The 103,173-nt window shown below is 44.5% G+C and overlaps 1 protein-coding gene across 3 annotated transcripts; it reads right to left on the bottom strand.

Moving 5' to 3' along the window:
• Positions 1–9,793: 9,793 nt before the first annotated feature.
• Positions 9,794–86,710, bottom strand: LOC121561540 (endothelin-converting enzyme 2). 3 transcript variants are annotated; one of them, XM_045214909.1, is made up of 20 exons: positions 86,541–86,707; positions 86,287–86,433; positions 69,028–69,114; positions 60,137–60,281; positions 59,611–59,826; positions 54,618–54,742; positions 47,329–47,475; positions 46,965–47,030; positions 45,749–45,937; positions 26,483–26,625; positions 19,550–19,664; positions 17,483–17,593; positions 14,735–14,833; positions 14,421–14,498; positions 14,132–14,238; positions 13,718–13,825; positions 13,548–13,615; positions 13,197–13,387; positions 12,718–12,813; positions 9,794–12,301 (listed from the first exon to the last, which is right to left on the bottom strand). In XM_045214909.1, the coding sequence occupies exons 2-20, from the start codon at positions 86,317–86,319 to the stop codon at positions 12,125–12,127; spliced, it is 2,301 nt and encodes a 766-aa protein (XP_045070844.1). In that variant the 5' UTR covers positions 86,320–86,433; positions 86,541–86,707; the 3' UTR covers positions 9,794–12,124. The 3 variants fall into 3 exon arrangements, 1 of the variants encoding a protein (XP_045070844.1); XR_006658553.1 differs by lacking the exons at positions 9,794–12,301; positions 12,718–12,813 and having other exon boundaries at positions 13,356–13,387; positions 13,718–13,827; positions 14,135–14,238; positions 86,541–86,710; XR_006658554.1 differs by lacking the exons at positions 9,794–12,301; positions 12,718–12,813; positions 86,287–86,433; positions 86,541–86,707 and adding an exon at positions 70,767–70,806 and having other exon boundaries at positions 13,356–13,387; positions 13,718–13,827; positions 14,135–14,238.
• Positions 86,711–103,173: the final 16,463 nt, after the last annotated feature.

Below are 103,173 nucleotides of genomic sequence, written 5' to 3'. Positions count from 1 at the left end.
GAAGTTTACCAATGACCATCTGGATGATCCAGAGGAGGAATGGGAGAAGGTCATGTGGTCTGATGAGACAAAAATAGAGCTTTTTGGTCTAAACTCCCCTCGCCGTGTTTGGAGGAAGAAGAAGGATGAGTACAACCCCAAGAACACCATCCCAACCGTGAAGCATGGAGGTGGAAACATCATTCTTTGGGGATGCTTTTCTGCAAAGAGGACAGGCGACTGCACCGTATTGAGGGGGAGGATGGATGGGGCCATGTATCGCGAGATCTTGGCCAACAACCTCCTTCCCTCAGTAAGAGCATTGAAGATGGGTCGTGGCTGGGTCTTCCAGCATGACAACGGCCCGAAACACACAGCCAGGGCAACTAAGGAGTGGCTCCGTAAGAAGCATCTCAAGGTCCTGGAGTGGCCTAGCCAGTCTCACAACCTGAACCCAATAGAACATCTTTGGAGGGAGCTGAAAGTCCGTATTGCCCAGCGACAGCCCCGAAACCTGAAGGATCTGGAGAAGGTCTGTATGGAGGAGTGGGCCAAAATCCCTGCTGCAGTGTGTGCAAACCTGGTCAAGACCTACAGGAAACGTATGATCTCTGTAATTGCAAACAAAGGTTTCTGTACCAAATTTTAAGTTCTGCTTTTCTGATGTATCAAATACTTATGTAATGCAATAAAATGCAAATTAATTACTTAAAAATCATACAATGTGATTTTCTGGATTTTTGTTTTAGATTCCGTCTCTCACATATTATATATTGAAGCAACATCTCAAGACATCAGTCAGGAAATTAAAGCTTGGTCACAATGACCCAAAGCATACTTCCAAAGTTGTGGCAAAATGGCTTAAGGACAACAAAGTCAAGGTATTGGAGTGGCCATCACAAAGTCCTGACCTCAATCCTATAGAAAATGTGTGGGCAGAACTGAAAAAGCGTTTGCGAACAAGGAGGCCTACAAACCTGACTCAGTTACACCAGCTCTGTCAGGAGGAATGGGCCAAAATTCACCCAACTTATTGTGGGAAGCTTGTGGAAGGCTACCCGAAATGTTTGACCCAAGTTAAACAATTTAAAGGCAACGCTACCAAATACTAATTGAGTGTATGTAAACTTCTGACCCACTGGGAATGTGATGAAAGAAATAAAAGCTGAAATAAATAATTCTCTCTACTATTATTCTGACATTTCACATTCTTAAAATAAAGTGGCGATCCTAACTGACCTATAACAGGGAATTTTTATTAGGATTAAATGTCAGAAATTCCCAAATAGTAAGGCATTCCAAAATAGAAGTAGTCATTCCAAAATAATCTTAAACACTATTATTGCAGACAGAGTGAGTCCATACAACGTATGTGACAAACGTTTACTCCTGAACTTATTTATGCTTGCCATAACAAAGGGGTTGAATACTTATTGACTCAAGACATTTCAGCTTTTCATGTTTTATTAATTTGTACAAATTTAGACATTATGAGGTATTGTGTGTAGACCAGTGACAAAAACATCTAAATTGAATCCATTTTAAATTCAGGCTGTAACTCAACAAAATATGGAAAAAGTCAAGGGGCGTGAATACTTCCCGAAGGCACCGTATTTCTATGTCCCAAATAGATGGTTTCCATACGAGCCCTTTTTGAGTCAGCACTAACTGAATAGCCATTTGGGAAACAACCTTCATTTCCATAGCAGAGGTCTGATGCCATAAATAATTTAGGAATATGAATTATGAATAAAATGTCTGACTAATAAATTGTAAATTATGAAGATGATGATTGTATTCAGAGTTACTAATATAAATTAGGGGAGCTTTGATCGATTTTTTAATTGGTGTGATTTACTTGAATTTGACTTTCATAATAATCAACATTGCTGTAAATGTGCCAGATTGAGCCTGCTGGGTAATTGCCATCTGACGTCCCTGGGTATTTAGGCTTTCCTTTTGACCGTATTCTATCCAAGTCTCCATAGCTCTGTGGGCCAAATTCACTCAGTGCTTGGCTGCCTGTTTGAAATTACAGTTACACCTGATATTTGCATTAAGGAATGAAAGACAACTTTAAAAACATCATATTTAACAACGGCCTTTTATCCATTCCTAACAGTTAGTGTTTTAAAAAATGCAAGTAGTGTTTTATTCACTGGTGAAAAGAGCATGTGTAACCTGGTGCCGCTGTAAACGTTAGGTAAGTGTTTTAGTCAAGCATGTAGCTCAGCTGGTAGGCACGGCGCTTGTAACGCTAAGGTAGTGGGTTCGATCCCCGGGACCACCCATACACAAAAAAAAATGTATGCATGCATGTCTGTAAGTCGCTTTGGATAAAAGCGTCTGCTAAATGGCATATTATATTATTATTTTTATAAGCCCTGGGAGGTTGGGTGAGTCAGTGAAATACTGTGGAGCTCTAGCAGGCCAGGCCTACCTGGCATATCTCTCCTTATGATCACCAGGTATCTGATCATCATCATACCTTGAAAATTTACTAGACATGAGGAATGCTACTGATGAAGGAGACGTTGTGGAATATATTGGCTCTGCTGACCGACCAGCTTTGGGGAAAGTCCATATCCATTCAGTTAATCCAGGACATAACTAAAATTACAATAAAAAATAATATTTAAAAAAGGTATAATGCCTTACTATTTGGTATGTATGAGCTTTTATGAAGTGTTACTGACATATTTTAACATAACCTCCTTCCCATGCCCTAACAGTATAATGAATATGATGTTTTCAGTCTATATGCTGTAGTGAATGAGTTAGGGTAAGATACTTTTATACTTATGTTAAACAATCACGGAGACATAAGAAAATTACCACTTTTCTAATATATATACAGTGCATTCGGAAAGTATTCAGAACCCTTCCCTTTTTCCACATTTTGTTATGTTAGCCTTATTCTAAAATGGATTAAATAAATACAAATCCTCATCAATCTACACACAATACCCCATAATGACAAAGCGAAAACAGGTTTTTAGATTTTAAAAAAACAAAAAACAGAAATACCTTATTTACATAAGTATTCAGACCCTTTGCTATGAGACTCGAAATTGAGCTCAGGTGCATCCTGTTACCATTGATCATCCTTGAGATGTTTCTACAACTTAATTGGAGTCCACCTGTGGTAAATTCAATTGATTGGACATGATTTGGAAAGGCACACACCTGTCTATATCAGGTCCCACAGTTGACAGTGCATGTCAGAGCTAAAACCAAGCCATGAGGTCGAAGGAAGTTTCCGTAGAGCTCAGAGATCAGATTGTGTCGAGGCACAGATCTGGGGAAGGGTACCAAAAAAGTTCTGCAGCATTGAAGGTCCCCAAGAACACAGTGGCCTCCATCATTCTTAAATGGAAGAAGTTTGGAACCACCAAGACTCTTCCTAGAGCTGGCCGCCCGGCAAAACTGAGCAATCAGAGGAGAAGGGCCTTGGTCAGGGAGGTAACCAAGAACCAGATGGTCACTCTGACAAAGCTCCAGAATTCCTCTGTGGAGATGGAAGAACCTTCCAGAAGGAAAACCATCTCTGCAGCACTCCACCAATCAGGCCTTTATGGTAGAGTGGCCAGACGGAAGCCACTCCTCAGTAAAAGGCACATGACAGCCCACTTGGAGTTTGCCAAAAGGCACCTAAAGACTCTCAGATCACGAGAAACAAGATTCTCTGGTCTGATGAAACCAAGATTGAACTCTTTGTCCTGAATGCCAAGCGTCACGTCTGCAGGAAAACATGTACTGCTCCGACAACTTTTTGTAAATAATCCTCAATTTCGCCTAAATTCATACTTCTCATGACCTCAAAAGTTATTTGAATTACCCAGTAATAGAGTGTACCTACGTTGGCATGAGCAAACCAGTCACACGCTTTGGAAAATCGATTGAAAAAACTTCACACTCCACCAAATCAACTTCAGCTAAAATGGCTACCATCCCACCTTTATTGAAGGCTTCAATAGCCACTCTGGGCAATACGGCTAACCCGATAACACTGGAGATCCTTGTCAGAGAGCTGGCGAAATCACGTGAAAGTATGTCAGCAAAACTCACCGAATTGCTGAATAATTCACTGGTGGCTGCTCTGGCTCCAATTCAGGCAACCGTGGAAACCATCCGTGGTTCTGTGGCATCTCATACTACCTAACTGGCCGAAGTTGAGACCGGGCTGTCGTGCCACAGCGACCAACTCACTACGCTGGAAACCAGGCTTGACGATGTGGCCGCCGCCAACAAGTCGCTGCAGCAACAAGTGGAAGATTTGATTTCACGTTCAAAACACCAAAATATCGGCGTGATTGGACTGCCAGAGGATTCTGAGACAGGATCTCCAACCCAGTTCATGGCGGAGCTGTTCAAGGAGGTTTTGTGCAATGAGGCTTTTCCCAATCTTCCTGAACTCGATAGAGCCCACCGCAGCCTTGCACCGAAACCTCGCCCAGGCGGCCGACCGTGTCCCATCATCAGTGCGGTTCCATCGATACAAAGAAAAGGAGCTCGTCCTTCTGTGGGCAAGGGGACACGGCGACATCACTTTCCAAGGCCACAAGATCAAGATCTACCAGGATTTCAGTTCTAGCCTGGCGAAGAAACGGCCCGCATTCAACGACATCAAGTCCACTCTGTACAAGAAGGGAATCCGCTTTGGGCTGATTTATCCTGCCTGTCTCCGTGTCACCTTTAATGGCGAGGTCAATTTTTTCGAAACTCCTGAAGAAGCCGAGTTCTTCTACCGACAGCGCATACATTGAATGCCTGGATTGGGATGATTTATCACCTGCCTGTATTATGTGAGTAACGTTAGTCCTAGTGACCGTGTGGACATTAGGCTACATACATCTATTGCCATCTATCAATCCGTTTCTCGTGAAATAATCCTATGCTAAAGCTTTCTGGCTACAGTAGATATGTTTGAGGCAGCACATAACTTGTGCAGCACATAACTTGTTTTTGTTGACAATGACACACTGTGCTGTCTCACTGCTCTTTAAACTTTCATTTGATCTTGTTTAGTTTCTTAATCAAAGACAATCACTGTTAAAAGCTCAGCATTTTCATTTATTTATTTTTACCAAGGCTTTGAACTTGCTGCTCCACTTATGGCAATCTATAGCCCACACGGTAGTTTGGACGCATTTAGGTCATTTCGGATATTAATGTTACTTGCTAGTTAGACACCGATCCTGTCTACCGATATTTGTGTATATACAGTAACAGTCAAAAGTTTGGACACACCTACTCATTCAAGGGTTTTTCTTTACTTTTACTATTTTCTACATTGTAAAAAGCATTCCAGGTGACTACCTCATGAAGCTGGTTGAGAGAATGCCAAGAGTGTGCAAAGCTGTCATCAAGGGAAATGGTGGCTATTTGAAGAATCTCACACATAAAATATATATTGATTTGTTCAACACTTTTTTGGTTACTACATGATTCCATATGTGTTATTTCATAGTTTTGATGTCTTCACTATTATTCTACAATGTAGAAAATAGTAAAAAGAAAGAAAAACCCTTGAATGAGTAGGTGTGTCCAAACTTTTGACTGGTACTATATATATATCTTGTTTATTTTATTTTTATTTTTTCATTGATGTTTACCGTTTTTTTTATTGTATATTTGTAAAAAAAAAAAAATGGACATTCTAAACTACCGTGGTTTACGTTGGCCTTAATTTTGGTGATGTTGGTCACTGATGGTTTGTAACAATTTACCAAGACAGGGCTGACCCTTTTCATAGCCTACTGGTTAATTTCGAATGTTTCTCATAACTCAGTCCTGTGGCGACACCTAGTGGACTGCATTCATATTATGTCGGTTAAAATGCCACCGATTGCTGTTAACATGTTTCAATAACTGAAGATGAAGGTTATACTCTTTGTTTAAAGTGTGACCGAAACCCAAATTGTGCACTTGCCTACTGCCATTTATATTTTTTTATTTCAAGGGCGTATGTAAATTATTCCCTAGGTCGGTTTGACCTTACTGCACATGTTTAGGGTAATCAACGGATGCTGAGTAAGAGAGAATTCCTGCTGCTCGTCTCGTTCATAATGACGAGTTTAGGATTTGTATTTTTTCCTTTTTTGAATGGTATTGTACTATCACTTTTATTTTATTCTTGTGTATGTTGGGAATGTTGGGGGTGGGGTTATGTTGGCATTATCCAAAGATTATTGTGCTCTGTTTCTGTTTCTCTGAAGGATTAGAGTTGGGGTTTTAAAAAAACAATGTTTTTTGATGCTGCTCCTCTCTCAATCTCTCTTTTCCTCTTTCTTGTTCATTTGACTTCTCCTCTTATAATGATTAATGTCTAGTTCAACAACAAGTCAGGATGGTATTTTGGGGCTTCCAGTCAGACTGGTGACATGGAACATTCGCGGTTGTGGGGGGCAAATTATGCGCTCCAGAGTATTTTCACATCTGAAGAGCCTGAATACTAATATCGCATTTCTTCAAGAAACGCACCTACGCGTTAACGATCATACTAGATTGCGTAAAGCATGGGTTGGACAGGTTTTTCAAAGCCAGGGGAACAACAATAGTGATTCACAAATGAGTACAGTTTTCACCCTCACAGATAATTTCAGATCCTGGAGGACGTTATATAGTAGTTAGTGGCACCCTTTTCCAGACCCCTGTAGTACTTGCGAATGTTTACGCCCCTAACTGGGATGACACTAGATTTATGACATCTCTTTTAGCCTCTCTCCCTAATCTTGACACCCAACGCCTCATCGTCCGCGGGGACCTTAACTGTGTTATTGAACCAAGACTCGACCGGTCTAATCCCAGAACACTTCCTCCTTCCAGGATGGCAAAATCTCTTTCTACATTCATGACCCAAATGGGTTCCTCCACCCGGTTACAAAATACTTCTCCTACTTTTCTCATGTTCATCAATGGCTTCCCCGTCTATTTTTATAAAACATTCTCAGATCAACTGGCCCCATTACTATTAGATATGTTCACCGACTCGTTATCACAGGGCTCTCCGCCCCCGACGCTAACTCAAGCCTCCATCTCACTTATACTCAGAAAAGATAAAGATCCGGCGGAATGTGGTGGATATCAGCCCATTTCACTTTTGAAGGCTGATGTTAAACTATTAGCTAAGGTTCTAGCAAAGGGCAACAACTGTTTTCCAATGTACGCCGTATTTAGAACATTATACTCTCTCCTTCTGTCTCTCCAGGCCCCACAATTGTTGTTTCTCTTGATGCGGAGAAGGCTTTCGACCGGGTGGAGTGGGATTATTTATTTAACATTTTGGGAAGATTTGGTTTTGGGTCCAATTTCATCTCATGGATACATCTGCTCTATTCTGCTCCTACGGCTAGCGTACACACCAACTCTCAACGTTCAAAATACTTCCCCCTCTCCAGAGGGACCCGTCAAGGTGCCCTATGTCCCCGCTCCTTTTTGCACTTGCGATAGAACCGCTTTCCTTGGCCTTCAAATTATCATCATCATTCACTGGAATCCATCGAAAAGTGAATGTGAATGTCAGAAAAGTGAATGTTTTCCGATCAACCCCGCTGCCAAGTAAATTCAGCCTGGAGCCCTGCCTTTCCGTCTGTCGCTCTCTGGTTTCTCCTATGTAGGTGTGAATATAACACATTCTCTGGCTACCCTCCATAAAACTAACTGCAAGTCTAGTCAGTATGAAAATGTATGCACTCACTAACTGTAAGTTGCTCTGGATAAGAGCGTCTGCTAAATTACTAAAAATGTTAAATGTAGTCACACGGGTTAAAGCAGATTTACTCTGCTGGGATAGTCTGCCTCTCTCCTTAGCTGGCAGAATCCAATCTGTTAAAATGAACATTTTACCTAGGTTTCCATAACTTTTCAATGTCTTCAGATCTTTCTGCCAAAATCTTTTTTTACCAAGTTGGATAGGCTCATCAGTCATTTCATCTGGGCAGGAAAATCACCTAGAATATGTAGATCAATACTTCAAAGAAGGAGACAAGATGGCACTTCTAAATGTACTGCTTTACTATTGGGCAGTCAATATTCAAAAGATTTTGGTCCGGTGCAATGCACCAAGTACCAACTGGTGCTCATTAGAAGCACACTCCTCCCTTTCTGCTCTTACTTGTGCCCCACTGTCTTTGTGTCCTTCAAAGTATACTGGAATCCCCATTGTGCTCTCTACTTTCAAGATCTGGAGACAATTTCGTCAACATTTTAGACTTTCTGCCCCTTCTCTTGTAAGCCCTATTTGTAACAACCACCTATTTTTACCCTCCAAACTCGACCAGGCTTTTGTTTTGTGGCGAGAGAGAGGTTTGGTATGTTTCAAAGATGTATTTTTAGATGGGAATTTTGCCAGTTTTAACGATCTCGTAGATACATGTAATCTGGCTCATTCTAATATTTTCCGCTATTTTCAGGCCCGTAACTTTGTTCGCTCTCATTTTCCCAACTTTCCTCTGAACCCTTTTCAATAAACAAAATCAAGACAGACTGGGGTAGTGAACTTGAACTTACAGGTGACTGGTGGGAGGAGGCCCTTCTTAGGGTTAACTCCAGATCCTCATGTGCTCGGTTAAGTTTAATTCAGTTCAAGGTCTTGCACAGAATTCACTACACCAAAGAAAAACGTAGTAAATTCCTCCCAGACACAAATTACACGTGATAGATGTTCAATCACTCCGGCAGACCACACACACAAACATCTTATTAATGTTCTAAGCTGTCTGAGTATTGGTCATCCTTTTTTAATACTCTCTCTCAAATTCTAGATATTGACCTGCAGCCTTGTCCTTTGATAGCTGTATTTGGAGTTCCATCTTTGTTGCCTAGTCTCACTAAAAGTAAAGCAGACGTTGTAGCGTTTGCTTCCCTCATAGCCTGCTGGCAGATCTTGCTTAATTGGGAATCCTCCAAACCTCCCACTGTATCAGCCTGGTTGAAAGGTCTAATGTCTTTTCTACACTTACAAAAAAATGAAATACACTTTGAGAGGTTGTACTGATAACTTTTTCTTGAGATGGCAGCCTTTAATTTCCTTTTTTGAACAGTTGCCTTCTATTGATCAGGAATAAGAATGTTGGCCAACAGGGAATATGAGAGGGTGTGGGAGGGAAGGGTTAGTATGTTGTGATATTTTATTTATTTTTGTGTATGTATTTGTATGTAATAATAATAATAATAATAATAATAATAATAATAATAATATGCCATTTAGCAGACGCTTTTATCCAAAGCGACTTACAGTCATACGTGCATACATTTTTTTTGTGTATGGGTGGTCCCGGGGACCGAACCCACTACCTTGGCGTGACAAGCGCCGTGCTCTACCAGCTGAGCCCAATGTATGTGTACATATATGTATATTTATATATTATTATTTCCAGTTGTGCGTTTTAATTTATTTTAGTTTTGTATGTATGCTGCTTTTGTTGTTGAAACACCTCCTTCCCCTTAACAAGTTTAGGGGATAAAAGGATGCATCTGTTCAATTTGTAATTTGTATTTCTTTATATGTCCAATAAAACAATATATTTTAAAAAAGGAATGAAAAGGACTAAGTAAGTAAAACAGCTTTCTCTTCACCAGGCTTTAATATCCTTTTAACACTTCTGAGCTGAGTGGAACCAAGCTGTACTAATCACGTATCAATCCTAGTTGCTGCAACAGTGCTGGAAAGGACAATACAGTTCAGATTGGCAAATAGCGTGAAAAGTGTATGACTAGATGGCTGAAGAAAGAAGAGAATTGTGGAGTGACAGTGACAGACAGGTACACAGCACATCAGACCAAAGAGAGAACACTTAATGGCATTACCTGGATAATTAAAGGCTTTTACACACTTTCAAGTAAACATTTTTGCTTGCACTTTAAATATAGATCTGTATTTCATGATGTAAATATTCAAGGCTAACCCTGACCAACCGTCTACGTGTAAGCACTACTTCCCCCTAACCTCTAACTCCTGCCCGTGTGAACCTCGAGCTTGGAGGGCACAACGCTCAGCTAGAAATGTGTTGTGTAGAATAGACATAACTAACTCTCTGTGTTAGATATTTGATTTCACAAAATGTACAAGAATGACCGTTATAATGAACTGGAAGGATGCATCATAGCGTCCTTTATTGTTGTGAAATTGAATGGGCAGATTTCTCTGAAACTCTCTCTTACTAGGGCAGTTCACCTAACAGGAGGGCTTCTGATTGCAGCCAATATCAACTGACTGCAATTGCTTCACCTCATTGTCTTACATTAGATAACACAACTCCATCTGCATTGAAGGACTAGTGTTGCGTTGTAGTGTCTTGTAGTGAAACAACCTTGCAAAGTGCTGACAGGAGCAACTAGAGATAAAACAGCAACATAGCTTGATTAAACAAGAGTCCAACAGTAACCTGATTAACAAAGGTATCCTGTACCCACCCTGACTCACGAACAGACAGTCTGAAGCACTTTGGAGTGGAGGATGTACAAACAATTAGTTATTCCTTTAACATATCCATTCATTTCAAATGAGTGTTTTTTTGGAATGTGAGGTGAAATCACTGCAGCTGACTTGACATTGTTGATAGTTCAACGTAAGTGGGGATGAAGTATCAAAGCAATCTGCACACATATGCACACGTGCACACCCATGCACGGATGCACACACACATACAAGCTCACGCACCCACACAACCACGTGCATACACACACGCACAAATTGTCCTTTCGCAATGAAGCTGACAGCTTAAACATAGTAAACATCAAAGAAGCTTTGAAGGCTGTTCATACACACACACTGAACTTCACTCCCTTAGCGTACAGAAAAACAAAGAATCAACTGGACACTAGGAACAAAACTTTTAAAAAAGATATTTGGCAAAAAGCAGTTTTAAAAATGAGAATCTCATTTCAACTTTGTCAACTTCAAGAATATGCCAATAACAACAACAGCAGCAACAACAACTAAAACACACAGGTAAGCAAATGGTGAGTGTCCCTACAACAGGTGTCACAGCCAGTCCAGCACTGTCTGTAGGTCCCAGAGGGACCTTTGCCCATCTAGTGGTTGGATGCTCTAGGGTGATGTTTCCCCTAAGTACAGATCTACGATCAGCTTTCCCTCCCTCAATCCTAACCTTAACCATTAGTGGGGAAACTGAACCAAGATCAGCGTCTAGGGGCAACGTCACCCTACTCCTGGTTGGATCAACATTGTTAAGTGGCTTTCCTATGCATTCAAACTGCTCGCCACCGATCTTTAAGAAATGGGATAGCTATAAGTGATATGGTGGCAATGCCTATCAGTAGGCTTCAATATTGCTTTCACCTGTCCAGTGATTTTGTATAAATGAGCAGTAGAACAAATTACACCCTATACAAATGACACCCCCATAGGGCACTACTATTTACCAGAGCCACATAGTACTATGTGTATACTATATCGGGAATGCAGACCAGAAGCAGTGGTGCTCCCTTGTGGATGCCTTATGTGCCTCAAGGCAAGTAAGTAATATAGGGATGACATTTGAGATGAAGCCATATACAATGTTCAATCACAGTGAAGTTTCTGCACTTCCTGCGAGGTCACAGAGGCAGATGAACCCATCCTGTGATGTCACAGCCAAGTTTCTGCGCTTCCTGCGAGGTCACAAAGGCAGCTGAACCCATCCTGTGATGTCACAGTGCCTTCAGTGAGAGCCCTAAGTCAATAGAGGGCTCCGGTTTAAATTGTAAACAGGGCATACAGCGAAGACAGTGACAACACAGAAGCATAGAGAAAGGGGAGGGGATAGACAGCCCCTAGTGGCTCCTCCTCCCCGGCCCCCTACCAAGTCCAGCAAACAATAAATAAAACGTGCCTTTGTGCCCCACCGGTTAGTGGGGTGGGGGGGTGTGACTGGGGCGTGGAGACAGAGGAAAAATACCATAACACTGGAATTACGCAGACATCAGCAGATGACAACATTTCTCTCCACGCACCTCCCTCTCGCTCACCTGGAGTCTGTCCTGCTCTACCAACAAACCACTAGTGATCCAGCATCATGTACATACAAAATAAAATAACAAATAAAAAACGTCAGATGATTAGTTAGAGGTTCTCTTCATCCTCCTCTTGGTTCCCCATGCAGCTTCCACAGACAGCACCCCCCACTGGTTCTCCCAGGCCCTACCACACCACGCAGCGGTGACCCGAGTTCATAGGGGAGCCAGTGGGGCACTGGAAGTGCTCAGCAAAGTCTGGCGAGTTGGAGAGGGTGCCGATGACGCGGTATTTTGGGGGGCTGTGGGGGTCCGTCATGAGTCCTTCGTGGGCGCTCTCCGGGGTTCGCACGGAACACCACACCTGAGAGAAGAAGAAAGGGTCCCTTAATAAGTAAAACAGGAAGTAGCTAGATTATTCTCCTATCTGTCTTCCCAACTGTTGCATATTATACTCACTCTGTTTCCAAAATTGTGTTTTATTCGTTTGTACTTTATTTGTTTGTTAGTCCACTTCTCCTCTCCAACAGTAGTTGTAATATTCCACTCTTAATATCACCCCCAAATGCATGTGAATTCACTCTCATTTCACTCCCTTATTTCATGACATAGGGCCAGGAGTTCATCCTGAGAGCATGACCTGACAAGGAAAAACTCTGGCCACTAGTTTTATAGCTTATGACATGGTCAGGCAAACCCTGAGCCCTAATCATGAGTATTTGATACATGAACTATATTAGGATGTGTGTAAAGAATCTTGTTGACACTCCCATCACCCACCTGGGCAAATCCCACAAAGAATAATTGGTCATTGGTCAGGTTGACTGCTGGCAGCCTCTTCTCCTCACCGTTCTCCTGCACCCATGCCTGGTACGCCTGAACACAACAGAAAAACCCATTACTATAGAAACATTAACCGCCCCTCTGCTGGCCCTGAGGTGAAGTATAGTTAGAGTATAGTATAATAAGAGTCATGCTGCGCTGGATCCCACCACTGCCACCATGGGAAGTAACACTACAATAACTGTAGTAAAAACATCATAGTAACATTTTACATAGTAGTAACTATGTAATTGCTTTATAATTACATAGCAATGGATTTGGCAGTAATGGGGTTGAGCAATAACCGCTGAACCCCATTACTGTTACAAAATAACTTAACTTTACTACAGCTAACAATTACTACAGTGATTACTAAGTTACTCCCCAGACAGTATGTGAGCAACTAAATGTGTTATCAAGTAGGGAGATACACTCACCTTATAGGCTGCCTTTAGGCCTCCGTTGTCAGCAATGTTCTCTCCCAGCGTCTGCTTGCCATTTATATGCTCCCCATTGATGGTAAACCCGTTGTACTGCTCCACCATGCATTCCGTGCGGTTCTTAAATGCTTCCACAGAGGAATTTTGCCACCATGGCCGAAGGTTCCCGTCTTTGTCGTATTCCCTGCCTGATTAAGGAAAAATAATCTTAAAATACAAAAACGATCTTTACAAGCATGCACACCTAGTAATCATGTCTGTTCATGCATGCCGGTATGTGTTTGTCAGTGGGTGTTTGTGAGGATGCATCCATGAGTTCTGTGGAATCTGTTAAATGCGGACACCAACCCTGGTCATCAAAGGCATGAGTGAGCTCGTGTCCCATCACCACTCCGATCCCCCCGAAGTTCAGTGCTCTGCAGAGAATTTTCATGGGTTCAGAAAAGCAAGCAAGCACACACACACACACACACACACCCCCCCCAACACACACACACACACCCCCATCACTCACTCACTTGGGGTGATCCTGTGCATAAAAGGGTGCCTGAAGGATTCCAGCTGGGAAGACAATGCCATTCTTGGTGGGCATGTAGTAGGCATTGACTGTGGGAGGGTCATACTCCATCTAGAAGGAAGGTGGCAGAGACGTGCGTAAAAAAGCAAACCTGTGAAAGCTGGTGAAAGTAGGACGGCTAATTGTCATTTCTGGAATGGGATGAATGGAATGGTATGTGTTTGATACCGTTCCATTCATTCCGTTCAAGCCAATACAATGAGCCCGTCCTCCGTGACACCAGACACCACTGGAGCAAACAGCATCTCAATTAATGTAGTGTTTGACCAGAGTCCAATTTTTGCACTTTATAAGGAATAGAGTGCAATTTCCGATCGAATGACGATGGTGATGTTGAGTGTAGCTGATGAAGACTCACTGATCCCTGTTGGGCGGCTTGCGGAGCTGATCGGCCATCACCCTGGCAGAGAAGTTGTAGAAGTTGAGTGCGTTCTGGAAGAAGTTGTCTTCCGAGACGTCATACTGTGGAGAGAGAGAGACAGAGACAGACAGACAGGCAGACAGGGGCAATAGAGAATTACTCACTGATCAGAAACATCAAAAAGTGTCCTTGTCATTCCACCTTCAACTTCTTTGAAGAAATCACAGGGGTCAATGTATGGGGTTCAATCATGACACAACTCAACAAAAAGGCACTAACTCACCCCGTCATAAACATCATCCAGTTCTTTGGGGTCCAGGATGAAGTCAGGGAATCCAATCATGTCATAGATGGCGTCCGCCTGAAGACCAAGGGAGCAAAAGGGATAAGAGAGGTCAAAATGGAGGAAGGGGACAAGAAACTTCCTGGTTCCATTATTTGGAGGTCTGGACAAAGAGGGCCATCTCAATCTATTCCAATGACTGTATTGTAACCTGTAAAACCACATCACTCCCTCCCTGTCCTCTCTCTCTTACACACACACACACACACACACACACACACACACACACACCTATCCAGTAGGTGACAACTGACCTTGTCCTTGGCTGCCTGACGCGTTTGTTTGTCCATCCACTTGAGGTGATCAAGAGTATCTTTGAAGGCAGTACGGATCTCATTGATCATACCCTCTGCCTGATAGTGGGTGAGAGACAGACATTAAATGTAACATGGAAGAAAGAGGGAAAGATGTAGATCCTTCTTTTACAATTACACTCAGATATGGACTAAATACCTGAGGCAATCTGAACCGGCTCATCTCTCCCGAAATATGATAATAACCAAGAATGCTTGCAGTCTATTTCAAACCTGTATAAACTGCCCTCTGTGACTCCTCTCTCTCCCCTTCCTTGCCCCTCTTTCCTCTACCCAATAACAATCTTCCACTTAATATTCAATTTTCTCTCCTTTATCCAGTCTCTACTTTCTCTATATTTTTCTCTCCCCTCTGCAGAACAGGGAACTATTACTAAATTAGTATTTCATTCATTGTAATAATTTATAATAATTGAAAATAAATATGAACATTATAAGCTTTACACTTCATAAGCATTTCTAACATTTTACAAAGCATTTATACAGTGCATTCAGAAAGTATACAGACCCATTGACTTTTTCAAGATTTTGTTACTTTACAGCCTTATTCTAAAATGTATATAAAAATTCTTCATCAATCTAAACACATTACCCTATAATGACAAAGCAAAAACAGGTTTGTAGAAATTTTTGCAAATTTATCAACAAATAAAAAACTGAAATATCATATCTACATAAGTATTCAGACCCTTTACTCAGTACTTTGTTGAAGCACCTTTGGCAGCATTACAGCCTCGAGTCTCCTTGGGTATGACGCTACAAGCTTGGCACACCTGTATTTGGGAGTGTCTCCCATTCTTCTCTGCAGATCCTCTCAAGCTCTGTCAAGTTGGATGGGGAGCGTTAATGCACAACTATTTTCAGGTCTCTCCAGAGATGTTCGATCGGGTTCAAGTCCAGGCTCTGGCTGGGCCACTCAAGGACATTCAGAGACTTGTCCCGAAGCCACTCCTGCGTTGTCTTTGTCTTGGCTGTGTGCTTAGGGAACCTTGGTCCCAGTCTGAGGTCCTGAGTGCTCTGGAGCAGGTCTTCATCAAGGATCTATCTGTACTTTGCTCTGTTCAGCTTTCCCTTGATCCTGACTAGTCTCCCAGTCCATGCCACAGAAAAACATCCCCACAGCATGATGCTGCCACCACCATGCTTTACCGTAGGGTTGGTGCCAGGTTTCCTCCAGACGTTATGCTTGGCAGTCAGGCCAAAGAGTTCAATCTTGGTTTCATCAGACCAGAGAATCTTGTTTCTCATGGTCTGAGAGTCTTTAGGTGCAAATTCCAAGTGGGTGGCTTCCATCTGGCCACTCTACCATAAAGGCCTGATTGGTGGAGTGCTGCAGAGATGGTTGTCCTTCTGGAAGGTTCTCCCATCTCCACAGAGGAACTCTGGAGCTCTGTCAGAGCGACCATCGGGTTCTTGGTCACTTCCCTGACCAAGACCCTTCTCCCACGATTGCTCAGTTTGGCCCGGCGGCCAGCTCTAGGAACAGTCTTGGTGGTTCCAAACTTCTTCAATTTAAGAATGATGGAGGCCACTGTGTTCTTGGGGACCTTCAATGCTACAGAATTTTTTTTGTACCCTTCCACAGATCTGTGCCTCGACACAATCCTGTCTCGGAGCTCTACGGACAATTCCTTCGACCTCATGGCTTGGTTTTTGCTCTGTCATGCACTGTCAACTGTGGGACCTTATATAGAAAAGGTGTGTGCCTTTCCAAATAATGTCCAATCAATTTAATTTACCACAAGTGGACTCCAATCAAGTTGTAGACACATCTCAAGGATGATCAATGGAAACAGGATGCACCTGAGCTCAATTTCGAGTCTCATAGCAAAGGGTCAGAATACATATGTAAATAAGGTAACTGTTTAAAAAAAATTATCAATTAGCTAAATTTTCAAAAAATCTGTTTTTGCTTTGTCATTGTAGGGTATTGTGTGTAGATTGATGAGGATTGTTTTTAAATCCAATTTAGAATAAGGCTGTAACGTAACAAAATGTGGAAAAAGGGAAGGGGTCTGAATACTTTCCGAATGCATTGTATAGTGTTTAATGTGTATTTTACATTGTATTATACATTGCACATTTGGAAAAGAGACCTTTGTCTCAATATGTCAAAATAAAGGTTAAATAAAAATAATTAAAACATTTATGTTTATGAAATTGCAACAAAAAACTTTATTTTATCAACATTAGTAGAAGGACATACTATAATGGTTATGGGAACATTTTGGAAAAAATGACAAATGCTTGTTTTTGACGTTTCTAGAATGTGTTAACCAAACCTTAATGGAGAAAACATTATAGACATGTCATGGGAACATCCCTGGGAATCTCTGGCAAACGTTCAGGTAACGTTGTGACTAACATTCTGGGAATGCAAAGCTAACTAGAAATTGTTTGCTGGGATGTCGGGGTATTGTGTGTAGATTGATGAGGAAGGCTGTAACGTAACAAAAAGTTAAAGGGTCTGAATACTTTCCGAATGCACTGTAGGTATTCATAAGCATTTAAAATAGCTTTTTCATGAAAATTATAATAATGTCTTAGCAAATAGGATCCTCTTATGATGACCTTTCACTAGGCCTACACATGGTAACCACTAGGGGACAGTCATGTATCGTTCACCATGGTAAAACACCACCGAGACTTGAATATACGTAAATCCAGTTGTGCACCAATCATACTCACAATCTCTTTGCTGTGTTTATCAAACGTTGCTTTGACAAAGAGTGCTCCGAGGGCAAAGCCGAGCGTGTCATCTGTGTTCCCAATGCAGGTCTGCCATCGAGGTGTGCAGGACTGAGCGAACACACACAAACACACACACAACCGGGATAAGTATCTCACCAGCTGTTTATACTTTTGGTTGTGAAAAGTGTGTGTACTGTAAGTGTGCTGAGGTAGCACATATTGCTTGTTATGAGCCCAAAAACAGTCTCACATAAAAATCACCTGACACAGATTAAGCCTAGTCCTGGACTAAAAAGCACGCTCAACAGAGAATCTCCATTGAAATTCCTTTTTAGTCCAGGACTAGGCTTAATCTGTGTCTGGGAAACCGGCCCTAACAAGGTATTTCCTGAAGCAGGGTTAATTAATGACATACAGTGGCTTGCGAAAGTATTCACCCCCCTTGGCATTTTTCCTATTTTGTTGCCATACAACCTGGAATTAAAATTGATTTTTGGGGGGTTTGTATCATTTGATTTACACAACATGCCTACCACTTTGATGATGCAAAATATTTTTTAGTGTGAAACAAACAAGAAATAAGACAAAAAAACTGAAAACTTGAGCGTGCATAACTATTCAAGTTGGATGGGTTCCGCTGGTGTACAACAATCTTTAAGTCATACCACAGATTCTCAATTGGATTGAGGTCTGGGCTTTGACTAGGTCATTCCAAGACATTTAAATGTTTCCCCTTAAACCACTCAAGTGTTGCTTTAGCAGTATGCTTAGGGTCATTGTCCTGCTGGAAGGTGAACCTCCGTCCCAGTCTGAAATCTCTGGAAGACTGAAACAGGTTTCCCTCAAGAATTTCCCTGTATTTAGCGCCATCCATCATTCCTTCAATTCTGACCAATTTTCCAGTCCCTGCCGATGAAAAACATCCCCACAGCATGATGCTGCCACCACCATGCTTCACTGTGGGGATGGTGTTCTCGGGGTGATGAGAGGTGTTGGGTTTGCACCAGACATAGCGTTTTCCTTGATGGCCAAAAAGCTCAATGTTAGTCTCATCTGACCAGAGTACCTTCTTCCATATGTTTGGGGAGTCTCCCACATGCCTTTTGGTGAACACCAAACTTGTTTGCTTATTTTTTTATTTAAGTAATGGCTTTTTTCTGGCCACTCTTCCGTAAAGCCCAGCTCTGTGGAGTGTATGACTTAAAGTGGTCCTATGGACAGATACTCCAATCTCCGCTGTGGAGCTTTGCAGCTCCTTCAGGGTTATCTTTGGTCTCTTTGTTGCCTCTCTGATTAATGCCCTCCTTGCCTGGTCCGTGAGTTTTAGTGGGCGGCCCTCTCTTGGCAGGTTTGTTGTGGTGCCATATTCTTTCCATTTTTTAATAATGGATTTAATGGTGCTCCGTGGGATGTTCAAAGTTTCCGATATTTGTTTATAACCCAACCCTGATCTGTACTTCTCCACAACTTTGTCCCTGACCTGTTTGGAGAGCTCCTTGGTCTTCATGGTGCCGCTTGCTTGGTGGTGCCCCTTGCTTAGTGGTGTTGCAGACTCTGGGGCCTTTCAGAACAGGTGTGTATATATACTGAGATCATGTGACAGATCATGTGACACTTAGATTGCACACAGGTGGACTTTATTTAACTAATTATGTGACTTCTGAAGGTAATTGGTTGCACCAGATCTTATTTAGGGGCTTCATAGCAAAGGGGGTGAATACATATACACGCACCACTTTTCCGTTATTTATCTTTTAGAATTTTTTGAAAAAATTTATAATTTTTATTTCACTTCACCAATTTGCACTATTTTGTGTATGTCCATTACGTGAAATCCAAATAAAACTCAATTTAAATTACAGGTTGTAATGCAACAAAATAGGAAAAAAGCCAAGGGAGATGAATACTTTTGCAAGGCACTGTAAGTAAGAATCCATTTGTGTCCCAAATGACACCCTATTCCCTAGTGCACTACTTTTAACCAGAGCCCTATGGGCCCTAGTCAAAAGTAGTGCACTACATAGGGAATAGGGTACCATTTAGGACTCAGCCCTAAAAACACACCTTCTTGGTTCCATACAGGCTCTCTAGCAGCTTGTCCTGGGCGTTCTCAAAGCGCTGGTCTAGACTGGATGCTCCCTTCTGCACCAGGTTCCAGATCATGTAGTTGTTGAGCAGGCTGAGAGATGGGGAGAGACGAGGAGTGACGGGGAAAGACAGGGAGAAATGAGGACAGACGGGGAGAAAGAGGAAATATGAGGACAAGTGGGTGGCAAGGATAAGCAAAGAAACAACAACGACAGTCAATGGTCGGGGCAATCCAATGACTGGCAGAACTGGTTGCAGGGATGTCATTATGGCGTATTTCATGACGTTATGGTCAGGTCAGGTTGTATAAAGAATTTTGGTAACACTTTCTATGAAGACCATATGCAAAATGAATTATACAGCAATATACATGTACTATGATAGAGTAATAATGCAGTATTTAGTTATACAGTAGACACAAAACTCAGACTCATATTTCTATATACCAATAGTATAATCATAATCACTTATAATGTACAGCAGCATAGTGCTTCATAATTACTGGTCACTTTTTCCTCAAGGATCATACAGCATTATAATGACCATCAGTGTGAGGCATTTCTAACATTTATGTCAACGAGCAGCACATCATTATTACTGCATCATAATATTTTTATAATTTTTTCCCCCCAATTTTATGATATCCAATTGGAAGTTACAGTCTTGTCCCATTGCTGCAACTCCCCTAGGGACTCGGGAGAGGCGAAGGTCGAGAGCCATGCATCCTCCGAAACACAACCCTGCCAAGCCGCACTGCTTCTTGACACACTGCTCGCTTAACCCGGAAGCCAGCCGCACCAATGTGTCAGAGGAAGCACTGTTCAGCTGGCGACTGAAGTGAGCTTGCATGCGCCCAGCCCACTACAAGGAGTCGCTAGAGTGCGATGGGACAAGGAAATCCCGGCCGGCCAAACCCTCCCCTAACCCGGACAACGCTGGGCCAATTGTGCACCGCCTCATGGGTCTCCCAATCACGGCCGGCTTTGACACAGCCTGGGATCGAACCCGGGGCTGTAGTGACGCCTCAAGCACTGCGATGCAGTGCCTTAGACCGCTGCACCACTCTGGAGCACTCTAATCTGGTGGTCCCTGCGCGCACGACCCACGTGGAGTTCCAGGTCTCCGGCAGCCTCTGGAACTGCCGTTCTGCGGCCAACAAGGCAGAGTTCATCTCAGCCTATGCTACCCTCCGGTCCCTCGACTTCTTGGCGCTGACGGAAACATGGATTACCACAGAAAACACTGCTACTCCTACTGCTCTTTCCTCGTCTGATCATGTGTTCTCGCATACCCCGAGAGCATCTGGTCAGCGCGGCGGTGGCACAGGAATCCTCATCTCTCCCAAGTGGACATTCTCTCTTTTCCCCCTGACCCATCTGTCTATCTCCTCATTTGAATTCCATGCTGTCACAGTCACTAGCCCATTCAAGCTTAACATCCTTGTCATTTATCGCCCTCCAGGTTCCCTTGGAGAGTTCATCAATGAGCTTGACGCCTTGATAAGTTCCTTCCCTGAGGATGGCCTCACCCTCTCACCGTCCCCCCCTACTCACAAGGCAGGCAATACGCTTGACCTCATCTTTACTAGATGCTGTTCTTCTACTAATCTCACTGCAACTCCCCTCCAAGTCTCCGACCACTACTTTGTATCCTTTTCTCTCTCGCTCTCCTCCAACACTACTCACTCTTCCCCTACTCAGATGGTAATGTGCCGTCGCAACCTTCGCTCTCTCTCTCCCGCTACTCTCTCCTCTTCCATCCTATCATCTCTTCCCTCTGCTAAATCATTTCCCCTCCGATCTCCTGATTCTGCCTCCTCAACCCTCTCCTCCCTTTCTGCATCTTTTGACTCTCTATGTCCCCTATCCTCCTGGCTGGCTCGGTCCTCCCCTCCTGCTCCATGGCTTGACGACTCATTGCGAGCTCACAGAACAGGGCTCCGGGCAGCCGAGCGGAAATGGAGGAAAACTAGACTCCCTGCGGACCTGTCATCTTTTCACTCCCTCCTCTCTACATTTTCTTCCTCTGTTTCTGCTGCTAAAGCCACTTTCTACCACTCTAAATTTCAAGCCTCTGCCTCTAACCCTAGGAAGTGCTTTGCCACCTTCTCCTCCCTGCTGAATCCTCCTCCTCCTCCCCCTCCCTCCTCCCTCTCTGTGGATGACTTCGTCAACCATTTTGAAAAGAAGGTTGACGACATCTGATCCTCATTTATTAAGTCAAATGACACCGCTGGTCCTGCTCACACTGCCCTACCCTATGCTTTGACTTCTTTCTCCTCTCTCTCTCCAGATGAAATCTTGCGACTTGTGATGGCCGGCCGACCAACAACCTGCCCGCTTGACCCTATCCCCTCCTCTCTTCTCCAGACCATTTCCGGAGACCTTCTCCCTTACCTCACCTCGCTCATCAACTCATCCTTGACCGATGGCTATGTCCCTTTCATCTTCAAGAGAGTGAGAGTTGCACCCCTCCTCAAAAAACCTACACTCGATCCCTCCGATGTCAACAACAACAGACCAGTATCCCTTCTTTCTTTTCTCTCCAAAACTCTTGAGCCGGCACGTCTCTAGCCAACTCTCCTGCTATCTCTCTCAGAATTACCTTCTTGATCCAAACCAGTCAGGTTTCAAGACTGGTCATTCAACTGAGACTGCACTTCTCTGTGTCACGGAGGCTCTCTGCACTGCTAAAGCTAACCCTCTCTCCTCTGCTCTTATCCTTCTAGACCTATCTGCTGCCTTTGATACTGTGAACCATCAGATCCTCCTCTCCACCCTCTCCGAGTTGGGCATCTCCGGCGCTGCTCACTCTTGGATTGCGTCCTACCCGACAGGTCGCTCCTACCAGGTGGCGTGGCGAGAATCTGTCTCAGCACCACGTGCTCTCACCATTGGTGTCCCCCAGGGCTCAGTTCTAGGCCCTCTCCTATTCTCTCTATACACCAAGTCACTTGGCTCTGTCATATCCTCACCTGGTCTCTCCTATCATTGCTACACAGACGACACACAATTACTTTTCTCCTTTCCCCCTTCTGATAACCAGGTGGCGAATCGCATCTCTGCATGTCTGGCAGACATATGAGTGTGGATGTTGGATCACCACCTCAAGCTGAACCTCGGCAAGATGGAGCTGCTCTTCCTCCCGGGGAAGGACTGCCCGCTCCATGATCTCGCCATCACGGTTGACAACTCCATTGTGTCTTCCTCCCAGAGTGCAAAGAACCTTGGCGTGACCCAGGACAACACCCTGTCGTTCTCCTCTAACATCAAAGCGGTGACCCGATCCTGCAGGTTCATGCTCTACAACATTCGTAGAGTACAACCCTACCTTACACAGAAAGCGGCACAGGTCCTAATCCAGGCACTTGTCATCTCCCGTCTGGATTACTGCAACTGGCTGTTGGCTGGGCTCCCTGCCTGTGCCATTAAACCCCTACAACTTATCCAGAACGCTGCAACCCGTCTGGTGTTCAACCTTCCCAAGTTCTCTCATGTCACCCCGCTCCTCCGCACACTCCACTGGCTTCCAGAAGCTCGCATATACTACAAAACCATGGTGCTTGCCTACGGAGCTGTGAGGGGAACGGCACCTCCTTACCTTCAGGCTCTGATCCTACACCCAAACAAGGGCACTACGTTCATCCACCTCTGGCCTGCTAGCCCCCCTACCTCTACGGAAGCACAGTTCCCGCTCAGCCCAGTCAAAGCTATTCACTGCTCTGGCACCCCAATGGTGGAACAAGCTCCCCACGACGCCAGGACAGCGGAGTCAATGACCACCTTCCGGAGACACTTGAAACCCTACCTCTTTAAGGAATACCTGGAATAGTATAACAGTAATCCTTCTACCCCCCGCCTCCCCCAACCCCCCCATTAAAAAAATAAATAAAAGGGTGGTTGTCCCACTGGCTATCCTAAGTTGAATGCACCAATTTGTAAGTCGCTCTGGATAAGAGTGTCTGCTAAATGACTTAAATGTAAATGTAAATGCTAGCAAAGCTAAGGTCAGGGCCGGTCATTGCTGTTCTGCAAAGGGTGGCTATTTGAAGAATCTCAAATATAAAATATATTTTGATTAGTTTAACACTTTTTCTGTTTCCTACATGATTCCATACGTGTTATTTCATAGTTTTGATGTCTTCACTATTATTATATGATGTAGAAAATAGTAAAAATAAAGAAAAACCCTTTGTAGTGTACATCTATGTCTGGGCCAAATCAAGGCTGGTCCAGACCGGACAAAATCTGAACCAAACATAGACGTCTATGATTGGTCTATGTTTGGTTCAGGACCAAAAACCAATGTCCTTGGATGTGGAAATCAAGGCCAGTCCGGACTGCACAAAAAAAGACATCAAAAAGGCGTCGGCATCGGTCCTGAGGTGTAGCCTGAAATTGAATGTTATGAACGACCATCTACAGTTGAAGTCGGAAGTTTACATACACTTAGGTTGGAGTCATTAAAACTCGTTTTTCAACCACTCCACACATTTCTTGTTAACAAACTATAGTTTTGGCAAGTCGGTTAGGACATCTACTTTGTGCATGACACAAGTAATTTTTCCAACAATTGTTTACAGACAGATTATTTCACTTATAATTCACTGTATCACAATTCCAGTGGGTCAGAAGTTTACATACACAAAGTTGACTGTGCCTTTAAACAGCTTGGAAAATTCCAGAAAATGATGTAATGGCTTTAGATGCTTCTGATAGGCTAATTGACATCATTTGAGTCAATTGGAGGTGTACCTGTGGATGTATTTCAAGGCCTACCTTCAAACTCAGTGCCTCTTTGCTGTTGCTAGCTAATTTGTCCTGGGATATAAACATTGGGTTGTTATTTTACCTGAAATGCACAAGGTCTTCTACTCTGACAATTAAGCCACAGATAATAGAGTAAACCTTGTTAGTTTCTAGTAATCTCTCCTCCTTCAGTCTTCTTCTTTGGACTTTATATGGCGGTTGGCAACCAACTTTAATGTTCATTACCACCACCAACTGGACTGGAGTGTGGACCTCAGTTCAGCTTTCCATCACCCATGTGGGTATATGCTCCTAAAAACCAATGAGGAGATGGGAGAGGCGGGACTTGCAGAGCGTCACGTGTAAAACATAGAACCAAGTTCTATTTTAGCGCCTTGCTACGCAGACGCTCATTGACGCGAGTGAGCAGTTTGGATGAAATGATTGAATAACATGTATGTGTAGATTTATTGCAGGTAATGCGAGCGGTGTGGTCAGCATGTCAGTCTAATACAGTGACAACTAAAAGATACCAAAACAATTTTGTCCAATCAACATAAGCTAAATATGAAAATATGATGTGATGTGGCTGTCCATGGTTCTGATTTATGTGTGTGTGCGCGTGCGCGTTTGTGCGAGTAGAAAAACATGTTGACTTACCTTACTTGTAGAGAAATGTCAACGCCATCCTCCTCTCTTTCATGTTGACGAAACAGTCTATCACTGTCATACAGTACATGTTTTTATTTTTTGTTGTCCTTGGCTACCTGGCTAAAATGCTTGCACGCTAGCCTAACTTCCATTCATGGGCAACGTTAGCTACTTAACATTAGCCTTCTACATCTAGCTACATATTGAACTTCCATCTTCTCAGGCCATGGGGCACAACATATGTATGTGCTGTTTGTTTTTTACCATTATATTATACTTGTCGTAGACATGTTTGTTAACATGACTGCACATTTTTGTATTTGATTGAGCGCCATTTAGATTAGGCTATTTGATCGGAGAAACATGCACGATGTAAAAAGTGTCCGTCTCATTACATTGTCATTCATTTTTTCTCCAGCCTGTAGGCTACAGAAAAGGCCACATACTCTTTCTATCATATCCTACAGTATATCTGCTACATGATTTATGTTATGTGAATATTGGGGAGGAAAGTTGATGGAGCGCCGCAGAGATGCGTCTCTCCAACAGCACCCTGGAGAGGCGCGCTGGGAATGGACAATCAAAATATTTTGCGCCCTTGCCTTTGACAAAGTGGGCACTGCTTATCACAGGGCGGCATCAGCGCTCACCTAAAAAAAAACAAATGCCACTTGTTGAGAGAAACTGCTCATTGACAAAAACGTTAGAAATGCATCACACTGATGGTCATTATAATGCTGTATGATCCTTGAGGAAAAGTGACCTGCAGTTATGAAGCACTGTTACATTATAAGTGTGTCTAACTAAGCTAATACTGCATTAATATTTTATCATGGTGCATTATAATGCTGTATAATGCATTATGCACACGGGCTTCATAGAAAGTGTTACCGTAACGTTAGTTAATGCCTTTCTAGCAAATGGAAAAATATGGCTATCTGGTTGTTATGTTAATATTTCACCAGATAGCAATAAAAAGAAGTACATATTACCCATCTTGATCTTGTCATGAAAAATACCTATTTTCCTGGTTGTAAGAGACCACTTAGTTGTAATCTGGTTATATGATGTCTTGTCGATCAGAAAACCAGTTTACAATCAGAAAATCAAGTCATAAAGACGTGCCAAATGTTCCCCTATGGGGTGTATTATAGCAGGTTAGCGTTTTTTTGTCATGAATCTTGTTCTGGAGGCAGCTCTGCAGAGTGGTCAATAGCTGGCACAGCCACAAAGTCATAAAATCAGATTTTAAACCTAACCTTGTGCAGCAGAAATCACTCAGTTCTGCCTCCAGGACAAGACTCATGACATAAAACTGATAGGGCAGGAGTTTTTCCTTGTCAGATTATGCAGTCAGGAAAAACCTCAGGCCCTTAACATGGTGCATGGCAGCCCATTCAGCTATGACACAGTGTGTTACGGGTGGGGCTGGAGTATTTCCTGACCATGTGACCTGATCTTTGGCTGTCGGGGATAAGGCGACCAGCTTGAGTTCCTTCCAGGTCCTTACCTGCGTTCGGTCTTGTTGATCAGGTCAGACACCTGCTGCAAGTACTCCTTGGCATATAGCACCACAGGCTCTGTGTCGTTCAGGTCCAGGGGGGACAGGGCCGAGGACAGGTAGTCCAGCCAGTCCACCGCTGGAGCCAGCAGCTGAGGGCAAGAGAGGTTAGAGCCCTTGTGAAAAAGACAGTTCAAAACAAAAACAAAGTGTATAGACATTTTCAGAACAAAAGTTGCCTCATGTCGAAAGGAGTCTGTGTCCCACATAATTTTGTATGTGAAAATATGAAGTTATGTCTATGTATCCAATTCATGAGGCATATTGTTGGATCCACACAATAGATCTCAACACTGTTTGTTTTTTTAAGCTGTGGGAATTCCCTCCATATAGATGGTGGACTAACCACTATACCACCCACGCAAGAACATTAGACTGTATTTCAGGTTTGAAACAGTCTGACAAACTTTTTGTGTGATTTAGGCTACATTCCGATTCTCTACCCTTCTCCCGAAGTTTGCACTCATACACTCCCTGTCATGGATTTAAAAGGAATGGACTGGTGTAAGGAATATTGTGGAAATTCCCTCCAGCCATGCTTGCTCCAATCCAATGGGTTTAAATGCATTACTGGGAGTGAACAAGTGCACACTTCTGGAGAAGAGTTTGATTAGTAAACTATCCCTTCAAAGTGGACCAAATTATCCATAATATTTAGAAACAGACAGAGAGAGAGAAAGAGACCGACAGATACAGAGAGAGACAGAGACACAAAACAGTGAGAGGAGCCCTCATATTTGCGTTCCAGGTCCCAGACTCAATTAAAGCCGCCCCTATCCTGGAGGGTCTGTAGGGGTATTACAGTAAAACCCTCAGCCTCAGACCCTCATCCCACTGCCTTAATCCAGAGCATGGGAGCTGAGCACAGAGCAGGGAGGGAGAGAGATGATGGGATAAAAAACAAAGTATTTTCTGGGGGGTGGAGGCTGTTGTTTAATTGTTTGGTCTTTAATGCACACCAAAGAGACTGTGTACAGTACATACAGTACCTGTTGTTTTGGACAATCCTTATGATGCGTTGTAACATGTTAAAAAATTAGTGTTGTCACGATACTACAAAAGGAAAACCAGCCACGTCGCCGACACCGACGTCTCGCTTCCAGACAAGCTAAACACCTTCTTCGCCCGCTTTGAGGATAACACAGTGCCACTGACGAGGCCCACTACCAAGGACTGTGGGCTCTCCTTCTCCGTGGCCGACGTGATTAAGACATTTAAGCATGTTAACCCCCGCAAGGCTGCCGGCCCAGACGGCATCCCTAGCCACGTCCTCAGAGCATGCGCAGACCAGCTGGCTGGTGTGTTTATGGATATATTCAATCTCTCCCTTTCCCAGTCTGCTGTTCCCACATGCTTCAAGATGGCCATCATTGTTCCTGTACCCAAGAAAGCAAAGGTAACTGAACAAAATGACTATCGCCCTGTAGCACTCACCTCTGTCATCATGAAGTGCTTTGAGAGATTAGTCAAGGATCATATCACCTCTGCCTTACCTGTCACCCTAGACCCACTTCAATTTGCTTACCGCCCCAATAGATCCACAGACGATGCAATCACCATCACACTGCACACTGCCCTATCCCATCTGGACAAGAGGAATCCCTATGTAAGAATGCTGTTCATTGACTATAGCTCAGCATTCAACACCATAGTACCTTCCAAGCTCATCATCAAGCTTGAGGCCCTGGGTCTGAACCCCGCCCTGTGCAACTGTGTCCTGGACTTCCTCACGGGCCGCCCCCAGGTGGTGAAGGTAGGAAACAACATCTCCACTTCGCTGATCCTCAACACTGGGGTCCCCACAAGGGTGCGTGCTCAGCCCCCTCCTGTACTCCCTGTTCACCCATGACTGCGTGGCCAAGCACGCCTCCAACTCAATCATCAAGTTTGCAGACGACAAAACAGTAGTAGGCTTTGATTACCAACAATGACGAGACCGCCTTCAGGGAGGAGGTGAGGGCTCTGGGAGTGTGGTGCCAGGAAAATAACCGCTCACTCAACGTCAACAAAACAAAGGAGACGATCGTGGACTTCAGGAAACAGCAGAGGGTGCACCCCCCTATCCACATCGACGGGACCGCAGTGGAGAAGGTGGAAAGCTTCAAGTTCCTTGGCGTACACATCACGACAAACTGAAATGGTCCACCCACGAGACAGTTTGGTGAAGAAGGCGCAACAGAGACTCTTCAACCTCAGGAGGCTAAAGAAATTCGGCTTGGCACCTACAGTGCCTTGCGAAAGTATTCACCCCCCTTGGCATTTTTCCTATTTTGTTGCCTTACAACGTGGAATTAAAATTGATTTTTGGGGGGTTTGTGTCATTTGATTTACACAACATGCCTACCACTTTGAAGATGCAAAATATTTTTTATTGTGAAACAAACAAGAAATAAGACAAAAAAAACAGAAAACTTGAGCGTGCATAACTATTCACCCCTATTCATCAATACTTTGTAGAGCCACCTTTTGCAGCAATTACAGCTGCAAGTCTCTTGGGGTATGTCTCTATAAGCTTGGAACATCTAGCCACTGGGATTTTTGCCAATTTTTCAAGTTGGATGGATTCCGCTGGTGTACAGCAATCTTTAAATCATACCACAGATTCTCAATTGGATTGAGGTCTGGGTTTTGACTAGGCCATTCCAAGACATTTAAATGTTTCCTCTTAAACCACTCGAGTGTTGCTTTAGCAGTATGCTTAGGGTCATTGTCCTGCTGGAAGGTGAACCTCCGTCCCAGTCTGAAATCTCTGGAAGACTGAAACTGCCTTTTTAATTCATAATTAAGACAAAACAGGTTTCCCTCAAGAATTTCCCTGTATTTAGCGCCATCCATTCTGACCAGTTTCTGACCAGTTTCCCAGTCCCTGCCGATGAAAAACATCCTCACAGCATGCTACTGCCACCACCATGCTTCACTGTGGGGATGGTGTTCTCGGGGTGATGAGAGGTGTTGGGTTTGCGCCAGACATTGAGTTTTCCTTGATGGCCAAAAAGCTCAATTTTAGTCTCATCTGACCAGAGTACCTTCTTCCATATGTTTGGGTAGTCTCCCACATGCCTTTTGGCAAACACCAAACGTGCTTGCTTATTTTTTCTTTAAGTAATGGCTTTTTTATAGCCACTCTTCCGTAAAGCCCAGCTCTGTGGAGCGTACGGCTTAAAGTGGTCCTATTGACAGATACTCCAATCTCTGCTGTGGAGCTTTGCAGCTCCTTCTGAGTTATCTTTGGTCTCTTTGTTGCCTCTCTGATTAATGCTCTCCTTGCCTGGTTTGTGAGTTTTGGTGGGCGGCCTTCTCTTGGCAGGTTTGTTGTGGTGCCATATTCGTTCCATTTTATAATAATGGATTTAAAATGGTGCTCCGTGGGATGTTCAAAGTTTCTGATATTTTTTTATAACCCAACCCTGATCTATACTTCTTTTTTTTTTTTTTTCTTTTTTTTTTACTTCTCCATAACTTTGTCCCTGACCTGTTTGGAGAGCTCCTTGGTCTTCATGGTGCTGCTTGCTTGGTGGTGCCCCTTGCTTAGTGGTGTTGCAGACTCTGGGGCCTTTCAGAACAGGTGTGTATATATACTGAGATCATGTGACAGATCATGTGACACTTAGATTGCACACAGGTGGACTTTATATAACTAATTATGTGACTTCTGAAGGTAATTGGTTGCACCATATCTTATTTAGGGGCTTCATAGCAAAGGGGGTGAATACATATGCACGCACCACTTTTCCATTATAGATTTTTTTGAATTTTTTGAGACAAGTTATTTTTTTTATTTCACTTCACCAATTTGGACTATTTTGTGTATGTCCATTACATGAAATCCAAATAAAAATCAATTTAAATTACAGGTTGTAATGCAACAAAATAGGAAAAAAGCCAAGGGGATGAATACTTTTGCAAGGCACTGTAAAACCCTCACAAACGTTTACAGATGCACAATTGAGAGCATCCTGTCGGGCTTTATCACCACCTGGTACGGCAACTGCACCGCCCGCAACCGCAGGGCTCTCCAGAGGGTGGTGCGATCTGCCGAACGCATTATCGGGGGCAAACTACCCGCCCTCCAAGACACATACAGCACCCGATGTCACATGAAGGCCAAAAAGATCATTAAGGACATCAACCACCCGAGCCACTGCCTGTTCACCCCGCTATCATCCAGAAGGCAAGGTCAGTACAGGTGCATCAAAGCTGGGACCGAGAGAATGAAAAACAGCTTCTATCTCAAGGCCATCAGACTGTTAAATAGCCATCACTAGCACATTAGAGGCTGCTGCTGCCTATTGAAATCACTGGCCACTTTAAGAAATGGAACACTAGTCACTTTAATAATGTTTGCAGTCACTTTAATAATGTTTACATATCTTGCACTACTCATCTCATATGTATAGTTGAAGTCGGAAGTTTACATACACTTAGGTTGGAGTCATTAAAACTCGTTTTTCAACCACTCCACAAATTTCTTGTTAACAAACTATAGTTTTGGCAAGTCGGTTAGGACATCTACTTTGTGCATGACACAAGTAATTTTTCCAACAATTGTTTACAGACAGATTATTTCACTTATAATTCACTGTATCACAATTCCAGTGCGTCAGAAGTTTACATACACTAAGTTGACTGTGCCTTTAAACAGCTTGGAAAATTCCAGAAAATGATGTCATGGCTTTAGAAGCTTCTGATAGGCTAATTGACATCATTTGAGTCAATTGGAGGTGTACCTGTGGATGTATTTCAAGGCCTACCTTCAAACTCAGTGCCTCTTTGCTTTACATCATGGAAAAAAATCAAAAGAAATCAGCTAAGACCTCAGAAAAAAAAAGTCTGGTTCATCCTTGGGAGCAATTTCCAAACGCCTGAAGGTACCACGTTCATCTGTACAAACAATAGAACACAAGTATAAACACCATGGGACCACGCTGCCGTCATACCGCTCTGGAAGGAGACGCGTTCTGTCTCCTAGAGATGAACGTACTTTGGTGCGAAAAGTGCAAATCAATCCCAGAACAACAGCAAAGGACCTTGTGAAGATGCTGGAGGAAACAGGTACAAAAGTATCTATATCCACAGTAAAATGAGTCCTATATCGACATAACCTGAAAGGCCGCTCAGCAAGGAAGAAGCCACTGCTCCAAAACCGCCATAAAAAAGCTAGACTACGGTTTGCAACTGCACATGGGGACAAAGATCGTACTTTTTGGGGAAATGTCCTCTGGTCTGATGAAACAAAAATAGAACTGTTTGTCCATAATGATCATCGTTGTGTTTGGAGGAAAAAGGGGGTGCTTGCAAGCCGAAGAACACCATCCCAACCGTGAAGCACGAGGGTGGCAGCATCATGCTGTTGGGGTGCTTTGCTGCAGGAGGGACTGGTGCACTTCACAAAATAGATGGCATCATGAGGAAGGAAAATTATGTGGATATATTGAAGCAACATCTCAAGACATCAGTCAGGAAGTTAAAGCTTGGTCGCAAATGCGTCTTCCAAGTGGACAATGACGCCAAGCATACTTCCAAAGTTGTGGCAAAATGGCTTAAGGACAACAAAGTCAAGGTATTGGAGTGGCCATCACAAAGCCCTGACCTCAATCCTATAGAAAATTTGTGGGCAGAACTGAAAAAGCGTGTGCGAGCAAGGAGGCCTACAAACCTGACTCAGTTACACCAGCTCTGTCAGGAGGAATGGGCCAAAATTCACCCAACTTATTGTGGGAAGCTTGTGGAAGGCTAACCCGAAACGTTTGACCCAAGTTAAACAATTTAAAGGCAATGCTACCAATACTAATTGAGTGTATGTAAACTTCTGACCCACTGGGAATGTGATGAAAGAAATAAAAGCTGAAATAAATCACTCTCTACTATTATTCTGACATTTCACATTCTTAAAATAAAGTGGTGATCCTAACTGACCTAAAACAGGGAATTTTTACTAGGATTAAATGTCAGGAATTGTGAAAAACTGAGTTTAAATGTATTTGGCTAAGGTGTATGTAAACTTCCGACTTCAACTGTATGTGACAAATAAAAATGTGATTTGATACCGATATATTACAGCCACACCGGTAGTCACGAGTCATGACCGCAGTCAAATTCCACGTGACCGTAACTAAGCATCTCCAAAACTGCCCTCTGATGCTGCTGATGTTCATTAGTGGCCTACCAAACTTGCTAAAGGCCAGTCGCTAATGGCCTGGTTCTCAGCGCTCTATTGTCCCTTTAAATCACTCTGACATCAATGCAAATGCAATCGAAAATTAAATTAAACACTTCATGAGAGCCCTGGCATTCAGAGTTTGAGTGGAATAGGACCACCTGTTGCCCAGTGAGAGCCAGCTTCTCACAGCTGGTTGATGCATGGAATGAAATAAGTGTTCCTATAAACCCATGTTGACAACATTTCTATAGGCTATGCTATGCAATTACGTGAGAAAACAGAGTTTTGATGGCCTATATTAAAAAGAGGAGGATCCCATTAGCTTTCTATAGGCTAGGCCTACTATATTTATTTCTCAACTTTTCTAATATAAAGCACATTGCCTACCTGGCTGGCATGAAAATGAACAGTGGGAAAAGCATCCTCCATTCGCTATTCAAGTGCATACGGATGACATGTCTTTTTTTTCCCCCTGTTCCGATAGGTGCATGATATAATGGCCCATTCTGAATAAAGAATAATTCCACACATACATTATATATACACCCCTTCAAATTAGTGGATTCAGCTATTTCAGTCACACCCGTTGCTGACAGGTGTATAAAATCGAGCACACAGCCATGCAATCTCCATAGACAAACATTGGCAGTAGAATGGCCTTACTGAAGAGCTCAACAAGTCAGTTCATCACATTTCTGTTCTGCTAGAGCTGCCCCGGTCAACTGTAAGTGCTGTTATTGTGAAGTGGAAACGTCTAAGAGCAACAACGGCTCAGCCGCGAAGTGGTAGGCCAAACACGCTCACAGAACAGGACCGCCGAGTGCTGAAGCAAGTAACTACCGAGTTACAAACTGCCTCTGGAAGCAACGTCAGCACAATAACTGTTCGTCGGGAGCTTCATGAAATGGGTTTCCATGGCCGAGCAGCCACACACAAGCCTAAGATCACCATGTGCAATGCCAAGCGTCGGGTGGAGTGGTGTAATGCTCACCGCCATTGGACTCTGTAGCAGCGGAAACGCGTTCTCTGGAGTGATGAATCACGCTTCACCATCTGGCAGTCCGACGGACAAATCTGGGTTTGGCGGATGCCAGGAGAACTCTACCTGCCCAATGCATAGTGCCAACTGCAAAGTTTGGTGGAGGAGGAATAATGGTCTGGGGCTGTTTTTCATGATTCGGGCTAGGCCCCTTAGTTCCAGTGAAGGGAAATCTTAACGCTACAGCATACAATGACATTCTAGATGATTCTGACAGTTTGGGGAAGTTCCTTTCCTGTTTCAGCATGACAATGCCCCCACGCACAAAACGAGGTCCATACAGAAATGGTTTGTCGAGATCGGTGTGGAAGAACTTGACTGGCCTGCACAGGGCCCTGTCCTCAACCTCATCGAACACCTTTGGGATGAATTGGAACGCCGACAGCGAGCCAGGCCTAATCGACTAACATCAGTGCCCAACTCACTAATGCTTGTGGCTGAATGGAAGCAAGTCCCTGCAGCAATGTTACAACATCTAGTGGAAAGCCTTCCCAGAATAGTGGAGGCTTTTATAGCAGCAACTATATTAATGCCCATGATTTTGGAATAAGATGTTCGACGAGCAGGTGTCCACATACTTATGGTCATGTAGTGTATATCAGTAGGCTATATGTAAAGACCAGATTAAATTGAGAATAGTCTGATGGGTGAGAATATTATCAAGGGCTTGTCAAATTGTGAATGAGAGATTGATGACGTGTGTGCAAGAAACAGAGCAGAGCACATGCTTTTCATGCAACTTTTTTTCAAATCATTAGATTGCATCATACAGGCTTAGAATGTATTAGAAATCAAAACATAGCGTAACGTTTACCACAACTAAAGTTGCATAAATAACTAAGTTAACCATATAGGATGACCTGTTTCAAAATATCACTTTGTTAACCGCTCAAAACAGAATAGCCGCATGTGCGCACTGCCTCGGAAATTGTTTGGGGAAAATATAATTTCCATTTTATTCAGCTATGTTCAGTTCTGTTCTTCGTACTATAAAATAATGCCATGGGAATTATAAGCAAATCTTGTCTGCCAAAATGAACTAGTGTAGCCCACAGCCATATAACATAGCCAGATCAGGGCCTATAACATAAGGACGACTCAGAATATGCTATTCTGTTCTTCTTCATATCATAATATTTCTTTAGACCTGCCTAAAATAAATAATGGATTTATTGTGATGGTGTTGGCTATATTAAATTGATTTCTTTTACTTTTTTAAATGTAGATGTTCCAAAGGTCTGCATCAGTGGCTTGTAGGCTATGTGTGGAAGCCAGGAGATGCTAAACGTGTTTATGTTAATTAACGGTCAATTACATTTTAGTCATTTACCAGACGCTCTTATCCAGAGCGACTTACAGTTAGTGAGTGCATACATTATTATAATTTTTTTCATACTGGCCCCCCGTGGGAATCGAACCCACAACCCTGGCGTTGCAAACGCCATGCTCTACCAACTGAGCTACATCCCTGCCGGCCATTCCCTCCCCTACCCTGGACGACGCTGGGCCAATTGTGCGCCGCCCCATGGGTCTCCCGGTCGCGGCCGGCTACGACAGAGCCTGGATTCCCGTGAGTCCGGCAGTTATTTGCATGACAGTTACCAGCTGACACATTTTCATGACCGCCACTGCCCTAATACTCGATGCCACGGCAAAAAAAAAAAAGCGGGGAGAAAGACTGATATTTTCTTTTTTATCCTTTCGCTCTCTAAATCTCACTTTTTCTTAAAGGCCTAGTGCAGTCAAAGATGTGATTTTCCTGTGTTTTATATATATTTCCACACTTTGAGGTTGGAATAAATACTCCTAAAATGATACTGCCCTTTTAGTGTAAGAGCTGTTTGAAAAGACCGCCTGAAATATCAGCCTGTTTTGGTGGGATGGAGTTTTGGCCAGCCTGGTGACATCACCAGTAAATTAGTTAATAGACCAATACTAAAGAGTTCCAAACCTCTCTGCCAATAACAGCTAGTTTTCAGTTTCCCTCTCCCCACTCCCAGACAGTCCTAGATAAATTCTTGCTTGAGAAATTGCTCTTGCTAGGAAGTTTTGTTTCTTTTTGAACATTTTAATTGAAAACAATGACATTAAAGGTACTTAAAGTGGAACTGACAGCGTTTTAGCAACATGAAATATTATTCGACGGGTATAGAGAGATGACCAGTTTACAGAGGAGTATAGAGTGCAGTGATGTGTCCTATAAGGAGCATTGGTGGCAAATCTGATGGCCGAATGGTAAAGAACATCTAGCCAGTTGAGAGCGCTCTTACCTGCCGATCTATAAATTACATCTCTGTAATCTAGCATGGGTAGGATGGTCAGCTGAATCAGGGTTAGTTTGGCAGCTGGGGTGAAAGAGGAGCGATTACGATAGTGGAAACCAAGTCTAGATTTAACCTTAGCCTCCAGCTTTGATATGTGCTGAGAGAAGGACAGTGTACCGTCTAGCCAGGTGGTGATACAGCCCAACAGGATGCTCTCAATTGTAAATCTGTAAAAGTTTGTGAGGGGTTTTACAGTGCCTTGCAAAAGTATTAATCCTCCTTGCCGTTTTTCCTATTTTGTTGCGTTACAACCTGTAATTTAAATTGATTTTTATTTGGATTTCATGTAATGGACATACACAAAATAGTCCAAATTGGTGAAGTGAAATGAAAAAAATTACTTGTTTCAAGAAATTCAAAAAAAAAAAATAACGGAAAAGTGGTGCATGCATATGTATTCACCCCCTTTGCTATGAAGCCCCTAAATAAGATCTGGTGCAACCAATTACCTTCAGAAGTCACAATATTAGTTAAATAAAGTCCACCTGTGTGCAATCTAAGTGTCACATGATCTGTCACATGATCTCAGTATATATACACACCTGTTCTGAAAGGCCCCAGAGTCTGCAACACCACTAAGCAAGGGGCACCACCAAGCAAACGGCACCTTGAAGACCAAGGAGCTCTCCAAACAGGTCAGGGACAATGTTGTGGAGAAGTACAGATCAGGGTTGGGTTATAAAAAAATATCAGAAACTTTGAACATCCCACGGAGCACAATTAAATCCATTATAAAAAAATGGAAAGAATATGGCACCACAAAAACTCAAGGAGGGCATTAATCAGAGAGGCAACAAAGAGACCAAAGATAACCCTGAAGGAGCTGCAAAGCTCCACAGCGGAGATTGGAGTATCTGTCCATAGGACCACTTTAAGCTGTACACTCCACAGAGCTGGGCTTTACGGAAGAGTCGCCAGAAAAAAGCCATTGCTTAAAGAAAAAAATAAGCAAACACGTTCGCCAAAAGGCATGTGGGAGACTCCCCAAACATATGGAAGAAGGTACTCTGGTCAGATGAGACTAAAATTGAGCATTTTGGCCATGAAGGAAAACGCTATGTCTAGCGCAAACCCAACACCTCTCATCACCCTGAGAACACCATCCCCACATTGAAGCATGGTGGTGGCAGCATCATGCTGTGGGGATGTTTTTCATTGGCAGGGACTGGGAAACTGGTCAGAATTGAAGGAATGATTGATGGCACTAAATACAGGGAAATTCTTGATGGAAACCTGTTTGTCTTAATTATGAATTAAAAAGGCACGAGCGATATCCTATGCACTTGCTTATAATGGTGTGTCTGTGTGTGGGTTTGTGGTAGAAATGTGCTTTAGCAAGTAGCTACAGATGACAATATTGGTAGCTAGAGTTTATACACTTCATTTTACTGTTCCATCTATTAATCCAGTCTGCTCACTGTGATTAAAATGTATATAATTGATGCTTATTAAATACAAACTTTCCCCTTTATTTTCACAGCAGACATGGAGCCCAGCTTCAGAAAACTGCCAAATGGAAACCTCTTCTTAATGGACTGTAAGGATTCCAGGATTTACAGGACAAAAACTACTAAAAGAGCGTGGAGCAGGGCTGTGTCTCCAGACAATGTGGTGGATTCAGCCAGGAGGGCTGTACCAGAAAGCAGGGAACATTTGCTGGGTCAGCATGCGATGCAGTTTGGCCTTTATAAGGAGCAGATCTTCAAGTGGGTGGTTGAAAATGTGCTGGAATCTGCCTCTCAGCCAGCGAGGAGTGATTTCAAAAACCATGCTGCTAATGAGATGGCTTTCAAGGAAAACATGGAGCGCTTCCCTGAGGGCTGGGAGGCTATCAGGATTAAGTCCAACATCCAGCCATCCTCCACCACCACCCAGCCATGCAAAGACCACTGGTTCCCGGAGGTCCTCAACATCCTCGCTCAGGTCATTGCTGGTTGGAAAACTACGCCCCTCCCAGAATCTCGACAGGACAATAAGGAAGCTCATGTCTCCTCAGAAGGTTCAGCCTAGTAAGCTCTATATTATGTTAATATGAATTATATCATAATGATGATGTTTTAGTTTAGTTTATGGAGATAGATAAGTAAAACAAAGGATTGTCTTTTGATGGTGTTTAATCTATTGATCTAATTTATTTAATAGTTATACTTTTCAGCCCTTCCAGCCTCTGAGCCTGATGATGGTGAGCTCCTTATGGCAGCAGAGCAGCTTGAGTCACAGGAGTCAGACGTGCCGCGACCAATGGTGTTACGAGTATCAAGTGAGTTTATTACATATAGTACTCACTGCTCAGTCTCTTTGAGTCTCATTCTGTGTTTGTGTGGTGTATTTGAAGTAAACTCAGCAAAAAAAGAAACGTCCTCTCACTGTCAACTGCATTTAAAAGTAACAGTCAGTATCTGGTGTGGCCACCAGCTGCATTAAGTACTGCAGTGCATCTCCTCCTCATGGACTGCACCAGATTTGCCTGTTCTTGCTGTGAGACGTTACCCCACTCTTCCACCAAGGCACCTGCAAGTTCCCAGACATTTCTGGGGGGAATGGCCCTAGCCCACCTTCCGATCCAACAGGTCCCGGACGTGCTCAATGGGATTGAGATCCGGGCTCTTCGCTGGCCATGGCAGAACACTGACATTCCTGTCTTGCAGGAAATCAGCCATTCTGCTCGTTCTGTGCGTGGTGGCATTTTCATGCTGGAGGGTCATGTCAGGATGAGCCTGCAGGAAGGGTACCACATGAGGGAGGAGGATGTCTTCCCTGTAACACACAGCGTTGAGATTGCCTGCAATGACAACAAGCTCAGTCCAATGATGCTGTGACACACCGCCCCAGACCATGACGGACCCTCCACTTCCAAATCCATCCTGCTCCAGAGTACAGGCTCGGTGTAACGCTCATTCCTTCGACGATAAACACGAATCCGACCATCACCCCTGGTGAGACAAAACCGCAACTCGTCAGCGAAGAGCACTTTTTGCCAGTCCTGTCTGGTCCACCAACGGTGGGTTTGTGCCCATAGGCGACGTTGTTGCCGGTGATGTCTGGTGAGGACCTGCCTTACAACAGGCCTACAATCCCTCAGTCCAGCCTCTCTCAGCCTATTGTGGACAGTCTGAGCACTGATGGAGGGATTGTGCATTCCTGGTGTAACTCGGGCAGTTGTTGTTACCATCCTGTACCTGTCCCGCAGGTGTGATGTTCGGATGTACCGATCCTGTGCAGGTGTTGTTACACGTGGTCTGTCACTGCGAGGACGATCAGCTGTCCGTCCTGTCTCCCTGTAGCGCTGTCTTAGGCGTCTCACAGTGCGGACATTGCAATTTATTGCCCTGGCCACATCTGCAGTCCTCATGCCTCCTTGCAGCATGCCTAAGGCACGTTCACGCAGATGAGCATCTTTCTTTTGTTGTTTTTCAGAGTCAGTAGAAAGGCCTCTTTAGTGTCCGAAGTTTTCATAACTGTGACCTTAATTGCCTATCGTCTGTAAGCTGTTAGTGTCTTAACGACCGTTCCACAGGTGCATGTTCATTAATTGTTTATGGTTCATTGAACAAGCATGGGAAAGTGTTTAAACCCTTTACAATGAAGATCTGTGAAGTTATTTGGATTTTTACTAATTATCTTTGAAAAATAGGGTTGTTTCTTTTTTTGCTGAGTTATTTATAATGATGACTTACATTTTAAACGATGTACTAGGCCTACATAGTATGTCTCTTGTGATATGATGACCTGTTCTTTGGGGAATTTATCATCAATACATTATTTCTCGTGTGGCGATGTTGTTGTCTTTTGATTTCAGGGAGAGACGTATGCCTTCCCAAGGGATGGCAATGCACTTTGCCTGATGTGGACCATAAGTGGGTGTCCAAGGCATTGTTCAGGTGGTCGGGGAATGGGATTCCAGAGATGGACTTTGCCAGGGTTGACAAAATGTGGTGGGACCCCCTCCACCACCCCTCATCTGCAGCTCAGTACCGGTGATGGAGAGGTACTTTGCCCATCCTCTGCTGCTCTGGATGCCCAGGAAGCTCTGGCAGGTGAAGCTGTATTGCCCACATTCTGACTGTGAGAGGTTGGAGTTGACCTCATCAGGACTCCACCAGAAGATCAGGCAGGTTGTGGATGTGGACGGATCCTACTATGTTGCAGCAGAATACCTTCGATGTCCCAAGGGCAGTAGGAAGGTCATCAGTTGGAACATATGGTTCCTTACACTGTTCCACGCAAATACACTGGTAATGGCAATATAATTGTAATGTAATTAATAATCTAATGCAGCTTTTATATTTAATAAAAACAGCAACACATTTCTCTTTGTGAAATGTTATTATAGAATTATTCCATATTCCGGTGTATTCTCATGTATTTGTTGTTTTTTTCATTTAGGGGAACTGATTTAATATTTAATATGCCATTTAGCAGACGCTTTTATCCAAAGCGACTTACAGTCATGCGTGTATACATTTTTACATATGGGTGGTCCCGGGGAACGAACCCACTACCCTGGTGTTACAAGCTCCATGCTCTACCAATTGAGCTACAGAGGACCACATTTTGGAGTACCTCTTCGATCAGACTGGTTTGGCGCTGCAGGATTACAAGGCTGCCATTGAGGAACTGGAGACAGGTGATCCTGATGTCCAAGGCTTTGTCAAGCTGCTGGAATTTCAGGACGTGACAGTTCCAGTGCTGGAGACAGCCCTGCTTCTTGTTGGCACCTTTCGTCCTACTCCCACCCCCTCTACCAGCATCCAGTCCACAGCTGCAGTCAGTCAGTCCCGTGTCCTACATTCCTGTATGGGCTAACGTTACTCCTTAGTCCATGGACCATAAATGTTATTTTTAAAGTGTGAATTGGCTCTGGCAGTCAAAACAGCCAAATACTCCATCTAAACGCGAATCGATTCTCAATTCCTGTACGGGTCTAGAAACATAAATCACATCAAAATAATTGAAAATGCAAAATACACACTTACTGTACGCTGTTTTAACATAGTTGCAGCCAACCATATTTTTTTGTGACATGTTTGTGGCGCCCATCTTCTGTTTACACATAGGTGTTAGGAGACGCAGATAGCTTTTTAGCATAGGTAGTCGACTGTCTTCCGTCTGTTTTCCGAAAACACGTGGTGTAACATGGAGATATGGCCGTGGGGTAACATTAACCCTACAAAAAGGTGTGGATAATTTTAACCTTTTGTTTAGAGCATCGGGGCTCTAAACAAAACTCCTCTGTACAGAAGACGCCTTCGTCTAATGATTCGTGTAATGTAATGGAACTGAGAGTCATGATCAACGGCTATCTCAGGAGAAGCAAAGAGTTCAATAAATATACAGTGAGCTCCAAAAGTATTGGGATAGTGAAATGTTTTGTTGTTGTTTTGACTCTGTACTCCAGCACTTCGGATTTGAAGTGATACAAAGTGCAGACTGTCAGCTTTAATTTGAGGGTATTTTTATCCATATCGGGTGAACCGTTTAGAAATTACAGCACTTTTTGTACATAGTCCCCCCATTTTAGGGGACCAAAAGTATTTGGACAAATTCACTTATGTGTATTTAAGTAGTCAAAGGTTTAGTATTTGGTCCCATATTCCTAGCACGCAATGATTACATCAAGCTTGTGACGTAAGGGCTATGTTGAGAGGTAGCTTGCAAGTAAGCATTTCATTGCACTGTTTACACCCCACTGTATTCTGTATACAGTACCAGTCCAAAGTTTGGACACACCTACTCATTCCAGGGTTTTTCTTCATTTTTACTATTTTCTACATTGTAGAATAATTGTGAAGACATCAAAACGTGTACTCCGAGCATGTGCTGACCAACTGGCAAGTGTCTTCACTGACATTTTCAACATGTCCCTGACTGAGTCTGTAATACCAACATGTTTCAAGCAGACCACCATAGTCCCCGTGCCCAAGGACTCTAAGATAACCTGCCTAAATGACTACCGACCCGTAGCACTGACGTCTGTAGCCATGAAGTGCTTTGAAAGGCTGGTCATGGCTCATATCAAAAGCATTATCCCAGAAACCCTAGACCCACTCCAATTTGCATACCGCCCCAACAGATCCACAGATGATGCAATCTCTATTGCACTCCACACTGCCCTTTCCCACCTGGACAAGAGGAACACCTACGTGAGAATGCTATTCATTGACTACAGCTCAGCATTCAACACCATAGTGCCCTCTAAGCTCATCACTAAGCTAAGGATCCTGGGACTAAACACCTCCCTCTGCAACTGGATCCTGGACTTCCTGACGGGCCGCCCCCAGGTGGTAAGGGTAGGTAACAACACATCTGCCACACTGATCCTCAACACGGGGGCCCCTCAGGGGTGCATGCTCAGTCCCCTCCTGTACTCTCTGTTCACCCATGACTGCATGGCCAGGCACGACTCCAACACCATCATTAAGTTTGCTGACGACACAACAGTGGTAGGCCTGATCACCGACAACGATGAGACAGCCTATAGGGAGGAGGTCAGAGACCTGGCCGTGTGGTGCCAGGACAACAACCTCTCCCTCAACGTGACCAAGACAAAGGAGATGATTGTGGACTACAGGAAAAAAAAGAGGACTGAGCACGCCCCCATTCTCATCGACGGGGCTGTAGTGGAACAGGTTGAGAGCTTCAAGTTCCTTGGTGTCCACATCACCAACGAACTATCATGGTCCAAACACACCAAGACAGTCGTGAAGAGGGCACGACAAAGCCTATTCCCCCTCAGGAGACTGAAAAGATTTGGCATGGGTCCTCAGATCCTCAAAAAATTCTACAGCTGCACCATCGAGAGCATCTCAGTTGGTGGACGAGGAGAGAAGGCCACCGGGTTACGGGAGCCATTGGTGTATAGAGGGAAGGAAAATGTAGAGGCACGGCGAGAGGTACTGAAGTGTGTTGCCAGTCCGGTCCGGCCCGTTCCTGATCCCCGTGTAAGGCCAGTGGTGTGTGTTCCCAGTACGGTCCGGCCTGTTCCTGTCCATCGCGCCAAGCCTATGGTGCGCGTCACCAGCCCGGCCCGGCCTGTTCCTGCCCCTCGCACCAAGCCTATGGTGCGCGTCGCCAGCCCGGCCCGGCCTGTTCCTGCTCCCCGCACCAAGCCAATGGTGCGCGTCGCCAGCCCGGCCCAGCCCGGTCCTGCTCCCCGCACCAAACCTGTGGTGCGCATCGCCAGCCCGGTCCGGCCTGTTCCTGCTCCCCGCACCAAGCTAGTGGTGCGCGTCAACAGCCCGGCCCGGCCTGTTCCTGCTCCCCGCACCAAGTCAATGGTGCGCGTCGCCAGCCTTGTCCGGCCTGTTCCTGCTCCCCGCACCAAACCTGTGGTGCGCATCGCCAGCCCATGCCCGTTTCACCGGTGCTTGGTCAGGTACCGGTCAGCTGCTCCACACCGGAGCCTGAGCAATCCGCTCCACCGAAGTCCAGTCCAGCTCCAGCCAGTGGGGCTAGACCAGACCAGGGGCACTACGGGGGGGGTTAGTAGAGGGTGGTGGTCAAGCCCGGAGCCGGAACCGCCTCCGAGGAGGAATGCCCACCCAGCCCTCCCCTGTTCGGTGATGTTTAGGCGCGGTCGCAGTCCGCGCCTTTAGGGGGTACTGTCACACCCCTGGCTCTAGGGACTCTTTTAAGTTGAGCCAGGGTGTGTAGAGTTTATGTTTTGTGCTCGTTGTGTCTAGTCTAGTTTTGGTATATCTATGTTGGCCAGAGTGGTTCTCAATCAGAGGCAACGAGTATCAGCTGTTGCTGGTTGTCTCTGATTGGGAACCATATTTAGTCAGGTGGTTTTCCCACAGTGTTTGTGGGATCTTGTTCCGTGTTGGTTTGTGTTTTGCACCTGTGGACGTCACGTATCGATTTGTTGTTTTGTTCGTGTATCATTTAATAAATAAGTATGTTCACCTACCACGCTGCGCCTTGGTCCTCTATATCCGACGATCGTGACAGGTTTGACAAAAAGAGACGGGTTTTCATAATAGAAAGTTATGGATGATGACGGCAGATTTACGAGGAACGAGGATTGTCGGAAGGATTCAAGGCTAAATACAGCAGCCGTGTCGAGAGTCGATACAGGGTCGGCGAGTATGTTCATTCTTGGTAGAAAATGCCCCCCGAATTCGCTACATTTGTAAATTCCTGCTGGCACAACCTCGAATGATGAGCGATATCCTGTCCTTGGCCCAGTTGGTAGAGCATGGCACTTGCAATACCAGGGTTTTGGGTTCGATTCCCACGGGGGACCAGTACGAAAAAAGTATGAAAATGTATGCACTCACTACTGTAAGTCGCTCTGGATAAGGCAGTCTACTCAAATGTAAAATGTTTAACACACATGTGATGGAGTTCACAAATCATATGGCTACTGGATTTATACAAATAATCATGATTCTGCCAGGTAGGCATAGGCTACTTTTAATTGAGAAGGTTTTTGGGAAAGCCTTTCCATCTACCTGAAGATGGTTATCATTATCGTCGCTAACGGCAACATAAAGTGCTAGACATATATGCACCGCACACACACAAATAGGGGTATTCCAGTACGGTTGCCTCTTCAGAAAGTTGCAGGGAATACAATTTGCTGAATCATTCTGTTAATGTCTTATGATAAACTTGGGCAAATAAATGTTGCTAATAAGTTCAATACATTTAGTTCATTTTCAAACGTGAGACACGTTTGAAAATTCTAGTACCAAACCGTTTTTCATGTACTGATGTTTCGGTGTAACGTGCAATGCTAGTAAAGATAGGATCATAGTAGCTCCCTCCCATTCCTTTACGGTATGTCTATGTATTCCAGTGTTGTAGTAGAAAACATTAGGGGTCCATTTAAGAGGTCATTGGGAACAGGGTCATTTTGCAACAGACAACATTTTGCAACAGACAACGACAGCTAGTCCTTCCCTGTTTCAATCCATTCCACATGACCCTGGAGTTTTAATGTAATAATCCAGTGTTTAGAACCATCAGAAACAGAACAAATTATCTATGGCATTGCCATTCAAAGTCATGCCTCATCAACTCGACTGTGTTTGCAAACTTAAGGTTAACAGACTGTGATTTTCTAGAGCAATTACATTCAAATGTCAGTGGTAAACACAATCTACCCATTACCACCCATTTCACTGATTCAACCCATCCTACAAATGCTGAAGTTAAATTCCTATGTAACAGAGAACCATCTCTCCATTCATTCTATCTCTGTTTGTTGACGAAAGGCTCCTCGATGTCCTCCAACCACTTGCATTCCCTTCACCATTGTTCTGTTGCTGCCGTGGAGATAAAAGGGCTTAGCAACAGTCACCTTGGTAACCAGGGTAGCATTCACAAACAAAAAAGAGGACTGCAGGAGTGGCAGAGTAGAGTAGTCCTCAGAGGAGGGATAAAACACAGACAAAGTGTGAAGAGGCTCAGGGTTTCAGATGGTAGTGGTGAGTCAGTGTGGGAGAGGCTGTGAGAAAAAAATGTTTTGACACTAATGGACGCAGGAGAAAAAGTGGGAACAAACTGTAATTGAGTAAGAGTAAACTCCGAGAGGCTTTAAAGCCTTATCGGATGGCATGGGATTCTGATCCACACAAACTGTATGTACCTCTCTCTCTCATACATACTCACGTCCATGCAACTGCTTGCACATGGAAGCCCACATGTTCTCTCTCTTTGTAACCCCCACCCCACAGACGCACACACACCTGCAGCTGGGCGATGGTGATCTTGTGGTAGATCTTCTCCTCGTCGCGACGTTCGTCCTGGGGTACTGTGATGTTGGCGAGCGCCGTTTCAAAGTCCAGGATCTGCTGCATCTGGCTCTGTGTGGAGGTTTTATCCCCCCCCAACAGCAGGCTCAGCTCCACCATGTAGTCCAGATACGCCTTCAACACCTGGGAGGGGATACAGGATAAGCTCAGGGTCGTGTTCAGTCACCACCAAATGGAAGACAGCGGTCCGAAAACAGGTACTACCAGAACTTCTTCAATGAGAAATGCCCGTTTTCATTTTCCATTGCAAACCCTCCACCTGGATTTTGTTCTAGCCCTGCTCTAATTAGTGTTAACACACCTGATTCTAATCAGCTGCTCCTTAGGACCTTGATTAGCTGAATCTGGTGTGTCCTAGTAGGGCTGGAACAAAAGACTGCACATCTAGTTGGTCTCCAGGAGGAGGATTGGCCACCCCTGGGATATGCTGCAGACTAGAGTAGGGTCAGGAGTTTTTCTTGACCACCTGACCTGATCAGAAAAAACTCTGGCTACAGTGACTCTAACTAGGGCCCAGAGTTTTTCCTGGTGAAACACCATTGGTTAGTCAAAACTCCTGGCTCTACTCTGGTGTGGTACAGTCACAAGAGAATGAGAGCAATCAAAATGAAACACCTGCTGCTGGCTTCATCTTCTGTGGAAGGTTTCAGTATTTCTAGTCCGTTGTGAAGTGACCACTACTATTCTCTTAGTCAGTTAAGGTAAAATATGCCCGGTATGTGTCAGAGAGATTTGTGACAGGCTATGTGGAAGGGAAAGTAGAATGGAACAACAAGATACACGTCAACGTTTAGATAAACAGATAATGGATGATGTGAGCCACCCCCTCCATGGAAGCCTATGCAGATACAACAGGAGGGGAAGCCATCTTCTGCAGACAGTACATGTATGACGACATTATGATATTTTGTGTTTTAATGATGTTGTGAAGCTTCAAATGCCAAATGAAATTCCCAAGCTTGGGATAATAAAGGTGTTGTATTCTACAGTAATCCCAGGCGGCCGGTGGTATCCAATACATTCCATTTATGCCATTCCAGCCATTATTATGACAGTAATATATGTTAATTTGTTACGGTAGCTCATGTTGACAGCCATAGGTAGGAAAAGACCCCACCTCACCCCCTCCAGCCACCTGAACTTTACTCACCTTTTCATTGGCTGTCTTGTTGAGGTAATAGTCCCGCGAGGGGAGGAACAGCCCCGATTGGTCGACCTGGCAGAAATGCATCAACAGGTGAGCAAACACACTAATCATAAGGGAGAATGAATTGCAATGTGCAGAGTCCATTCACTGTCATATTCGGCACCTGTTAAAAAAAAGATTAGATGTGCATATCTATCACTTTTCAAACAAATGAATCCCCACAGTTTAGTTTATGACTCAGGAAAGAGCAACAGGGGAACCATACCACTTTCCCACTGTGTGTCTATGCATGCATGCCTATGTGTTTATGTGTGTGTGCTAGTACATGTATTTTCATTTCAAAAGAGCCAGAGCCAGAGCAGCTGACCTGGATGACGTTGCTGTTGGAGTTCTTGGGGTCCACGCTGACTCCGATGGTAAAGAAGGGCTGTGCACGGTAGGGGCCCGACACTGTCTTCAGCACCTCCATAAAGTTGTCCTTCTCCCAGGGCCCCGTGATGTTCCAGCCCCCTGTCTGCAAACACACACACACACACACACACAAAAACACACAGACACACACAAAAAAAACAGAGGGACGACAAGCTCAGAGACACAGAGATACATCTATTATTATTTTTATTGGTATAAGATGAAGTTGCCCCTAGACGCTGTTTTTGGGTCAGTTTTGCATTTTCCCCCACTAATGCTAGGGGGAAAACCTCACCCCAGAGCATTTTGATTTATCACTACAGTATAGTATAGCATTTTCTTTCCGATTAATAATTTGTCATTTTATTCCTTTGCACATTAAAGACAAAACAACATGACACCTCCAGGAACACACACACATATTAAAATCGTATAGTCAGATGAATGGCGTCTTGTCACAGGATTGGAGTAAGAAGGCACACACACATCAATCACACCCAGTCCTATTTCTACAGCTTGTGTTCTTCAATTTCCAATCTCCCTCAAACCTGCCACCTGGTAGAAATAAGACAGGAGACAGACGAGCCGGTACTTCAAGCTGCTTCTCAGCAGCCATCACTTCAGTTCTCAGATTAGATTAGAAAGAGGACTGTAACGATCCCGGCAGTCTGAGTCGGGTCCTGTCTGGTGACTAGTTTTTCTGTTCGTGATCTCCAGTTTCCCGAGGGTTCGGGAACGCTCCGGGGAGCTCTCTTGATTTCCGCACCTGCATCCCATCAGCAATCTGCACACCTGGTCCTGATCAGCACCCTTCTTAGGCTCTGGCCTAACATCCAGTCCCTGCCGGATCGTTAGCCATGAACAGTAGGTTTACCAGAGTATCAGTCTTAGAGCCTAGCGTTAGTTTTGTTGTTTTTGCACCTTGTTGGTTTGTTGCTTACTTACCCCCGTTTTGTTCCATCTGCAGTCACCCGTCCGGAACCTTCATCCAACCTCTGCCTGGTGGTGGCGGCTGCCGACCCAGGATGGGATCAACCACTGCACCCCCAACAACTAATCAACGCTGCCCGCTCTGTTCCCTGGATTATTCAGCATCACTCTTGAATTTGTAATAAACACTCACCTTCGTTTCAACTTACCTTGTCCTGGTCTGCTTCTGGGTTCTGGCTTAGCAACTCGTGACAGAACGATCCGGCCAGTAATGAACCCAGCGGACCTGGACTCTGTTCGCCATGCCATTACCCATCAGGAGAAGATGTTGGGCCATCATAGCACGGTACTACAGGAGATCGCGTTGTCAGTTCGGAACCTTTCTACCGGTCTGACGGAGGTCCAGAACCAACGCAAGTTTCCGGTGGAGGATCCACTACCGGTTTCACCCATCTCGCCTGCCGCTTCTGGAGCTGTGTCCTTCCGTGAGCCCAAGGTTCCGACGCCGGATAAATATGAGGGGAGCTGGGAAGATGCCGTTCCTTCCTTATGCAGTGTGGATTAGTGTTCGATCTACAGCCCTACTCTTATGCCACAGACAAGGCTAGGATAGCCTTTGTGATTGCGTTGCTGCGTGGTCGAGCGCTGGAGTGGGCTTCAGCCGTTTGGGAACGACAAGACCCCTGCATGGCTTCATACCAGGGGTTCACGGCCGAGATGAGGAAGCTCTTCGACCATTCCCGTCCGAGGGAGGGACGCAGCTAGGCGCCTGTTTTCGCTTCACCAAGGAACTGCAGCGTGGCCGACTTCGTGATCGAGTTCAAGACGTTGGCTGTGGAGAGTGGGTGGAACGAGGAGTCTCTGCAAGCGGCCTTTTACCAGGGTCTGTCGGAGCAGCTCAAGGATGAGTTGATCTCCTATCCGGAGCCTAGTGACCTGGACAGCTTGGTAGCCTTGTCTATTCGGGTGGATAATCGAGTCCGAGAGCGAAGGAGGGAGAAGCAATGGGGTCCGTCCAATCGATCAGCTTCTCAGTTCCCAGTCGGGTCGGGTGGTGGACCAGAACACGTCGATCATTCTCCACCACAAAGGATTAGTGGAGAGGTCCTCTCTCCCGATTCTGAACCCATGCAAGTGGGGCGGCACGGGTTAACCAAGGAGGAGCGTCAACATAGACGTAAGACCAACTGCTGCCTCTACTGTGGTAGCTCGGGACATTACATCTCCACTTGTTCCCGGCGGTCGTCAAACTGCCCGGCTCGCTAAAGTTGGGAGGACTTTTAGCGAGCCAGTTTCAACCTCTCAGTACCTCTGTCAGACCCCGTTTCCCGGCTACCCTTGTGAACAGGAATCAGAGCTTAGCGATTAACGCTTTTATCGATTCAGGTGCCGATGGAAGCTTTCTTGATGCCGAAGTTGGTGGAACAGCTGGGGCTTTCCAAGGAGCAATTGCCGGAAGCCATTGAAGCGACCACTCTGAACGGCAGTAGTCTGGCACGTATCACGATGAGGACTGAACCGGTTAAGATGCGGTTGTCGGGGAATCATTCTGAGATGATTTCATTCTTCATTCTGCCGTCTTCCCATGTTCCTCTGGTCCTTGGATACCCCTGGCTGAAGGAACACAATCCCACGTTCGATTGGGTGACGGGCAAGGTAACGAGTTGGAGCCTTGATTGTCATGCTAACTGTCTCAAGACTGCCTGCCCCCATTCGGTTCCCAGTCAGGTGATTGAGGCTAAACCCCCAGATTTGTCCCTGGTTCCCGAGACATATCACGATTTGGGGGAAGTTTTCAGTAAGCAGAAGGCTCTGTCACTCCCCTCCCCACCGACCATATGATTGTGCCATCAACCTGTTCCCTGGAGCTGTCTACCCCAAGGGAAGGTTATACAGTATCTCCCGACCTGAACGTGAGGCTTTGGAGACCTACATCAAGGAGTCCCTAGCTGCTGGTCTCGTTCGTCCCTCGTCATCACCCCTGGGGGCAGGATTCTTCTTTGTGGGTAAGAAGGATGGCTCTCTTCGACCGTGTATTGATTATCGGGGGTTGAATGACATCACGGTCAAGAACAAGTATCCCCTGCCCTTGATGAGTTCTGCCTTCGACTCCTTACAGGGTGCTACGGTGTTCACCAAGCTAGACCTACGCAATGCGTATCACATGGTCCGGATCAGAGAGGGGGACGAGTGGTTGACGGGTTTCAATACACCGATGGGTCACTTCGAGTATCAGGTGATGCCGTTTGGACTGACCAATGCTCCAGCGGTATTCCAGAGTATGGTGAACGACGTCCTGAGAGATATGATCGGTCTCTTTGTGTTTGTTTACCTGGATGACATTCTGATCTTCTCGAAGGAACCTTCCGACCACGTCCAGCATGTCCGGCAGGTTCTGCAGCGATTGTTGGAGAATCGCCTGTTCGTGAAGGCCGAGAAGTGCGAGTTTCACGCCCACATGACATCCTTTCTCGGGTACATCATCTCCAGGGGAGAGATTAGGATGGACCAGGAGAGGGTTAGAGCGGTTCTGGAATGGGCCCAGCCCGGTACGAGATTGCAGCTCCAGAGATTTTTGGGGTTTGCGAATTTCTACCGCAGATTCATCCGGGATTACAGCCGTGTGGCCGCTCCGTTAACTGCCTTGACTTCCAGTATCAGGACCTTCAAGTGGAATCCGGAGGCGGATCGAGCGTTTCTGGATTTGAAGAGGCGATTCACCAACGCACCGATTCTCTCTCAACCGGACACGGCCCGTCAGTTCGTCGTTGAAGTGGACGCGTCTGATGTGGGAGTTGGCGCCATCCTGTCGCAGCGATGCTCCACGGACAGTAAACTCCATCCCTGCGCCTACTACTCTCGTCGCTTTCGCCTGCGGAGAGGAATTACGATGTGGGTAACCGGGAGCTTCTCGCGGTGAAACTTGCCTTGGAGGAGTGGCGCCACTGGTTGGAGGGGGCGGAGCAACCGTTTATTGTCTGGACTGACCACAAGAATCTTGCTTACGTGCAATCGGCTAAACGTCTCAACTCCCGTCAGGCCAGGTGGGCGTTGTTTTTCGGACGATTCAAGTTTTCCCTGACGTTCCGACCTGGATCTAAGAACGGCAAGGCGGACGCCTTGTCCCGGATGTTCTCCAAGACGGAGGAGAGTGGGTCCAAGACCGAGACAATTCTCCCCCGGAACTGCGTCGTGGGGAGCAGTTATGTGGAAGATTGAGGAGGAGGTGCTGGCGGCCCTTCGACTCAGCCCGGTCCCGGTAACGGTCCACCCGGGTCGGTTGTTTGTGCCTGAGTCGGTTCGTCCCTGCTGTCCTCAAATGGTCCCACGCCAGCAAGATGGCTTGTCACCCTGGCGTGGCTCGGACAATGGCGTTTCTTCGCAGACGCTTTTTGGTGGCCTGCCATGGCCGAGGATACTCGGGGTTTTGTTGCTGCCTGTCCAGTGTGTGCGCAGAATAAGAGTACCAATCGGCCCAGCTCTGGACTACTTCACCCCCTTCCTATTCCCCGGCGACCATGGTCGCATCTGGCCCTGGACTTCGTCACTGGGTTGCCCGCTTCTGAGGGGAACACGGTCGTTCTGACTATCGTGGACAGATTCAGCAAGTTCGCCCACTTTGTGCCAATTGCCAAGCTTCCCTCTGCCTCGGAGACGTCCGAGATCCTGGTTAGGGGAGGTTTTCAGGGTCCACGGTTTGCCCAGTGATATCGTTTCCGACCGTGGCCCTCAGTTTACCTCTGCTGTCTGGAAGTCCTTCTGTTTGGCCATTGGAGCTACAGTCAGTCTCACATCTGGTTTTCACCCCCAATCCAATGGTCAGGCGGAGAGAGCCAACCAGAAGATGGGATCCACGCTACGCTGTCTGGTCTCTTCCAACCCCACCTCCTGGGTCTCTCAGTTGCCTTGGGTTGAGTATGCCCACAATACTCTCCCTACATCTGCCACTGGGATGTCTCCCTTCCAGTGCCTGTATGGCTACCAACCTCCCCTGTTCCCTTCTCAGGAGAAGGAGCTCTCAGTGCCTTCTGTTCAGGCCCATATTCGTCGTTGCCACCGGACCTGGCATCGGGCCAGAAAGGCACTCCTTAGAGTTTCGGACCGGTATCAGCTCCAGGCGAATCGTCGCCGGATCCCCGCTCCCACCTATACCATCGGAGATAGGGTTTGGTTGGCCACACGGGATCTTCCGTTACGGACTGAGTCTAGGAAGTTGTTACCGAAGTTCATTGGTCCGTTTGTGGTGGAGAAGGTGATCAATCCAGTGGCAGTTCGACTCAAACTACCGAGGACGCTCAGAGTCCATCCCACCTTTCATGTCTCCTGCCTCAAGCCTGTTTTCCTCAGTCCTCTGTTGCCTCCTCCGCCTCCTCCTCCTCCTCCTCGGATGATCGGAGGTGGTCCTGCCTACACGGTGCGTCGCATCATGGATTCCAGACGGCGGGGCCGGGGGTTTCCAGTATCTCGTGGACTGGGAGGGGTATGGTCCTGAAGAGAGGAGTTGGATTCCGCGGCGACAGGTCCTAGATGCTGACCTCATCAGTGACTTCTACCGCCTCCATCCTGGCGCTCCGGGAGTCCGCCCGGTGGCGTTCGGCCGGAGGGGGTACTGTAACGATCCCGGCAGTCTGAGTCGGGTCCTGTCTGGTGACTAGTTTTTCTGTTCGTGATCTCCAGTTTCCCGAGGGTTCGGGAACGCTCCGGGGAGCTCTCTTGATTTCCGCACCTGCATCCCATCAGCAATCTGCACACCTGGTCCTGATCAGCACCCTTCTTAGGCTCTGGCCTAACATCCAGTCCCTGCCGGATCGTTAGCCATGAACAGTAGGTTTACCAGAGTATCAGTCTTAGAGCCTAGCGTTAGTTTTGTTGTTTTTGCACCTTGTTGGTTTGTTGCTTACTTACCCCCGTTTTGTTCCATCTGCAGTCACCCGTCCGGAACCTTCATCCAACCTCTGCCTGGTGGTCGGCGGCTGCCGACCCAGGATGGGATCAACCACTGCACCCCCAACAACTAATCAACGCCGCCCGCTCTGTTCCCTGGATTATTCAGCATCACTCTTGAATTTGTAATAAACACTCACCTTCGTTTCAACTTACCTTGTCCTGGTCTGCTTCTGGGTTCTGGCTTAGCAACTCGTGACAAGGACAGTGAATTTATAGCTATTTCTTTCTTTATTCCTTTCTTCTTTAAAACTAATTATCATGGTTTTCGATTACTTTTTTAAAAACATGATTTTAGAGCTTTTAATTACAATTCCAAAGCCAAAAATATTGAACATTCAATTGCCAAAACATTACAAATATTCCATTGTCACTGTCAGGTACCTACACATTGGGGAGACATCAATAAAAAATAGAAAATTACTATGAAATAATACAATATTTCAATTGTGTATATTACTTAGCTGACTTTATTATTTTTCATTCCTTAAAGTCATCATCTCATCTCTGCTCAGGCAGTAGCAGCCAAACAGACAGACAATGTTATCTCTGTGCTCCTCATACTGTACTGTCTTTAGTCATCCTATTTAGCTAGGCTAGCCTGCCTAAACATGCTGCAGAACTGTCTGACAATCATTTTACTAGTTCTTCAAAGTAGAGATGGCATACACTATCCCTCTCTTTAATCCTTGTGTTGTGTACATTCCTCTCTCATGCGGTCTATGCAGTCTGTGTGTATCTAACCTAACGTAGAATGTAGTAGGCGTATAAGTGTATCCATCTCTGAGCTGAAAAAACAGGCGCAATGGATTATGGTCATGGTAGTTAATTACCATGTTTCTACGCTAAACTAGGTTGAATATTTGCTTAATGAAAACTACAACTCCCTTCAGCCCAGCGTCCCAAATAGTTATTGACTAGATTTCTCTCCAGAGAAATGGTGCATTGGGCTCAGAAAAAACAGAACTATTCGTCTGTTCATCGCTCATTACTACCTTCAAGGCTTCATGGAGTGCGTGGTTGGTTGTGTCCCAATAATATCTCCTTCCTCCTGAAGTGTGCTCTTGTTCATTACTCCCCACAAATGTAAAAGCACTGGATTGGTGTAGGCATGGCCTAGAGCAGTGGTCACCAACCGGTCAATCTCTAACGCATTCCTAGTCGATCACCAAACATTTCCGTAAAAAAACCAACAATAAAGCCTTGCATTCCTATTTTTTTATTTATTTGTGTCGCGCTGTTGGCGGTAGGTGCACTTGATTCAGCAGCACTAGCGCCGGGAAGACAAAGTGCTCCCATTTTGAACCATTTCATGTGTCTGAAGGTACAACTCAGCCTACCCAGCAGGCCCAGAGAGCAAATCAAGCTGACCTTTGCGATGAGGTCAATGAGAGGCGTGGCTCCCAGCTCCTCGATGTGCTGCTCGTTGAGGCAGGACAGGTAGTAGTACTGAGTCTTCTTCTCGGCATCGCTGCTGGAGTTGAACGTGCCGTTCTCTAAAGGAGGGGAAAAGAGGGGGAGGGAACAAGAGGAGAAGATGGATGAGGAGGAGGTGAACAATGTGATTGTGTGAGGCAGAGACAAGACCTGTCATTTCCTTCTATATACACTGTAAAAAATAAAAATAAATGAGTTGATTCAGCTAATATTTATTTAGTAGCTGGTTCCACAGCCTTGTTAAGTTTATTCAACTATTCAGTCAAAGTGTTAACTGAACTTAAAAAGTTTAGTTGGCCCAAAGCTCCAACTTGAGAAACATTTGGTTTTGAGAAAAATTAGGTTAGGGACGCCCACAGTGCTTTTAAAATACATTGTTTTCAACATACATATTTGTCACGTTGACATTGTGCATGCTCATTTATAGAGTAAATATTATTCAACATGTCCTTGTCTGGATTTGAACTCACAACCTCTTGGTTCATGGCATTCTGATCTTCCTGCTATGCCACCATGTCTGTGCCAGTTATCAGTTAATCTGACTATTCTCTCATAATTGATTTGATTTACTTATTTTCGGTTTTAATGTTACTCCTTTATCACTATGATAAATAAAATAGTTTTTCTTGAATGTACTTTTAACAGAGCTGAGACTTACTTTGAAGTGCAAAGTGTAGGAATTCAGGTGAAAAAAGTCATCCACAGTAATGATGGCACAGTAAGAAGATTGGAATGCTGTGAACCAACTGGTTGTGAGTTCCAATCCCAGGTGAGGACATGTTGAATAATAACTACTTTATAAATGATCATGCTCAATGTAATAATATGTGTCAACGTGTGTCAAATACGTAAATTGAAAACATTGTATGTTAAAAGCACTATTTTAATTTTGGATCTAAATTTGGGCCAATGAAAAATGTTAAGTTCAGGTAACACTGACAGAAAAGTTAAGTAAACTAAAAAAGGCAGTGGAACCAGTTACTAAATAATAATTAGTTAAATTAACTTTTTATTTTTTACAGTATACGGTGAGGAAAAAAAGTATTTGATCCCCTGCTGATTTTGTACGTTTGCCCACTGACAAAGACATATATATATATATATATACTTATTTCCCTCATTAAAATGCAAATCAATTTATAGCATTTTTGACATGCGTTTTTCTGGATTTTTTGGTTGTTATTCTGTCTCTCACTGTTCAAATAAACCTACCATAAAAATTATAGACTGATCATTTCTTTGTCAGTGGGCAAACGTACAAAATCAGCAGGGGATCAAATACTTTTTTCCCTCACTGTAAGTGAATTACCATGACAGGAGATGAGGACAGGTTTGAAGCAAATAACAGGATGTCATGGACAGTTAAACCGCGGTTGAACCATGGCTGACTGATCTGGCAGTTAGGGAGCTGGGGGCTGGTTGGGACACACACACACACACACACACACACATACAGTATATGACTATGGCCAGTGATGGTGTCTTCTGAAAGACTCACGTATGGCCTTGTGTCAATTTTGAACGGTTGACTAAGTCAGTAGCTCTCAATTCTCTCCTCAGGGACCCCCAGCCGTTCCAGAGCTAGCACACCTTACTCAACTTGTTAATAAACATAATAATAAAACCTATGGAATTTTAACAATATAATATGGCTATTGAACCAGAATTAATACCCATATATAGTTCTACAAAGAACCTTTGAGATTGAGAAAGGTTCTTTATAGAACCATTCTCCATAAAGGTTCTATAAAGAACCATAAAAAAGCGTTCTATATAGGTTTTTTTACCTTAGGAAAGGGTTCTTTATAGAATCTTCAAAAAAAGTTTCCATATAGCAGCAAAAAGGGATCCACTAAGGTTATAAGCCAAATAACCCTTATTTGGCACTATATAGAACCATCTGTTTTTAGTGGGCAGCCTTCATCTGCATCAATGGAAAAAATAAACACTGAAGATCCAGAGAGAAGGAAATGGAGAGAAAGAGAGCGAGATAGAGGGAGAGAGAGAAAGAGCGAGATGGGAGATTGTCAGGGAGAGAGAACGAGACAGAGAGCAGAGGGAGAGGTAGCGAGAACGAGAAAGATGGGGGAGAGAGATAGGAAGTTAGGGGTTTTAAGCAGCAAGCTTTAGAGTGCTACCCACAGGGGAAATGACATGTGAAACAAGTGAGTAAAAAACATGAAGAAAGGTGTTGAGAACGAGAGGAGGAGATCGAAGACAGGATGTGGTAGGATCGTTTTTTAGTCACATGCTCGCCAAAGCTGCATATCGTCATTCGCTCTGAAGCACTGCTGTCATGGCAACGCACACACTGCTGAAATATGACCGGCCAGCGCTGCAGAACAGATAAATTAATTATCATACAGAAGCTATAACTCATGCCCTTTTGTCAACAATATATATATTATTATTTTTTATGACGTGACCTCAAAGGATGGTCTGGTCCATCTCACACTGATGGTTGCAGACTTAATTAAATGAAAAGACTCAGAGCTGGAATATTCTGCTATTAAGTTAGCAGCATCCCACACACACACACAAGCACCCAAGCTTGTATGCACGCATGCACATATGCACACGCACGCACGCACACACACTTTACTGAGAGGACAACACGCACACACACTTTACTGAGAGGACAACTCAGGTTACGTCACAAATGGCACCCTATTCAAAAGTAGTGCACTAAATAGGGAATAGGGTGCCATTTGGGACAAGCCCTCAGCCAGACACTGCTTCCTGACTGTTGTTGACGAGGAGTAATTCTAAACCAGCGCACAGTTCATTAAGTGCTGTTTGTTTTTTCTCTGTATGGTCGAACAAAAAGGCACCGTTGACAAGCTGCATCAAAACAGACTACTGGGAGAAAGCCATATCTCTCTTCTGAATCGCTAACACAATCACATTCGGACAAGCATAATATTGTTCACTGTACGGATATACACACATACACACAAGTACACACACAAGCACAAACAAATATACACACATGCACGCATGCACACACAAGCATACACACACACACTCCCTCTTTAAGCTTCAGTGGTTCTCCTGCTAGTAGGGCAGCTAAAGGGGAACAAACAGGGTCACATTAACCTCTGGTACACACACACATACACACAAGTACACACAGAAGCATACACACATGCACACACAAGCATACACACACACACACAAACACACGCTCTTTAAGCTTCAGTGGCTCTCCCGCTAGTAGGGCTGAAAGTGTCACAGTAACCTCTGGTACAGTGGAGTGAGGCTGGCATCCCAGTAGGGAATAGTTTTAATTTAACATTCAATGGAGCATAAAGTTCTGCATGCACCGGAGGCAGCAAGGTATTCACCAGAACTGCACTGTGAGTGGCCCTCAGCCACAGGTCTGGGTTCTATCCCAAATGGCACTCTATTCCCTTCATAGTGCACAAGGGCAAAAGGTAATGGGGTGCCACTAAAGGGAATAGGGTGCCACTCAGGACACATCCCTGGTCTGCCCACTTAGCAAGGCAAGCTGAATCAGCTGGCCTCAGAAACCACACAGCACTGTAGATGCTGACTAGCCTGGTCCAGTGGCGTAGGCAGAAATTGCCATGTGGCTGGGCATGAGTAAAAGTGACTGGGCCAACATTTTCCAGCAAAAATACCCCAACGAATTTAAGTGAAAATTAGTGCAATCACATTGCATAATTTAACACAACACAGGATAAATGTGACCAAGAAACACCACAAAGGGATTGGCAAGTAGGCAGCGCAACTACACAAGTTACAACACCGCTGGAAAAAACAGGCCGACTGTCCGAGTCCAACAGTAAACAAACATAATGAAATTGGCTACAATATCATAGATGACTTTCATATTTGGGGAAGCAGCTCAGCCCCGGCTAGAGGAAAACATTTTAGGAGGATCCAGGAATTTTTTTGCCATTTATAAATACATTTCATGCAATTCTACGACACTATCATAATCTTTAATAATAGGCATACTACAAAAATGACAGGATAGTCCTACTCTGCTGATACTGACAAACGGAGATCAATAAAAACGACCTCGTCTTGAAGGCAACCATCTAATCTAGGCCTAAACGTTCCAGTGACTGCCTCACCCAATGATAAAGACCGTGAATATGTGCACTCACCAGGAATATGGTTGACGCACTCCACTAGTGCCAAGAGATAGGTCCTGGTGTAGCCTACTAATGGGAATAAACTACTGGCTGCCAGTAAGATACTGTAAAAACAATAGGATTTTTTTTTTTACAGTGTACACTACAATTCTTGGATCATTCTGACTTTTGTGTTCGTTCCGTGATTGAACTTTTAAATGTTGCAATAGGCCTAGGGCTATTTTAGATGCTTCTCACTGACAGCCTCAACTCGACAATCAGCTATTTTATATTTGCCCGCGCGTGCTGCCCAAATTGTGGACTTCAACTGTAGGCTTCTGATTTACCATATGATTGCTATATAACCAATTAGATCCCAGGAACCTCCTACTGTATTTTCAACCGTTCTGATGAGTCAGGAGACAATACAACCAATGAATCAAGTTCATTTATTGTATTTTTGTAATATACTTTAAGTCCGCTTGATTGGGTGGGCCATTATTCAATCTGGCATGCCCTGGTCCCAGACCTGTTTGTGCTGTCAAGAGTTTGGCCATACAGCCCCAACAGATCTGGGACCAGGCTCTATATGCTGACCTGAACAGACCAGCAAATAAACTAGAACCAGGCCTGTCAACACTTCCACCTTTCAAAACTGTCAACACTGTTAACACATTGCCAACACACTCCCAACACTGTCAACATTGTCACGAAATCGTGCTCTTTTTTGATACGGTAATACGGTATGTTTACAGTATATACGTGTGTGTACTGTATGTGTTTGTGTGTGAGTGTGTCTGTGTATTGTGTATTTGGTTCCAACTCACCCAGCAGGTGTTTGAGGACAGCCTGGTTCTGGTCCCAGATGCTGTTGAAGGTGCTCCAGCGAGAGCGTCCGTCAGGGAGGGGGTTTTTGCGGACCCAGCCCCCACAGGCGTACTGGTAGAAGTCCTGGCAGGGGTCAGCGCTGCGGTCCAGGGCCTCTACGATCTTACTGGCCACCGTAATACAGGCCTCAGTCAGACACAGGCTCCGCGCTGGGTCTGGTGTCAAGGCAGAAAAACAGAATTCTGTAATGGTTTATAAAGGTACAGTATAATGCTTCATGATGTGGTTATAATGCAAGTTCACAAGACTTTTGTCACAAGCATGTATGACTCCATAATGTCTTAATAATCACTCATAATGACACTGCTAAACACCAGCCAGTTGAAATGTTGATACACAGGGAGACATAACATATTATAAGCCTTATTATAAGACATAACCCGTGTGTGTGTGTGCTTGCTTGTGTGTGTGGGTGTGTATTTGTGTTCATGCATGCGTGAGTGTGTGTAACCAAAGGCTTCTCACCTTTGTTGTAGTGCATGCCCAGCGTGACGGCACATCCGAACAGGGCGAGGAGAGAGGAGAGCAGCACGCCAGCCAGCACCACCTCCATTTGCGTCCTCCTGCCCATAGGACCAAGGAGCTGGATGCCGCCCTTCCGGAAGCCAACCTGTGGAAACACATGAGTCAGAGACAGAAGAGATGTTGGGATGACATCACAAGTACCACAGACATAGTCAAGAGGGCATCCGTTTGTGCAGAGCTGTGGTTGAGGTGTAACACTCCTGGCACATGTCACATATATAAATCTCCCCATTGGAGTTTGGGGTTCAAGTCTACCCTTCCCACCGTTCTTTCCCCACCTGCCTGTACCCCCTTCTGATTTCCATACTGTCAAAATAAATATATACAGTGCATTCGGAAAGTATTGACTTTTTCCACATTTTGTTATGTTACAGCCTTATTCTAAAATTGATAATTGTTTTTTCCCCCTCATCAATCTACACACAATACCCCATAATAACAAAGCAAAGACAGGTTTTTAGACATTTTACCAAATTTATTCAAATAAACAAACTGAAATATCACATTTACATAAGTTTTCAGACCCTTTATTTAGTCCTTTTTTGAAGCACCTTTGGCAGTGATTACAGCCTCGAGTGTTCTTGGGTATGACGCTACTAGCTTGGCCCACCTGTATTTTGGGATTTTCTGTCACGTTGTATAATGATTAGAAGACAGGCGCAGGAATACGTATTAGGGGTTTTATTTACTCGACCCAACACAAGGTACATCATGAAAAACGACGGGGACGAAGCCCAAAACAAACACGTGTATATATAACAAAGGGATGTAACCCAAACAAAAGAGCGAGGTGTAAACCTCTACACAATACATGGGATGAGACCCATAATAACAAGAGCACAATACACGGTACTCACGAGACCAACGGTCATGGGACAATAATCGACAAGGAGAATGGGGAACAGATGGCACATATATACACATATTAATCAGGGGGAATGGGAACCAGGTGTGCATAATGAGACAAGACAGTCTTCTGTCAGGGCGCCGACGGTGAAAATCCCTGGTCAGTGAAACGTCCAGGATGTCCACCGCAGGAACCCAGCACTGCTCCTCTGGATTGTACCCCACTCAGTTGATGAGGTATTGGAGACGCCCCGCTCGATGCTTCGAATCCAGGACTTCACGGACCGAGTATGCCGGACCTCCCTCGAAGTTTAGAGGAGGAGGCGGGGTGTCACTGGGTCCAGCCTCAGCGAGGGGACCAGGCACCACTGGCCTGAGGAGAGACACATGAAAAGTCGGGTTAATGCGGTAATCAGCAGGGAGTTGCAAACGGTACGTTACCTCATTAACCCTGGTCAGGACATTAAATGGCCCCACAAACCGCGGGCTCAGCTTCCGGAAGGGCATGCGGAGGGGCAGGTTCCGGGTGGAGAGCCAGACCCGGTTGCCTGGAGAGAAAACAGGCGCCTCACTGCAGTGAGGTCGGCCTGTTCCTTGTGCCGACCACGGCCCGTTGGAGACGAGTGTGCGCAGCGTTCCAGATCTCCTCAGTGTGCCGAAACCACTCATCCACCGCAATGGCCTTGTTCTGGCTCGGATGCCAAGGTGCCAGGGCTGGCTGATACCCCAACACGAACTGGAAAGGAGTGAGGTTAGTGGAGGAGTGGTGGAGGGAATTCTGCGCGTACTCAGCCCAAGGTAGAAAATCCGCCCACTCCCCCGGCCAGTCCTGACAGTAACACCTCAGGAACCTGCTCACTTCCTGATTGACCCTCTCCACCTGCCCATTAGCTTGAGGATGGTACCCGGAGGTGAGACTGACCGTGACCACCAGGCGTTCCATGAACACTTTCCATACGCGTGAGGTGAACTGAGGACCGCGGTCTGACACAATGTCCTCCGGGATCCCGTATTGCCGGAAGACGTGTGTAAAAAGAGCGTCTGCAGTTTGCATGGCCAACGGGAGCCCAGGTAGTGGAAGGAGGTGACAAGCTTTGGAAATCCGGTCGACAACGACGAGAACGGTGGTGTTCCCCTGGGAGGGGAGAAGGTCAGTGACAAAGTCCACCGAGAGGTGAGACCAGGGTCGTTGTGGAACCGGCAGGGGAAGGAGCTTTCCATAAGGGAGGTGTCTGGGTATCTTAGACTGGGCACGGATGGAGCAGGAAGAGATGTAAACCCAGACGTCCCTAGCCAAGGTTGTGGTGGTCCGCCGTCCACACCAGGAAAGAGTGTTTGGACCACTCCAGCCAGTGCCTCCACGCCTTCAGAGCCTTCTTGACCACCAAGAGTTCCCGGTCCCTTATGTCGTAGTTCCTCTGGGCGGGGCTCAGCTACTTGGAGTAGAAGTTGCAGGGCCGCAGTTTTGGAAGGGTTCAGGTGCGCTGGGACAGCACTGCCCCGACTCCTACTTCGGAGGCATCCACCTCGACGATGAAGGGGAGTGAGGGGTCGGGATGTGCCAGCACGGGAGCAGTGGTGAAGCGTGCCTTCAGCATCTCGAACGCCCTCTCTGCCTCCGCTGTCCAACGAAGCCACTGGGGACCTCCTCTCAGCAGGGAGGTAAGAGATGTGACCACCGTGCTGAAGGCCCGGATGAACTTCCGGAAATAGTTGGCAAACCCCAGAAATCGCTGGACTGCTTTCACAGAGTTGGGGATGGGCCATGACCTGACTGCGCTGACGCATTGCTCCTCCATCTCCACTCCCTCCGTGGATATGAGGTAGCCCAAGAAGGACACGGACCACTGGAAAAACAATCATTTTTCTTGTTTAACATAGAGATTATGCTCCAACAGTCTTCTCAGCACAGACCTGACTAATGAGACATGCTTGGCTCGGTCAGCAGAATAGACCAAAATGTTGTCTATATAAACCCCTACACCCTTTCCAGCATGTCCCGAAACACTTTGTTAATAAAGGCCTGGAAGACTGAAGGAGCATTAGACAAGCCAATGGGCATTACGAGATACTCGTAATGCCCCGTGGTCGTCGAAAAGGCAGTTTTCTATTTGTCTCCTGCATGAATGCGCACCAGATTGCTGGAGGCTCTCCTTTATGTAGGTCTCATTGCCTCGGTCTCCGCGTAGGAGAGGGGATAGACATATCCTCTCGGGAGGACTGCGTCAAACAGAAGGTCAATGGCACAGTCACAGGGGCAATGAGGAGGCAGGCATGTAGCCTGGGTTTTAGAGAAAACCCGGTCCAGATCCTGGTATTCCTCCGGTAAATCCACTTGAGTGGTGTGGTCCGGACTTTCCATTGTAGTGGTGTTGACAGACACCGCCAGACACCTACCCTGACACTCCTGCGACCAACCCAGCAGTCTCCTCTCGGACCAGCAAATAACAGCGTTATGCCAACTCAACCAGGGGAGACCTAAAACAACGGGGTGCGTGTGGGTATCTATAATCAAAAAGGTGATCTGTTCTAAATGAGTGTCATGGGTGAGCAGAGAAACAGGAACAGTTGTGTACGAGCCCTGTGCCTATTGGACGATTATCCAGGGCTCGAACCGGAATGGGTGACTTTAAGGGAACCAACAGAATGCATAATGCAGTGGCCAGTGTGCTATCTAAAAGATTCCCAACAGCTACAGAATCAATCAGAGCTAACGGGAGTGAGGGGTTTGGGTATTCAGGGAATTTAATGGAAAAACACACTGGTTGAGTTGACAGAGAAGGAGAGGAGATCCCTGGCTTCTCGCCTCTTTGCCTATTAGTGGATAGAGGGCAGATCGGGGAGAAATGACCCCTTTCACCACAATAGGAGCATAGGCCCAGATTCCTCCTTCTCCTACGCTCTGCCTCGGGCAAAAGTGCAGAGCCCACCTCCATCGGCTCTGGCCACGGAGCAGGTGTAGCCATGGGCTCCGGATTCCGCCCAGGTCTTCGTCGGGACCACAGGTGGTTGTCCAACCGCATTGCCATGCTGATGAGCTGGTCGAGTGACAGGTTGTCATCACGGCAGGCTAACTCCATCTGTATTGCCTCCTGCAGTCCACTGCGGAAAACGGTGACCAGAGCCGACTCGTTCCATCCATTGGAGGCCGCGATGGTCCGGAACTCCAGGGAGAACTCCGAGGCGGTCCTAGATCCCTGGCGCAGTCGGAGTAGACACTCACCCCCATCTTGGCCCTCCACAGGATGATCGAGCGGCCTCCACCGAGCGGAAGAGGAGGGTGAAGCGCTCGTAGGACTCGACCTCGAGTCCGCGCGTCTTCCAGACCACGGCACCCCAGTCCAGGGCCCGTCCGGTCCGTGCCAAGATGACTGTGGCAACCCTGTCCCTCCCGGAGACAGCCTCGGCGTAGAGAACGAGGTAAAGGTAGCACTGCAGAAGGAAAACCTTGTATCTCGCTAATGTGCCGTCAAAGCACTCCAGGAGTGACAGGGGAATTCCGCTGACTGGCTCGGATGGGACGGAGGCAGGTAGTGGTGGCATAGGGGCTGGTGCCGGAACCGGTGCTGGAGACTGGAGGGACTGCACTTTCCCCTCCAACCGCAGGATGGTTGCCAGCACGCTGTCCATGGCGCTGCTGAGTCTGGAGAGACAGTCCTTGTGATGCTGGACTGTCTCTACGATGGTCGCCAGCTCGGCCTTTCTCACTGTCTCCATTTTTATAGGTTGATAATTCTGTCACGTTGTATAATGATTAGAAGATAGGCGCAGGAATACGTATTAGGGGTTTTATTTACTCCACCCAACAAGGTACGTCATGAAAAACGGCGGGGACGAAGCCCAAAACAAACACGTATATATATATATATATATATATATATAACAAAGGGATGTAACCCCCCAAAAAAGCGAGGTGTAAACCACTACACAATACACGGGACGAGACCAGTAACAACAAGAGCACAATACACGGTACTCACGAGACCAACGGTCATGGGACAATAATCGACAAGGACAATGAGGAACAGAGGGCACATATATACACATATTAATCAGGGGGAATTAAGGTGTGCGTAATGAGACAAGACAGTCTGGGGTTGGTGGTAATGAACCAGGTCAGTGACGCCTAGAAGGCTGGTGACGTAGACCTCCGGAGCTGGTGAATGGAATGAGCAGCAGTACCAGGGGGATCTGTGACAGTTTCTCCCATTCTTCTCTGCAGATCCTCTCAAGCTCTGTCAGGTTGGATGGGGAGTGTCGCTGCACAGCTATTTTCAGGTCTCTCCAGAGATGTTTGATGGGGTTCAAGTCCGGGCTCTGGCTGGGCCACTCAAGGACATTCCGGGACTTGTCCCGAAGCAACTCCTGCGTTGTCTTGGCTGTGTGTTTAGGGTCGTTGTCCTGTTGGAAGGTGAACCTTCACCCCAGTCTGAGGTCCTGAGCACTTAGGAGCAGGTTTTCATCAAGGATCTCTCTGTACTTTGCTCTGTTCATCTTTCCCTCGATCTTGACCATTCTCCCAGTCCCTGCCGCTGAAAAACATCCCCTCAGCATGATGCTGCCATCACCATGCTTCACCGTAGGGATAGTGCCAGATTTCCTCCAGATGTGACGATTGGCATTCAGGCCAAAGAGTTCAATCTTGGTTTCATCAGACCAGAGAATCTTGTTTCTCTTGGTCTGAGACTCCTTTAGGAGCCTTTTGGCAAACTCCAAGTGGGCTGTTATGTGCCTTTTACTGAGGAGTGGCTTCCGTCTGGCCACTTTACCATAAAGGCCTGATTGGTGGAGTGCTGCAGAGATGGTTGTCATTCTGGAAGGTTCTCCCATCTCCAGAGAGGAACTCTGGAACTCTATCAGAGTGACCATCGGGTTATTGGTCACCTCCCTGACCAAGGCCATTCTCCCCCGATTGCTCAGTTTGGCTGGGCGGCCAGCTCTAGGAAGAGTCTTGGCGGTTCCAAACTTCTTCAATTTAAGAATGATGGGGGCCACTGTGTTCTTGGGGACCTTCAATGCTGCAGAACTTTTTTGGTACCCTTCCCCAGATTTGTGCTTCGACACAATCCTGTCTTGGTGCTCTACGGACAATTCCTTCGACCTCATGGCTTGGTTTTTGCTCTGACATGCATTGTCAACTGTGGGACCTTATATAGACAGGTGTGTGCCTTTCCAAATCATGTCCAATCAATTGAATTTACCACAGGTGGACTCCAATTAAGTTGTAGAAACATCTCAAGTATGATCAATGGAAACAGAATGCACCTGATCTCAATTTCGAGTCTCATAGCCAATGGTCTGAATACCAATGTAAATAAGATATATTTTTTAATCGTATTTTTGTAATATTAAACATTTTGAAAAACATGTTTTCGCTTTGTCATTATGGAGTATTGTGTGTAGATTGATGATATTTAAAAAAAAATCAATTTTATAATACGACTGTAACGTAACAAAATGTGGAAAAAGGGAAGGGTCTGTATACTCTCCGAATGCACTGTATATATATATATATATTTAATCCATTCCTCTTTCAGAGTGACTTTCTAATTAATGAAATATCACTATAAAGTTAATTTCGGAACCGAGAACCCAATTTTGCAAGAATACCGGCCAGCTCTCGATTTGGCATTCAGTGTTTCATGAGGGACTACTATGAAGTATCAATTTAGTGTAGTTCAAGAAAATGTAAACGGTAAAAGAAAAAAGGACATTATTTTGCACTTAGGAAGGGTGGATGTGAGGATTGAACCCCGGTCTTGGGTGGGGATTAAAAATAAAAATACAATTACTAGAACTGACTTTGCTGATAGCTACTTCATTGAGGAAAAATGTAATTACTATGACTGAGATATGTAGTTGTCCCACTTAGCCGTCTTAAGATGAATGCACTAACTTTAAGTCGCTCTGGATAAGAGCATCTGCTAAATGACTAAAATGTCAATTTAAATGTAAAATGGGAATAGTATATGTGACTCAGGGATTGACATTAAAGTCTGAAAGGCACTACCCAAACCAGGAGTATTTTTTTGGTCACCTGCCTGAACATATATTAGCTATTTACACCCAGAAGTGCCATATACATTGAGTATACCAAACATTAGGAACACCTTCCTAATATTGAGTTGAACCCCCCCTTTTGCCCTCAGGACAGCCTCAATTCGTCAGGGACTCTACAAGGTGTCAAAAGCATTCCACAGGGATGATGGCCCATGTGGACTCCAGTGCTTCCCACATAAAATCATACAGTTGAAGTCGGAAGTTTACATACACTTAGGTTGGAGTCATTAAAACTCGTTTTTCATCCACTCCACAAATTTCTTGTTAACAAACAAGTATTTTTGGCAAGTCGGTTAGGACATCTACTTTGTGCATGACAAAAGTAATTTTTCCAACAATTGTTTACAGACAGATTATTTCTCTTATAATTCACTGTATCACAATTCCAGTGGGTCAGAAGTTTCATACTGTGCCTTTAAACAGCTTGGAAATTCCAGAAAATGATGTCATGGCTTTAGAAGCTTCTGATAGTCTAATTGACATCATTTGAGTCAATTGGAGGTGTACCTGTGGATGTATTTCAAGGCCTACCTTCAAACTCAGTGCCTCTTTGCTTGACATCTTGGGAAAATCAAAAGAAATCAGCAAAGACCTCAGAAAAAAAGTCTGGTTCATCCTTGGGAGCAATTTCCCAACTCCACGTTCATCTGTACAAACAATAGTATGTAAGTATAAACACCATAGGACCATAAAGCCATCATACCGCTCAGGAAGGAGACGCGTTCTGTCTCCTAGAGATGAACGTACTTTGGTGCGAAAAGTGCAAATCAATCCCAGAACAACAGCAAAGGAACTTGTAAAGATGCTGGAGGAAACAGGTACAAAAGTATCTATATCCACAGTAAAACAAGTCCTATATCGACATAACCTGAAAGGCCGCTCAGCAAGGAAGAAGCCACTGCTCCAAAACTGCCATAAAAAAGCCAGACTACGGTTTGCAACTGCACATGGGGACAAAGATCGTACTTTTTGAAGAAATGTCCTCTGGTCTGATGAAACAAAAATAGAACTGTTTGGCCATAATGAGCATCGTTATATTTGGAGGAAAAAGGGGGTACCTTGCAAGCCGAAGAACACCATCCCAACCGTGAAGCACTGGGGTGGCAGCATCATGCTGTTGGGGTGCTTTGCTGCAGGAGGGACTGATGCACTTCACAAAATAGATGGCATCATGAGGAAGGAAAATTATGTGGATATATTGAAGCAACAGCTCAAGACATCAGTCAGGAAGTTAAAGCTTGGTCGCAAATGGGTCTTCCAAATGGACAATGACCCCAAGCATACTTCCAAAGTTGTGGCAAAATGGCTTAAGGACAACAAAGTCAAGGTATTGGAGTGCCCATCACAAAGCCCTGACCTCAATCCTATAAAAAAATGTGTGGGCAGAACTGAAAAAGCGTGTGCGAGCAAGGAGGCCTACAAACCTGACTCAGTTACACCAGCTCTGTCAGGAGGAATGGGCCAAAATTCACCCAACTTATTGTGGGAAGCTTGTGGAAGGCTACCCGAAACGTTTGACCCAAGTTAAACAATTTAAAGGCAATGCTACCAAATAATAATTGAGTGTATGTAAACTTCTGACCCACTGGGAATGTGATTAAATAAATAAAAGCTGAAATAAATAATTCTCTACTTTTATTCTGACATTTCACATTCTTAAAATAAAGTGGTGATCCTAACTGACATAAGACAGGGATTTTTTACTAGGATTAAATGTCAGGAATTGTGAAAAACTGAGTTTAAATGTATTAGGCTAAGGTGTATGTAAAGTTCCGACTTCAACTGTACTTTCATTAAGCATTTTCTGTTTCTGCTCATTGGGATAATCTAACAGCACCTTAAACCTAGATTCTGTGTAATAATGCTCTGGGGTGAAGTTTCCCGTGGGTACCTTACCATTAGTGGGGAACTGAGCTCAGACTGACCTCCACACTGTCCGGAGACATGCCCCCATCAGCTGAGATATCTGCCGCCTCCTCCTCCTCAAACGTTGCACGCTTGTAGCTGGACATCTGCATGGGGAAGAAAGGAATAAATGAGAGTTAGCGGCAGTAATAATAGCAGAGAAATAAAAAAAGAAGTTGCGCTTTCACCAGAGGAGATAGAGAGTAAGCAGTGCAGAGAAGTGACAGGACTTCACATCAGTACCGTCTTGGAATGAAGGAATGTATTAGAGAAAACAACCAGGCCACCCTTGAGAGAGAGAGAGAGAGAGAGAGAGAGAGAGAGAGAGGGAGAGATGGAGGAGAAAGTCGGAGAGACACCCCCTTACGGTTTCTCATCTCTGCCATTCCGTCACACTGCATTATCCTCTCTTCACACACTAAGGTGTGAGTATGTTTACTGATGGAACACAGAACACAGGAGTATGTGTGTGTACGGCCTGATCTTGATGTGCTTGGTGAAACGTTCTAATGATAGCCATTTCTGTCCTTTGTAGCATGGTCATCTAGTGACTCCTGGTTCTTTGTAGCATGGTCATCTTATGAGTGGCCGCTGAACTGAGCCAGACAACTCCCACTCAGAACAGAGCAGCAGACTAAATACAGGAGCGCCAGGGGATAGATCCAAATCCTGGTGTTTAATTAAGCTTCCCAGGTTATAACATACCACATGCACAAGCACTGACAGACGCACACACTCAAACACACACACACACACCCATCCACACACACAGAGTTTATTTAACAATGGATAACTACAGTAATGTTTGATTTACACAGGCAAGTCTAAATAACTTCCTCATTCATGGCTAGGTTGAAGATAACAAAGATTAGAGCAATGTAATAATTCCATGCAGAAGCGTTCTAAATTAAACACATTTATTGAACCAGCACCAGAGCGGAAATGACTGGGAGTGAATGGTAGCCGTACGGAATGTTCGCCATCAAAGTTGAAAATGAATACAATCGTAGTGAATTTCAGCTAAATACTCAGCAAACACATAGCATAACTGCTTTACTGTCATTCTATTCATTTAAACGTGTAGAATCATCAACTGCGCTGGTCCAGTGAATATGTTTATTTTCAATGGAATTATTACGTTGCCTTAACCTTAATTATTTTCAACCTAGATCCATGGGAAAGAGAATCGGTGCTTCAGCCTTCCCTCAGTTAAATGAAATGTCTCTGTGATAGGCCCCATAGAAACACCAGCACGCTCCACACCAAAGCCCTTAACATACCAAGTACATTATATGGCCAAAGGTATGTGGACACATACCTTCATATTAGTGGATTTGGCTATTTCAGCCACACCCGTTGCTGACAGGTGAATAAAATCGAGCACACAGCCATGCAATCTCCATAGACAAACATGCACAGAGCCCTGACCTCAACCCCATTGAACACCTTTGGGATGAATTGGAACGCTGACTCTCTCTCTCTCTCTCTCTCTCTCACACACACACACACACACACACACAGACACACATACATGCAACGAACATCTTCCTCTGCCTAACATTGTTCTGGATGTCGCCAGCTAGTGAGCCCAAAAACAACACACATAACAAAACCAACAAATCCCAAACCCGTGTATAACAAGACAAGACAAACTAAGAGGAGCACACTAGTTTCAAGAGACATAAAACAACAGTTCCTCACCAGAAGCAGTCACACACACACACTTGCTGTCTGTAGCTATTCTCACAATGGTCCCCACCTGATGATGTTCCTCCCTTCTCCCTTTCCCACAGCCTGCCTCCCAGCAGACCCTTCTCACCAGGTTAATAAGGGACGCGATGGGAAGAGAAGCTAGAGTCATAAAGTAGAAGGCTGTCAGGGAGGGCGGAGATGAATTGTATGATGCTGGTGTGGTGTGTGGCTGGAGGGAACCAATACATGACTAACAAAGGGGTAACTGTAATACAGAGTGTATTAGTGGTGCGTAATTGGTGGTGTGTGTGTCTGTGTGTGTGTGTGTGTGTCTGTGCATGCATGCGTGCGAGTATGTGCATGTCTGTGTGTGTGACATGCTGTAGATAAGATATAGAGACTGGGTTGTAGATAAGATTGGTTAGTGTTCTTGTTGGAAACTGATGAATAAGGATAACGGCTCAGGCTACTAAAGAAACCAACTGTTTCCATAGTGACGATGATGGCCTATTGATAATGGTGTGTGTGTGTGTGCGCACCAAGGCAATGGCCACAATACAGAGGAGACAACAATGGCAGCCCATTAAAGCCAACTGCCATTGGCTATTGATCGACCTGATGTAAATGGGATGGTGTGGCACTGATGTTAGGAGCTTTGTGGATGGCCATCTGTAAAGAAAACACTGACAGAGACTAACATCCCTTTTCTACAGTGAATGGCCCTACACTCACGCACACACAGACACACACGCACACACACACAGGTGACTGATATTTGTTCTGCCTCTCTCTTTCTCTATGACAACACCCACTTCCAAGAAATGGTTCCTTATAGATTACTTTTATGAAAATCCCCTGAGACACACGCACGCGCATGCACACACACATACTAACAGACACACACCTACACACACTTGTACGCAAAGTACTCTCTGTATGACCTTTCTAATAGGTTACTCTCAAAACCTTCCTTTCATCCGCCCACTTCAAACCCATTGACCAGGTTCCTCTCTCCTCTCATCTCTTCTCCTCTCCTCTCCTCTCCTCTCCTCTCCTCTCCTCTCCTCTACCCTCCTCTTCTCCCTCCCCTCCCCTCATCACTCATCCCTTCCTATCCAAGCCAAAGCCATCCACACAAAACAGGCTATCGTCCTAGGCTGTGCATACATGCAGCGTAAGGAATCATGTCAGCTCTTATTTTCTATTTAAAAAATAATAATACTTTTACCCCTTTTTCGTGATATCCAATTGGCAGTTACATTTACATTTTAGTCATTTAGCGGACACTCTTATCCAGAGCAACTTACAGTTAGTGAGTGCATACATTTTCTTTTCAAACCCCCGTGGGAAACGAACCCACAACCCTGGCGTTGCAAGCGCCATGCTCTACCAACTGAGCTACAGGGGACTGTCTTGTCCCATCGCTGCAACTCCACTACGGACTCGGGAGAGGCAAATGTCAAGAGCCATGCGTCCTCTGAAACACAACCCTGCCAAGCCGCACTACTTGCTTAACCCGGAAGCCAGCCACACCAATGTGTCGGAGGAAACACCGTCCAGCTGTCGACTGAAGTCAGCTTGCAGGCGCCCGGCACACAACAAGGAGTCGCTAGAGTGCGAGAGGACAACGAAATCCCGGCCGGCCAAACCCTCCCCTAACCCGGACAACGCTGGTCCAATTGTGTGCCGCCTCATGGGTCTCCCGGTCACGGCCGGCTGTGACACAGCCTGGGATCAAACCCGGGTCTGTAGTGATGCCTCAAACACTGCGATGCAGTGCCACTCGGGAGGCCTTATTCATGGCATTTCTATCTACAATATTCAGTACACTGTGTTCTCCTGATCGCGACCCAGATAGGAAAAGGATGTGTGCCTGGTAAACCTTAGTCTCTTCCAACAGCCACTGCGTTTTACACAGTAAGAGCCTATGAGTCCATAAACAAAACCCCATTTTCTAGATACTGAGCACACTTCATGTCCCTAGGTAGTGAGTGTATTGTTATAAGATCTTAAACTGTGGCCTGGTATAAGACCCAGGCTGCATACCAAATTACACCCTATTTCCTATTTAGTGCACTACATAGGGCTCTGGTCAAAAGTAGTGCACTATGTAGGATGTAGGGTACCATTTTGGAAGCAACCACAAACAAAGTAATGCAGTAAGTCCCCACAGCCATTTGTAGTGAATAGTGATCCTGTTGTTTTGTGGGTCCATGGCCGGGGAGGACAGGCAGTCCCTTCACAAGGCCTAAATATGAATCAATAGTCTGTTACTGTGAAAGACAAGCCAATGATGACCAAGGCTCTTCTCCTCCTTTCTGTTGAACTCTAACTCAAACAACTCTGACCCCCCCAACCCCCCCACCGTCTCCACGGAAACCACCAGAAGAGCCGGTCACATGACATCCGGCACTCAATTAAAAATTAAAGCAATGTGTTCTGGGACGTCTCCAGGGCATTCTCATTGGCTACCGGGTGGTCCAAAACAGCTGTGGAGTGGCCAATCACAAAGGTTGTTGCGGGAACAGCTGGAGGGTTCAGGTTGGGTCAGAGGAACGCGGATGACGCTGAACATGTGGGGCTGCTTTACTGGAAATGAGACCGCTATGGTTCCAGTAGGACAGCCCCTGCGAAATAATTCCCCAGACCTCTGTATGAGATGTAAACAGTTTCCAAACATTTCCCGAACTCTGTATGCGGAGTAACTACGTAGTAGACTAGCGTCCTGTCCAGGGGGGATACTTGTATATCAAGCTACTTCAAGCTACAGAAACAGGAGATAGGCTCCTGCCCTATGAGCCATTCCGGCCACTTACTTACTAGTGGAATGTACAGTATGTACAGATTAAATGTAAGTTGTAATGATGACAATTTCCTTGAGATGAATGTTGTGTATAATGCCCTATGGGCAATTCTGGCTTGGACAAGGCTTACTTACTAACTATCTAACTAACAAACTAACTAACTAGCTTACTTCCTTATATTTCTAATCTACTGTACGTTAGGCTGAACAACACAGAGAGGCCTGCACTGCTGGACTGGGTAACAGGTGGAGTCAGTGGAGGCTGCTGAGGGGAGGACGGCTCATAATGATGGCTGGAATGGAGTGTAATGGCTGGAATGGAGTGTAATGGCTGGAATGGAGTGAATTATGTGTTTGATATCATTCCATTTACTCCATTCCGGCAATTATTATGAGCCGTCCTCCACTCAGCAGCCTCAACTGGTTGGAGTCTATGCAACAACTTGCTATGGTAAAGGTTAGGGTTACGTTCAGAAGTTGCAATGTTCACACACACAAACACACACACAGACACACAGACACACGCCTGTAAGCCTACTCCTTGGAGCTAAAACCACAGGGTGCTCTTCCACGTACAGTGCATTTGGGAAGTATTCAGACCCGTTAACTTTTTCCAGATTTTGTTACGTTACAGCCTTATTCTAAAATGGATTAAATTATATTATTATTTTCCCCTCATCTATCTACACACAATACCCTATAATGACAAAGCTATGAGACTCGAAATTGAGCACAGGTGCATCCTGTTTCCATTGATCATCCTTGAGGTGTTTCTACAACTTGATTGGAGTCCACCTGTGGTAAATTCAATTGATTGGACATGATTTGGAAAGGCACACACCTGTCTATATAAGGTCCCACAGTCGACAGTGCATGTCAGAGCAAAAACAAAGCCATGAGGTCGAAGGAATTGTCCGTAGAGCTCCGAGACAGGATTGTGTCAAGGCACAGATCTGGGGAAGGGTAAAAAAATGTCTGCAACATTGAAGGTCCCCAAGAACACAGTGGCCTCTATCATTCTTAAATGGAAGAAGATTGGAACCACCAAGACTCTTCCTAGAGCTGGCTGCCTGGCCAAACTGAGCAATTGTGGGAGAAGGGCCTTGGTCAGGGAGGTGACCAAGAAACCTGATGGTCACTCAGACAGAGCTGCAGAGTTCCTCTGTGGAGATTGGATAACCTTCTAGAAGGACAACCATCTCTGCAGCACTCCACCAATCCGGCCTTTATGGTATAGTGGCCAGACGGAAGCCACTCCTCAGTAAAAGGCACATGACAGCCCGCTTGGAGTTTGCCAAAAGGCACCTAAAGTTCTCAGACAATGAGTAACAAGATTCTCTAGTCTGATGAAACCAATATTGAACTCTTTGGCCTGAATGCCAAGCGTCACGTCTGGAGGAAACCTGGCACCATCCCTACGGTAAAGCATGGTGGTGGCATCATCATGCTGTGGGGATGTTTTTCAGCTGCAGGGACTGGGAGACTAGTCAGGATCGAGGGAAAGATGAATGGAGCAAAGCACAGAGAGATCGTTGATGAAAACCTGCTCCAGAGCGCTCAGCACCTCAGACTGGGGCGAAGGTCCACCTTCCAACAGGACAACGACCTAAGTACACAGCCAAGACAACGCAGGAGTGGCTTCGGGACAAGTCGTTGAGTGGCCCAGCCAGAGCCCAGACTTGAACCCGATCGAACATCTCTGGAGAGACCTGAAAATAGCTCTGCAGCAATGCTCCCCATCCAACCTGACAGAGATGGAGAGGATCTGCAGAGAAGAATGGGAGAAACAAGCTTGTAGCATCATACCCAAGAAGACTGGAGGCTGTAATCGCTGTCAAAGGTGCTTCAACAAAGTACTGAATAAAGGGTCTGAATACTTATGTAAATGTAATATTTCCGTCAACAGTGAAGAGGCGACTCCGGGATGCTGACCTTCTAGGCAGAGTTGCAAAGAAAAAGCCATATCTCAGACTGGCCAATAAAAAGAAAAGATTAAGATGGGCAGTCTGAGATATGGCTTTTTCTTTGCAACTCTGCCTAGAGGGTCAGCATCCCGGAGTCGCCTCTTCACTGTTGACGTTGAGATATGTGTTTTACGTGTCCTATTTAATGAAGCTGCCTGTTGAGGACCAGTGAGGCGTATGTTTCTTAAACTAGACACTCTAATGTATTTGTCCTCTTGCTCAGTTGTGCACCGGATCCTCCCACTCCTCTTTCTATTCTGGTTAGAGCCAGTTTGCGCTGTTCTGTGAAGGGAGTAGTACACAGCGTTATACAAGATCTTCAGTTTCTTGGCAATTTCTAGCATGGAATAGCCTTCATTTCTCAGAACAAGAATAGACTGACAAGTTTCAGAAGAAAGTTATTTGTTTCTGGCCATTTTGAGCCTGTAATCCAACCCACAATTGCTGATGCTCCAGATACTCAACTAGTCTCAAGAAGGCCAGTTTTATTGCTTCTTTAATCAGCACAACAGTTTTCAGCTGTGCTAACATAATTGCAAAAGGGTTTTCTAATGATCAATTAGCCTTTTAAAATGATAAACTTGGATTAGCAAACACAACGTGCCATTGGAACACAGGACTGATGGTTGCTGATAATGGGTCTGTACGCCTATATAGATATTCCATAAAAAATCTGCCGTTTCCAGCTACAATAGCCATTTACAACATTAACGATGTCTACACTATGTTTCTGATCAATTTGATGTAATTTGAATGGACAAAAAAAGTGTTTTTCTTTCAGAAACAAGGACATTTCTAAGTGACCCCAAACTTTTGAACGGTGGTATACATGGATGGGTAAGAGTGAATCTGCATGCGTGCTTGCCTGCCTGTGTGTGTGTGTGTGTGTGTGAGAGTGAGTGTGAGAGAGAGAGAGAGAGAGAGAGAGAGAGAGGGAGTACCCGTGCTGAGGGAGGCGAAGGGAAGGGAGAGGTTTTCCCGAGCCGCAGGAGTGGTGTGGAACTTTCACTGTGCGGAATGTGATTGTTTGAAGTGGTTTCCTGTGGAGTGTTTTTGAAGGAAAGCGACGTTGGTGGAGTTCACCCTGGCACAGCCCAGCCTTCTGCCCCCAAGAGCTGGAAATACAGTCACCCTTCACCCCCCACCTCACCTCGGCACAGTATTACCACAGAGGTCACCACAGTCTCCCACACACATACGCAGGCACATACACACACGCACATACACACGCATGTACACACGCACACACATATACGGTTATCATGTTATACACATACTCTCACGCACATGCACACATATTGTAAACAGACATACATACAGACATGTTTTGACAAACTCGTGTTTTGACACACAGGCAAAGAGAGTGAAGGAAACAAAACCTGCTTTGACTGGGTGAGATGAGGAGGACTTGCTGACTAGAATACTGAGCAAGAGAAAATGAGTGAGGGACTGCGTGTGAGAGACAGAGCGATAGGGAGGACTATGGGAGAGAGGAGAGAGGGAGAGAGGGAGAGAGGGTGACATATAAAGAGAGAAGTATAGAAAGGGAGAGGGACAGACAGAAAGAGAGAAAGAGGGGGGACAGAGAGAGAAGGAGAGCGATAGGGAGAGAAGCAGAGAAAGAGAAAGGGGAGAGGAACAGACAGAAAGGTGGGAAAGAGAGAGGGACAGAGAGAAAGAGAGAAAGAATGAGAGAGAGAGAAGGGGAGGAAGGGGGCAGTTTACTCCAGGACCCTGATCCCCCCTGAGTGAAGGTGCTCAGACACACAGACGCCATGAGACATGGGCGAGGTCCAACTCACTAAACACAAATAATCATCCAGCATCACTCTCAAGCACATACACAGTAAAGACACACACACACAAATACACATACACACAAACCAGACCTGGGTTCAAACGCTAGTTTTTTCAAATACTAAAGCTGTGTTTCACTGTGACTTGCCAAGTTGCCTGGGGAAATGGAACCAATAAAATAGTCACAAAAGTATTACATTTAACTAAATGAAATCGAAAATGTAATCTATGTAATCCCCAAAAGTAATTATTTATCATGAGAGGACCATAAACAATAACTAGTAATGCTGCATAACCCAAGAAAGGTTAAAATCTCACCTTTCTGGTAAAAATAGTTATAAATTGCTGAGATGTAGTCACTTTTGAGGACACAAGCTCAAGTACACAGTACAAACATGATACAAATATGAAAATAGCTTGAAATTACTTATATTTTTTCAAACAACTAACAATAAGATTTCACTTTCCTTATAACTGTAAAATACATATTTGTATATTTAGTTTTAGAAAAAAAATCATATTTTCTAAAGGTCTCTCTTGATCAAAACGTTTGCCCCCATCGCTGTGAACGTCTCACAGAGATCTAGCTTGGCTTCCTGAACTTGTTAGGAACTCACCTTTCAACTCATATTAATCTTGTCCGTCTATGACAAACAGAAAGTGTTTTTTGTTTAAAATCTATGAATTATTTTAGATTATGGGCTATAAATAAATCTCTGAATGTGCTACAGCGTCGAAACCACTCTCTCCTGCTGCGTTATGATGTAAGGATTCCAGGCATATGTGTAGTTAGTGACAGTCGGAAGAACGAATGAAATGGTAGGAGGGACATCCCAGCTTCAAGTGGTGTCAGATTTCACATCCTGCTTCGCACAGGCAGAAGAGACATACTTCTGTGTGTGAGAATCAGGGCTATCGCTCAATACAAGCTATTTCGATCTATGGCGTCCAAATACCTATTAATATCACTTCCTTAAACACCAGAGTGCAGGAATGCCTCCCAAATGGCACCCTATTCCCTACATAGTGCACTACTTTTGACCAGAACCTGCACTATATAGGGAATAGGGAGTCATTTGGGACGCATCCCCGGGTCACTGGGGTCATGCCCCGGCGCATGCACACGCACACACACACAGCAGCACTGACAGACGAGGCTCTGCTACAGTGGGATTACAAACCAAACACACACACTGCACCCTGGGAACAACCTTTCTGATGATCTGTACCTAGGGGAAACTTCATCCCGGAGTGTCGGCAACAGGCAAGGCCATTGAATTAGGAACACTGTCAGGAAACTGACCTTTTACCTCTGATAGGGGATCTGTAACACCCCACATTGTATGACAACATGCCAAAATGTATCTTTTAGCTTATTTTAAAATGACGTTAAAAGTCAATAGTGAGAACGGCAAAGACTTTAGACAGAAACAAAGCAGCACAAATGAGGAGGAACTCTCAAAGATAAATATACAACAATTTTTTAGGAACTGTCTTAAACTTTAGGATCTGATTATTTCTTGCCGTGACTTCAAGTTGATGGTTATGCCAATATTTTAGTCATGTAAACTGATATATTGCAACAAACATCAGCACAAAACAATTTCACCTATAAAACATCTGTCCCTTGTGTCACCAGCATGAAATTCACACACACTAGTGAGTGCAGCCAGCTGTGGGCCGATGCTGTCCTTAGAAGCCGTAAGTAAATAACATCCCTCTCTTTGCTTACATCTCAGAGCTAACACACTCCTTCTCCCTCTCTCACCACTTCAGTGTTTGACCTTCACAGACACTCACACTATACCCTCAAATGGTAGTGTGCATCTCTGTGTGGGTGTGCATATGTGTGTGTGTGTGTGTTTGTGTGTGTGAGTGTGTGTGCGTGAGGATCCATGTCCTTTACCATTTCAAACCCCTCTATCTATCAGCCCACTGCGTCCTGGACTGGAGTCCTGCTCACACACACGCACGCACAGACACACACACACACGCCGAATGCTGCTCACTAGCGACACAGAAACGGAAGTCAGGGTTCAGCAATCTCCCTTTCCTCTTTTCTTCAATTCGTGACCTTTCTCTCTTCTCTCTGAAAATGAGCCCAAGCCAGAGAGTCACAGGAACTCCCTCCCACACACACAGACACCGGCACATACACACACAGCCTGACACACACCCCAGCACAGCACAGCTGTCAACAGCTGGTTTATGGGAAATAAGCTCATTCCCTCAGGTTAGAACAATCATAGAAGAGAGAGAGAGAGAGAGAGAGAGAGAGAGAGAGAGAGAGAGAGAGAGAGAGAGAGAGAGAGAGAGAGAGAGAGAGAGAGAGAGAGAGAGAGAGAGAGAGAGAGAGAGAGAGAGAGAGAGAGAGAGAGAGAAGAGAGAGAGAGAGAGGAGAGAGATAGAGAGAGAGAGAGAGAGAGAGAGAGAGAGAGAGAGAGAGAGAGAGAGAGAGAGAGAGAGAGAGAGAGAGAGAGAGAGAGAGAGAGAGGGAGAGAGAGAGAGAGAGAGAGAGAGAGAAAGAGAGACAGAGAGAGAGAGAGAGAGAGAGAGAGAGAGAGAGAGAGAGAGAGAGAGAGAGAGAGAGAGAGAGAGAGAGAGAGAGAGAGAGAGAGAGAATTGAGAACATTTCCGCTTTACTTACCTAAGAGAAAGCAGACAAACAGCATGAGCTGGGGGTTGAGAAGAAAAGAGAGCGAGAGAGAGAGAGAGAGAGACATAGAGAATGAAAGACAGACACAGGGAGAGAGAGTGAAGGAGGAGAGGCGGGAATCTGCTAAGGAGGTGGGGGTTGGGAGGACAAAGAAAGAAAGAAAGATAGAAAGAAAGAGAGAAGGGATAGGGATTGACACAGTGTGAGATGAATAAAACTGATTTTGATATACTACTTAGACAAGGAGAGGAAAAAGTGTAGGAAAAGGGGAAGTACACAGAACAAGCACACAAGCAGTGACAATGAGATAGAGAGGTGAAATAGAGGAAGCAGAGAAAAATGGATGGGTCATTTTACCCCGTGGAGGGGAAAGGGAGGGGGGTCCATTTTCTTTGGCAAGCTTGCTTCTTTGTGCATTATTATTTAAAAAAGGACAGAAAGTTCCAAGAGAACGAAAGCCACATTCCTCAGAGTGAGAAAGACTGAGACAGGTAGAGAGAGAGAGAGCGAGAGAGAGAGAGAGAGAGAGAGAGAGAGAGAGAGAGAGAGAGAGAGAGAGAGAGAGAGAGAGAGAGAGTCACAGCGTGTTCCTGTCATCACAGCGTGTTCCTGTTTTTGCAATCATTTTACAACTTGTGGAACGTATTAAACCTAGATTTGGTATCTGTACTGACAATAATAACATGCACATTCATGCATGGAGCTCTACAATCTTAGAAAAAAAGGTGCTATCTAGAACCTAAAAGGGTTCTTCGGTTGTCCACATAGAAGAACCATTTGAATAACTGTTTTTGGTTCCAGGTAGAACCCTTTTGGTTCCATGTAGAGACCTTTTCTTTGGTTCCACATTAAACCAAAAAGGGTTCTACCTTGAACCAAAAAGGGTTCTCGTATGTGGATAGCCGAAGAACCCTTTTGGAACCCTTTTTTTCTAAGAGTGTACCAAGCCACTCATCTGTTCAGTGACCACTGTCATCATGCACTTCCATACCTCTACCCCTAGAGGGCGTCCTCTGCCCCCTCCCCTCCCTGGTTACAGTCAGCCACCACAAAGAGGTTGCATTCCAAACGGAACGCTATTCCCTCTATAGTGCTCTACTTTTAGCCAGAGCCTGCATGACTGTTGTTGTTGTTCTAGCACAGAAAGGACATTCTCTTCTCTGCCGACATCAAAATGCTGCCCTAATGAAGTTAGCCACTTGAGCGCACATCACAGGAGCACACTACGAGCACAACAAACAAAACCGGGGAGGCTGCCGCTACTCTGTTATGTAAATCTTACATAAGCAACATTAGTCCAGTGTTGTTGAAACACTAAGCTTATCTTGCTTTAATTGATGTGCATCTGTAAAAGGCTGACGAATTGGGTAGGTATACACACACACACACACACACATGCACGCATGCACACACACACACATAGAGACACACGCTCAAACAAACAAACCTACAAATATCTTCCCTTTCCTCTCTCCGTCTCAGTCCAACTAACACATTACAGATGTAATTCCTCTGTTTGTTAGTGTGTACACTGAAAAAATACACGTTCTCTCTGTTAATCGCTCTCTCTCTCTCTCTCCTGTTTCTCTCCTCCCCTGACCCCTCCTCGTCCCTTTCAGTGCGTCATCAATTAAAGACAACAGCAGAGTGAGAGAGTAAAAGAGAGGGAGGGGCAGACGGGGAGAGGGAGGGAGACAGTAGAGTCCTCCTCAGGGAGAGAGAATGATGTCACTGATCTAGGCATCAAGGTTACCCTCTCTCTTCTCTCTCTATCTCTACCGAGAGGAAGGAGGGAAGACGACAGGGAGGAAGGAGAGAAGACAGGAGGAAAGAGTGAAAGAAAGACAAAGGGGGGACGACAAAAGAAGAATAGAGATAGAAAAGAAGAGATCCAGATAAGAAAAAGGACAATGTCCGTCTCTTCAGAAAATAACAGAGATTTCAAGGATATCCTCCGCTCTTTGGCTCCTTTAATAGGACATGTGCTACTTAAGTAGTTTTGGGGGGTATCTGTACTTTAGTTTACTATTTATATTTCTGAAAACTTCTACTCCACTACATTCCTAAAGAAAATATGTACTTTTTACTCTCATAGATTTTCCCTGACATCCAAAAGTACTCGTTACATTTCGAATGCTCAGGCACCACAGAATTAGGGTCCAATTCACAAACCTATCAATATAACGTGTTGTAATCCCTACTGCCTCTAATCTGGCGTACTCACTAAACACAAATACTGCGTTTGTAAATTAAGTCTGAGTGTTGGAGTGTGCCCCTGTCTGTCCGTAAAAAATATGAAATTAATAAAATCGTGCCATCTGGTTTGCTTAATATAAGGAATTTGATATATAGCATTTACTTTTATTCAAGTATGACAATTGAGTACTCTTTCCACCTCTGTACTTAAGTACATTTAAAACCAGATACTTTTAGACTTTTACTCAAGTAGTATTTTACTGGGTGACTTTTACTTTTACGTGAGTCATTTTCTATTAAGGTATATTTACTTTTCCTCAAGTATGACAATTGAGTAATTTTCCCACCACTGCGTGAGAGCAATAACCGTGTTTAATTCTCCAAGTGTCTTGTACAAACACACACTTACATACACACACACACACATACATACACAGTCCGCAAGTCTACAAACAGTTTAAAGATTTCAAGGGAACTACACAGATATGAACATACACTTACATAAACTACTCAGTAATACGTACAGTACATATTGGACGACAACACACATAGGCGAAAAGGGGCCTTTTCTTTTCTTTTTCAAAGTGGAATTCCCACTCTAGTATGTTTTAGGTATTCTATTGCACAGGTAGGATAGTGTAGGTAGACAGAGAAGTGAGGAGGCATTTGTAAGACATTTGTGAGACAAAGTTGCGGTGGGATGAGGATTCCATCCCATGCAGACTGGCAGATAAGTGCTAAAAGGCGGTGGTGTTATCCACTAGACCAAACGTAGGCCACAAAAGAATTACTTCTTAACCTCATTCCTAATAGGGCCCTGAGTTTTCCCTAACCATGTGACCTTACAGGGGCCTAAGGTTGTAGTGTATAACTGGGGCCCAGAGTTTTTCCTGGTCAGGTCATATGGTCATACCCACAACTACCCCCTCATGTCTATCTACCCCTCCTCTCCTCCTGCTTTGTCCATCTCAGGTGCAGAGTTGGCAGAATGTTAAACAACCAGATCAGGAAAAACACAAAGAGGGGGAGGGAGAGAGAGAGAGAGAGAGAGAGAGAGAGAGAGAGAGAGAGAGAGAGAGAGAGGGTGAGAGAGAGAGAGCGAGAGAGAGAGAGAGAGAGAGAGAGAGAGAGAGGGTGAGAGAGCGAGAGAGAGAGAGCGAGAGAGAGAGGGGGGGTGAGAGAGAGAGCGAGAGAGAGAGAGAGAGAGGGGGGGGTTGGGTGGGTGGTTGGAACAGATGGAGAGAGAGAGAGGGAGAAATGTTGTCAAGTAACCAAGGAGTTAGAGAGAAAGATTTGCCAGGAGAGATGTTATGGAGGAAGAGATGGAAGTAGAAGGAAGAGTAGGGAGGACTTAAAATATGTCAGAGTATTTAAATAAAAAGCAGTAAACAGAGGAAAATAAACACAGACTGCATCCCACTTTAGGATACACAGGCTAAAGTGGATGACAGTCAGTGACAAATGACAGTGGTGAGTGTTTTCCATGATCTTAACAAATCAGCTCATTATCTCAAGTCTTGGTGTTGAGCCTGCATAGGGTTATTCAAAAATGTGTCAAATCTCAAATTATGGCACCCTTTTCTCTAGATAGTGCACTATGTTTGGCCAGCCCTTTGTAGGAAATAGGGTGCTATTTAGGACGTAGCCGTTGACCTCTCCAGCCCTGCCGATGGAGCCAGGACAGATGGAGAGTCTCGCTTCAGACAGGAAGGAGCTCACCCCACCGCCCTAAGGCAGGACACACACGCACACACAGGATACCCAGCCCTGATAAACCCCGGGTTCAGGTCACTCAAGGGCCTCCTTCTCCAGCCGTCACTCAGTCTTGGCCTTTCCCATCACGCCCTCAACTGGTCCCAGCAAAGCAACTGCTAACACTTTACTTGAGGCTGAGGCCACACAGAGACGTATGACAACGTATGAAAATGCACACGCGTTTTGCTTAAAAAACATGGTTAAAAAACTATAATTATGATCATGACATGGATGGTCAGTCCTTGCATCTATACCTCTGTCTATGAATTTCAGAGTGGTTACATTTCTCCAGCCCCCTCAGCTGTTTAACAAAACAAGTGGCGGGGTGGCGGCTTTGTTGCTTTTCGAATCCTGGATTGCCCCTTTAATGCTTTTGGGGTGCATTTCCTCCACATTGTAAGCATTTATAGCATGTATAGTATAGCATCATCTCATAATGATCCTGACTTAAGAGATATTATTATCATAAGCCTTATAATAAGTTATATATATGCTCATACATGCTTATAACAAGGGATAACGCATTATTCCTGTCCGCTTCAAGTAAAGTGTTACTGTTACAGAGCAACCACCTTAAGGTGGCAGATCTGGGTGTCACTGCTGCTTCCTTGAAATAATCCTGTTTGGCTCAATTGGTAGAGCGTGGTGCTTGCAATGCCAGGATTGCGGGTTTGATTCCCACTGGGATCACTAATATGAAATTGTATGTCCGCACAGTAAATCACTTTGGGTAAAAGAGAAGTGTCTGCTAAATTGACTAAATCTGGAAAATGGATCTCCATATGTACTGTATGTAAACGTATGTTACTCACACCTGTGCGAGTAAGTGTGTCATGACATACACCCGTGCATTTCTCTGCATGTTACTATCTGGGGCAGACCTGATGTGCTTTGATGTCCTACATGCTAAAGTGTGATGAGATCAGCCCTTTGAGGCAGTGTAAATACCATTGGTCTTCTTAACACAGGTACTGGGGACAGTAGAGGCCTCGTAACAGTTTGTTCAGCTAATGTTGAGTTAGTGCACAGTGTGTCTAACGGCCGACAGCCTGCTCGACTGTGGCCCGGTGCACAGATTGCGTTATTAATGATGTTCATTAGAGAGATAATGAAGATATTCAGAAATGCCCCCAGGGACTACAGGGTACTAATTGATTCACGGCATATTGGACAGTGGTCGGGAACAGCTCTTCCAGCTCCTTAGGCCTACATTGCAGACAGGTCTATACAGAGCCATAAGCCTCCATACTGAGCCCATACAGTAGGCCTACTTCACCTGCTCTCAGTTTCAAACAGAAATAAACACACACAGAAATAAACACACACACACACAAGACCTATCCAGCTCGAATTGTACCTAGATAGCCTTATCTGTTGGATCACAACACACATTTCACATCTCACTTTGGTATCATAATACTGTTCCAGTACTGAACAGATGGTCATTTTTGTCCATTTTTACATCCCATAATATTTAGGTGACAATGACATGATGCAACAGTGCCATAGCAACAACAGGTACAGTCTGTCAGACTGGAATCTCTACATAACAAAACAAGAATGCCTATCCAGTGTGACCGGTCAACAGCTGTGAAAAAGCAAAATGGAGAAGTTCAAAATAAACAAGTAAGGCCTAGGTTAGTTATATGCTAGTGTAACCTACTGAGGTTCAAACTGAGTGTCTCCTAAGCTCCACAACTGTGTGAGCCAAAACTAAAGCCCATGCACGCGAGTGTGTGAGAGTGTGAGAGAGAGAGAGAGAGAGAGAGAGAGCGACAGAGAGAGAGAGACAGAGAGCACAGTGCAACTCAACCATAGGCTGTGTGTTTGTGTTCCCCTTAAAGAGGTGACACTGAATAAAACCTCAACCTCTCTATTAACATTTACTGGTGTCCCCCCATGGGCCTTGGACTAAGCAACTTCTCTCTAACAACTTGAAATAATTACATTCAAATTATTAAATGTAATAACATGTAGGCCTACGGTGGAAAAACGTGTTTCTGGATTTATGCATGAGTGTCTGAGGCTGCACTTTCTCTTATGAAAGCATTTTGATAAATGATGAAAAGATACCGACGTTTGTATGGAAAGAGCAAGCGCACTATTTCCATCATGGGCAGTGAGCGCCGATCACAGTATTTTAAGGATGGATATGAGGAGGACCAAAGCCTACCTGGGAATCTGCTCGAGCATTATTGTCCGCATAGCCTACAACATGTGCAGAATATAAACAAGGCATATTCTAATCATGACTGCGAAATTGTTTTAGCAGTGAGAAACTCGATAAAATAAATATGGTGATTGATTGCAATGGGTTTCGATCACATACGTGCGTTCGCGGGGCTCTGTCTCCTAATAAATAATGAGAAGAGTAGCATCATGCTTGAGAATATAATCAAATCATTACAAGACTTACGTTGTTCCGCAAATCTTGCAGAGCTACGCTCATCGTGCAACAGACAGCAACATCGACGGCTGGGCGAGCGCAAGAGACCCTCTACCTCTGCTGCTGACGATTCCAGTGGCTGGATCGCGAAGCCATCTCTCTCTCGTTCTATCAAATCTGCGGAACAACAAACAACATATACTAAACATTTCTCACACATGTCAATAGCTATCCGTATTGATCTAGGACCGCAATGGACTGTGCGCGCCAGAGCATAACATTACCTAATCCCAAAGCTAGTGTCTCTCGAATGCAAGCAGAATAGGCCTACAGCAGAATGTTTCCATGTTGGGAGAAAAAGCCTTTTCACGCGTATAGTCGGCTAACCCAGGGATGAACGAGAAGGAAGATTGCAATCACACTGCAGACTACACCCCGCCCTCTCTCTCTCTCTCTCTCTCTCTCTCTCTCTCTCTCTCTCTCTCTCTCTCTCTCTCTCTCTCTCTCTCTCTCTCTCTCACACACACACACACACAACCATGGACACATCCCTTCCTTTGCCAATACATTTTTTTTTATTGTAGGCTAGGCATCGGGTTGGGGTGCTGAGGGGTATTTCTAGGGAAGATAATTGCAGTGAGATAGGCTACACAGTGAAGGGCAAAAGCTGTGTGTCAAGAGAATTAAATACTGACTTCACCTTAATATTTCAAATACTAACAGAAATGCACCTGGTTACACATCCTGTAGAAAAGTAAGATTTTACTGGGGCAGTTATTCACTTAAGTAGGCCTATTTGTACATCTCCCTTTAGTGTAGGCTACAATGTATCAGAAGTGTGTGTACGCGCGTTCATTCGTGTGTGTGTGTGTGTGCATTTTCGCTTGTTTATGTGCGTGTGTGTCTTTCTGTAACACATTTTAGCATTGTGCACTTATACATTGCATCAATCCAATATTGTAAGTGGCTGGCCAGTAATTGAAGAGCGCTGCAATGGCTACAAACCAAAATGAAGATGCATTGACTGGCTTCAGACCAGCACACAGGTGCAGTGAATTGAAGAACCTCTGAAAGTCACAGATGACCATCATTTGGAGGTCATTAGATAGATATAAGGGTGTACTGCCTTAATAAAAAACAATCTGTGTCCCAAATGGCTTCTTATCCCCTGTAGTGCACTACTTTTGACCAGGGCCCATAGGCCACATAGACACACACACAAAGGGCTAGATGATTTGTGAGCATCTGGTATTGTATTCATTTAAAGCATTTATTCATTTGAGAGGCATTCAGTGATCAATACACCAAGACTGTGCAGTCAGCTCTGAGACACATGGAGGTTGTTTTTCACATTCTAAAAGGAAAACAAGGTCGCTGGATAGTGAATGGACACGGTTGTTGATAGACCTGTCTTCTGAAATCAGCATCTCTCACCTTGAGCAATACCGAGGCCTGCCTGTATCACAACAATAACTGAGATTCACTCTATGGGTGAACACACACACACACATTCTCACGCACACAAATCTAATCTCATAATTTTTTCAGCCACACACTCATGTGTGCACGTACACACACACACACACGTTGTCAACACAAATCTCTTACTGAGGTGGGTTGGTCTCAGATACCTCACAGAGCACCACCGTGGCACTCAGGAATAGCCGTTTCTAAAGTCAATCAAGTTTTTTTTCTGTGCTGCTGAATCTTTCTCTCTTTCTTTCTCTCTCCCTCTCTCTCTCAGACTGTCTCCCTCCCTTCAAAGGTTGAGCCTTGCCATTGGAGAGCAATGTTCTCACCTTGCGTATGGCCTCCCCTTGAGGCTCTTCTCAACACAAGACCCAGCTCTGGTTCTTGTGTATTTTCTTTATATATGAAATGTGTAAAGTGTATCAAATAATTCAGCCTCGCTTCCATTGATACTCTGTAATAGAGGTCTTCACAGGTCCACTTTTTGTCTCGGATCTGGGTCGGGTCTGATATAATTGCCATGGGACTCGGGTATGTGCAATTAACATTTATTTACCATCTGGACCCGACTGGACCCGTCCTCTATTAATTTAATTAGAGAGGTGATGAGAAAACTGGACAAGCTTGTTATCTGTGTCAGCCAATTGCTGGCCAGGTCCAGCTGAAACCGGTTCCGGCCGCTCACCTCTCGTCCGCCTGTTGCTGAGGAGAGAGAGATTAAGAGAGAGGAGCCTTGGCCTAGGCTACTGTTGATTGCGAAGATGGAGGTATTTTTCATTGACGTAAAATGAAAGTTAGAGGAGAAAGAGTGTAGTGAAAAGAAGTAGAGAAGGGGAATGCCCTACGTGGGGACAAGTTTTCATATTCTAGTGGACAAGTCACTATTCAGGTTTGATGCAATTAAAATAGTTACATTGATTTATTTTTGCAATTATTATCATTTATTTTATTATTATTATTATTATTATTATATATCATTATTATTCTATGCCTATTTATCCTATTCGAAACCAGTTCTTTAAAGTGTTTTGTTTCATTCTGTTTCAACTGAGTGGCGCAGTGGTCTAAGGCACTGCATCGCAGTGCTAGCTGTGCCACTAGAGATCCTGGTTTGAATCCAGGCTCTGTCGTAGCCGGCCACGACCGGGAGACCCATGGGGCGGTGCACAATTGGCCCAGGGTAGGGGAGGGAATGGCCGGCAGGGATGTAGCTCAGCTGGTAGAGCATGGTGTCTGCAACGCCAGGGTTGTGGGTTTGATTCCCACGGGGGGTATGAAAAAAATAAATAAAAATTATTCACTCACTAACTGTAGGTCTGCTAAATGACTAAAAATGTAAAAAAAACTGTAGGCTAATCCTAGTGTTTGCTGCAATATAATAGCCTGTTTGTATTTTACCTATAAAGAACGTCTTGACTTAAGTTTCATAATACCCTTAAAAGTGTAGAAACCTTTGTGAAGGTTTGGTGTGGTGTGACTATTAGGCTACTGTAGCAGGCCTATGAAGGCAGTGCACACCAACGCTCCCTCGGACTCCAACACTTGAACTTGAGGGGAGAAAGAATGTTTTAGGCTTACCAATGTTACTCCTATAATCTAATAATATAATGCTTATCTTAAAAAAATATTTGGATAAAATATGTATGAATTAGCCTCCTTCTGTATGCCTATATGTAGGCTATAGCAGTAGTAGCCTATCTGACAAGGATAAAGAAATGCATGTCAGCATCGGAAACATGCCTTCGGAAAGTATTCAGACCCCTTGACTTTTTCCACATTTTGTTACGTTACAGCCTTATTCTAAAATGGATTAGGTAAATAAAAATCCTCAGCAATTTACACATAAAACCCCATAATGACAAAGCGAAAATAGGTTTTTAGACATTTTAGCAAATTTATAAAAAATACAAAACATAAATACCTTATTTACATAAGTATTCAGCCCGTTTGCTATGAGACTCGAAATTGAGCTCAGGTGCATCCTGTTTCCATTGATCATTGATTGGAGTCCACCTGTGGTAAATTCAATTGATTGGACATGATTTGGAAAGGCACACAACTGTCTATATAAGGTCCCACTGTTGACAGTGCACGTCAGAGCAAAAACCAAGCCATGAGGTCAAAGGAATTGTCCGTAGAGCTCCAAGACAGGATTGTGTCGAGGCACAGATCTGGGGAAGGGTACCAAAAAATGTCTGCAGCATTGAAGGTCCCCAAGAACACATTGGCCTCCATCATTCTTAAATGGAAGATGTTCGGAACCACCCAGGCTCATCAGTAAAAGGCACATGACAGCCCGCTTGGAGTTTGCTAAAAGGCACCTAAAGACTCTCAGACCATGAGAAACAAGATTCTCTGGTCTGATGAAACCAAGATTGAACTCTTCGGCCTGAATGCCAATCGTCACGTCTGGAGGAAACCTGGCACCATCCCTACGGTGAAGCATAGTGGTGGCAGCATCATGCTGTGGGGATGTTTTTCAGCGGCAGGGACTGGGAGACTAGGATCGAGGCAAAGATGAACGGAGCAAAGTCCAGAGAGATCCTTGATGAAAACCTTCTCCAGAGTGCTCAGGACCTCAGACTGGGGTTAAGGTTTCGGGACAAGTCTTGGGGACAAGTCTCTGAATGTCCTCGAGTGGCCCAACCAGAGCCTGGACTTGAACCAAATCGAACATCTCTGTGCATTACATCTCTGTACATCTCTGTACAATAGCTGTGCATTACCGCTCCCCATCCAACCTGACAGAGCTTGAGAGGATCTGCAGTGAAGAATGGGAGAAACTCCCCAAATACAGGTGTGCCAAGCTTGTAGCGTCATACCCAAGAAGACTCAAGGCTGTAATCGCTACCAAAGGTGCTTCAACAAAGTACTGAGTAAAGGGTCTGAATACTTATGTATTTCCGTTTTTAAAATATATATAAATGAGCAAAAAATTCTAAAAACCTGTTTTTGCTTTGTCATTATGGGGTATTGTGTGTAGATTGATGAAGGGGGAAAACGATTTAATCCATTTCAGAATAAGGCTGTAACGTAACAAAATGTGGAAAAAGTCAAGGGGTCTGAATACTTTCCGAAGGCACTGTATATCTGTCTTTCTAGGGCTAGGCCTAAGCTTCTCTTCCTTTATATATATATATATATATATATATACATATATATATATACACTACCAGTCAAAAGTTTGGACACACCTACTCATTCAAGGGTTTTCTTTATTCTTACTAATTTTTACAGCATTCTGCAGCGATACGCCATCCCATCTGGTTTGGGCTTGGTGGGACTATCATTTGTTTTTCAACAGTACAATGACCCAATACACCTCCAGAGTGATGGAGTGCTGCATCAGATTACCTGGCCTCCACAATCCCCCAACCTCAACCCAATTGAGATGGTTTGGGATATGAGTCGGACGGCAGAGTGAAGGAAAAGCAGTCAACAAGTGCTCAGCAGATGTTGGAAAAGCATTCCAGGTGAAGCTGGTTGAGAGTGTGCAAAGCTGTCATCAAGGCAAAGGGTGGCTATTTGAAGAATCTCAAATATAAAATATATTTTGATTTGTTTAACACTTTTTTGGTTACTACATGATTCCATATGTGTTATTTCATAGTTTTGATGTCTTCCCTATTATTCTACAATGTAGAAAATAGTACAAATAAAGAAAAACCCTTGAATGAGAAGGTGTGTCCAAACTTTTGACTGGTAGTATATATATATATATACCTAAGCTTCTGTTCATTTAAATTTATTTTCTGAATATTAAAGGGACATCTCCAGCACCACCCCAACATTAACATATGTGAAAATGGCACATTTCTTTGTTTTGTTGTAAAAAAGATAAACGTACGTTTTTCCAATGACATCATCAACCAATCAGTAGACAATTAGTAGGCAATTAATAGGCAATGCCAGCAGCATATCATCCTGCATCCCACTGGTGGCTTGCCTCTGAAGCTAAGAAGGGTTGATCCTGGATGGGAGACCAGATGCTGGTGGAAGTAGTGTTGGAGGTCCAGTAGGAGGCACTCTTTCCTTTGGTCCAAACAATAAATATCCCAATTCCCCAAGGCAGTGATTGGGGACATTGTGTAGGGTGCTGTCTTCCCGATAGGACATTAAACAGGTGTCTTGACTCTCTGTGGTCACTAAAGATCCCATGGCACTTATTGTAAGAGTAGGGGTGTTAACCCCAGTGTCCCAGCTAAATTCCCAATCTGGCCCTCATACCATCATGGCCACCTAATCATTCCCAGCTTCCAATTGGCTCATTCATCCCCCTCTTCTCCACTGTAACTATTCACCAGGTCGTTGCTGTAAAATATAATGTGTTCTCAGTCAACTTACATGGTTAGATAATAAAATCACAATTGGTCACGATGCATACTGATGATGTCATTAGAAACACTTATCTTCCTCCATCTTTTTTACTACGAAACATAGAAACACACAATTTTCACATATGTTGGGGTGGTGCTGGAGATTTTGAAAGTTTCCCTTTATTATCATACAGAGGAAGCCTAGTCCTGTGCAAGCAAAGCCCTGATGCATTTTCCCCCCAATGTTTTTATGAATATCGCCAGCAACAACAGAATAAACACATTTTGAATTACATACCTACAGTAGAAAATAGGAGAATATCTTCTTTCTAATGATGTCAACATTATTTCTCAACTCCCAATATTGAGCAAATTACACTCATTGCAGATAATTACTCTCTCTGGAGTATCTGACATAGGCTTTGAAACAAAAGAGGACCATAGTGAATGTACCAAATGTTATAGCAATATTTAGAATCATATCAATCTGTGTGTGTCTGGATGGAAGTGTGGCCCCATCCTCTTGAGTGAAGTAGGCCTAATTATCAAACCAATAACAGCAATATGCATAATCAAAAGAAATCTGAGCAGTGTTTTCCAAGCTGATATTCACTGCGGCAGACGTGCGCACAATTTGCAGTCTGTGCACCATATGTGTCGGTGTATGTCTTAAACCTAGATAAAAGCCCAAAGCTGGCACTTCTAATCAGACCCATACCAGATGCAGAGCACACAATGCTTAGCCTAGAGCTGCAGTGGAAAGCATAGCATCACCATAGAGACGAGTTAAGGCGTTGTCATAGTATTGCCATAGCAACTGTCTCCAGCCATTTAGGGTCGTTTTCCCATGCCATGCTGCCGTCTGTAATGTTTGTTCACCTAACCTACGCTTAACACAAATCAGAAGGAATCATGGTCCAAAATAATTCTAGAATAGAATTAGACTCTGTGGTACTTGGACCTACTTGGAGGTCGGATCCAGGATCTAGGAACCAAAGCCAAAATAAGCATGCAAGTAAGCTGCTGACATCAAGTAGAATATTTTTTGATTCAAGCATGTTTTTTGTTTTTTTATTCTCTATAATCCTGATACATGATTTGGTTATTCAGTGGAAATGGGGACAAAGGCTATGAAGTGGACTTTATTATTTGGATGAAGACTCTGTGGTCATGTTAAAACCACAATCCAGATCTGTGTTTAAATGGCAGCCCCACCACATAACTAGCTTGGCTACATCTTCAGGAAATATTAGCCTACCACGATGAAAATCATTGACTAGAGCTATAGATGTAAGAACCAATAGTCATTGAGATCAATATGATGGTTTTCAACCTATTTTGAATCTATTCATGATTTGTTTACAAAGACTCAAATGACAACAAACCAAACAACTAGAGTAATGGGCGTACAACTTTTGGGTTATCATAGTGACAGGGTAACACTTTACTTGACACCCAGCATCATAACACGTTATGACACAGTCATAAACATGTTATAATTGGTCATAACAGCTGACAGAACTTGTCATAATCTGTTATAATATGGTCATAACACTGTCATGACACATATATTTAGACCTGGTGTGACATATATTGCGTTATTTTATGGCTGGTTATGACACCTACATAAGAGTGTGAAAACCCACAAAACAGCAGATTTCACCTATCTGGGAGAACTCTCATCATCCATCTTTATGTGCAGCAAACTGGGGTGATTTCTCTGGCATATCTCATGTCATTCATCTTATTGCAGTCTCTGCTCATGTGTCCTCTTGTCAAACATCCGAAACATAAACCTTTACTTTTAAGAAACTCAACCTTTTCTTTGTGTGGTCTTCATCTCATCTCCCTGCAGGACTCCATGTTGTGATCTCCTGAGCAAAATACACATGGCTTTAGAAGAGCAGATTTGTGGCTGTTCTCCTGGGTCTTTTCATGCAGGTATGTATTCTTCTCCTTTACAGTGTCACCGGCTACAGTAGGGATTGCAGTGGCAAAGCCGCTTCCTCTGAAAATGGTCTTTGGAATTGCTTTGTTACAAGTAACAGAGTGAATGTTGCCGAATATGGGACCTGAGGCTATCCTAGCCTGTCTCAATGAAACTCACCAAGTCTTTGAAACATGCTGTTTGTTCAGTTTCCTCCTGATTGCCACATGCAGCTGATCTCCACTGAGTTTGAATGGTAGCTTGGAGATTATGATTCTCATGTTTGATGGTGTATTCATCTCTATAATGTACTGGATATCTTTGCATAGCATTGCAACAACCTCTCAGGAACAACACAGAAGCATGTAGAGCCTTACCATCTTCCACTCTAATGGGTGACCAGCCCAGAGCCTTCTCCATATAGGCAGCAGTGATTCTCATACCATTACCGAAGTTTTCCTTTAGGAGACTCTTGTAGGGTCCATATGTAAACAGCTGCGAACAAGGTCTCTCCATTGCCTGCTGGTATACTGTCCTAAGAAGAACAGCTTCTCTTGGATGCGTGTCGTCATATATTGGCTGAATGTCCCTTTGCAGTGATGTTCCAGGGATTGAGGGATTGAACCACCTCTGCGTAAGCATTCATACCATCTGTTGGTGTCCTTACATTGACTTGTGATGAACCTTTGTGTTCTTTGTACTCACCCAGGACTTTCAACTTGGCATAAACTTGGCAGTGGATGCTGATATTTCATTTTCCAAATCCAGTTTCTCTTTCAGTTCTGCCAACAGCTTTACATCTTCACTTTCAAACGGATGTTTCATTTTGAGCCTTTCTGTACGAGCTAATGAAATAAAACAAAATGTTATTGGTCACATGCTTCGTAGACAACAGGTGTAGACTAACAGCGAAATGCTTACTTACAGGTCAAAAATGCAGAGTTAAAGATTTTTTAAAAGAATTGTGACACTGAATAACGAATCAAAATAACTAGTAAAAAAACATTGCTATATATAGAGAGTAGAAAATAGCATGGCTACAGTGGCTTGCGAAAGTATTCACCCCCCTTGGCATTTTTCCTATTTTGTTGCCTTACAACCTGGAATTAAAATGGATTCTTGGGGGGTTTGTATCATTTGATTTACACAACATGCCTACCACTTTGAAGATGCAAAATATTTTATATTGTGAAACAAACAAGAAATAAGACAAAAAAAGCAATTACAGCTGCAAGTCTCTTGGGGTATGTCTCTATAAGCTTGGCATATCTAGCCACTGGGACTTTTTCCCATTCTTCAAGGTAAAACTGCTCCAGCTCCTTCAAGTTGGATGGGTTCCGCTGGTGTACAGCAATCTTTAAGTCATACCACAGATTCTCAATTGGATTGAGGTCTAGGCTTTGACTAGGCCATTCCAAGACATTTAAATGTTTCTCCTTAAACCACTCAAGTGTTGCTTTAGCAGTATGCTTAGGGTCATTGTCCTGCTGGAAGGTGAACCTCCATCCCAGTCTCAAATCTCTGGAAGACTGAAACAGGTTTCCCTCAATAATTTCCTTGTATTTAGCGCCATCCATCATTCCTTCAATTCTGACCAGTTTCCCAGTCCCCACAGCATGATGCTGCCACCACCATGCTTCACTGTGGGGATGGTGTTCTCGGGGTAATGAGAGGTGTTGGGTTTGTGCCAGACATAGCGTTTTCCTTGATGGACAAAAAGCTAAATTTTAGTCTCATCTGACCAGAGTACCTTCTTCCATATGTTTGGGGAGTCTCCCACATGCCTTTTGGCGAACACCAAATGTGTTTGCTTATTTTTTTCTTTAAGCAATGGCTTTTTTCTGGCCTCTCTTCCGTAAAGCCCAGCTCTGTGGAGTGTATGGCTTAAAGTGGTCCTATGGACAGATACTCCAATCTCTGCTGTGGAGCTTTGCAGCTCCTTCAGGATTATCTTTGGTCTCTTTGTTGCCTCTCTGATTAATGCCCTCCTTGCCTGGTCTGTGAGTTTTGGCAGGTTTGTTGTGGTGCCATATTCTTTCAATTTTTTAATAATGGATTTAATGGTGCTCCATGGGCTGTTCAAAGTTTCTGATATTTTTTTATAACCCAACCCTGATCTGTACTTCTCCACAACTTTGTCCCTGACCTGTTTGGAGAGCTCCTTGGTCTTCATGGTGCCGCTTGCTTGGTGGTGCCCCTGCTTAGTAGTGTTGCAGACTCTGGGGCCTTTCAGAACAGGTGTATATATACTGAGATCATGTGACATATCATGTGACACTTAGATTGCATACAGGTGGACTTTATTTAAGTAATTATGTAATTGTTTGCGCCAGATCTTATTAAGGGGGCTTCATAGCAAAGGGGGTGAATACATATGCACGCTTCACTTTTCCGTTATTTATTTTTTAGAATTTTTTGAAAACAAGTTATTTTTTTAATTTCACCAATTTGGACTATTTTGTGTATGTCCATTACATGAAATCCAAATAAAAATCAATTTAAATGACAGGTTGTAATGCAACAAAATAGGAAAAAAACACGTGGGGATGAAAACTTTTGCAAGGCACTGGATATACAGGTATCTGTTTTTTTATTAGGATTCCCATTAGCTGTTGCGAAAGCAGCAGCTACTCTTCCTGGGGTCCACACAAAACATGACATAATACAGAACGGTAATAGACAAGAACAGCTCAAGGACAGAACTACATCCATTTTAACAAGGCACACGTAGCCTACATATCAATACATACACACAAACTATCTAGGTCAAATAGGGGAGATGCGTTGTGCCGTGAGGTGTACCAGTACCGAGTCAATGTGCAGGGGTACGAGGTAGATGAGGTAGCTACAGTATGTACTGCACATATAGGTAGGGGTAAAGTGACTAGTAGCAGCATATGTGGTGAGTGTGAAAGTGTGTGTGTGTGTGTGTATATGTGTGTTGGGGTGTCAGTGTAAGTATGTGTGAGGGTGTGGGTAGAGTCCAGTGTGTGTGCATAGAGTCAGTGCAAGAGAGTTAGCGCAAAAAAGGGTCAATGCAGGTAGTCCGGGTTGTCATTTGATTTGCTATTTAGTAGTCTTGTTTAGAAGTCTTATGGCTTGGGGGTAGAAGCTGTTAAGGGTCCTGTTGGTTCCAGACTTGGTGCATTGGTACAGCTATAGGGATGCAATAGTGCTGCCTGCTCTGCTTCAGCTCTTACCCAGGTGGTGGTTGAGGATCCTATGCTCCTGGCAGAGCCCTTTGATCTTTGTGATACATGTGAAACATTGTTGTACATCTTCAGGGAACTCAGTAGGACTAAAACCTGCCCATTTCCATTTATGTACATATTCAAGAAATGAATGTAACCTCTCCATTTTAGGCCAATCAACATGGTCATCCAACTTTTCCTCTTCAGACAATAGCATTTGCACAGAATTGTGAAGCTCTGTGAATTTGTTCAGAATTTCATTTAGCATCATTTCCACATTTTTGTCCACTTGGCCAACACATCCACCCTTGTTAATGAGAGCATTGATTTCATTCATTTTTCTTGTCAATACACCAAGCTTAGTACAATAGGTGGCGTTAACGCACAATAACATTGGATGCCAGCTGCCGATGAACTCCACAGAATAATGGGCGGGGGCGACAACGGTAGCTAGCTAGCCGTACACTAGTAGACAGTGTCCTTCACCCCCACCTGTCAGGCACTGTTTTCCTGCAGTTATGTTAACGACGGGAAGCGGTACCGGAGCGCCAAGTCTAGGTCCAAAAGGCTTCTCAACAGCTTCTACCCCCAAGCCATAAGACTCCTGAACAGCTAATCATGGCTACCCAGACTATTTGCACTGCCCCCCCACCCCACCCCATCCCCCTCTTTTACGCTGCTGCTACTCTGTTTATTATTTATGCATAGTCACTTTAACTCTACCCACATGTACCTATTACCTCAATTACCTTGACTAGCCGGTGCCCCCGCATATTGACTCTGTACCGGTACCCCCCTGTATATAGCCTCCCTACTGTTATTTTACTTTACTGCTGCTCTTTAGTTATTTGCTTTTATTTTTTTACTTAACAGTTTTTTATTTTACTTTTTAATTTCTTTAAAAAAAAAGTGTATTATTGGTTAAGGGCTTGTAAGTAAGAATTTCACTGTAATGTCTACACCTGTTGTATTCGGCGCATGTGGCAAATACAATTTGATTTGATTTGACAGTGAGGGCAGGTGTTCGGTAGGTTGGAGCGAAGTACACTGTGTGATAGCTTAGCCAGCTAGTCCTAAGAAGGACTTTGGTACACAGCAGGCAGGAGGTGGGTGCAACACCGTGTGCTAGCTAACTAGCAAGCTAGCACACGGTGTCACTAACTATTAAGCTAGCTAGGACACGGTGTTGCATTCATGCATTTAGAAAGTTTGCATAAAAAAACTAATTCAACAATTGCCTGGTAATGTCAGTTTAAGTCGGTGATGTAAGAAAGCTGTATTTCCTGCATGTCCATTTCCACCTAGCCCAACGCTTGTACCTGCACAGACGTGTATGTTGGGACGTTGTTTGAGGCAACCTGTCTGCCTAGGGAGACTATTAGTTAAATTCAGAGGAGGCTGGTGGGGGGAAAGGCTCATTGTAATGGCTGGAATGGAATCAGTGGAACAGAGTCAAACATGTTGTTTCCATGTGTTTGATGTATTTTATACCATTCTATTGATTCCATTCCAGCCATTCCATTGATACAATTCCAGCAATTACAATGAGCCCGTCCTCCTATAGCTCCTGCCACCAACCCACTCTGGTTCAATTCGATAATAAGTTGTCTTGCTGCAAGCCCTGAGTAGGTGAATATTGCTGGCCTCTTTGGTCTATTGTAGAGAATGGAGCCACTCTCAGCCCAAGCCTGTGTGCATTCCCTGTTGCTGACCACCCCACATCCTGCTGGGTGGACCTGACAGGAAATCCTTTACTTGATGATTCCTGAGATGGCTCTGTGGAAAGATTAGGTCTCAGGGGGATGCATCTTAACATTTATGGATTTTTTTGTTTTTGTTTTTTAACTGTCAAAGTATTCAAACCATACTATTCTTGATGTTGTTTTGAAACTATCAAAAGTATTTAAAAACCTTCATGGAAGACATTTTGTTTTATTTTTGTTTTTACAATTAGTGTTATTATGCCTTGTGGCTAAACAAACACCATCAGTTATTGTGCCCAGAATAGTGAATATGCCCTCTATTGTGTGTCTATTTTGGGCCAAGAGTTTGAGTCTGTTATTATTGAATGGAGGCTGGCTTGGAAAAGTGGTATGATTGGTTTCTTTTAAACCTCAAACATGAAAGCACAAGTGTAAAATGTATATTTATGATATCTTCTATAAAATGTTACTTAATAAGATGCTACAGTTAGCCTACATTTGATGCTGCTTTGAATTCTCATGTGTGTCTGTGAACATCTTCCCAGAGGTCAGGAGTGCAGGTGTGTTCGACTACAGCTGCCTGTATGTGCTGTGAACCGTCTTTTCTCTCTGCTTACTTATCAGAGTGCATCATCTGCCTGGAAAGAGTTCTGATTTTAACAATATTTTGACATTCTCATATCATTATAGTAGAGCAGACTTAGAGTGAATTAACTAATCCAAATGTCAGTATGTGCCATTTGCATTTTAAGTGTGTCTTTCAGCTCACTGACACAGCTGTGGATGTTTTTTAGTAGGCCTATTAGAATATAAGTGGATCACTGGAAACCAATTATTTATATATAGACTAGATGACTGACAGGCGGCTCTGTTTTGAAGCCACCACAAATAAAATCACCTGTGGCAGCCAGTTGGTGAACCCTGATATACAATGCCTTCAGAAAGTATTCACACCCTTAGACTTTTTCCACATTTTGATGTGTTACAGCCTGAATTTAAAATGGATTAAATTGAAACGGTTTGTCACTGGTCTATACACAATACCCTATAATGTCATTTTTTTTTTTTTTTATGTCGAAGTGGAATTATTTTTTCAACATTTTTACTAATTCATAAAAAATGAAAAGCTGAAATGTCTTGAGTCAATAAGTATTCAACCCCTTTGTTATGGCAAGCCTAAATAAGTTCAGGAGTAAACATTTGCTTAACAAGTCACATAATATGTTGCATGGACTAATAGTGTTTAACATGATTTTTTAATGACTACCTCATCTCTGTACCCCACACATACAACTATCTGTAAGGTCCCTCATTCGAGCAGTGAATTCCAAACACAGATTCAACCACAAAGACCAGAGAGGTTTTCCAATGCCTCGTAAAGAAGGGCACCTATTGGTAGATTCGTAAAAATATAAAAAAGCAGACATTGAATAACCCTTTGAGCATAGTGAAGTTATTAATTAGACTTTGGATGGTGTATCAATACACCCAGTCACTACAAAGATATAGGCGTCCTTCCTAACTCAGTTGCCGGAGAGGAAGGAAACCGCTCAGGGATTTCACCATGAGGCCAATGGTGACTTTAAAACAGTTAGAGTTTAATGGCTATGATAGGAGAAATCTGAGGATGGATCAACAACATTGTAGTTACTCCACAATACTAACCTAATTGACAGAGTGAAAAGAAGGAAGCCTGTACAGAATAATATTCCAAAACATGCATTCTGTTTGCAACAAGGCACTAAAGTAATACTGCAAAATACAAAGTGTTATGTTTGGGGCAAATCCAATACAACACATTACTGAATATGACTCTCCATATTTTCCAGCATACTGGTGGCTGCATCATGTTATGGGTATACTTGTAGTCATTAAGGACTGGGGAGGCATGTGCCTCTGACCACCTAGTAAAGTAATCTGACACTACCATAAACGAACCCATTAAGTCTACAGCTATCCTCTCAAAAGGGTGGCCTGTGACAGAACCTGTCATGGGCGCTCTGGGGGCTGGACCCTGTAACTTGTATGCAGCGCACGCCACACATCCCTTACACCACTGCTTTATGGCTCTCTGCCAGCCTGGCCAATACAATCTTGCTCTGATTATACTGGTGAGTTTACAACTCCTAAATGGCCTCCTGTTCTATCATTGTGGATAAAGGTAAGTATCTCATGTACGAGCTCATCTGGTACAACCCCTCTCCAGATGGTGTCATCTGTCTCATAGTTTTGACTCTCAAGGCATAACACCCCATTCTTCACATGTAATGCCCCCCACACTTGTTTGAAAGGCCTGCACTTTGGCTCCGATTGCAACTCCACAGGGAGCTCTGTTCTACCCTCTTTTTTCAATTTCTTTAACTGGGAGACCACTGGGTCTCTATCCTGTGCTTCCAAAAGGAAAGCTGCATTTGTGGGGACTGGCTGGCTTGTTTGAGCTCCAACTACAGGCTCAATAGTGATATCCTGAGGCATGTGTAAGATGGCTCTCAGATTGACAGTGGCCTCCTGTGAGTTGGCTGTGTCTACGCTCTCTGTGCAGTCTCCCTGGCCTGTGGACAATATCATAGTCAAACTGATCCAGTTTCTCTAACCATCTAGCCAACAGTCCATCAGGTTGTTTGAAGTTACTCAGCCACCTCAGTGAGCTGTGATCAGTTATCAGTAGAAATTTCCTCCCCAGCAAAAAGTGTCAAGAAACACTACCACAGCAAGAAGCTCCTTCTTGGTAGTTGAATATTTCCTCTCCTGTTTTGACAGTGCCCGACTGGCATATGCTACTACTCTCTCTCTACCCTCATGTTTCTGGGAGAGGACTGCCCCTATGCCTGTGTCACATGCATCAGTATCCATTATGAAATCTAGATTTGAGTCCGGGAAAGCAAGTATGGGGATGTGGTAAGCTGTAGTATGACGCCAGGGCTAAAAAGCTTCTTGCCAGTCAGTGATTTGGGGCTAGGCCATGACCTGACTGTCTCTGTTTTCATGGGGTCAGTGGACACTCCCTCAGCCGAGATAATGTGTCCCAGGTAGCTCACCTATGACCTGAACAAATGGCACTAAGAATGCTTCACCTTAAGTCCTGCCTGCTCCAATCTGCTGAAAACCTTGTCTAAACACTTCACATGCTCTTGGAATGTACGACCAAACACTATGATGTCATCTAAGTACACCAAAGATGTTGTCCACTGTAAATCAGCCAAAACCAGGTCCATGAGACGCTGGAAGCATTTGTCAACCCAAACCCCATGACCTAGAATCCGAAAAGTCACAAAAGCAGTTTTGCAACGATCCTTGGGGTGCATCTCGACTTGCCAGTATCCACTGGCTAAGCCTAAAGTGGAAAACCACTGAAATCCGGCAAGCGAGTCCAAGTTCTCGTCAATCCTAGGAAGTGGATAAGCATCTTTTACAGTGTTGTCGTTTAACCTTCTGTAATCCACAAAGAACCTGATTGAGCCATCATTATTCCTTACTAACACCACTGGTGCTGCCCATGGACTGCTGGATGAGTTAACTATTCCCCTTTCTAACATGTCCTGCAAATGCTTGTCAAACTCTGCTTGCAGATGAACAGGCACCCGCCTCAACGCTTGTTTGATAGGCTGGTGTCCCCTGTGTCAATCCTATGCTGGACTAGTTTTGTGCAGCCCAAGTCAAAATCACCAGTGCTAAACACTCCCACCATTTCCTTTACAGCTCTCAGCTGCACCTCAGTTAGCTGGCTGCAATCTATGTCCAGCTCTTGCATGAACTGTTCTACGTCCCACTTTGCTGTGGTGGGAGAGTATGGCGGCTGGTTAAAATCCTGTAGGCTAGCAACGATAGTGTCTTCACTACCCTTCTCCCAGATAGAGAAACCCCTCCAGTTCAGTGCCCTCCCTCAGTAACTGTGATTCCGGGGTTATATTCATCACACACACTGGCAGTTTCCCCTTCACTGAGCTGCAAATGCTACATGCTACCAACAGGTTACTTGTATCAGTGACTTTAACACAGGGCTCAAGAAGACCCTCAGTTTTGTCATTGTTTACTGTACCGTCAACTTTACCAGTTATAAACATTTCACTTCTGGAGGGGATAATCGTGTCATTCATCACCACCACTTTACACACTCCCCCTGCCCCTCCCCTGAAAATCTACGGAATCTGCTTTCCCAAAACACAACATGTTTTCTTTTTCAAATCAAGTACAGCCCTGTATTTTACCAGGAAGTCTGTCCCTATCAGTGCACACTGGTCTGCATCGCTAGCGACTACAAAATCCAAGGTCAAATTCAAACCGTCAATGTTCACGACTGTGGACCAGCT

The sequence above is a fragment of the Coregonus clupeaformis genome, unplaced genomic scaffold (genome assembly GCF_020615455.1).
Source record: "Coregonus clupeaformis isolate EN_2021a unplaced genomic scaffold, ASM2061545v1 scaf0334, whole genome shotgun sequence".
Classification (NCBI taxonomy): domain Eukaryota; kingdom Metazoa; phylum Chordata; class Actinopteri; order Salmoniformes; family Salmonidae; genus Coregonus; species Coregonus clupeaformis.
The sequence above is the reverse complement of the archived record's forward strand: the minus strand, read 5'-3'. Positions and strand labels throughout refer to the sequence as shown.

Excerpts from the sequence above, each read along its gene's own strand:
- LOC121561540 (XM_045214909.1), bottom strand. The coding sequence starts at position 86,319 with ATGAGCGTAGCTCTGCAAGATTTGCGGAACAAC. Across the intron at positions 47,031-47,328 it reads CCAACAGCAACGTCATCCAG|GTCGACCAATCGGGGCTGTT; the intron begins GTCAGCTGCTCT and ends CATTTCTGCCAG. Across the intron at positions 26,626-45,748 it reads TCACCATCGCCCAGCTGCAG|CTGCTGGCTCCAGCGGTGGA; the intron begins GTGTGTGTGCGT and ends TCTTGCCCTCAG.